A 144179-nucleotide genomic window follows, 5' to 3' on the forward strand; every position below is an offset into this window, starting at 1 on the left:
CAGGTGCCTGCCTGGATGATTCGCAATATGTTTTGGAGTTGTTATATACGATGCCCAGAATCTCCCCACATGGACCATTAAAGTAGTACCTGTAAACCTGTCAAAGTAGGAAACCTAGACTTCCTGGTGGAATGTAAATCACCTCTCTTTCTCATCCCCATGTTATTTCCCTGCCTTCCACTTAGCACTAGCGCTGCAATTTGGGAGTTTCCTGAAAATTCGTCTTAGGGCTAGAAAAAAGCCCTGGCTGATGGGCATTAACTATAGAAGAGTGAATGCTAAAAAGTGGCAAGGTGAAAAGGTTTGAGAGCATTGCTTTCATTCTAGCACCTAAATCCTTTAAAATAAAGGAGGGGCTCTTATTTGTGCTCTTTGTACACCAATCATGCCCTCACTTTGACAGGTCTTTGTACAAGTGAACAATTTCCCCTAAGCACCTTAGCAGGGAGCTAGAGAGTTGCATACTGAGAGGATTTGTCTTATCATTAATAAAGTGGTAAGAAGGAAGAAGATGCACAAGATGCATCTTTGACTATGGCATGCTTTTTGCTGTTATGGGTTTTTGAATGGTTGACAAAAATCGAATGCTCTTTAGCATTTCCTCTTTCAAATTATCTGGCTATTAACATGTAACATAAATAGCTGTTCCTGTCCTCAGCACTTGTTAGTAATTCTTATCTAAAAAACTCTTTGGGGAAAAAAAAAACAGCTGTGAGCAAGCCAGGATTCCCACATCAACCCCTTTTCAATCAAAAGGCTAATTTACCAACTGTCATGATTTGTGACTTCCTAGGAGTCCAGGAACACTTGCAGAAAGTCTTAGCCCGGGGTCAGCTAGGTGGTGTGGTGGATAGAGCATCGGGCCTGGAGTCAGGAAGAACTCAATTCAAATCCGACCTCAGGCATATAACACTTACTAGCTGTGTGACCCTAGGCAAGTCACTTAAACCCCATTGCCTAACCAAAAAAAAAAAGAAAAAGAAAAGAAAGAAAGTCTTAACCCCACAAAGCCTTGAGCCCTTCCTCTCCAACCACCTGTCCTCCAACCTCTTTGCCAATATCTGGCCACCCTTCCCCCTTATTTCCCCATCACTAGTTCTGGAACTATTATGAACCATGATCAAATCAGCCCCTTCCATTGGTTTAGAATGATGTGTGTCAGTATATAATCTCCATTGCCCTACTCACCATTCTCTAAACTTTCAGGCTCAAAATACCCCTCCTTGGCTACCATTTCCCTTCCCTGATGTGTTTTGTTTCCCTCCTTAAAATGTAAGCTTCTTGAGGGCCAGGTCAGTCTCTGCTTTTGTTTCTGTACCCTTAGCACTTGGTGTTAAGGTACTTTAATTCTTTTTCCTTCCCTTATTTACTCACTCATCCAGTAAGACTTTTTAGCTCATCTTACTGACTAATAATAGCTAACATTTGTATAGAACTTAAAGGTTTTCAAAATAACTTACCTATTATATCATTCGGTCTTTGCAAAAACCTTCTGAGTTAAATGCAATTACATTAAACCCCACTTTACAGACAAGGAAATTGATGCTGAGAGAGATTACATTACTTGGTCAGGATCAACACTGCTATAAGACCAATGGCATGAATAAGAATTCTAATCTGTATTTCCTAGACTCCAAGCCTAGCACTCTATCCAATTTGCACAAGCATCTAAATGGGCAACTACAATGGGTAGTCAGTGACAGCATGAAGGAAAAAGAGTGAGAAAGGCACAGGGGAAGGGCATCTTAATAAGAATTGGCTTGAGGTTTGAGGAGAGTGGAAGGGCTGGGTAGAAGGCACTGAAGAAAAAACTTCTACTTTACAATTTTCTCTTGTGCCTAATCATAATAAAAGTTCGCTCTTGTGTAGTATTTTAAGGTTTGTAAAATGCTTTCTTCAAGACAAACCTGTGAGAGAGGTAGTGAAATTGCTATTATACTCATGGTTAAACTGAGGCACTGATAGATGAAACAACTTGTCAACTACCACACAGTTAGATGTCTGAAGCAGGATTATCTCATGCATGTCTTTCCATTATGTTCCATTCCATTATATTCCATATAACACACTGCTTTTAGAACTCTCTGAGAGATGACAACTTAAAACCTAGAAGAGACTTGGGCACTGATTCATTGTTTATGAATTAATTAAAGTTCTTTAAAGCAAGATGCTCTTTAGATATCAGGAATATCTCTGTTAGCAATCCATTTGTGGTGCCTGGCTTTGAATTTTTTTAGACTGACTAGATGTTGAGTCAAAAAGTACATGCTCTACTCCAATGTTCCCCATGAACTTGAAGGTCCTTGGCTCCTGTAGCTAAAACAAAGTTTGAAGAAATGACATTTTCCAGATTTGAAGTTTCCTTATTTCTACCTCCTCTTCCATAGAGTGTTCAGGGCTGGTAGTTTATAGATCAAGGAGCTCCCATATTCTATGACTGAAGAGGGGAATGGGCAATTCTACAATTCTGGCATTTGGAAGAGTCTAGTTTGATTGGCCAACCTTTATATATATAATATATATATATATATATAATACATACACACATATATTTATTATACATACACACACAAGTACACACATATAAGTACATGTGTATATGTATTCATATATACACATATATGAATACATATATGTGTGTGTATCAGGTGGAGAGAGCCCAATGAATTTTGTAAAATCCCATACCTTTGTGTGCTATAGAATAGAGTTGTATAGGGTGCCAGTGAAGCACTCCTCTAAACCTTTGTAAGAGGGCTGTTCAGTTCAATCAACCTCATGAAACTTTCAGAGTATAGGCCATTGTTAGTTTCTGATCAAATGGATGAGTCAGCCCCTCCATCCCCAGTCAAGTTGGTGGAACAAAGGGAGCTCCTAGTGACTGGTTGATTGAAGAGTCAACCACTCTTCATAGTGGTTAATAGAAATACTTTGTTTTTATTCTTTGGAGTTATCTGCTTTTGCAGATTCAATCTTCTTTTCTCTTGTGTTTTCTTTTAAAGTGCAGAGAAGAGAGCATGGAGGAAATTTGGGGTTACATTTAGATGTCTAGATCTAGAGATAGAAAATATAAATAGATGTAGATATAGATATAGTAATAGAATCCCTGTCCCAAAGCCCATTGGTATGGGACTCTCTCCTCATTGGTGGAAATGACTGCCCTGTTTTGCATGAGGGGTGCACTAGAGTTGGTGAGAACCAAGAGAGATTCATTTCTTGACCAGTTCCCTTTGGTTCTCTCCGAAGGCCAGTCTCTTTTGGATTCTCCAAGCTTCAAGGCTTCTGTGGGACTCTTCAATGCGTGAGTCACTTCATGTGCTTATGGCTACCAGCTTTTAGAGACAAGATAGAAAAGGCTGACCACATTTCAGGTTGTTGGAGGAAAAATCTGAGAAGACAAGATAGAAACTGGCAGTCTGCATCATGTCCCAATTGCCAGCTGGCTACTCAAGAGACTTTGGAGAGTTTCTCCAAACACACTTTTTTGGATGAACTGAGGTACCTTACTCCCCAGTGGGAGTGCTCTTTTTATTTGTATTTTGTGGTATATATCCCCCCTTTTGCTTAGTTCTATTATGCTACGATTTGGATAAATGAATTTCTTAGATATTTGCTATGTGTGTTCATTGCGGAACTGATACTTCGTGGGAAAGGGGTAATTGATATTGATATTGAGCTTGGGGTATCTCTTTCCACCAATAATGGAAAAGTGATCAGAAAAGTTAGACTAAATATGAGCATGTCCCCTAGATGAACAATATTTAAAGGAGCAGATAGATATACTTTTAGCCTGATACTTCCTCTTTCTGAGGAGAGGAGAGGAGAGGAGAGGCCTCCAGCCTCAACCTCTTGCTTCCCTTCCTAGGAAGAATGAATTTTTCCCCCAGAGAAGAGTGGTGAAGGGGGTAAGGGACTAGAAAATGACAGCTCTTTCCATATATGGGTCTCTCCTTACACATCCATCCCCACACCCGACATGTTACATATATATTACCTGGAAGTATCATAGAAGCTGTGTTCTACTAGCTTTCTTCTAGAAATAGGTTATTGAGAAGACCTGGAGGGACTTGTAACAGCACTTCACTGAACTCAGAAAGCCTCTGAAAAAGGTCCCTCATGCCAAGTCAAAGAGGTTTTCAGTGACTACTATTTCTCATCCCACCCCAAATAAGGAGAAAGGCTCTATTCAATTTCATTCATTCATTCATTCATTCAATTAGCACTAATTAACCACCTCCTATTGCCAGGATTTAGAGGTACAATTACCTTGTACCCCATTTTTCTATGAAAAGAGGTAACTTCAAAAGCTGATTTCTATAACACTTTAAAGTTTACGAAGCGCTTACTTTCCTCATGACAACGTAAGAGAGAGGTAAGTCAAAGACTATCTTCCCCATTTTATAGATTCTAAGGTTAAAGATGGTACAGGGATTTGTCCTGGTCATATAGCTAGTAGTATTAGAGTTAGGCTTCAAACTTAGAACTCCTAATTAGAAATCTAGGACTCTCCATTTTACCAGGCTTGCTAAATTCTCTCTACCTCTTCCCCTCCCCCTTTCATCCTCTAATGATGTTTTATCTTGAATTTTAACATTTCCCAGAGATGCCAAAGTTAGATAGGTCACCTATTATGCAACCCAGCTAGGGGATTAGTGATGCCTTAGGAATATTTTTGCTCTTTGGAGGCAGTAACTTCTGATTATCCAAGTTCTGAAAGCACACTTTATAAATATCAGAAGCCCTTTCAGCTGAACAGTGTGCAATATTATAATTTTACCCTTTTGAAGGAGTTTGGGGAACTGGACTTGGAATCCTCTGCTATTTCCTCTGGTGGAAAGCACTGTCACTTGTGAAATGAGGCAGAAAGGAGGCTGGGAGGTGTTGAAGCAGACTGGGCATGTGGGAAGCTGAACAGTATGAGAGCCCTTCCAGTTGTTGCGCTTCCCTCTGAACAAATCTTTGAACCTCTCCCTTTGTTTTCAGTTCTGCAAGCATGACTCTGCTCCCTGGCAATGGGAGAGCTGGGCCATGTTCCTCAGGCACTTAGGCAGAGAAGCAGTGTGTCAGGGCTGAGGTGATTAGTGTCACAGCAGCTTCAGGCTAATGAAATGGATGCCTCTGGTTTATTGGCTTAATTGATAGAAAAGGGGTCATGGTTGAGCCTATGTTTCTGTTGCTATTTGGCTCCTTTCTGGAAACCCAGGACCAATGGGAACTGATTGGTGTCAGAACATTCTCTCTTGGCTTGCTTCTCATGTTAGTGCTCCACTTTTCATGAAGTTAATGTGCTAATCAGCCCTTGTTCACAAACTGATCTGTGTGGGGAGTATTGGCAGGCTAAGGAATGTGGTGTCAGGAGCAATGAGAGCAGCCCCTTCTCATGCAGCATCTTTCTCAGAGGAGTCATAGACATTATCCCCCTGCTCTTCACATCACAGTCCTGTGACCTGAAAATTAGGGCAGCTGTTGTTACCTCTGATAATTTGATAGGGAAACTGAGGTAAAAATGTTGTGTTCTACCCAAGGTCATTATACTAGTAATAGAGTGACAAGTGTTTTGCATGTCTTTGTTTTAGTGCCCAGTTCTAATGTCTCCACATTTTTTTTTGCACTCTCTTCTTTCTCTTTTCATGACATTGCTCTCTCCTGCTTCTCCTCCTACCCACTGGACCGCTCCTTCTCTCTCTCCTTTGCTGGTTCCTTTTCATTTAGCACAGTGCCTGGCACATAGTAAGTACTTAATAAATGTTTATCGATTGTTTCATCCAGCTCCCACCTGCTAATAGTGGGGTGGATCCACTAAGTCTTTGCCTTGGGCTCCCTTCTCTTCTCCATCTGTGCTATTTCATGTGATGATCTCACCAGCTTCCATGGATTCAATAATCCTTTCTATACTGATAATGCTCAGATCTACTTGTCCAGTCATCACACTCCCAATCTGTTGTCTTGCATCTCCAACTGTTTTTAGATATGTTAAAATGGATCTCCCATAGACAACTTAAATGCAACATTCCCTAAGTTGAAATCATCATATCCCCTCTCCCAACCAAATACTCCCCTCTTCCTAACCACCTCATTACTGTGAGGTTATAACCTGCCTCTCAGTCATCCAAGTTTACAACTCACTTATCATCCTTTAATCCTCACTCTCACCACCACCCCTGTCTAATTGGTGGTCAAGTATTGTTCTTTCTATCTTCATAACATCCCTGAAATACCTTAGTTTCTCTCCTCTAACGTTGCAACCTCCCTTATCACCTCATGCCTATATTACAGCAGCAGGCTGCTAGTTGATCCCTCTGCCTAAAGTCTCTCAAATTCTACTCCCTTCTCCTATTAAATAAAATCCAGTGACTACCTATTACCTCTAGGATCAAACATAAAATCTTCACTTTGGCCTTCAAAGTCCTTCATAACTTTCCACCTACCCTGTGCTATACATACACCTTTCCAGTCTTATGCCTTACTCCCTTACACATTTACTCTGTGACCAAGTGACAGTGGCCTTCTTGCTGTCATTTGCACACTCTGTCTCTCAACTCTGGGAATTTTTACTGGCTGTCCCCCATGTCTGATACATTCTCCTTCCTCATATCTGCTTCCTGGCTTCCCTGACTTTCTTCAAGTTCCAGCTAAAGGCCTGATTTCTGCAAGAAGCCTTTACCAGTCTTTAATCTTAGTGCCTTTCTTCTGATTTATCATATATATATATATATAATATATATACACACACATATATGTATGCATACATATATATATCTTGTTTGTACAAAGTTGTTTGCATGTTGTCTTTCCATTAGATTAAATATTTAATCAAATGAAATCATCAGATATTAAGGATTTATATCATCAGAGGAAAGAGTAATAGCCCTGGAACTAGAGAAACTGAGTTCATATACAACTTCTAATGCATATTGTTATCATTGTCGCCATTGTGGTTGTTGTTTGGTCGTTTCAGTTGTGTCTATAATGATATAATCCTATGTGTGACCCTGGGCAAGTCATTTAACTTCTCTGGGCCTCAGTTATCTTACTTGTAAAATGAAGGGATTGGACTAGATGGCTTCTAAGGTTCCTTCCCGGAGTATTTTTGATCCTATGACATATGGATAGTGAGAAAATGGGAAAAGCATAGATCATGGGGCCTAGAGAACCTTTGGTCTGAATCTGATCAACTTTGTGACCTTGGACAAATCACTTATCCTTTCTTTGCTTCAGTATTATCACCTATAAACTGGGAAGAATGTATGTTTCCAGGAGAGAATAAATAAGGTAATTTATATGTCTCCCTAGTCCTCTTAGGTGTCTTTGTGCCTCTCTTATTTATTTATCATATTCAGTTTTATACTGCAATACTTCTCTTATCATCCTATTCATTTTGGCAACCTTCCTGCTATTTTGTCGTGTGTGTGTGTGTGTGTGTGTGTGTGTGTGTGTCTGTCTGTCTTCCCCTACCTGCTGTCCCACTTTCCATCTCTTCCTTTGGGAATAGAAGTCAAATCAAAACTTTATCTTGTATATTAGCTTGAGCTTATTTCTTGTTTTAAATATATATACTCTAAAACCTCACCCTGGTACCAATTGCTATAAATTAAACACAACTTGCTTCCCCTTAACCTATTATCAATGAAATTAAATTCAACATAAATTTATTTAGTTTTAAATAGGATGTGAGACACCATGGTGAGTGCTGAGTACATAAAGACAAGAAGCAACAGTACCTGCCCTTAAGGAGCTTACATTCTACTCACTGAAGATTTGTAACTTTGTCAGTCTATCTTGAATCACTTAGATTTTAGTCCTGAACCAAGCCTGGGAAAAATGATATCCATCTGTTTTCTAATTGTTGCAGGGGTGGGAAACTTGGGGCCTTGAGGCCACATGTGGCCTTCTAGGTCCTTAGGTACGGCCTTTCGACTTACTTCAAGTTTTACAGAACAAATCCTTTTATTAAGGGGATTTGTTCTGTGAAGTTTGGATTCAGTCAAAGTGCCACACTTGAGGACCTAGAGGGCCACATGTGACCTTGAAGCCATAGATTCCCTACCCCTGGTAATGATTCATTTTCTTTGTCCTAAATCTGTCTCCTTCAAGTTTTGGAAGATCTAAGGTCTCAGAGAATTTTCTCTTTGGTTTTTAGCAAGTTTAATGTAAATAAGTCAAATATAGCTCTTGGAGTCCTTTTGGTGATTAGGCGATAAGGTAGTTTTTCTTATTCATAAGGATTTGTATTTCCTTTAATTTTTTTTTCACCTAGAAAGGTTAATGACAAGTTGATTTACCTGCTGGGCTTTACACCCTTTTATAGTATATGATGGGAGGAAAACCTGCTGATCATTGAGTACTGAAAGAGCAGGTTTGTGTTTAGCTGTATTTTCCTATTTAACCACATATTGCTTATAGTAGAATATATGGACATTCTTTATGTGTGCATCCCTTGCAGCCATTCTTGGCTCAGGAGAGTGAAGGCAAGCAAAGGCACAGTTCTGGGCTTTGGTGTTCCCAGGATTTAATCTGGTTGTCATCGAGCCTAACATAGCTTTTACTTAAGCAAATGCCAAAACTGGAAATGTAATTTGCTGAGAATATAGCCCAAAATGTTAACCACTAGCTGTAACATGTCCCCTCATGAGCTATGGGCATGTTTTGTCTTTGAAAACTGTTCACTGTAGTTTTCATTGAATGCTCAAGTTCATTATCATTTTAGAACAAAGAAATATTACTTTGGGGATTCTCTACCTTCTTAATTTAGGACAAGGACAATAATATTACTTCTTCCCATTGGTATAGAGGCTTGACTTGGAATAATTTCAAATGTCTTGTATTGGAAAGAGAATCAGGAAGGGGAAAAGAAGAACTCAATTCTTCAATAGGTAAACAATTTCATCTACATCTATCAATATATGTTTTTGTGTGTGTGTGTGTGTGTGTGTGTATGAGAGATAGAGCGCTTTATGAATGTTTGCTGATTGATTTGATTTGAATTTAGGTTCCTTTCAGCTCAAAAATTCTGCTATAGGTGCTTCTAGGTAGAAATTAATTTATTTTATGCAGATTATCAGCATCTCTAATTTTTAATTTCCTTATCTGTAACATGGGGGTAATAACCTCTTTCCTCACTTTACTGGTTCAAGATTGTTATGAGGATCAAAGGATATTATATATGTGGAAACTCTTGGAGAATAGCAAAACACTACACAAATTCATGCTATTATTTTTATTGTAGTGACTATCAGTATTTGCATAAAATGATATTCAGATAGAATAGTTCCTGATGGAGTTAATGCTGTTATAGTTTAAATAAAACCATGGGATTATCATAGGATCTAAAAATTAGAATGACTAGTAGAGTTTATCTAGTCTAAGTCCTACTGGAAACATGGCCACTTTAGGAACAGGGAACTCAGTATTTGACCAGACAGCCCTTTGTACTTTTGGACAATTCTTGTTAGGAAATGTTCCCTGTACTTAGTTAAAAATTGGCCTCAACAGTTTTCAGCCTTTGATCCTCTGGGGCTGGACAAGTGTCATCCACACACACACACACACACACACACACACAAACACACACTCATAAATATACAAATATATAAGTATATATTATATATATATATATTAATATATATGTATTATGTGTCTATGTATATATACATATATATACACATATATGTCAAATAATATCTATTGTTTTAAAGTTCTCAAAGTTCTTTACAAATATAATCTTATAGCTTCCTTATGATGGGGGAGGACAAACGTTTATTAAGCACCTGGTATGTGCAAGGTACTGTGTTAAGTGCTTAACAAATATTATCTCATTTGATCCTCTTCACAACAACCCTGAGAAGTAGTTGATATTATCCCCATTTCACAGCTGAGGAAACTGAAGCAGAGGTTGTGACTTGACCATGGTCACACAGCTGGTAAGTGCCTCAAACCATATTTGAACTCAGGTCTTCCAGACTCTAAGCACAGCACTCTGTCCACTGAGCCACCTAACTGCACCAATAACCAGGTAGGTGCTAGTGTTATTGTCATTTTATATCTGAGGAAGCTAAGGCATCCAGAAGAGAAAATAACTTGCTCACGTTATAGAGCTACAAAATGCCTAAAATGGATTAAAATCTGGGTCTTCCTGATTCTAAGACTGGTGCTCTGTCCATAATATCTCTCTGACAGGACAGAAACAGTTATAATTACTTATTTTCTCCAAGTTATCTCTTCTCCTGATTAAAATATCCCCAATTCTTTAAGTGATCTTTTTATGATTTTGTTTCAAATCATTTCATCATCCTGCTGGCCTTTTTGTGAATGAGTTAAGATGAGTCACCAAGTATAGTAATCAAGATCCTCCTGTAAATCAGCTGTCTTCAGTGTCTCCTATAAGTTGTGTATTTCAAGTATACTAACAATTTATCCTTTACCTTCTTTTTACCATCCTGCATTTCATAATACTCACTGTGTAAGGTGAGTGCCTAGAGAAATTGTATAATAGAGGTAATAAGAGTATTGAATTTTGAGTCAAAGAACCTGGGTTTCAATACTCTTCTACTGCTTGTGTTACTCTTCAGTAAGTTATTTAATGTTTATGTACCTCAGTTTCCCAATATGTTGCATGAAGGGGTTTGGCTTGAATGATCCCTCAGGTCCTTTCCAGCTGGGATATTTTATGGCCTTATAATCTGGTCCAACCTCTTCATTTCACGTATGACGAAACTTGGGTTCTAATCTGTATTGTGCTCGCAAGTTGCTTTGTATGCATGAGTGTGTATGACCTTGGAAAAGTTATTTTACCATTTAGGGCCTCAGTTTCCTCATCTGTAACATAAAAAAATTGAAATATATGAACTTAAGGGCCTCTCAAGTATAAGATTCTATAATTCTATAAAACAGACACAGAAATGTTGAATGACTTACCTGAGGTCTTAGTAGCAGAACTTGTACTAGAATTGGGTGTCTTGCCTGCTAATTCAGGTTTCTTTATATTCCACACCAAGATGGCACTCTTAACTCTTAATTGCTAATGGCAAGCTTTGTTCTACTGATGTAAATTATTTACCTTTAGAGAAACTAGAGTCTTTAAACTTTAAGTGAGTCCTTCAACAAGTCACTTGCTTCATGAGCCCAAATCAGGAACTTTATGAATGAAAACTAGTATCATGCATTCCACTGATAGTGGGCAGTGAAAATCCAAGTCTTTTTGGACATCCTTAAATTCTGCTTGTTTGCTAAGTGTGTGATGTCTCGTATGTAATATATTATAAGATTATAGAACTAGAGGGGACAGCTAGGTGACATAGTTGATAGGGCTCCGGTCCTGAAGTCAGGAGGACCAGAGTTCAAATTTGACACTTACTAGCCATGTGGCCCTGGGCAAGTCACTTAACCCTGATTGACTCACCAAAAAAGCAAAGCAAAACAAAACAAACAAAAAAATTATAGAACTAGAACAAGAAAAGACCTAGGAGGTCATATAAATTAACCCCTTCATTTTCTCAGTTAAATTACAAGCTTAGACTATGAACTGAAAAGGGCCTTTGACAGCATCAGGTGCAAGTCACTCCTTACCCCTTGTTTTAGAAAGGAGAAAACTAAAGCACGGAAAAGGAAAGTGAATTTTCCAAGGTCACACAATAGCAGATCCTGATTTAGAATCCTACCACCCTATTTCCTTGCCTTTAAAAAAAATACACCAAAAAGAAGCCCATTTTGGGGATACTCAAAGAATGAAATTGGTTTGTGCAAAAAGTGATCACAATTTCAGGGAGACATTTCAGTGGATTTTCTTCTTCTTTTCCCAGTTAGTGATTATATAATTAAGGTTTCAGGTTGCCAAGGCTTCTCAGTATCACTACGGTCTGCACAGTTGACATTCTTATAAGATCTAGGTATAGGAACTTGGAATATCCATAGTAGATGTAATTGAGGTTTTCATCCAATATTTCAAATTGAGAAGACAAAGCAGATTTTGAAGACAAGCCCTTTCTTTTTCTCACTTACTTGAGATCACTAGCATCCACTTGATTTCCTGATTACAATGTAGATGGCTGCTCCTGTCAGCCTTTCGGTGTTATAAAGAGAAGACTGTCAGTACCAATGAAAATTTCACAGGAGGCTAGTAAAAGACACCCTAGAGGTCAACATACTTTGTTAAAAAAAAATGGAGGTTTATCAGGTCTGGACACTGATGTGATGTCACGAAAATTTCTGTGTTCACTGTCAAAGGGAATCTCTCCTGACCATAAAGCTCAGGGAAAGAATTGTTATTCCCAATACTGGTTAAATTCTGATACAAAGTAACTATTAAGAAGAAAATGCCATTTGCCTATACTAGAATCTACAATGTTGCAACTCAGTAGACAGGGAGGGTTCCAGTGGTTTATCATAAAATTGCTGGAAATGAAGATGGAAAAGACCAGTCAGGTCTTATAAAACTGGACTCTTTTCTTCTGCATGTTTTACATTGCTTTACTAGTGTGAATGATGTCACTATTAGAAAATCATTCCTGGTATTTGACCTATAGCTTCTTTGTTTCTAATGCCAATGTATTTTCACTTATGACTTTTGATTTACATTTCCTGAAATATATCTTTTGTTTAATTGAAATTTGTAATCTTCTATTATTAACAGGCAGATATATCTCCTTCTACTGATTATTTAGCTATTGCTGAAACTGCCATTGTAAGAAAATTGATTCATCTCTGATGAAAGTAATCCCACCCTCCTCAATTTTGCTAGGGTGCTTTGTCTAGATTTCTCCTGTACCTTATCCCATTCTGTCTTGCTTATCTGTATTGTTTATCTGTCTTATTGTATTATCCTTGCCACTAAGTTGTAAGGTTTATGAGGGAAGTGTGTGTGTGTGTGTGTGTGTGTGTGTGTGTGTGGGTATACATACACACATGCATGTATATGTATACATATATATGTGTGTGTATATATGCATACATAAATATAAACATCACATTATGTATGTATACCTATATGTGTACTACTACATATGTATGAACATATATACAACACACATATGCACACAGAATAAACATAAAGTGAATAAATACACATATATACAAAATAGTTAAATACAAGGTATTTTGGGAGGGAGGCCACTAGCATTTGGGGGAATAAGGAAAGGTTTCATGAAGAAGATGGGGCCTGAGCTGCATCTGAAATGCAGAGAGGGACTCTATGAGATAGAAGGGAAAGGGAATATATAGCACCTACTATATGCCAGGCACTGTGCTAAATATTTTTACACATATTATCCCCATTTGATAATGGAGGAGACCAAGAAAAACAGATTTAAATGACTTATGCAGGGTCACATACCTAGTAAGTTTCTCAACTCAAACTCAGGTCTTCCTTACTCCAGGCCCAATCCACTATCCACTGTGCCATCAGATACCTCAGAGAGAGGTAAGGAGAAAGTGCATTTCAGGTATTGAGATGTTCAGTGCAAAGACACAGAAATAAGAGAGTATCGGAAGTGAGGGAAAGAGAGGGGGCTAGTTCAACTAGATTCCAGAGTGCTGGAAGGGAAATAATGTCCAATGAGGCTGGAAAGATAGTTTGGGGGCAAGTTTAGGTCTTCAAAAACTAAATAGAGAAGTTTATATTTTATTCTAGAGGTGATAAAAAGGCCATTGGTTAAGTGGAAGAGCTGTATTACCAGATCCACTTTTAGGAAAATCACTCTGGCAACAGTGTACAGGATACATAAGAATGAGGAGATTTGAGTCAGGGAAACCAATCAGAAGACTACTGCAATAATCTAGGCAAGAGAAATGAGGATCTGAACTAAGGTTGTAGCTATGTGAGGTGATGGCTCGGATATAAGAGCTGTCAAAAGGTAGCAATGGCAAGACTTGGAAATGAATTGGATGTATGGGGTGAGAAAGTATTCCAGGATAATGACAAAATTACAAACCTGAGATACTAGAAGACATTAGCAATGCCTTTGACAGAAATTGAAAAGTTTTGAAGGGGGTTAAGATTTAAGAGGAACCTCACATGATTATAATATGGATATTATAAAGTGGATATCCATATTATAATATAAATGTAATAAAGTGATATCCAAAATGATGTTTAATTGATATCATCATCACCGTTATCATTATTATCATCATCATCACATATACTAGGAAACATTTTCTTGGTGGAATTGATGGAACCAAATCTGGCTTAAAGAAAAAAAAGAATAAAGTCTTTTGGTAATAAATTATAAAGGGCCCTATCCAAAGTAAACATGACTTTAAAATTGGTGACTTTTCTATTTCTTTTGTCCATCCTATAAATGATTAGCTGCTTCAGTGGTAATATACTATTTTCTATGATAATTCAAGTAACTCTCAGTCCATAGATAGATAGGAATAAGATATGTTGGATGCCATGAACACTTAAAATTACCTGTGCTAGAACTGGTAGAAACTTTAGAAATAATCTGTTCTCAGTTTCTTCTTATAGAGATGAAGAGGTTTAGCTGGTAGTTCCAACTATGCCAGTAACTCATTATGTGTTCTTGGATGAGTCATGTAATTTCTGTCTGAAAAGAATGAGGAGAGAAAGCAATATTTTTTCCTTTATTCACAAGCTTTGCCCTCTAGCACCTCCAGGACCATACACATGCAATTACTTCAGCCTGGCTTATTCTTCTCTATCATCACCAGGGTATTATATTTTCCCCTAATAGCCTGTCCTAAATCAAAATAGTAATAAGAATTCTTTCCCTTTATGAAATCATTCCAGACTTTCCCAACAAGACTTTAACAATCCCATTAGTATGATGTTTATCTTTATATAGTTTAATGCAGTGAGATATTTTGTGGCAAAAGGTCACATTCTAGCTAATATTTGCTGCTTAAAAGAAAGATAATTAGGAATTTCATGAATTGTGCTATTGTGTAATCTCAAGGTTGACTAGGTGAAGGGCTTCTACTAGGACTTACATAGTGAGTATTTTTTCATCCTTACGTGGGCATAGAAAGTGATCTTTCCATGACTTGAAACTGAAATATACTTGTAGAGATACAAAGACATTTGTATTTAATAATCAAATTTGAAACTTCTGGCAGACTGAAAAAATGAACCCAGAACAGTTCATAAATAACAACATAATTTTTGAACTTGCTAATTACTTTTCCCTGGTTACTTTGTGGTTTTTGTTGTTCAGTCATTTCAGTTGTGTCCAACTTTTTATGACCCGAATTGGGCTCTTCTTGGCGAAGATATTGGAGTGGTTTGCTATTTCCTTCTCCAACTCATTTTACAAGTGGAGAAACTGAGGCAAATAGGGTTAAGTGATTTTCCCAGGGTCACACAGCTAGTGTTTAAAGCTAGATTTGAACTCAGGTCTTCTTGACTCCAGACACAGTACTCTATCCACTGTGGCACCTATTTGCCTGGGTTCTTTACTGATATATTTCTGTTTACTCACAAAGAGACACACACACAACACCCCCCCAACAGGAAACTCATGATGACACAATTTGCTATAGATCAGAACTCAGTAGAAGGTAGATTATTTTGGACCCAGAAAATGGTAGAGTCACTAAAGCATTTAAAGGACCTAATTATTAAAATAATTATACCTCTAAAGTAGCTTTATTGCGTGAACCCTGAAGATAGCATTTTGTGGAAATTTGAATTTATTTTGGATAATAGGATCATGGATTTAGAACTGGATAGATTCTTAAAACTTTTTTGGTCTGAAGCCCTCATTTGCAGATGAGAAACTGAAGTCCAAAAAGGTTAGTCCAATATCACATTGATATTAAATAGCAGAGGCAGAATTTGAACCCAGATCCTTGGGTTTCAACTATATCAGATTTTCACTATATATATATATAGAGAGAGAGATATTGATATATATCTATTATTTTCTCTCCCCATTAAATTGTAAGTCCCTTGAAAGCAAAGACCTTATCTTCTGAGTCTTTTATGTTTTCTATTGCTTCATAATAAATTTACTACTACTACTAGTAATAATACACACATTTGTATAGTGCTTCACAGTTTTCTCTTTTTTGCATTTTATTTTATTGATTTTCTCAATTACATGCAAACAAAAATATGTAACATTCAATTTTTAAAGCGTTGAGTTCCAAATTTCTTCCTTCCCTCTCTCTCTCTTCCCTCCTCCATGAGAAGGCAAACAATATGATACAGATCATACATGGGCAGAAATGCAAAAAGTTCCATATTATTCATGTTGTAAAAGAAAATGCATACCAAAAGAACAAAAATAAAAAAATAAAGAAAGTTTAGACATTATATATCAATCTGCCTTTAGACTCCATCAGTTCTTTCTATGGAGGTGGATAGCATTTTTCATCATAAAGCCTTTGGAATTGTCTTGGATCATTGTATTGCTGAGAATAACTAAATGGTTCACAGTTGATCATCATACAGTGTTACTGTTACTGTGCACAATGTTCTCCTGGTCATGCTCATTTCATTTTACATCAGTTCATACAAATCTTCCCGGGTTTTTTTGAAACCATCCTGCTCATCATTTCTTATAGCACAATAGCATTCCATCACAATTATTAGCCACAACTTGTTTAGCAATTCCCCAATTGATGGGCATCCCCTCAATTTCCAATTCTTTGTCACCACTAAAAAGCTGCTATAAATATTTTTGTACATATAAGTCCTTTTCCTTTTCCTTTTCCTTTGGTCTCTTTAGAGCACACACCTAGTAGTGGTATTGCTAGGTGAAAGGGTATTGATGCCTTTTGGCATAAAAACAGATTCCTTTCCAGAATGGTTGGATAAGTTCACAAATCCACCAACAGTGCATAAGTATCGCTATTTTTCCACATTACCTCCAAAATTTGTCATTTTCCTTTTCTGCCAGATTAGTCAGTCTGCAGTACCTTAGAATTGTTTTAAATTGCATTTCTTTATTTAATAGTGATTTAGAGCAGTTTTATATGAGTATAGATAGTGTTTATTTCTTCTTCTGAAAGCTGCCTATTCATATCCTTTGACCATTTATAAATTGTGGAATGACTCATATTCTTACAACTTTCATTCAGTTCTCTATATATATATATATAGAAATGAGACATTTATCAGAGAAACTTGCTGTAAATTCCCCCCAACCTGATTTTCTGCTCTTCCTCTTATCTTGGCTGTGTTGATTCTGTTTGTGGAAAACATTTTTTAATTTGATGTAATCAAAATTATCCATTTTACATTCTATAATTCTCTCTGTTACTCTTTCGGTCATAAATTCTTCCCCTTTCCATAAATCTGATAGGTAAAATATTCTATGCCCCTCTCTTTTGCTTATGATATCACATTCTATGTCTAAATCATGTACCCATTTTGACTTTATTTTAATACATAGAATAAGATGTTAGTCTATATCTGATTTCTGCCAAACTGTTTTCTAGTTTTCCTAGCATTTTTTTTGTCATATACTGAATTCTTTTCCTAAAATCTTGGATTTTCGGATTTATCAAAGACTAGATTACTATGGTTATTTACTTCTATGTATTGTGTACCTAATCTATTCTAAACTTTAAGGTTTTCAAAACATCCTTTTCTATGTTGTCAGAGTTGATCCACTAAGTAGATAGTGTAGTCCTAATTTTAGGTATATTTATTATCCATTTATTCATTCATTTATGTGTTTATCTATTTATGTATATATTCATCATTCATTAATTCATTTCACCCCCATTTTACTTATGAGAAAACCAGGCCTTAGAAGGGCTATCTTGTCGAAACTCACACAAAGGTTAAGTTATGTATTAGTAAAACAGAATTTTGGTTTTCTGCTTCCAATCCAGCGCTCATTATACTATAACATACAACTCCTAGATCAGAGTTTCTTAGATTAGGGTTCATAGTCTTTTAAAAAATAGATTGTAATAACTGTCTTTCAATACAACTGGCTTCCTTTTCAATCTCATAAATTTTATTTTATACATTAAAAACATCATTCTGAAAAGGGGTCATTAGGATTTACCAGATTGCCAAAGTGGTACCTGACACAAGAATAATCAAGAAACTTGTTTTAGCTAAATGGCATTTTATGAATTTCAGCATTATTATTTAAAAATATATTTTTATCAACATTCTCTTTGTCGTTCATGAAATATGTTAAATTTTAAAAATTAGGTTTTCTTAGAAACATAGTTTCAATCATGGTTCCTCAATTAGCCATTATTATATGCTCAATATTTTGTTTTATTATAAACAATAATTGCTATGTCAGAAATATTATGTAATAAATTTCATAATTTACATGATTACATAATAATCACATTCCATAGTTTTTAACATTTCATGTATTTCTTAAATGTGTCAAAGCAAAAGCACTGATTTTTGACATTCCCCATCTTTGTTTCCTTTACCCCAGAATTTTAGGTCATATTGAGCTAAATGGAAGGGGTCTCACATTCAAGATTTTTTTGAAATGGGCATTCTGGTGAGTAATCCCATCTATAATGCATCACTCTTGGTGGGGTGTGGATTATAGTTGTTTGTGTTCTTGATGTGGCATTCTCAGCCTTCTCTGTGGGGGAGTCCCTATGATTTTCACTGAAGGTGTAAGTCAGTGTGTCTCATCAGCATGACACTATTGTGAAGGTTGTATATACAAGATTTGGACTTTGAGTAAAGACTTCTGGCACTCAGCAGGGGAGAATAGATTGCCTTTACTATCATAGTTGTGTAATGGTGACAGACATTCAGTAATTAGAGGGAACAATTGGGTACAGATGTCTATGAGAAGAGAAAAAAAAAGTCATAAAGGTTTAACTGATTTCCCTTGGTTCCCTTACAAGAGACTGTGTCCTACCTATATCTCAAAGTAAAGCAGGTGCAACTTACTACAGCTGAATTCCAGCTAACCCATCTTTGTTTTGCACCCAACTCTGAACTCTTAACCTCAACTGCCTCTTCAGAGACACTACATACAGTACACAGAATTACTGAGAAAAGAAACTGCCTATGTGGATGTTTAACTAGGAAATGATCTCATCCACTGGTCTTTTCTGTGAGCTACCCACTACTCTTACTAGCATGCATGGTATTCCAAAAATGATGTTTTCTTGTTTCCCAATTTTTTTCCTGCCTTTTTTTCTTGATTATTTTCCTTCTGGGCTTTTCTTCTCCCCACCCCTCATTCTTTATTGTACCTACATATCTTCTAGAATATAGTACCATTGAGACACTATCCCTGTAGTCCTCCAGTTTTCTTTAGTGCTCTGGATTTTGTGGTTGTCAGGAGGCTAGTTCAAAATCCCAGAACATTACCTTGGTGTGGAAGTGAAGGGATTCTGTCATTGTAAGTATCTAAAAAATGACTTCCATCTCTACAGCAATCCAGGGAGTATCCCTTCTTTGAACAGTTTTTGAATAATAAGAAGAGTTCATATTTATATACAGCTTTGTGGTTTGTGAAGACTTTTCCATAAATTATCTCATTTGAGCCTTACAATAGCCCTGTGAAGTAGGTGTTGTTATTAACCCCATTTTACAGAAGAGGAAACCTAGTTTCAGAGAGATTAAAGCCTTGTCCAGGCTTCCACAGTGTCACTAAATAGTTACAGTGGTTTGGGGCAATTTATTAAACACCTGCCTTTGCCTCAGTGTTCTTCATCTGTTCCCCTATGCAGCAATTCTCTCCCTCCTCATCTTCATTTTCCAGACATCCTTCAATTTCCAGCTAAAATGTCACCTTCTACAAGAATCCTTTCCCAATGCCCCTTAATATTAGTACTTTCTCTGTTCATTCTTTCCAATTTCTCTTATATGGATCTTTGCACACAATTATTTCCATATAGTTTCCTCTATTAGACTAGGAGCTCCTTGACAGCAGGGACTTCTTCCTTTCTTGGTAACTACATGCTCAGCATAGTGCCAGACACATGGTGGGTATTCATTAAATGCTTATTGACTAGCTGATTGATCTGCAAAATGAAGTTAATGATAAGAGAAGTGAAAATATCTTTCCAAGTGAAAGTGGCCTGTTCCTCCTTGAATTTTACATGGCATTTTACCTGATCCTCTCCTTAGCACTTTTTTTTTGACAGAACAAAATAAGTCTCTATTGGTAAAGTTTTCAGGCTTCAATGCCAAATGGCATCATGTTTGGAAGGTAAGTCCCTGAGATGATCAAAGTTTCAAGTATCCAGGTTTCAAGTTTCTAAGTTCATTGTCCAATAAACTCAGTGTTCTGGGGCTTAGGGGGAGGGAGGGGTAGGGGATGTGAAGGAGTATCAGAGTGAGGATGGAGGGGATGATCTGTAGGGAGAATTACAGCCACAAGCAATGTTGAGGGACAGGTCTTGATGGCCTTGATGGCCTATCCCTCCTCTCCCATATGGCTATGTGTGTATACATATGTATGTACACATATGCATACACACACATGCATGCATATATCTCAAAGGATACAAAAATTACTTTAAAATATAAAGCTTTTATTGGTGATTCTCAGGCTCTTAATCCTCTGAATCCCAAAGCTCTCATTTCTCCTCATCATGTGTGGAGATGCAATTGCAGTTGAACAAGAAACATCTCCTGTAGGTCACAGTTCTGTCTTAGAGAGATGGGTCCCTTTCTGGGATTGTTTGTGACGGTTTGCTGAGTAGGGATATCATAGGTTGGAGGCCAACCTGAACAGTTAGGCGCTGTTGCCAGAGGTGTGCCCGGATGCAATGCCGTGTCCATTTGCTTCTGGACCAGATGCAGCGGTTTCTGCATTTGCTCCAGTTACGGTTTGAGACCCTTGGAATGCAGAGGTGAGGCAGAACTGTATCCCCCATTTTTCATGCTTCCCAGGCCCAGGTGCAGTAACTCAATCAGAATGAGCAGGAAGTAGAGGCCACTGATTGCCTACATGACCAGCAGGAAGATGGTGTTCTTTGTGGGACGAGATACAAAGCAGTCCACAGTGTGGGGACAAGGGCTGTACTGGCAGATATAGGAGAAAGGCGCTTCCTAGCCATAGAGCAGATACAGGCCCATTAGGAAGGCCACCTCTAAGACAGATTGTACCAACAACTGCCCAACATAGGCCTCCAGGAGACCGTCCCTGAGGATACTCCTGTGACCATCATGGGCTCCATCTCAGGCTTATTCTCTTTGATCATGGGCTCATTCTCTTCCTCCTCTTGGTCGTGGGTCATCTGGCACTGGGACAGATGGTGCACGGCATAGCCCAGGTAGAACACAGTGGGTACAGTGACCAGGATGATCTGGAACACCCAGAAGAGTAGGTGGGAGAGGAATGCAAAGATGTTACAGCAGACATTTTGGCCTTCCTGGTGTTACACATGAATCCGCTCAGTTCCTCCCAGTAAATGGCCTCCACACCCCAGGCCAGCAGCACCAGGTGGATAGTCACAGTTTCCCCACCAGGATGAAATGCTGGGTCACAACCTCTCAGGAATGACCAGCTCATCTTCAATCTTCCTAATTACTTTCCATGACAATCTTTTCTCCAATTCCCCATGCTAATCAGAAACCGGGTTAGCAGAAAGACCTCCTACATGAATTTTGTCCCAGCCTTGGCACTCACTAGGGTTGCTGCAGCAGCCACCTCAGGTGGGTAGATTCCACCTTCAAATCCTTGGTCCTTCCCCTGGGGCAGGTTCCAAAAGGCATCTGCCCCTCCAAGGAGGGCAGCCAGATTAGGTCCCGGTTTGATGAGGTCTATTTGGAGTGCCTGGCCAAGGTTCTGCAGCACCTTTGGATCCCACACTCAGAAATCCTCTTCTTAGCACTTTTCTCCCATTTTTTGTGCTATAATGTGTTTATATACATATCTTTGAGAACAGGGTATGTAATAATAGTAGCCAGAATTCATAAAGTTCTCTAAAGTTTGCAAAGTGCATTTGCATGTGTTAAATTATTTGATTGTTAAAACAACTTTGTGAAGGTAGGTGATATCATTGGCCTCATTTTACAGATGAGGAAACTAAGGTAGATAAAGCTTAAGTGGCACATAGCTAGAGAAAATCTGAGGCAGGAATTCAGCTCAGCTCTCCCTGTTTCTAAGTCATGCACTCTATCCACTGCACTGCCTAGCTACCTGTGAGGATTATGAAAAGTAGAATAGGGTAAGAGATAGGGCACTGAACTTCCAGTTAGCAAAATCTAAGTACATATTCCTTCTCAGACACTTACTAGCTTTGAAGCTTTGGGAAAGTAATGTAATATTTCTGGGCCTCAGTTTTCTCATCTGTGAAATGAAGAGTTTGGACTTGGTGGTTTCTTAACCCAATTTCCAGCTCTAAATCTCTGATCTTGTGATGCAAGTCTGTGTCTCTCTAGGGCCCAGCACATTTTAGCTGCTTAATAAAAGCTTGTTGAGGGCATGGGTGCCAGGCAATTATGTGGGGATGATCTCAAAATGAAAAAAAAACCCTGAAAAGATTAGAAAATGGAATGAGTTGGGTGAAAGTGGATGGAAAAGGAAGAATGGGGAAGATTATTTCACGTAAAAGAGGCATGCAAAGAACAACTTTAATAATGGAGGGGGAATGTGGGGTGCAGTGGGCAATACTTGAACCTGACTCTCATTGGAATTGGTTCAAAAAAGGAGAATACACACACACACACACACACACACACACAGAGAAAATCTATCTTACCCAACAAGGAAGTAGGAAAAGAGAGGGATAAGAAAAAGGGTTGGGGAAGCTGATAAAAGGAAGGTGGAATAAGGGATGTGGTGGTCAAAAGCTAAACAGACTTTAGAAGAGGGATAGGTGAAGGGTGGGGTAAACAGAAGAGAATAGGATGACGGAAATGCAGTTAATAATCATAACTATTAAAATGAATGGCATGAACTCACATATAAAACAAAAGTAGATAACAAAATGGATTAAAAACCAGAATCCAATAATATGTTGTTTATAAGAAAAAAACCTTGCAAAAGAAATAAAAAGTTAAAATAAAGAGCTAGAGCAGAATCTCTTATGCTTCAGATGAAGTTAAAAAAAAGGCAGAGTTAGGAATCATGAACTCAGACAAAGCAAAAGCAAAACTAGAGTAAATTAAAAGAGATAATCAAGAAAAGTACATTTTTCTAAAAGGTAACAGACAATGAAGTAATATGAATACAAAATATAGAGGCACCAAATAATGGAACATCCAAATTCTTACAGGAAAAGTTAAGTGAGTTATAGGAGGAAATACACAATAAAACTGTATTAGTGGAAGACCTCAAGTTTCTCCTCTCAGAACTAGATAAATCTAACCACAAGATAAATAAGAATGAATTTAAGGAGATGAAAAGTATTTTAGAAAAGTTAGATATGAAATAATTCTGGAGAAAAGTGAATGGGAATAGAAACAAGCATACCCCTTTTCTCTGCAGTACATACCATCTTCACAAAAATTGATCATGTATTAGAACATAGAAACCTCACAAATAGAAAAAAAGCAGAAATGTTAAACGCACCTTTTCCAGACCATAATGAAATTACATTCAATAAAAGGCCTTGGAAGCATAGGTTAAAAACTAATTGCAAACTAAATAATCTAATCCTTAAGAATGAGTAGATCAAAAAACAATGAATAATTTTATTAAAGGGAATGACAAGAATGAGACAACATACCAAAATTTATGGGATGAAGCCAAAGAAGTACTTAGGGGAAAATGTATAAAGCTAAATATTTACATCAATAAAATAGAGAAACAACAGAACAATAAGTTGGGCATGGCAATTTAAAAAAAAAAGTAGAAAATGAACAAATTAAAAATCTCCAATTAAATACCAAATTGGAAATCCTAAAAATGAAAAGAGAGACTAATAAAATTGAAAGGATATAAAAATTTAATTTTTGAATTGAAAATTGGACTAACAAAATTAGAAACTGGTTTATGAAAAAAACTATAAAAGGATAAAATATTGCTAAATTTTATTTTAAAAAAGAAGCAAACCAATTTATCAGTATCAAACATGAAGAGGGTGAATTCACCACAAATGAAGAGGAAATTAAAGCAATTATTAGGAGCTATTTTGCCCAAAATAGCTAACAGGAAAACTGACAACCTAAGTGAAATCAATGAATATTTACAGAAATATAAATTGCCTGGATTAACAGAAGAGGAAATAGAATACTTAATCCTAGCTTAGAAAAAGAAATTGAAAAAGCCATAAGTGAGCTCCCTAAGGAAAAATCTCTAGTACCAGATGGATTTATAAATGAATTCTACCAAACATTTAAAGAACAATTAACTGCAATACTAAGTAAGCTATTTGGAAAAATAAAGGATTCCTACCAAATTCCTACCATGGCACAAATAATACTTATACCAGGGAGAGCAAAAACAGAGAAATAAAACTATAGACCAATTTCCCTAATGAATATTAACAGAAAAATTTTAAATAAAATATTAACAAAGTGATCACAGCAATATATCACAAATACACTATGACCAGGGAAGATTTATACCAAGGATACAAAGCTGGTTCAGTATTAGGGGGAAAAACATAATTGGCCATATCAATAACAAAAACAACAAAAATCACATGATTTATCTCCATAGATGCTGAAAAAGCTCTTGAAAAAATGTAACACTCATTCCTATTTAAAACACTTGAAAATATAGGATAAATGGAACTTTAAAAAAATGACAACTAGTACTTATCTAAAACCAAGAGCAAGCATTATGTGTAACAGGCATAAGCTAGAAGCCTTGCAATAAGATCAGGGACAAAACAAGGATGACCTTTATCTAAACTATTATTCAATATTGTACTAGAAATGCTAGCTATATCAAGATAGGAAAAAGAAATTAAAAGAATGAAAATGGGCAATGAGGACACAAAACTATCATTCTTTGTAGATAATATGATGGTAAAATTAGAGAACTCAAGAAAATCAACTAAAAAACTAGTTGAACAATTAAAAATTTTGGCAAAGTTACAGGATTAAAAAACATATAAATCATGAGCACTTCTATATATTACCAACCAAACTCAGTAGGAAGAAATATAAATATAAATTTCATTAAAAATAATTGCAGAAAGCATAAAATACTTAGGTGTCTAACTGCCAAGACAAACCCAGGAACTATTTTAATACAATTATACATTTTTTTTCTGACAAATAAAGTCAGATATAAGCAACTGGAGAAATATTAATTGTTGAGCCAATGTAATTAAAAACATTCATTTTACCTAAATTAATTTACATATTTAGTACCACACCTATCAAACTATCAAAGAATTATTTTGTAGAGATAGAAAAAGTAATAACAAAATTCTGTGGAAGAAAAAAAGTTGAGAATGTCAAGGGAGTCAATGGAAAAAAAAGGAAAGGAAAATGGCTTAGCAGTAAGAGATTTCAAACTTTATTACAAAGTGATAACCATGAAAGTAATTTGATAATGGGTAAGGAATAGAGTTCTAGGTCAGGGGTATATATTAGATACTCTGTACACAGTAGTAGATGACTACTGAAAGAGACAACCTTTTTAGACAAGAAGTTATTATTTGGTAAAAATCTCCTGGGAAAACTAGAAAGCACTTTGGTGGAAACTAGTTATAGATCAGTATCTCACACTGCATACCAAAATAATATCAAAATAGATAAATAATTTAGACATAAGTGGTGACATTGTAAGTAAATTAGGGCAACATCAAAAATTTTACCAGGGGACAGAGCCAAGACGGCAGAAAAAAGGCACAGATTTGTGTGAGTGCTCCCAAATTCCACTTCAAACAACTTTAAATAATGCCTTAAGGTAATTCTGGAGTAGCAGAACCCACAAAAGGGTGGCATGAAACAATTATCTAGCCTAAGACTATTTAGAAGTTTAGCAAGAAAGGTATATCACACCACAGTGAGAGTGAGAGTGGAACAGTTTACCCCAGCAAACCATCAGTAGGCCTTGGGAGAGACTCAATCAAACATGACTCCAGCAGCAGTAAGGGGGTAGGGCAACTTGTTAGAAGGAGATTACAAAGGATTCTTTGATGGCATTGAGTAGGACTCTGTTGCATTGCTCATACTCAGATCTGGGTCACATCCTGAGTTGCAGTTCCAGGGGGAGGAGAAGCATTACCATATCAAAGCTTGCAGGCCCAAGGGAGAGGGGAATCCTTGCCACAATTTTAAGTCAGAAAAGTGTGCTTGTGGTTACTCAAAGACCAGCGCACAGGCCAGACAAATATTGAACATAGCTTTCCTTACATCATACACCATAGAAAAATGGAAACCTAAAAACCCCTAGAAATAGCTACATAAAAATCCCAAAGCTTGGAACAGGATCCACGTTGCCCTGGGAGTAGAACCCAACTTTAATATTAAGTTAAAAGTCAAGAAAGAGGCAGGAAGAATGAGTAAACCAAAACAACCACAGTGACAAAAGATCATGATTGTAGAAAATTACTATGGTGTCAGGAAAGATCAAAATGCAAACTTGAAAGACAACAAATTTAAAACTGCTACATCCAAAGCCTCAAAGAAAATAGTGAATTGATCTCAGGCCCCAAAGAATTTCTGGAAGAGCTAAAAAGATTTTAAAAATCAAATATAAAAGTTAGAGGAAAAATTGGGAAAATAAATTACATTAATGAAAGTAAACCATGAAAGAAGAGGAGTCAACAGCATGGTAAAAAAGGCACCAACAGCTTGGTAAAAAAGGCACCAAAAATACTAAAGAAAACAATACCTTAAGAAACAGAATAGACCAAATGGTAAAAGAGACACAAAAATCCAACGAAGAGAAGAAAACCTTATAAAGCAGAACTGGCCAAATAGAATAAGACATACAAAAATTTTCTGATGAGAAAAACTCCTTTTAAAGCAGATTTGGCCAATGGGAAATAGTGTACAAAAATTCAACGAAGAAAAGAACTTCTTAAAAAAGTAGAATTGGCCAAATGCAAAAGGAGGAACAAAAGATCACTGAAGAAAATAATTTCTTAAAAATTAGAATTTGGCAAGTGAAAGCTAATAAATCCTTGGAACATCAAGAAGCAATAAGACAAAATTAAAAGAATAAAAAAGAGTAGACTGAAATGTGAACTATCTCATTGGAAAAAAAAAAAACTGACCTGGAAAATAGATCAAGGAGAGAAAAGTTAAGAATTATTGGACTAGGTAAAAGGAGCCAAGGTGGTGGAGTAAGAAGTAAGTTGCTCTCACCCTCCCTTATTGACCTCTGAAATCCCAGAAAATATCACCCCAGGAAAAACCCTGGAGTAGCTGAGCCAGCAGAAAGATAGGGTGCAACAGTCTTGTAGCCCAGGAAGCTTGGGGAATTAATGGGAAAGGCACCTCTCACTCTGGGGGATGGGGAGCAGTACAAGATAAAAATAAATGATGAATTTAAAAAAATTGTTTGTTGAAATTTTGAGGATGAAAGGGGATTTTCTATAGCCTGTGCATGCTAAGAAGACATCATTGGAGACACAATAGATAAAAGTGAACTTTTTGTTATGCATATAATAAAAAAGATAAACAAACTAGAAAGTGGAAATTCATGTGGATTCAACAATTATTAAGCCTTTGGAACACAAGGCAAAATGGGTCTTTGCCCTTACGAAGCTTGAATTCCACTTAAGTAAACAATACAAATACAAATAAACATAAATAATAGGCAACATAAATGCAAAAGAATTTGAGTATTAGACATGGATGGTCAGCACTGGGAAAGTGGTGAGGAGGGGTCAGAAAGTGTTTCCTGTAGAAAGTGGAATTTGTGCTAAATCTTAAAGGGATCTTGCTATTCCAAGAGATGAAGCTGAGGAGAAAGAGTATTACCAGTGTGGAAGTAGGGAGATGCATCCCATCTCCCACAGCTGAGCACCAACTAATGATGGTTCTTCAATCTTTTCCCATGATATTTTCACAGGCCTCTCTTGCATGTAGGATCATTCCCTTTCTCCTGCAGCACAAAACACATACTCCTATTTAGTATTTCAAGTTCTTTATAACCTGGCCCCCATTTCACCAGAATAATTTCAGAGAATAGTATAGTGTGCAAAATCTTGAAGCCAAGAATACCTTGGTCAAGTCCTGCTTCTGACACATTCTGATTATGAGAACTTGAACAAATGATTTAGCTTCTCAGTGATCTGGGGAGGTCTCTAAGGTTATATAGGGAAGCAATTAAAAAAAGAGGTGCTAACCTGCTTTGGTAGTGGAAGTTTCATGGGCTGGGACCTAAGTCCATAAAATCACAGATCCAGCCTCTATCCCATCCGTCCCATTCCTTGTATCCTTTCACCACCCTCCTCAAAGCACTCCTTATTCCAGCAAAACTGGCCTACTTGTTTCCTGGTACATGACTATCTACCTACTATCTTTCCATTGCCAGGTTATAAAGAACTTGAAATACTAAATAGGAATTTTAAAGCACCAATATCAGTTGGTACTCAACTGTGGAAGATGGCACATGCCAAGCCTCTCCCTCTCCCCTACCTTTTTACAGGGAAATTGGTGAGTATCTGAAAATAGGAACTTTGAAGAAAAGGGAAGATAAATAAAAACTGAAGAACTTAGATGAGCGAGGAAGGCAGATTAAAAAAGAAAGGAGGGGAAATGAAATAGTTAAATTATATACATATATAGTTTTTCCATTTTTTCATCTTCTGTAAACTGCAAGAATAAAGGAGGATAAAAGATGAGAAAATAGAAGAATATTGATGTGGCTTATAGGAAGAAAAGGAGGGTGGATGAACCCCACCTCCAGGGGAAGATTAGTTTGAGAATTAACTGTTCTAGCAATGAGAGCAGCTGATCAGCAAGTGAGTTTGAGATAGTCCCATTCTTTGTGATGTGGACTGTGATTATTGATTCAATTGGGATGAACTACAGGATCATTTTTTTTTTGTGAGGCAATTGGGGTTAAATGACTTGCCCAGAATCACACAGCTAGTGAGTGTTATGTCTTAGGCCGGATTTGAACTTAGGTCCTCCTGACTCTGGGGCCGGTGCTCTATCTACTGCACCACCTAGCTGCCTCAGGATCATTTTTAAATAATTAAAATCCTCATAAATTAGGATGTTGATAGGACTTTCATCTCCACCAAGAAATTAGATTTGATTTTGAGTCTGTGTGGAGGAGAGAATCAAAACTCCTGAACTCACCTAGGTTGTGGTTCGATACAACATGTATGGATTTCACCGATCATCCAGTACAGATGAAAAAACTGAGACCCAGAGGGTGAAGTGACTTGTTCAAGATTTGGGCCTAGGTCCTTTGATTCCAAATCCAAGTCTTCCCACTGCCCAATCTGCCATTGCAGATGTTCTCATATTTCTTTTGAAGTCTGAAATAGGACTAAAATGTCCTTTCCATGTTTCAGCAGAGAGAGGTTTTAGCTGATTAGAGAGTAGCCAAAGGTCTGAAGTAGGTTTGATTTAAGGAATCATCTGGATGCAATATGATGTCAAGAAAAGAGAAAGAGAAACACACACACACACACACACACACACACAGAGAGAGAGAGAGAGAGAGAGAGAGAGAAAATATGCTTTTGGTAGGCATATGGTTGGACCCTCTAGTGAAAAGGGCATTATGTTTGTGATGAAATAGGCTAGGTCTATGTAAACTGCCCAAGAGTCTATCATAATAAAAGGGAAGAACACATGACCGAGTTAATTTTAATGGTCCCCAAATGAAAACACAGGGTTAGTAAATATGAGCATCTAGGTGGCTCAATGGATAGAGCATTGGGCTTGGAATCAGGAAGATTCATCTTCATGACCTAGACACTTACTAGCTGTATGACCCTGGTCAAGTCATTTAACCCTGTTTGCCTCAGTTTTCTCATATTTAAAATGATCTGGAGAAGGAAATGGCAAACCAGTCCAGTGTGTTTGCCAAGAAAACCCCAAAATGGGGTCATGGGGAGTCGGACACAACTGAAATGACTGAACAGCAACAAAAGTGAAGTGTTTGTTTTTTTCTTAAAACGCAGGTTCAATCATGTTGCTCCCTTACTCAATATGATCCAGTGGTTTCCTATTGCCTCCAGGAATGCTCTGTTTGGCATTCAAAGTCCTTCATAACTTTTCCCACTCCTACCTTTTCAGTCTTTTTATACTTTACTCCCCAGAATGTACTCTTCAATCCAGTGACATTGACTTCCTGAATGTTCCACAAATGAGATATTTCATCTCTTGGCTCCAAATATTCTCTCTGGCTGACCCACATGCTTGGAACAGCCTTCCTTTCCTGCTCAAACAACTGACCACACTTCCTTTAACTGAAATCCCACCTTCCACAGGAAGCCTTCTCCAACCTCTCTTAATTTCATTGCTTTCTCACTTTTAATTATTTCTTATTCATCCTATATAATATAGCTTACTTTGTGCATATATATGCACAAAGTAAGTTCTCTCTCTCTCTTCCTCTTTCTTTCTCTCTCTCTCTCTCTCTATATATATACATATATATTCACATACATGCATATATATGTGTGTATATGTCTGTGTGTCTGTGTACTCATACACTCACACACACACACACAGACTCTCCCATTAGATTGTAAGCTCTTTGAGTGCAGGGACTTTCTTTAGCCTCATTTTTAGCAATTGGTCCAGTGCCTGACACATCATATGTGCTTAATATTTATTGATTGATTAATAATGGTGACTCACACTTGCTTTTAGATTTAATAGATTTTTTTTTAATTAGAAAGGACCTTAAAGTTCACCTGGCCAAACCTTCTAATGTTATTGATGCAATCCAGAAAGGTTAAGTAATTTACTCCATATCATACAGCTAGGAATGAGCCAAGTTGGGATTTGAACTAAATAACTCCCATGACTTGTTCCATGGTAAGAGTACCTTCCTCACAACTTGTGAGATCAAGAAAACAAGTACTTTTTATCTTCCTTTTACAGATTATGAAACTGGAACTTAGAGAATTTAAGTGACTTGCTCAGAGTTGCATAACTTGTAAGTTAGAAACCAGGTCCTCTAACTACAAGTTCACTGGTATGAATTGAGGAAGAGAGAGGGAGGAATAGAGAAAGGAAAGGAATAAGCATTTATATAGTGCTCCTATGTACCAAATGTGCTAAGTTTTAACCAATGTTCATGTGATCCTCACAAAAACCCTGCAAGATAGGTGCTGTTATTTTCCCCTTTTTATAGATGAGTAAAATGAGGCAGTCAGAAGTTAAGTGACTTGCCCAGATAATAAGTATCTTAAGTCCAAATATGAACTTCTGGTCTTCATGCTCTCTCCACTGTGCTACCCACTTGCAATAAAAAACAGTTGGGGCTGTAGCAAGAGAAAGAGTAGAAAGGTGGCAGTTAGCTAAAAAAGGGGTATAAAGAATATGGATTTCTGGTTGCATTGAATAATAGAGATATTCAGGTGGTAGAGATATAGGATTAGAGATCAGTAGAAAAAAGAAGATTGAATATACAGATTTGGAAGCTATATTCAAAGAGATGATCTTTGAACCATAGAAGCTTATAAGATGACTGAAAGAGGTCCCAGGACAGACCCCTTGGTAACATACATATGATGGTTGGGACATGACATAATCCAGTGATGGTTGGAGATGGGGAATCGGTCATATAGGTATGATGTTTACCAGAAGAGGTAGGTCATAGAAATTCAGGGAGAAAAAGTATCCAAGATAGGATAATTAATAAAATTTGATGCTCCTAAGAGGTCGAGAAGGTTGCAGAGTGAAAAGAGTTCATTATATTTAGCAATTAATAAAAGTTTGCTGATAATAGAGATAGCAGTTTGAAATGACTAGTGGCAATAAAAGTCAAGTGCAAATAGTCTGGGAAATACACAGGAGGTGAGGAAGTAGAGATAAATGCAGTAACTTTTTTCTAAGAGAGTGACATTGAAAGGTAGGAGAGAGAATGTCCTGAGAGTATAGGAGGACAAGTAATGATTTTTAAGACAGCGAAAGATCATGGTTTCTTATAGGGCATACGGAATCAATTAATCAATAAATATGTATTTGTCATCTCCTATGTGCCAGGTACTCTCTAGGAAGTGGGAATACAAATACAAAAGTGGGACAGTTCCTGTCTTCATGGAGCTTGTACTCCACTGGAATGGAGCCAGTGAATAATAAAGAATTTAAAATTATACAGAGAAGAGACAATTGAATGTGCAAGATACCTAGCAAATGAAAGAGAATTTGACCATGGGCATAATCAGAAGTATTGGCCTTGGTAAATAGGCTCACCTTATCCTTTCAGAATAGAGCCAAAAAAGTGAAAGGAAGATAATGTTTGGATTTGAGGTATAGAATTTGAGATACAGAATTAAGCAGGAGAAGAAACTTGCAATGGATGCTCTCATTTTTTTCTGGCACAAAATGAAGTAAAGTCCTCTGCTAAAGGAGGAGTTATAAGTGGCTTGAGGAGAGTTTTTCCTTCACAGTGTTAAATTTGTCAAAAGTACATAAAATTCCATGAAAGATGGGTTAACAGTTATAACTTTGTCCAATGACCAATCATTTTCAAATAAGGTAGAAAAAAGAAGACATGCTCACTAAAGGCATTTTACTACTGTCATAATGAATGAATAAATGAATGAAAACAATTCATTCAACACTTACTATTTGCAAGTCACTTGGCTATGCTGTAAGAAAGCAGCTATGAAAGCAAAATGGTTCCTGCCCTCAAGGAGTTTATCCTCTAACAAGAGGAAACAAAACCTCTGGAGGAGTATCTAGGCCTGGGAAGTCTGAAGGATGGTGATTGGAGCTAAAGAACAATTATTTGACCTGTCTTTTCCAAAAATAATGGCACTGGTAATATAGTTCCCCCCCACCCAGAACAAGAGGTAGGAAGTGGGTTTTGGTACAGATGATTGCAGGAAGATGGTTGTTGTGAAGCATGTTCTGGTATCCTAGATCAATTTGAAAAACAAAAAAAGTAGACACTCCCCAATCAGATCAGCACAAATTTGGGTTTACAATTCTGACAACAGCAGTTGGGCAGCATGGCAGAAAGATTGTCAAGGGGAAGCATGGCCTTGTGACCTTTAAATATAGTGGGTTTCCAATTATCAGGAAAACATGGCCCCCGGATTTTAGGGAAGTTTCTAACAAGGGATTTCCAATGAATGGTGAAGTATTCCATATTAATCTTTTTGCAGATAACATTAAACTAATTAAAACAAGGCCGGGGAAGTCTATAAGCATTATTAAGTCTTACTAAGTGCCAAGCTTTATGCTAGTGCTGGGAATACACAATGCAAGCAGAAAGATAGTCTCTGCCCTGAGGGAGCTTATATTTTAATGGGGAAAAACAACACATAAAAGAAAGCTGGAAAGGTATGCAGTGTTGGGCATGAAAGTACCCAAGAAAATTATAGAAAAATCCAAGGGAAGAGTCAGGGATACAGATTGGAAAGGAATGAAGCATTGGTGGCCTGATCATTCTCCTTAAAATGGAGGTTCTAGAAACAACCAAATAATAAAAAAACAAAAACAAAAACGGAGTTATAAGGGTGGAGTATACTTCAATCAGACTCCAGAACACTGTAGAGCCTCCTAAATAAGATCCATAATCACTCAAAAGAATTTCAAAAGTTTCACTTTGACAAACCATACAAGAAAGACCAAGTGGATAAAGAAAACCTATTGTCCAGACTATGATATAAAGTAGAATAGACTTTATGTGGTTTTTCATAGAAGTGATCCTTTATGTTGAGGGGATACCCATCAATGGGGGAATGACTGCACAAGTTATGGTATATGATTGTGATGGAGTACTATTGTGGTGTAAGAAATGATGAGCAGGATGGTTTCAGGAAAACAGGGGAAGACTTTGATGCAAAGTGAAGTGAGCAGAACCAGAACATTGTACACAGTAGCAACAATATTGTATGGATGAACAACTGTGAGAGTTACTCTGATCAAGATGATGAATCAAGACAATTCTAAAGGACCTATGATGAAAAATACTATCTACCTCCAGAGTGAGAATGGATGAATTCTGAATGCAGATTAAAGCATACTTTTTTTTTACTTTATTTTCTTGGTTTTGTGTAATTTTTTGCAACATGGCTGCTATGGAAATATGTTTTACATGACTTCACACTAATAATCAATATCATATCCCTTGCCTTTTTAAGGGATAGAAGAGGTTAGGGAAAGGGAGAAAATTTGGAAATCAACATTTTCAAAAATGAATGTAAATTTTTTACATGTTAATTGGGAAATATTTAAAGAAATAAATAAAAAGGAAAATATATTAAAAAAGAACTGGTAAATTATTAAAGATATCTTAGAGAGATATTGCAACTGGACAATGAGATGGGTCTAGAACTGAACAGGAGGAGGGTAGCAAATTAAATTTTCTTTGGGAAAATGTATAGCCCTTTTTATGATTGTAAGCTTCTCTGTGAAAGAAATGCCCATTTTAAAAGCATCAATACTCTTTTGATAATCTGGTGATACTATATGACTACAAGTCATGAATTCTAACAGTTACCAAACAACTGACATTAAGAGTGAATCCTAGGGCAATGGAGAGGCATACGATTGGCTGCATAAACTATATATAACACATTATCAAATCAAGATTAGTGCAAAAAAATAGTATGAAGGATGTCAACAGAGAGATGTTTGGTCAGAGGAATGGACATGTGGAGAGTGAGATAATTAGTTGCCAGTACAATTGTTCCATTGGCATATATCTGATGTCAAGAGTGTTAGAAGGCCCTAGCTCAATGACTGGATTTCCTTTTGGAGATTTATGGGGGCATATGGAAAGGGTATAATGTATAAGAAAAATAATTGCATAAACCAGTTGAACAATAAAGTTATTCAGCAAAGTAAATTTGTTGTTGTTGCCATTCAGTTGTGTCCAACTCTTTGTGACCCCATGGATCATAGCTCTCCAAAGGATTTTCTTGGCAAAGACACTATAATAATTTGTCATTTCCTTTTCCAGTGGATCCAGTAGATCCTTTTGTCAGACAATCAGAGGTTAAGCACCTTGATTAGGATCACATAGCTAGGAAGTATCTGAGGATGGATTTGAACTTAGGTCTTCCTAACTCTAGGCCCAGTGCTCTATCCATTGAGCTGCCAGCTGCCTCAAAGTAAATTTAGGGCAAATTAAAAGAAATATTACCCAATATAGTGGGTAAATTTATACGTTGGACTTATTACACTCACAAAGTGGCTCTGGCAAGAAATACAAATAGATTCAAAAGGATTTGGAAAAAAATGTGAATGGCCACTAAAACAAGCTGGGCTATATCTAATCTTTAAGATTAAAGTCAAACAGGACAATAAATGATGCCATTCAAAATTATATACCTCTTTATCTTTAACAAGCAATTTACTTTTATTATGTCATTCAGTCCTAGAAACAAAGGAAGAAGTTTATTTGTACAAGTATCATTATTCCCATTTTACTGCTAAGGGAAGTAAGACTCAAAGAGATTAATTGACTTGCTTACCACTCAACTTGCTTGTGGAAGAACATGATTAGAATTCAGGCCTTACTATCCTTAATCCAGTGATTTTTTTCTCATCATGCCATGAGGATCATATGGAAATTAATGGACTTTCAGAAATTTTAAGAACATAAGAAGGAAAAAAAAGAAAGAATTCTGAAAACTTACTCTTTAATGTCTTTTTTTGCTGACAGTTCTTACATTCTTGGGTCACATAATGAAAAGCAATGTAATTTATTTTTGCCTTAGACTTCAGAATCCAGGTCTCCTAATTCTAGTCCAACTCTTTCCACTATATCGAACTGCCTATAGTCTATCCATATTCCTTATTGTTTCCATTGACAACAGAATATTGCACAAGATGAACCACAGATCTGACTCATTAGGACAATTTTAACACTCCTAAATCCCCAGACTAAAAGATTGACTGGCTGAGGATGCTGGCTGCTCACATTCAAATGTCATGTACCTTGTTTGACTTTAGAATTCCTATATTAAGCAATGTCACCATGAGTCCCACTTTACTTCAAGAATTATTTGTTGTGACAGATAAGATACTGCAAAATCTGAGGGGAAATGAGGTAAGTACTGTATTAATTTGCATGTTAAAACCCTCAAAGCACTTCTTTCTCATTTTCTATTGACAAAGATTGTGTCTTTCTAATGACAGCAAACTGCAGACTTTATGCATTGCATTGACTTCTCCAAATGCCTTGCCATCATACCTCATGCAGATGCAAAACTTCATGAGATAGCTTCCTTGTGAGTTTCTGTATAACACAAATAGTATTAATTAAGAACTGTCCTGTGATTTTTTATTCTATAATGGAGGTCTGACATGAAGAGAAAAGAATGTATTGGCCTTTCATTTCTTTATTATCAACTTCCTTTGAAAGCTTAGAAGAAGCCAGGGAAACCTGGAAACTTGCTCACCTTTTTCATACTCATAGAACCCCTGAAAAAATCAACCAGCTATGCATAAAAGTTCTTCCATGGAGAAACATTTAAAAAAAATTTTTAAATGAAACTTAACCTGTCAACAATGAATATTTAATATTACAATCTAAGGTTCCTCACCAGGAAAATCTTCCTACCTGACAATTTCTGTGTGAGTGGGTGGACAGATAAGAAGGGATCTGAGGGGTGTCACACATGTGAAGATAAAAATGAAGTCAATAACACTCACGGCTGTCTTCTAAAAAATATCTCAGTAACATTGGCATTGTGACAAATTCAGCATCAGACATGACATTACAAAGAGAAAGTTCATAAAAGGAGTGGAAAATTCAGAAGGATGGGAGGAGAGGGACCACTTTGGTCATAGGGTGATTTTTACATTTATTCTGGCCACATGGGACTTTGATGCTGTCAGCTTTCGAAACTGTTTACACTAAAAGAAACTAAACTCTGATATAAATGGTTAATTCAACTTTTTTTTTTAAATTAGAACTAACTCTATTTAGCATGCTGTACTAAGTGGTGAAGCAAAAGGAAAATGTAGAGGAGATAAGTATTTATAAAGGCAACAGTTGCACGTTGCATAGAGCGCTGACCTTGGAGTCAGGGAGACCTGGCATTGAGTGCCACTTCTGTTATTCTTTGGTTGTGTGACCTAGGAAAAATCAATTAACTTTTCAAAGTCCCAGGCAATTCTCTAAAATGATAAGCTACAGAAGTGTCAATCTGAATTAGTAGAAGGAATTCCTTATCAAGAAATACCAACACCAATGAAATCATAGGTTTGTTTCATTTTTTAAGTGTTTTATACGATGGAAAAGTGCATAAAAATGTTCATTCAGGGGGGCAGAGAGAAGAGAGGAAATAGGGTGAGCTCTCCCCAGTTTCCCCTCAGAAACAACATTAAATCAAGCATATAATTAGATTCTGGAGTGACAGAGCCCTCAAAAAAAGATGAAATGAAACAATTTTCCTGTGTAAGATAACTTAGAAGGGCTTCAGGAAAGGTCTGTCACACTTGGGTAAAAGGGCAGCACAGTCCAATATAGACAGTATCTGGGCAAGCCAGTGACAAGCTCTCAGCCATAGCACAGATCTGCAACTGAAATCCCAAGGTCCTGGCTCAGGAAGCTAGTGGCACAGCACGCGAACTATGAGGCCTCCATCCACATCACAGAAAGCAAACTGCCAGCCCTGGAACTCCAGCATAACAGGTGTGACTAGGCTTGGCCACCCCTATGGAGTAGTCAAACGATGAGCCTTGGATGTCCCTACACAAAAGCTAGTGACCAGGCCCCTGGTTCCTAGCAAAAGAAGCTTGGGACAGTGCCCCCTATGCTACAGGACCAGAGCTCAACTTTAAAAGTCATGAAATAGGCTAAAATAAAGAACAACAAAAACAAAACAAAGCCAAAAACAAAAAAACAAAAAAACAGAAAAGACCCCTGACCATAGAAAGCTACTATGGCAACAAGGAAGATCAAAAGACAAACTCAGAAGAGGACAACAGTGTCAAAATGCCTACATTTGAAGCCTCAAAGTTAATATGAATTGGTCTCAAGACCAAAAAACCCTTCTTGGAAGAGCTCAAAAAGGATTTTAAAAATCAAATAAGAGGGGTAGAAAAATTGGGTAAAGAAAGGAGAGTTATGTAAAAGAGAGTCAACAGCTTGGAAAAGGAAGCGCAATAATTGACTGAAGAAAACAGTTCTTTAAAATACACAATTGGCCAAATGGAAAAGGAGGTACAAATGCTAACTGAAGAAATTAATTCCTTAAAAATTAGAATTGGGCAAGTGGAAGCTAATGAGTCTATGAAACATCAAGAATCAGTCAAACAAAATCAAAAGACTAAAAAGAAAAATTAGAAGATATAAAATATGTCTTTGGTAAAACAACTTACCTGGAAAATAGATCCAGGAGAGATAATTTAAGAATTATTGGTCTACCTGAAAACCATGATAAATAAATGAATAAGTATACACACACACACACACACACACACATATATATATATAAAGCCTAGACAACATTTTTCAAGAAATTATCAAGGAAAACTGCACTGATTTGCTAGACACAGTGGCAAAATAGTCACTGAAAGAATCCACTGAACACTTCGTGAAAGAGATCCCAAAATGAAAACTCCAAGTAATACTGTAGCCAAATTACAGAGCTCCCAGGTCAATGAGAAAATGTTGCAAGCATCCAGAAAGGAACAACTCAAATATAAAGGATCCATAGTCAGGATTACACAGAATTTAACAACTTCTACATTAAAGGAAATTAAAGCAATAATTAGGAGCTATTTATTTTTATTTTTATGGTAATTTTTATTTATTTATTTTTTTGTTTTCAACATTTATTTCCACAAGGTTTTGAGTTCCAAATTTTCACCCCATCTTACCCCTCCCCCCACCCCAAGATGGCATGCATTCTGAACATCCCTTCCCCTAGTCTGCCCTCCCTTCTATCTTTCCCCCCACTTCTCTTATCCCCTTCCCCTTCAATTTTCCTGTAGGGCAGGATGGATTTCTATGCCCCATTTCCTGTATTTCTTATTTCCCAGTTGCATGTGAAAACATTTTTTTTAAACATGTGTTTTTAAAACTTTGGGTTCCAGATTTTCTCCCTTCCTCCCTCCCCACCCACCCTCATTGATAAGGCAAGCAATTAAATATAGGTTATATCTATGCCATTATGCAAAACACTTCCATAGTAGACATGCTGTGAAAAACTAACTCTATTTCCCTTAATCCCATCCTGCCCACCCATTTATTCTATTCTTTCTTTTGACCCTGTCTCTCCTAAGAAGTATTTGCTTCTGATTACTCCCTTTACCAATCTGCCCTCCTCTCTATCATTCCCCTACTCTCTTGTTCCCTTCTCCCCCTATTTTCCTGTAGGGTAAGACAGATTTCCACACCCAATTGAGTGTGTATGTTATTCCCTCTTTAAGTCAAATCCTATAAGAATAAGATTCACTCATTCCCTCTAACCTTCCCTCATTTCCCCTCCACTGTAAGAGCCTTTTCTTTTCTGTTTTTTTTTTCTTGTGTGTGTGTGGGATAATTTACCCTGTTCTACCTCTCCATTTCTCCTTTTCCTAGTATATTCCTCTCTCACCCCTTAATTTATTTTCCAGATATGACCCCTTCATTTTCAACTCACCCTGTGCCCTCTATCTATCTATATCTATATATATACATACATGTAATTTTTCCCCTCCAACTACCCTAATACTGACAAACATCTCATGAGTTATAAATATCATCTTTCCATGCAGGAATGTAAACAGTTCAACCTTAATAAGTTTCTTATTATTTTCTCTTTCCTGTTTACCTCTTCATGTTCCACTTGAGTCTTATATTGGAAAGTCAAATTTTCTATTCAGTTCTGGTCTTTTCATCAAGAATGCTTGAAAGTCCTCTATTTCACTGAATGACCATTTTTTTCCCTTGCAGGCTTATACTCAGTTTTGCTGAGTAGGTGATTCTTGGTTGTAATCCTATCTCCTTTGCTCTCTGGAATATTATATTCCATGCTCTGCGGTCCCTTAATGTAGAAGCAGCTAGATCTTGTGTTATCCTGATTGTGTTTCCACAATACTTGAATTGTTTCTTTCCGGCTGCTTGGAATATTTTCTCCTTGACCTGGGAACTCTGGAATTTGTCTTCAATATTTCTAGGAGTTTTCCTTTGGGGATCTCTTTCAGGAGGATATCGGTGGATTCTTTCAATTTCTATTTTGCCCTCTGGTTCTAAAATATCAGGACAGTTTTCCTTGATAATTTCTTGAAAGATGATGTCTAGGCTCTTTTCTGATCATGGCTTTCAGATAGTTTAATAATTTTTAAGTTCTCACTCCTGGATCTATTTTCCAGGTCAGTTGTTCTTCCAAAGAGATATTTCACATTGTTTTCTAATTTTTCATTATTTTGGATTTGTTTTACAGTGTCTTGATTTCTCATATAGTCACTAGGTTCCAATTGCTCTATTCTAATTTTTAAGGAAGTATTTTCTTCAGTAATCTTTTGGACTTCCTTTTCCATTTGTCCAATTTTGCTTTTTAGGGCATTCTTCTCCTCCTTGGGTTTTTGGACCTCTTTAGCCATTTGGGTTAGGCTATTTTTTAAGGTGTTATTTTCTTCAGTATTTTTTTGGGTCTCCTTTAGCAAGCTGTTGACTTGTTTTTCATGATTTTCTTGCAAAACTCTCAGTTTTTCCAATACTTCTCTTACCTGCTTCTCGAAATCCCTTTTGAGTTCTTCCAAGGCCTGGGTCTGATTCATATTTTTCTTGGAGGCTTTGGATGTAGGAACTTTGGCTTTGTTGTCTTCTTCAGGTTGTATGTTTTGATCTTCTTTGTCACCAAAGCAAGAAAATATAGTTTGACTCTTTTTGTGCTCTTTACTCATGATCCCGGCCAATTACTCAAGTTTTAAACTCTTTGTTAAGGTAAAAGTCTGCTTCCAATGTGAAGAGTGTACTGTCCCAAACTTTGGGGGTTTGTACAGCTGTTTTCAGAGATACTTCTAGGAACCTATAAATTTTCAGTTCTTCCAAGGTGGTATGATAAGGGGCAAGGTGTTTCCTCTCCACCACCACAACAAGCTCCACCACACCAGTGTTCCACCTCACCCCAGGACCACCCCTTAGAACTGTGACCCAGATCCAAGCAGGGGCAGAGCAAGAGATTCCTGCCTCAGCAAGAGATCCCTGCAATCTCCCTCTGATCAGCCACTCGACTCCCCCTCAGTCTGTGGGCTGGAAGCTCAGGAAAAACCCGTGGCCCCAGGCAACTGGACCTAGCTGAGACCTAGCTCCAATTAGGAGCTATTTTGCCCAACTATATACCAATAAATCTGACAATCTAAGTGAAATAGATGAATAGCTATAAAAATATAAATTGCCCAGATTAACTGAAGAGGAAATAAAATACTTAAAAAACCCTATTTTAGAAAAAATAAATTGAACAAGCCATCAGTGAACTCCCTAAGAAAAATTCTTTGGGGTCAGATGGATTTACAGATGAATTCTACCAAACATTTAAAGAATAATTAATTCTAATACAATATAAATTATTTGGAAAATAGGTGGAGTCCTACCAAATTCCTTTCATGATACAAATATGTCACTGATACCTAAACCAGGAAGAGCCAAAACACAGAAAGAAAATTATAGACTGATTTCCCTAATGAATATTGATGCAAACATTTCAAATAAAACATTAGTAATGAAATCACAGTAACTTATCACAAGGATAATACACTATGACCAGACGGGATTTGTACCAGGAATGCAGGACTAGTTCAATATTAGGAAAACTATCAGCAAAATTGACAATATCAGTAACAAAACTAGCAGAAATCATATGATTATCTTAATATATTCAGGGAAAGATTTTAACAAAATATAGAACACATTCCTTGTAAAAACATTAGAAAGCATAGGGATAAATGGAATTTTTCTTATCATGATAAGTATCTATTTATATATGACTATATAGATATAAAGATATCTAAATATCTATATATAATAGATAAATATCTATTGAAAGCCACCAGCAAATATTATATGTAATAGGGATAAGCTAGAAACTTTCCAAATAATTTCAGGGGTGAAGCAAAGATGCACATTATCACCACTGTTATTCAATATTGTACTAGAAATGTTAGCTTTAGCAATAAGAGAAGAAAAAGAAGGAATTAGAACAGACAATAAGGAAACCAAACTGTCACTCTTTGCTGATGATATGACAGTATGCTTAGAGGAGCCTAGGAAATCAACTAAAAAACTACTTTAAACAATTAACAACTTTAGCGAAGTTGCAGGATATAAAATAAACCCCACATAAATCATTAGAATTTCTATATATTATCAACAAATCCCAGCACAAGAGACCAAAAGAGAAATTACATTAAAAATAACTGTAGACAATATAAAATAGTTGGGAGTTTACCTGCCAAGACAAACCCAGGAACTATACGAACACAATTACAAAACACTTTTCACACAAATAATGTCAGGTATAAACAATTGAAAAAAAGTATCAATTGCTCATGGGTAGGCTGAATCAATATAATAAAAATGACAATTCTAACTAAATTTATTTATTTATTCAGTGCCATATCAATCAAACTACCAAAAACTATTTTTAGAACTAGAAAAAAATAACAAAATTCATCTGGAAGAACAAAAGATCAAGAATATCAAGGGAATAAATGGGAAAAAAATTGCAAAGGAAGGTGGCTTAGTCATACCAGATCTAAAACTATATTATAAAGCAGCAATCATCAAAACTATTTGGTACTTGCTAAGAAAGAGTGGTAGAACAGTGGAATAGGTTAGGTACAGAAGACATAGTAGTCAATACTACAGTAATCTACTGTTTGATAAGCCCAAAGACTCAAGCTTCTGGGATAAGAACTCATGATTTGGCAAAAACTGCTAGGGAAACTGGAAAATAGTATGGCAGGAAGTAGGCATAGACCACCATCTCATGCTGTATACCAAGACAAGATCAAAATTGGAACATGATTCAGACATGAAGGTTGATACCGTAAGCAAATTAGGAGAGCAGGGAATAGTTTACCTGTCAGATCTATGGAGAACAGAAGAATTTATAGCCAAACAAGGGATAGAGAACATGATGAAATACAAAATTAATAATTTTGATTACATTAAGTTAAAAAATATATGCACAAAGCCAATGAAACCAATATTAGATGGCAAGCAGAAAGCTGGAAAACAAATTTTACAGGCAGCATCTTTGATAAAGGCCTCATTTCTAAAATGTATAGAGAACTGAGTCAAATTTGTAAGAATACAAATCATTCCTCAGTTGATAGAGGTCAAAGGCTATTAATAGGCAGTTTTCAGATGAAGAAATTTAATATCTATAGTCATATGAAAAAAAAACTCTAAATCACTATTGATTAGAGAAATGTAAACTAAAATAACTGTGAGATACCACCTCACACCTATCAGATTGGCTAATATGACAGAAAAGAAAAAAATATATAAATATTGGAGAAGATGTAGGAAATTTGAAACACCAACACATTGTTGGTGGAGTTGTGAACTGATCCAACCATTCTGGAGAGCAATTTGGAACTATGCCCAAAGGGCTATAAAACTGTGCATACCCTTTGATCTAGCAATACCACTTCTAGGGCTGTATCCCAAAGATATTTCCCCCCAAAATGGAAAAGGACCTACATGTACAAAAATATTTAGAGCAGCTCTTTTTGTTGTAGTAAATAATTGGTAATTGAAGAGATGCTCATCAATTGGGTAATGGCTGAACAAGTTCTGGTATATGAATATAATGGAATATTATTGTGCTATAAGAAATGATGAGCAGGTGGATTTCAGAAAAACCTGGACTTACATGAACTGATGCTGAGTGAAGTGAACAGAACTAGGAGAACATTATACATACTAATAGCAACAATGTGTGATGATCAACTATGATAGACTTAGCTCTTCTCAGCAATATGATGATCCAAGGTAATTCCAAAAAACTCATGATTGAAAATGCTATCCACATACAGGAAAATAACTTTGGAGTTTGAATGTAGATTGCAGCATATGATTCTCACTTTGTGTTTTTTTCTCATTTTTCCCCCTTTTGTTTTGATTCTTCTTTCACCACATGACTTAATGTGGAAATATGTTAACACGATCATACATGTATAATCCATATCAGATTGCTTGCTGTCTTGAGGAGGGGAAAGGGAAGGGAGGGAGGGTGGAAGAAAAACTTGGAACTCAAATCTTACAGAAAGGAATATTGAAAACTACCTTTACTTATAATTGGAAAACATAAAATGCTATTAAGTAGAAATAAAAAGAGATACATTCAAAGAGTTCTATGAATGCTTAGGGGGTAAAAAGGTCACTAAAAATTGGATCAGTCATGATGCAGTCAGGGAACACTTCCTGGAGAAGTGGCCTAGTGAGTTGATCTTTAAAGAATGTGTGGGTACTCAAGAAGAGGTGGGTATTGGGGTGGGGTGGGGAGGACATTCCAGGCATAGAAAATTGGCTTTTATGTTCCTTATGTTAGATCCTGACTGGTGTTTTGAGACACTTTTGAAGGATCAGAAGGAATAGGGCTATACTTAGCCAAAGGATATTAGATATTATATGGATATTATAATCTAATATGAATATTATAATCTAATTTTAAAATAACAAGTTCTAACTTGCTACATATGCCTGCTCTGTGTCAAATCATGTCTGGTGACCCTGGATATCTTTCTTGGGTCTTTTTCTTGGCTTTGCAAATCAGTAACGATGCTATTTAGTCTCTCTAATTGGTCTGCATTAATTTCCTTTCTCAATTTGTATTGTTTTCGTAACTTTCTTTGCTGCTCCCCCTGTAGCCTGTTTCCTTCACTACAGTTGGCATCATTGGGTTCTTAGGTATTTTAGCTGACAACAAATACACATATTAGATATAAGAATGCCACATACAAAGTAATGATGATAGCTAGTATTTCTGTAATGCTATAAGTCTTACAGAGTGCTATATAAGTATTATCTTATTTTATCCTCACAACAACCCTGGGAGGTTAATACTATTATTATCCCCATTTTACAGTTGAGGGCTTGGTCATGATTGAATAAATTAAGAACAAATGGGGAATTGAAACATTTTCATTAAATACATTCCTTTTTAGAATGTTCTCCTTTTTTTGGAGAAATTACATGTTTTGTTAGAAATATTATTAGACTGGAAATCAGGAGACTTAATTTTTTTTTCTAGGCTCTGCCAATTTCTAGTTGGTGATTTTGAGCAAGCCCTTTTGCATCTTTGCTCCTTATTTCTTCATTTATAAAATGATAGGATCAATACCCTGGAGGTTTTCCAAAGTCTTAGACCAGGAGAAACAAAAAGTAAATAATCTATTTATTGTTCAAATCAAGAAGCAATGTAGACATAAGCAAACACAATAGCTATATTCTAAGTTTTCTGGAAAATCTATCCAGAAATCATGAAAGAGTTAAAATAGGGTCTTTGTGAGGCAGCTAGGTGGCGCAGTGAATAGAGCTCTGGCCTTGGAGTTAGGAGGACCTGAGTTCAAATCCAGCCTTAGACACTTAATACTTACTAGCTGTGTGACCCTGGGCAAGTCACTTAACCTTGATCACCTCACACAAAAGAAAAAAAAAAGAAATAAAATAGGGCCTCCTTAGGAGGGGAAGAAAAAAAATTCAAGTAAATATTGATAAAGTAGGAATTGTTTTAGTTAAATTAATGGCAAGAAACATAGTACATAGGAAGTTTTATTTCTTTATCTCACAGTGTGGAATAAGTTGAAAGAACACTGGACTTTAGGGGAAGAGATTTGACTTTTAGTAATTGTTCCCATCTTTAGCAATTTGATAGCTAAGATACTCAATCTATCTGAGTCTCAGTTTCTTTTCTTGTAAAATGTGAATAATATTCGCGGGTTATTTCATCATTTAAAGTATTTAAATTATGGGCCAACATCTCAGTAAAGTTATATGTGCTTAAACCTCAGAGAAGAGACATCATGATCTCTGCGTGTTCCTTTCCTACCAGCTGTGCCTGTGCTGCCCTAATTGCATAGCACCATTCGCCTGGTGGGAGCTACCTGCAGTGCAAGCATAGTACCTGAGAGGAATTTAAAAGCCTCTCTGAGAACAGCTGTGCCTACAATCAGTTCTCAGTAAAAGAAATAAAAATCAGCTCAACAAATATATATTTACTGAATGCTTCATATAAACAAGATATTGTATTTGAAAAGATGGAGTCTCTAAAGAAAAGTAAAATATAACATATCTTTGCGATCTTAACAGCAAATGGAAGAGTCGAGAAATAAACGTGAAAAGTTAAATTGCACTGGAATATTTAAATGTTATTTATTTATATATTATTATATTATATTTATATTTTTTGAATGGCACAAATTAAAAGAAAATTAAAGGGCTAAATAAAGTAGATTTCCAAAGAGGGAGTGCTGAATATTTTTTTTTTTTTTTTGAAAAGGGGACGGTAAGTCAAATAAGTTTGGAAACCTCTGCCTCATTGTCAGGGCTACAGTTGATTGCACAGCCATTGATATAAGTATTAGGATCTCTCTACACTCAAGCAGGTCCCTCCAGTTAGGGGCAGGTCTCTGGCATGAGTGTTCTTGTTTGCAAATTGTTTTCCTCACTTTGAAATTAAACTTCTGTTTGTTGTCCTGACAACTCTCTTGTCTCTAACCTGCTTTGTTTAGCTCCAGCCACCCACGGATTCTTGAAGGTCAGTTCTACTCCGGTTTACTGTAACTACAAGTGCTAGTGCTCCTCTCAGCCCTGGAACTGTGACCCAGAACTGTGTATGGTCACTGCAACTGGGTCCCATGTTCCATGCCAGTTCTAGGTTCCCTGTAAACTCTTTCTGACTTGTTGTTTGACTCCTTTACTGTCTCTGGGCTCAGAGGTCTCAAAGCTGTTGCTGCTGCCCATGGAGAAAGTGAGGCTGGTGACTTTGCACAATGCTCCCTCACTTCAGTCCAATTCACTTGCCTGTCATGGCATCATCTCCCCAATATTATGATTTTCTTCCAGAATGAAGGACGAATCACAAGAAGCCACCTCCAAGAGCCTTTGCTAGTGCTGCAAACTTCTGCACTCAGGTTAGCTCACACCCTAGTCACAGATTTCTTTGCCAACTTCCTAAGTTATTTTTTCTGGATAAATGTCTCATCCTGACCTTGTTGGCTCTGTCACCCCAGAATTTGATTTAAGGCCTTACTTTTAAAACTTTTGAAGGGAAAAGTTTGGAGAATTTGGTTGGATTGCTGCCTCTATCCGCCATCTTGGCTCTGTCTCCCCCTCTCCTAGCATTTCAATTTACATCTGCTCTTCCCATTGAGGGTGTATTTCTCCCTCTCTCTCTATTTACCTATCTACATAGACATGCATTTTACAAACTCACGTATATGCACATGTGTATTGTATGTATTCATATATGTGTATGTACATGTACCCTTCCTCCTGATTCCCACACTCTCTTTTCTCTTCCTTACTAAGTGTATGACTAGTACAAAGTCGTTTAACTTTTCTGAGCTTTAGGCAACTCTCTCAAATGGTACTTTAAAGTATGGATGGTTTTAACATTAAACAGACTTTATCAGAGTTATGTAAATACACTGTTACAGTCAGAATTTTTTTTTTTAAGGTAAGTGGGGTTAAGTGATTTGCCCAGGGTCACACAGCTAGTAAGTGTCAAGTATTTGGTGTGAGGTCAGATTTGAACTCAGGTCCTCCTGACTTCAGGGCTGGTGCTCTATCCACTGCACCACCTAGCTGCCCCCGATAGTCAGGATTAATACCTAAAGCAGCTCTAGCAAGTCCTTTCAACCATCTCAGGAGTTGAGCACTATAAATGACATCACTTTGTTTGTAATGGACTTGGATATCTTCTTGGAGGATGTCTCAGGTTGCTTTTTAGCAGATTTTTTTTTTTCTTTACTCAGTCATGGTCAGTTGATGGAGGCGGCATTAAACAAATTAAGAGACTTAGTGAATACATCTTAATTCTTAAAACTATATCATACCAGAAAGGCTGCTGTTTTGATTTATAGCAAACATTAGTTTGATTTAAACAGAGGATTATTCGTAAGAATAATTTCTGAAATAACATCTCACAAGTCTTATCATTTCCTTTTGGAAATAAAAAGACTTGGAAAACTAATTTTAAAAAGATCACTTTAGATTTATAGAGAAAAATAGATAATATATTGTATTTATATTTTAAAAGAAATGAAATAGCCAACAGTCTAATGAGTCTCTTGTTTCCCCCCCTGAACATTTACTAGATTTTAAGTGATTTTTTTAAGTTAATGGAATAATTTAAGAGATATTTCGTCCAGAAACTTACATAAAAATAATTCTCAGATAAAAAAACTATAGTTTGTTAGAATCAAACAATTAATTGGATTCTTTTATTTCTTTCTAGCCTCTTGATAAACGTGATATTTTTTAGCTTCCTAAATGAGTTCAAAATATGAATGACAGCACAAGATCACTCAAGGTTGAGGCATTTTGCTCCCTCAATATTTCAAAATTTGTTTTGTTCCTGTAATCTCAGATATTACCCTCTAAAACTGTAGTTGGTGGAGAAGAGGGATGCATTGGGGGAAGGTATTTTATGAGATATGATATACTTTGCTCACCACTTCTGATTCATGATGCCCATCCGTTTCACCTGAATGGAGTTTCAGAGCCGATGAGGTGGATTAGGAAACACATCATGAACCTTTTTTCGTTATTCCTCATAGTCTGATTTGTGTATATATAACCATTTCTGATAGTGAATAAAACTGAATAATTATCATTTGGGATAAGAAAAATGTGACAGATCTCAGTATGAGAAGCTTCTGGGGCTTAAAACATGTGTTCTAATCAAGGAGCTCAAGGATAAATCTCTGTAGGAATTTGGGGAAGTAGCTTTTTAATCTGAGCAGCTTTAGCAGAAATCAATAAGAATGCTTTTACATTTTTACATTTGCTCATAAAATGGCTACTTATATATGGTTGTTAAATACACATATGTTAACAGTTTATCTTATATCGATTAGCTTGGTATTACAGAATGATTGATTAGCTTTTATCTTTTGGTAACAATGAGAAATCATTTTTTTTAAGTGGCAAACTTGTAAGCCTCAGTGGCCATTTGAGGAAGCACAGATCTGTAAGTGGATAACAGCATGCTAATTGTCCTGAACATTACGAATGTTTTGTGACTGCAGAGATGTTATTATTAACAAACATTTATGGAGTATGACAGCATTTCAGGTGTCATATAGTACAGACTAATGGATGTGCCCTTCAAAATCCATTATTCTGCTTTGGGGTGTGAAGGCTCTGAGCACAGTCATGGTAGTCATGCAGATGTTTTAAGAAAATGTTAAAAGTTCAATAGAAGTGTGAGTCTGTTTTTAACTAAACTGTATTTTCTCTTCTAATAAGTCTTAGGAAAGTCTTTAGAATATGCAAAATCTTTGTGAATATTGATTAGTCATAGCTTCCTTTGTAAGAGTCACCATAACAACTCTTTTCTATTATTAGCTATGAGGTCCTTATTTGTGATATTCGTGATACCAATTCAAGTTGTTGAGATAGTCTAGGAAATAAGAAAGTTACTAGAATTACAATCAATGCTGGTTAATGTGCAACAATAGTTATATTTCCTTTTCTTATAGGCTATCAATAGCAACTCAATTAATAAACAATGAGAACTTAGTTTTTAGTAAATTTAATTAATCTGATCCTTATCTATTTTCAAAATTGCTTAGCTATGTTTGAAAGACCTGGAGGAACAATTACAGACACAGCTAGCTCTAATCCCTAGCTCTTTTATAAATCAAATTAACAGAGACAAAATTAACACTCAGAAAAAAAAATAGGATTTAAAATATTTTGGTTATTTTAATGTTAAAAATAGGGGAAAAAAGCAACTAACCATTTTTATGCTCCTAAATATCTTAATATTTGCTCAGATTGAAAACAAATTCTTAGTAACATATTAACCTACCAAGCAGTATGGGAAAAAAGTAACCATAATGACACTGTTCTTGTATTATGTTTCAATGTTTCAAAATATTTTTATATACATTGCCTCATATAAGCAGTGTTTGTTTCCACTATGATATCTTGAATCAGTATATCTCCAAAATTAAGAAGTTTTCATTTACACCTGTTACAATATGTGATAACCTAAGCCTTGCCTGGACACATGACTCCCATCCTCATTTTCAAGGACTAAACATTCTTAACTAAAAAATACCAATTGATATCATTTAATTATTTTCATCATGGATGTTAATAGAGGGATGAGTGCAAACCAACAAATTGAAATTTCTGTAATGTACTTAGGTTAAAATTGTAAAGGAATATAAAGAGGGGCCAGTAAAGATTTGACTCTATTGCTCCCAACAAGCATAATTTGCATAGAATATATTCCAGGAAGGAGATGTGAACTTGTATGCTTATTCTTTGCATATTTGCCTCTAAAGGAGGTATATCTTTGAGACATCCCAAGGGATTTTATAGATTGAGGTTTTATTGTGGATGCCCTTGTTTTTATTGATTCAATATATTTAGATAAAACCCTATAATTATTGTATAATTGTATACAAATAATAATCAAATATATACCTTGCAGTATATACACATAAATAACTAATCTCTCTCTCTCTCCTTTCAAGATCTCCATCTGTATCTATCTATTTCTCTATCTAAACACACACAAACACATAAATACACATGCATATACACAAAACCTCATAGCAGGTTTAAACTTCAGAGCTGTTAAAATTTTAATAGATTACACTTCCTCCAAGACTTTTAGAACATTTTATATATGCCATACATACTCCTGTACATAAATATGCTTAGAATATATGACTCCAAATCCCTCAGTCACATTTACTCATCCATTGCATTTAATAATGATAATTCTGTTATAGTCTATGGAAATGTATGTCTCCCTGCAATCTAGGCTCATAGAATCATAGGCTGAGAGTTAGAAGGAATCTCAGAAGCACATAGTCTTCTATATATAAGGAAACAGAGGCTCAGAGAAATTAAGTGTCAACTTGTCTAAGGTCATACAGGTAGTATATGTTAGCGATGGGATCTGAAAATGGGTATTATCTCCAGAGCCATTGGTCTTTCTGATAAACCATGCAAGCCTCTCAGACATATGACATCATTCAGATAACTGGGCATTAGAAAAACTGTTTTGATGACCTGTTTTTATCACTTTTGATTTCAGAGAAAAAGGTAGTGGTAATTTAACTTTGGAAATGTCCTTTATTTTATGCAATTAAGATCACTTCAGATAAACATGTAAGATATCTTGTTGTGTAACAAATGATAAATGATATGATGATTACTTTAATTAATGTCTATTCCTCTAATGAGGGCACTAGAGAATATATTGATGCTTTGATTATTAAATTATCTCCCCATTTTAAAAGAAATTATGTATCTCATGGGTAATTTTAATTTGGTCTCTAATTGGAAATTAGATGATGTCATTTGGGATACCTCATGAACTAAGGTGGGATATGAGACTCCCCACATAATTTTATGAACATTGAAATAAATTATGTGGAAGAATATGAATAAAAAAGACAAAGGCAATGTTTCAATCCTATTTGGAATTCTGTTAATCATAATATTAACATGAATAATTAATTATTATAGAAAAATGAGTCTTTTTTTTTAAAACTGTATTTTCTTTTGCTATCATCACTAGTGTTATTACTATTAGTCTTAAGATATAAACCAAATTCTTCCTCAATCCCCTGAGAGGTGATTCCTTTCTTGAAGTTGATAATTTGACTTTAGATAGATAGAATGTATGGAAGTGTCCTCAGCAACTGATGAGTTGCTTCAGTCAATTTTATGGGGGTCAAGGTGATGATGTAAGGATATTTTCATGGAAAAACAGAAATCAACTACTCATAGCCTCTATACATGAGCCACATAATTCATGGATTTTGAAGAGACAGGGAAAATTGAAGAGATTTTTAAGGAAAACAATTTGTAATAGGTGAAATAATAGATTTTTACAATTTATTAGGATCTTTTGGTTCATCCAATTTACTTTTAATTATATCTACTTAGTTGTAACATGTGATACTAAGTTTAAAAGTGTTTAGCAAATAATAAAGGGTTTACATATGTAATAATGTACTATGTTGTTATTAAAAGCATAAATTATCAACCCTATACTTATTTGGTTCTTGATTGCTAAATAAACTATATTTCTCAGCTCTAGTTGACAACATGCCCCCAAGTCAAGAACTTCCTCCCATCCCTGTCCCCTAATCCTCAGTTTTCAGCTTTCTTTTGTTTTGTTTTCTCCCAGTAGATTGTAAGTTTCTTAAAGTGAGTCTTTCTTTTTTCTGTATTTGTATCTCCAGTATTTAACACACTGCCTGGCACACAGTAGACAGTAAATAAATACGTATTGACTATTGACAACAGATCCTTAAATATGAATTTGGTACCTGGGGTAAAAAATTTAAAACATGCTCTCAAGCCAAATTTGTAATTAAAGTTGAAAAATTAACATAACAAATATTCTACCCTGTGCTAGGGAGTCAGATAACAACTTGTATGAATGGAAGAGATTGATAATTATTTTGGGGAGGTCTCTGCATGGTTGGATGGGAAATAGGACAGAGGAAACTCACCCAGAGTAGGGTTCATAGGATCACATATTTAAAGTTCAAAGGGACTTTTTAGATCTCAAAGGGTAATTTAATATAATTTACTCTTTTAATTCATGAGGAATCCTAGTCTCATAAAGGACTAGAAGACTATCCCTCATTATCTCTTGTTCTTAGGTTTCCTAACTTCCTAACTTCCTTTAAGATTTAGCTCAAATCAAGGGGCGGGGCCAAGATGGTGGAGTAAAAGCAGGGACTCACTAGAGTTCTCCCCCAAACCCCTCCAAATACTTATAAAAAATGACTCTAAATAAATTCTAGAGCAACATAACCCACAAAAAGACAAAGTGAAACAAATTTCCAGCCCAAGACAATCTGGATGATTTACGAGAAGGGTCTGTTGTGCCTGGCTGGGAGATGAGCACAGTTCAGCATGAGCCGCACCACTGGCAAAGACCAAGCCTCAGTGAACCTGGAGCAGCCCGGAGGGGACTGAATCAAGGGTAGCTGTGGCAGTTTACAGACTTCTCAACCCACAAATGCTAAAGACAACTTAGAAGGTCAGTGGGAAAGATCTGTAGGACATGGGTGAGAGAGAGGGCAGTCAGGCCTTGACACTAGGACAGTCCCAGGGTGGCGGCCATAGCAACAGTAGCTGCTTCCAGAGCACTCAGCTTCAGACTGTGGGAAAATTGAGCAGCTGATCAAAGGGGGATTGCAGAATTCTCTTTGCTGGTGCTGAGGCAGGATTCTCTTACTTTGCCTGTGCTTTATTCTGGGTCCCAGTCCTGGGTGGCAGTCCTGGGGTTAGGAGGAGCACTGGCATAGCAGAGCTTGTGGCAGCAGTGGAGAGGGACACCTGCTCTCATTTCCAGGGCAGAAAAGAGTGCTTGTGGTCACTCACGGACCAGAGCATAGGCCAGGAGAGGAGTAAATACTTCTCCTTAGATTGTGTCACCTTGGAAGAATGAAAACTTCTAGGTGCCTAGAAGTATCTCTGAAAACTGCTGCACAAAATCTCTGAAGCTTAGGACAGTATACCTTTCACACTGGAAGTAGAGCCTACCTTAACAAGAGTTAAACAGTCAAGTGACAGGCTGGGAAGATGAGCAATGTTAGAAACTGTTTTTACATGCAACTGGGAAACAAGATACATAGGCAAAGGGGTATAGAAATCTATCATACCCTACAGGAAAATTGAAGGGGAAAGGGATAAGAGAAGGGTGGGGGCTAATAGAAGGGAAAACAGATTGGGTGAAGGGAGAATCAGAATACAGGCTGTCATAGGGTGGGAGGGAGGAGAGGGATGGGGAGAAATTTTGGAACTCAAAATCTTGTGGAAGTGAATGTTAAAAACTAAAAATAAATAAATTAAAAAAATTAAAAAAAAATTTAGCTCAAATCCCAACTATTTTTAAGGGAGGCTTCTCTCTCTCTCTCTCTCTCTCTCTCTCTCTCTCTCTCACACACACACACACACACACACACACACACAACAACAACAACAACACACACTGTGTGTTGTCTTCTTCATTAGAGTATGAGCTGGTTGAAGACAGGGACCTTTTTTGGTGAGTATGTGTGTTTTCAGTCCTTCATTCTGTGCTTGGGAGTGACAGAACTGGGAATCAAACCCGAGTCCTTTGACTCCAAAGGAATGTGTCATCTTGTAGTTTCCTAATTTAATTAATTGTTATTATTAACTAGGTGCTACTATCAGTTTTTTTCTATGCAGCTGAAGTGATGTGAGTGCTAGCAAAATGTAAATGTAATACATCTAAACATTACACAAACTTTACAATCATTATTCTAAATTTAACTGCTTTTGAAATTTCAGTGGCATGGACAAAGACCTACTCATTCTGTCCTGGCTATGACTCTAGTTACTGATGTATTATCAAGACAAATATTGGTAGCATACTAAGGTTTTAGTTACCATAAAAGTGGCTAAGGTATTGTTGCGAGTTTCCACAAAGAAGCAAAGAAAGTGAAGAACAGGTGTAAGGATTCTAAGGAGATGTGCATTATCAGTACCAGGGGAGGAATGTTAAGTCCAAGGTAATGTGTTCAAATATAGACATAAACATAAACTTTAAGAGATAATATAAATTAAGATATGGTTGCAATCAACAAAAAGTGACAGACCTCAAGAAGGAAGGTAGTAAAAAGGAAAGGTACCAGGCAGATGAGGAGAAATCAGGTTTTGCAAGTCAAAGACACACACAAGTGTCTGCTAAGTCCAAGATCAAATTAGGAATCAGCATATAATTGGAGGAACCAAAAAGCCAGGATGAGGAAGGGCCAGAACTGAAATCAGAATCTCAGGCTAAGGTATAAGTATAGAGGTGCCAGAAACAGGTCTTAAAAATACAGAATAATCAGAACAATGATATGTTGGTAATAAAATCACTTCTACAATATAGGATATGACATTTTCTCCTTTTGAACAATCAGTCCCTTTTGTAAGCAGATAGATTTTAAAGGATCCTTCATCTGCAGAGGCAAGTGCAGGCTAACATTCTAAATTTTAACTGCTTAGGCTCAGAACTGCAACTAGCAATACAAAGCATAGCTCAATTACAGATACTACAATGGAACAGATGAAGGTGAGAATCAGAGTCTATTTAGAAATTCTAGTGTATGGAAACTCTGAAGTTCATAAGTAATATTTTATGCTTGCAAATGGTATATGGCACGTGCATGGGCTGGGATCATGACCATTTTATTAAGCACCTTTTGAATAGAAAAAAAAACACAGTAGTTTAAATCATACTGCTTTAATGGATGCGTGATACATAGAAATGATCACATCAAATATGAAGAAGAAGGCATTAAAGGGCCATTAACACAGCATTATCCAACATTTCTCAGTAACTGAAACATTTGTGCTAAATGACCAAATGAACCGCTGAGGAAATCTTCAGTGTTCAATAGCCCTTAAAGTTAATCTGTATTTATTTTACCTGTGGTGAGGCAATCTGACAGTTGCTTGGGACTAGAAATCATGGGTAGTAAGGACTAATATTTCAGGACTTTATCAGAGATTTTGTGTTATTGTTGATACTTATGTGTTTTTTTTTCTCAGTTGGGGTGGGTAAATCTGCTCATATCATATTCCCTGTTGAACTTTCTCCTCAAGGTCAAGAATATATCTGTGGCTGCAAAAATTGTTGAATACACTTTCCCTCTCTTTTTTTCTTGCTTTTTTTTTCTCTCCTGCTTAGGAATTGTGTACATAACCCCATCACAAAGGAACTTAATTCTAATTTATCTCTGGCAGAAATGCTTTGTTAGTGGGTTATGTTAGAGGCAGTGGTTCTGGAAGTTTAATGAGAAGTCTTTTTTTTTTAACAGAATGCTAATTCCTATTTTTAAGGTACCAGATTTTAGAGTAGGCTGAATTGAACTTTAATAATTATGAAAGCTTTTTTCTAGATTTAATTTTAGCTCTAACATACTACTATGAGATTGTTTTTAATTTACTGGTGTATCAAAATACCATTGTCTTGGTATTTAGGTTTGAGTCCCTCAACTGCTTCACTGAGTCCCATTCTACATACATAATGTGGTTGGAGAGCAGATTTTGATGACTACATCAGAGATATTCTTAGCCAATTTGGGAATAAAATGGGAAAATGTCTTATCTTTATAATACAAATAAAATGACCAGTATAGGGATATCACCCAGTACAAGAAAGGACTGAATCATGAGTAATCAACCCATGTACATAGTATCCATTTTAACTCACCCTTATTAACACTTTTTCTTTAACAATGTATGACAAAAGGAAATTTTATATACATATATGCATGCATACATGTATGCACATATTTATATACCATTCTATCACACTGAAAATGAGTTCAAAGAAAAAATTGTTAGATTATATATGAATGTATATATGCATATTATATGTGTATACACATATATATGTACACAAATATATAAACCACTACTTGGCTAAAAGGGCATATGTTGATTGATCTTTTAAGGGCTTCAATAAAAGGCTGTGTGAAATAAATACACACACTAAGGAGTATTTTTTGACTCCCTGTCACCCTCTTTCTTTTCTATTCTGAGGAATGAACTACCTGGATCCCATTTCCCTGCCACCAGCCTTTGCTTCGAAGAAGGGTTCCTTTCCTTCCCTAGACTATTGTTATAGGCTTGTCATTAGTCCCTTTGACATGTCCTTGTGTATTCTTATTTTCCAAAGAAAATGAATAGGAAATAAACATGAAATTAAAAGACCTCTTCCTCTGCCTCATCCATCTCTACTTTTCCCCATTGTTTTATTTTTTTTAAATTAATATGCCATAGGAAAATATAAGGCCATGGCCAAAGTGATTGCTCATCTTTGAAACATCCTTGAAAGTATGTTTAGAATTTTGACTGGTGAAGGTACATGTTATCAGGTTTGGTGGGGCATCCTTGCATGAGCAAAAACCCAGGACACAAAAAGGACAAAAAATCTTGGGAAACATCAAATAATTTAGTTTTGCATGAGTACATGCAGGATTCAAGTAAGACATAAGGCTAAAAATATAGATTGAACTCATTTTACACAAGGCTCTAGGGGGCATATGTTGTCTAGCCACTTTTTTTTTCCTGTGTGGCTGTCAGATCAAAAGCTTTGGAATGGTTATGGGTATCTTCATGGAGGCCCTGTAACGTTTTGGAGATGAATGCATCAAGTACAATATCATCCACAAACAGTAAATTCTGGAGGACCTTGTGATCCCCAGGGATCGTCAACTTGAACACTTTATTTTTTTCCCATCATTTTGGCTAACACATTTGGCTAGCAAACATCTCCCTCTTTTTTTCTTCTCAAAGTATTTATGGTTAGAAAATTATTGCATAGGGTTTTTTAAATTGATGTATCTTCCAAAAACTAATATTATTTTGATTCATGTATTATATCAAATATGTATATAATACACTGTATTTAATGAAAATCATTGAGGCAATATTTGGCTCTTTAAATTAAATTATTTTTCCTAATCCACAAGCAATAAAGCAGAGTAGACTCTTCTATAATTGTAAAGTTGTAAGTCTTTCTTAAATATTACTTACAAAAACCTATTTCCTAATAATACTGTCACTGAGGTTGCCTTCAATTAATATGTTGATGAATCTCATAAATTTATGTATAGGGAGAAGAGTAGGCATAAAGTTCAATAGTTTCTCACAGTAAATCCATTTGGTGAGTGGGGGTGTAGTATTAATAATGTCTGATTGTTCCCCCCAACGTTTTGGTATCATCCCTTCCTTCAGGTGTCTGGTGAAATAATTGCTTAATGTCTTCTTCTCCAATTTGCATTTTTCTACATACACTTGGACCAAACCAGCTGTTTTTTTTTCTGTCTTTGTTGTCTTTAAGTGCCAATTCTACATCCCTTTCTTATAAGCAAAATTGATGAGATAATAGAGTTCAAGTGTGGCAACTCTATTCTCCATGATGATGGAAGCAGATTGTTATAAAAATTCATGGAGATCCTTCCACCCCCATTTTAATTTTGTTTCTTGTCTCTCTTCCAGGTTTAACCTTACATACCCATGGTATGATTTTGCTTAGTTGGATTTCTTGCCAGGCTTTTTTGAATTGGTTTTTCCCTTTACTGGTTCTCTTTGCTTTATAAAAAAAGTTGCTCATAATCATTATTTGTGCTTCTTTGTGACATTTTACAAATGTTTATATTCTAAATAAGTTTCCTTTTGGCCACCATTTCTTTGTAATTGGAAATCAAATCAAGTGTTTGAAAGTTGCTTTTTATGCTTTTTGGATTTCTTGCTATGGCAATTGATTTATATTGTTTCACATTCTATCTAGCTTTCAATGTTCAATGTCATTTTCAAAATTCATTTCTGATTTGTTTTTAAATTTTCAATTAGCTCTTCAAATAGCTAAGGACTGAATTGCTTCAACTCTCTATCTTTTTAATTTTTATTCCTTTTGTCCCACCCACCCCACCCCCATCTCCCAGCTTTTTAGCAGTTGAGATCTTTGCATTTAACTATGCACACAGCTAATTCAAGTGTGACTGAAATTTCAGTAGTCTTTTCCTATTTGTTAAAATAAAATTAATTTCAGTTTTTATCATGTTATTTGATGTTCACTATGTCCAGAACCTATTAGTTTTTTCCTCAATTATGAGGCTTCCATGTCATCTCTAGGCCTTTTATCTTTCAATTTTTTCCTGATTCTGCTTTCTAATAGAAGTTGGTTTAATCATTCACTGAAAGGCAAAAGGAAACATTATTTTGTGGGACATATGATTATCTCATACTATAGTACTCATGAGAATTACTTTCAAAAAGACTACCACAAAATGAATAAATAAATGACTGCTGCTTATGCACTAATACTGATTATATAGAATAAATAGGTAGAGAAATTCTACAAAGAATGAGATTGAGACCCCCAAAATTAAATAAACATATATTTTGATACTTTATGACTCCAGTGAAAAGGTCAGAATAGACGAAGATGGTGATAAATATTGGAAAGTAAGGTGGAACTAATAACTCATAATACTTTAAGTAGTAAAATTACATTTTTATAATTAAAATTTGCATATTTTTAATTTTAATTTTATTTTTCATGTAATTTATTTATTTTTTGCTGCTGAATTTTGTTTCTTACATTTTTTCTTTGTAACTTCAGGATTTAATGCTTTTTATTAATATATTTTATTTATTTTGTTATATACTAATTGCATGTAAAAATGTTGTGGTCTGAGAGATTGAGACCCCTCAAGGACCAGAGTATAGAACAGGGTTGTCTGGAATGAACTCACAGACTCAAGCATTTTTTAAGTCAAGGTGCCAAAGATTTATTGTTATGCTTTTCAGTGGGCAAGGATTCTCAAGGGACCTGCTGTGGTGGGCAGAGCTGCTTAGGGAACTTGCAACCTAACAGGAATGTTTCTAAAGCTGATATAGGAAAAGTAGTGAATTATTTGACAAGTATGCTAATTAGGTGGTAACATACAACCTTGGGCACAGGCGTCATTCACTACTGGAAACTGTGGGGAAGGGGGAGAAGAGAGGGTTCCTGAAGAGTATATTTTTGGTCTGTTAACAAGATACTTTCAAGAGTTGATGTCTATAGCTTGACCTCTGGATTGTATATGTTAACTGTGGGCATCGATACTTGATAGTTCTGCTGGTACAAGATAGTCCTGTTCATACAAGGGAAATTCTATAGAGGTCAGCTTGTTCTTTTAACAGGGAGAGATAGTTTGCCTCACTGGGTCCACTCAAGAGTTATTGCCAGAGATAGGGTCTTTGGGCTGGAGGGAAATTGTCAGGGATATTTCCTTGAGGCTAGGGAGAAATATGATTTTGGAAGTGGAGTCTGAATATAAGCACCCAAGCACATCATCAAAATACTTTTTGATATTCATATTTTTTTTTAAATTTTGACTTCCAAATTCTCTCCCTCCTTTACCTACCCCTTGAGAAACATATGATATCAATATGATATCAATTATATATGTGAAGTCATGCAAAATATATTTCCATATTAGCCATGTTGGGGAACCAAAAACAAGAAAAACAATTTTAATTATACTTCTATTGGTACTCAAAATTTACCAGTTTTCTCTCTGAAGACTGATAACATTTTTCATCAAGAGTCCTTCAGAATTCTCTTGGACCAGTGTTTTGACCAGAGTAGTTAAGTCTTTCAAAGTTGATCATTATTACAATACTGTTTTTACTGTGTACAATGATCTCCTGGTTCTTGCTAGATATGTAACCAGAAACTCATTTTACTTTCCAGATGCTATCTAATTCATTCTTAAAATTCTCCCATGAAATATGAAGGGACTAATTATCAATGGTATAATTTCAAGTGTGCCCAATACCAGCAATTCAAAGTGCCTGTGAAATCTTCTGTGCAGATTTTGGGTGACATGTGTCTGTTGGTAAATAATAATTTAAAAAATTAACTCTTTGTCTTTTGTCATGTTTTTCAATGCCTGACTCTATGTGTATGCAATATAAGTGAATCATAGCTAAATTTAAGAGAAAGAAATTTTGATTTTTTAAAAATAACTTACAAGAATGTTAGAGATCCTAAATTGTTATTGGAAGAAAAGTAAGTATTACCATTAATATGGAAAGATCTATCATGAGATATGGTCATTAAAATTTGAGTCAGGAAAGGTGCTAGGTCATCCCCTGTGTGCTAATGTGGAACTACTGCCCATCAGCATATTTTCTCATTCTTTTTTGCAATTCAGAAGCGACAATTCCGTCCTTAAGGGATTCTCCTAATTCTGATGGATTTTGCCATGAGAAAACTTTTCCCCTTTGAACAGGTGAGTACCATCACTCCTAGTTATCACCACCAGAATTAGCCTCAAGGAAACGAATGGCCTGGGTCCAAGATCCTAATTAAAGTTTATCATGTTTCCCTCTTTCAAAACCACCATTACCATGAAAAGCTTATTCATTTTAACAGTGGCTTTATGGCTCTGAAGGTTAATCTTAAAATACATAGACATAGTATCTATACCTTCCTATTTTATTCACTCATTGCTAGAGGTAGTTAAACTTCAGGCAAAAAACATCTGTTAAGGAATCAAGGTTGTGTGCATAATGCACATAGTAGGAATCTAACCAATATTTAGTGAATGATTGAATGAATATTCAATGTAACTAGAGTTAGTAAGTTTCATTTACATTTGTTTAAACATCTAATCTGTTATATCTTAAGTCATTTGAGGCCCGAGGAGTACTGTAATTGGAGTCAGGAGACCTGGGTTTGAATCTCACCTTTGATGCTTCTTAGCTTTGTGAATGTGTGTTAGCCACTTAATCTCTTAAGACCTTTCACTGCCTTGTTTATAAAATGGGATAGTAACACTTGTACTACCTACCTCCAGGATTACTGTAAGGAAAGCTCTTTACAATATTTTTTTTTTCAGAGAGGGGAAGAGACGAGTATGGAAATGAATGAAAAACATTAAACACGTAGTATATTCCAAGCACTGAGTCCTGGGGATACAAATACAAACAAAACAGTTCCTACTCTCAAAGAATTTACTTTCTAATTCTGGAAGACAATAAAAAAGGAGTAGGGGTGGGAGATCAGGACAGAAGTTAGAGTTTCTTTCACTGGCATAGTTTGAAAATGTCCATCAAGTGATCCAGAGGCCTGGTTCTTATGGACTAAGTAAGGGGATAGATCACCTGTCAGAGTCCAGTATCAGAGCCTTTTGTCATGTTCATTAATGCCTGACAGTATGTATATACAACATGAGTGAATCATAGCTAAATTTTAGAGCCAGGATAAGACTCCAGATTCTGGTGGGAGGGAGAGGATATCAACCTGTGATTCCATGGGAATCCTGATGTTGACATGCCCTCTCCTGATACAATCAGCAACTCATCAATTTTTCTCTGAGAAAATTCCTGGGGTACTGAGAGGTTCTGTGCTTGACTCCCTGCAATACAACTAGTATATGCAACATAGCTTGTCAGGGTCAGAAAACATGAACTCATTTTTCTTGATTCTAAGACCAGCTCTCAATCCAATGTGCTATGCTGCCTCTCAATATTATAAACCAGACCTGCACAACTTGGCAGTAGGTAGGGGCCAAAATTAAAATAGGCTGAACTTCTGCAGGCAACAGATAGGTTTTTAGTGGCTCACTTTCCAAGTAAAAGCATAATTAATGATTAAGCTATTTTGCAAATAAACCATATTTTAAAAAGAGAAATTTAAATTAATATATATTAATTACACTTATTACTTAAGATTTTTATCATGAAATTACATTAAAAAATTTAATTTGCTAAGTGGGACATAATCCAGAAATTGCAATCAGCAAAGACTTCTTTAAGTCACCTTGAGTAAAAGACTTCCCAGCAGCAGAAATTTTTTTTAGAAATCTGAAAACTGACCTTAGTAGCTACCACATTTTGAGTTTACTTTCTTGAGAAACCATTGTTCCCCACTGAGATTTTTCAACAATTTGGACATTTTAATTTGTTTTTCATTGGTCTTCAATTTACTTAAGTCAGGATGTTTTGATTTGAAATGGTGATGAAGATTGTATTGCTTCGGAACAAGTATCACCTCTTGGCAAATAAGGCACAATATTTTGTCTCTAGTGTAAGTAAATAAATATCTATTTGTCCACTCTGGATTAAACACTCCATGTTCTAATTCAATCTTCCATTTCTTTTTATTGCCCATTTTACAAAGTCACCCCCCAAACTTTAATTTGTTAGAATCAAAAAACAAAATAAAACAAAACTGCACAGCAACTGTTCACATACAAAGAAATACTCAGCTGAGCGTCTGACCTTGGAGAGAGTGCCAGACACTCATGTAACTTGGAGGGCAGTCCATGCAGTAAGGGAGAGGAAGAAGCACTCGAGTGGTGGCTGCTCATTGCATAGCGGTTGTTAGCTTCATTGGCGCATAGCTGCACTCACTTAGTCCTAATTCAGTGCCAGTAACAACTGAAAACCCAGTGAAAACATATGACTGCCATTCCTCTCAGACTAGAGACAGATTTATGGTGGTTGGTTGCCATGGGTCATGTGACAAAGAGGAGCGCATGCACAGTGGCAACCCACCTGGCAGGTTACATGATGGGCACAATAGTAATTAGTGGAAGGTGGGTTAAGCCAGGCATGGACAAAGCACTCATTACTCTTTCTTTACATCTTCTACAGTTTTCATGAGCTGCCCAAAATTCTTTGGTGGGCCATAAGTGCAGGCCTGCTATAAACATGATTCATTTTTAAAACTTTCCCATGTTTCATAGATTCTTTAGAATCCAAACAGGGGTGTCATACAATTTAAGACAGGGGTGAATAATCTGTATAAGAATTCCTTGGGGATGCATGTTGATTTAGTTTAAAAATAAAATGTTATCTGTGTTTTACTGCATTTTAATTTATTTTTAAAAATATTTCCTAATTATAATTTAATCTGATTCTGTCCACTTGGAATATTGCCATTGCTTTGTTTTATACCTCTAGTTTAAACTCAAGGAAGTGATGGAGAATTTGTTCATTATGCAGATTAAACTTAAAAGTGTGTTATTCATAATCTCCCCTCCCCCCAAAAGCCAGTTATTAAACAGTTTCCAACATTTCTCTTGTGATAGCCCACCACACAGAACTGGGGAGAATACAGATTTGGGGCTAACTTGTCAGGTCCTTGCTATAAAGTAAATAAATGTTTCTAAATAACAGCTTAACAAATTGGTGAACATCCTGTCGACTGTCCCGACTCATCCATTGATCTTGATTTTTTTCTCTAGACTTTGTAGTCAGTTATTTTCTCTCTCAACCCCTATGGCCCCTTTGTCCCACTGTAAGTTTTTCACATCTACATTTTGAGGAAGGGCCCAATCTAGCCAACCTTCATTCTCCTGATTTCCCTTAGGATACCTTTTGAAACCTTCTTCAACTCCCTTTCATGTGTTTTCTCTTCTATTAGAATGTAAGCTGTTATGTGCCAGGCATTGAGTTTCATGATGTGGATAAAAACAGATTGTCATTCTTTTGCGTTGTATTTGTATGCCCAGTTCTAAGCACAGTGCCTTAGTGAATTCTTAAAAAATACTGACTTTTTTCTTCTTCCATAGATATATTCCCATGGATCAAAATCCCTCCTCAGGACCCCATAGTTGCTGCAGCACTGGGAACTTTACATTTGACTCCAAATCTTTTAGACACAATGTCCCAGCTCCCACCTTTCCTCTACCTGGTTCTTTAATGTGTCAACCCTTTTAGAATGTAAGTTTCTTAAGATCAGGGGCTGTGCTTTTTTTTTTTCTTTTGACAACTTTGATAACAAATGACCAAAGAATCACAGAGGTTTTGCAACCACTGTTAACTCCAAAAATACCAAAGAGCTCACACAGTTTAAAATCAAAAAGCTTTCTTTATTCCATTAGGGGAGGGAAATTAGATACATGAGTTGGGTCCTCCTCTAGTAGGAGATGTATTTGTGGCTAGATAAAGAATCAAATGGTATAGTGTAGCAACAGTGGTGAGGCACAACAGCAACAGATAGGCAAGGTTGTCTAGTGACAAAAAGTCCACTCATAGCAGGACTCCATGTCTGGGCCTGTTGATGCTTGCCTGAGCTCAGCAACCATCAGTTCTGTGATCTAGTTGCAGCAGTATTCATCCAGAGGGTGAGCACAAAGGATTATTGTTATGCCAAGCTCAGGGCACAGCTTGCTTGCTAGGCCTTAACTCTAGAAAAACAAGGTGTTTCCTAAGAATAAAAAGAGAGGAGCAAAAAGAGAGGAGTGATTTGGATCCTGACACTTTTTATCCACATCATGAAATTCAGTGCTTGGCACATAACAGCATTTAAATGCTTGTTGACTTCTTATTCTTTTAAAAAAAATTTTTATGAAGAGTTCTAATAATTTTTTTTAACAAAAGCTATGGGTAGAACCATAATGGAACTCAAAATAGACGTAAATTTCAAATGCACTGAACACTTTCTCTGAAGTGACTATCAGTCAGGATTAATTTTTAGTTATGAGGTATATGGCTAGGAATATATTACTGTGAATATCATATATTACATCCATTGTCTTCTGTGAGATTCTTCTTTGAGACATGGAGTTGACCATGGATCTTGAAAGCTGTTCTGGGAGAGGGCAAACTCTGGAGGGTCTTCCCAATCTGGAAAAGCTTTGCATATTGGCCCAGGAATGGGCTGCATGTCTATCATTTGAAGATCAGACTAGGACCATTTGGGTAAGTTCCCCACCAAAAAATTGACAGCATGTTATTTTTTTTTCTGGTCACAGAAATGCACAGTAACCACCAAATGTTAGAGTTTAAAAGTACCAAGAAGAGATAAATCTCAATTCAAATGAGGTGGTGAGGGTCCAGACTTGCTCATAATTATTTTTATAATTAACCCCTGGGCTGTTTTAGAAAGCATTAAGACATGCTAGAAGCTGGAATTAAAGGGGAGCGGTAGAAATGAGCCACTGGGTGTGGGGTCAGAAGAAGTAAATTATGACAGTGAAGAACATACAGGAAAGGGGGTTAATTAGGTGGGGCGTAGAGAGAATGACCCTTAAACCAAATTCCACTGGATGTTTTTTTTTTTCAGCCTACGCACTGATTCCTGAGAGGCTGTGGGTTCTAATGTCTATTCTCTCCTGAATACCAAGTTTTGGAGCAATGATAAATGTCTATTAACTGGTATGAGTGTAAATCTAATTGTCTGAATCGATATTCTCTGAGACCCTTGTAGATATGAGAAAAGAGAGCTGGGTCTGGGGTAGTTGCATGTGCCTTTATCCAGATCTTTTGCTGTTTCTACAGGTAGGTCTGTGACATTTAATCATAGAGGGGTCATAATATGCATTTCTAGACCGTGTACCCATTCTGGTGGAATCAGGGATCCCTGAAGTATTGAAGTATATACATATGTGAATATATGTATATGCATACATGTATACATGTACTGTATGAATCTACATGTACACATGTATGCATTCATATGCATACATGTGTGTATAGAAGGAACTGAACATATACACACACATTTAATAAATTTCATATTTTAAGAAGTTTGCTGCTAAAGTACTGACAGCCTTGTCTTTGTAATCTCTTTTCTCTCTAAGGCTACAAAATATAGCACACTGAAGCAAGTAGCTCTGTACAGGAAAGTCTATGAGGATGAGTGTATAGAGGTCCATTTGGCTTACTGACAGAGCTATTGAAAAGATAAATATAAAAATCTCCAATTCCCAAGCTACAAAGTGCTCATCAAGCTTGTTTTGGAGTCAATTTTCTTTTGAAATGGAGAAAGTACTGTGCTATTTATATATATTATTCTGCTGTGTTAAAACATCATAACTTACTCTAAAGAAAAAAAGGTGACCCCATTTAGAAATCTCACCAAAGAAACAGGAGAAAAGTAAATTTGCCTGCCAATTTTGGCAGAAGTAGAGGGGATAGCAAAACATTTCAATTCTGTGATAAAGTGACCAGAGTAGTTCCTGGGAAGACTGATGAATAGAGTCAAAGTGTAAAAGTAGAGAAGACAGTGCAGATGTGTTGGGCTCCCACACTTTCCTCACCTTTCACTTTTTCCCTGATTGGGCAAAATACAGTCATGTGAAAAGGATGAATACAGGTAGGCCTGTTTGTGTTTTGTTGCCGGGATGTAGTTCACTTTGTCTCTGATACTATAACTAAATAAGAATGCTTTTTTATTTAATAAAACAATCAGGAATGAGTGTGAACAAGACCCGTATACCCCCTTGAATCAATTTAACCCACTGTGTGAGAGTCTGAGTTTCATTATGGGCAATTTGTGTAATAGGAAAATGTTAACTCTGAACCAGATGGAGAGATGCTGAAGGTCTGGATTCCAGAGGATGGAGCAAGCATGGCTTTTCTAGCACGAAGAAGAGCAGAAGAGCAGAAATTGGATCAAGCTTTGGCAGAGAAAGGAGGTACCAAAGAGAGTCATTGGCTCTATAAGTATCTCACTGTGAAGGACCCAGATTGAAGAACCCCAAAAGGGCAGCTCTTTCCCCAACTTCTTCTCTTGATTGCTCTCTATTCACAGGAAGTACAGCATAATCTGCTATTTTTGTTCACTTTTTAGTTCAAATATTTCCAGTACATTACCCTTTCCCCAATACACATTGCAAACTGAAGGGGGGGGTACATTTTATTATCTCTTCTTCAGGGCTTATCTTTTTTTTTTAATTGTTCTTTCTACTTAGATTGTTATAGTCACTGTGCATACTGTTTTCCTGGTTCTGCTTTTCTCATTTAATCATTTTGTATCTTCTCATGCTTCTCTGAATACTTCATGCTCATTTTCTTCTTAAAGTACAATAATATTTCATTATACACACATACATACATACGCGTGTATATATGTATATGGGTATATATATGTGCGTGTATATATGTATGTGTGTATATGTGTGTATACACACACATATGCATGCCACAACTTGCTTAACCATTCTGATAGAATATATTCTATAAATTCAATTGTAAAGTCATAGTTGCTTATCTATAACATTTCCCCTACCTGCCCCCACTTTTTACTCTTTTTTTTTTACATAGTTGTTTTCAGTGTATATAATATGTTGGGGTCTGTCTCTCTATCCATTCATATAAGCCTTTCCACCTTTCTTTGAATTCTTCATATTTGACATCTGACTGCACAAAAGAATTTCTTTGTAATTACATAGTTAAACATTCTGCAATCTTTGAATACATAGTAGTCTCCCAGTTTTTTGTTTGTTTGCTATATCCAACAATGTATCTAGGAAAGTTTTTGTGCCCATGGGTCTTTCACCCCTTTGTCAACAGTATTTCTGTCATGTAAATTTAATAGTAGCATCATTTTGTCTCAGGGTATGAACATTTTGTAACATGGTGTAATAGAACTAGGGAGACGGAGAGAGGAGGAGGAGAGGAGGAAAGGGGGAGAGACAAAGAGAGAGATGCAGGTATACAGCTAATGGTGGTAATCTGCATTCTATTCCAGTGCCCATCTACCCCCCCCACTTTCCCTTCCCACATGCCGCTCCCACCAGTGTAACACTCTAAGTAGGTTTAGGTGGAGTCTGTAGACTCCAGTGGGCATTATAGTTAGCATGTACACTATAGGATTTGGGGCTTCATGTCTTTAATCTGGGTGTGTGAAACATCCCATCACTCTGGGTTTGACTCACTCCAACTCACTCCATTCAAGAACAAATATACCACAGAAAATTGCTTTTCTGCTCTGTGATTGAGTGTTGATCCTCACCACTTGGGGAAATCAAAGTCTTTATATACTCTTTCAATTAACTATCACCCTTATGAGCTTGTTTAGCTCTTCTATTGAATTTCTAGCTAAGCCAAAGAACTGTAATGCTTATCAAATTGGCTATCTCTAGGCTAAACAGATCAGCCCAGCCCAGCCCAGCCCATTTATTCATTTACCAGAGGTCTTTGCTTTCCAATCAGAACTACAGTGCAGCTCTTCTTAACAGGATTCCAAAACAGCTACAAAGTCCCTCAGCTCTTCCTTCTCAAGCTAGACAGTGGAGAGTCATCTGCACTTGTGGAATGCTTCACTTTTCTCTAGCACCAGGTTGAGATGAAGGCCAAAAGTTATCCTTGGAACCCTTGACCAATTAGATCAATTCTTCCCGACCAATCAGGAATCATTCAGGTGAAACCTCCCCTCAACTGACACCCTCTGACTACTACAGTTGGTTGTATTTCAAAAGCTTAAATGAGAGTCTTCTCATTTTTTTTCTCAATGCCTCTCACCATTTACTTTAAAAAAAATCACAACTTCTCAAATTTCTCCTACAGTTCTCTACTAGCCCCTTTTCAATCATGCAACAGTCTCCAAATGTTTATATCTTCTCATATTCTTGCTTTTACCCTCTTTAGTTGCAAAACATATGTATCCAAATTATCTGAGGTGCCTATTATACCTCCCCTTAAATCTACAATAAGGCATTCTCTCCTTGGTGCGTTTACAATTAAATTTCTTCTTACTCATATTTCTCTATTTTTTTCTATAAATAAAATTAAAATAACAAAATAAATAAACTCTCTGCCCCTTTACAATCTTAAACTGTTCCCATGCAAGCAAGGTCATATTGCTAACAAAGAGACCTGAGTGTTCAAATCTATGCCACAGATCATTTTTTCTCCAAACTGTCAAAAATCCCATCTGAGAGTTGTTTCCTCATGTACACATTTTTAGCTATTTATATTAAAATAAAGCTGTTTTCCTACTTACATCGAGTATCAAAATGTTCAAAATAGCAGCAATATCTGACATCCTTTGACAATAAATACGAATCTTTGAATAAAACACTTCTTATGACCTTTCCATCATTGGCTGTTCCATATGAAAATGGCCTTAGAATGACAGTGGAAGAGGAAGTGGCAATGATGTCCAGAGTGGAGATAGCATACAATGGAGATGGCCAAGAAGTAGCTGTGGCCAAGACTCTGCTGACCCCAAGATTAACATTCTGTGTGTGTGTGTGTGTGTGTGTGTGTGTGTGTGTGTGTGTATGCATATGTATATGTATATAGTTTTTCTGAAGTAACACTTATACAGAGCTTTCATGTTCACCAAGTACTTATTTTTTCCCCATAACAACCATGTGAGGTAGATAGTACATACATTATTTTGGGAAAGATGAAAAAAAAACCAATATGCTTTAACCATACTTTGTTGTTGTTGTTATTCAGTTGTTTCAGTCATGTACAATTCTTTGTGACTCCTTTTGGGGTTTTCTTGGCAAAGATATTGGAGTGGTTTGCCATTTCCTTCTCCAGCTCATTTTATAGATGAGGAAACTGAGGCAAACAGGGTTAAGTGACTTGCCCAGGGTTACATAGCTAGTAAGGGTCTGAGGCCAGATTTGAACTCAGGAAGATGAATCTTTCTGACTTTAGGCCTGACATTCTACCCACTGCACCACCTAGTTTCCCTATTAAAGTAATTTATAAAGTTGATTTATTTTCTAGTTTTCTTTTTTTGTAGTATTATTTTTGTTCTTTTTTTTGTTGTTGATACTGAGATTTCAGAGATAAGAAAGTGTTTTAAGGGGTCTATGTAAGAATCAACTGGATCACTAAAAAGGGAGATCTTCCTTCTGTCTAAGGAATTTATACATACTGTCAAAAAAGGCTTTACATTGTATGCTTTTTATGTCCCTTAGCAATAAAGGAAATAATTATAAGTGTATTCTTTTGGGGAGGATATTCTGAAAGCTTGCTTAGATGTTTTTACATAACAGACTCTTGACACAGTATTCCTTGTGACTTCTGTGATGCTGAACTGAAAATGTTTTGAAGCAAGACAATAGGGGATAGACATGATTGCAACTGGAAAAGCCCATTCTCTTTCAAATATAGATCTCTAGATGAAGCCTTTTTGCCTCTTCAATTTCACCAATTATTTACTCATTTAAAAGTCATAAAAACATGGCTCAGAGGAACAATAATACCTTGTATTCAATCTGTTTCACAAAGCTGAGGGATGCAGCACCAAGTTGGGAAATAGAATAGAGAAATGATCTTCGAAAGTTTTACATATCCTTCATTATCACCAGACTACTGAAGAGCCTCTAATGACATTATCTCATATTCATTCTCTTTCCACCAATTCATTCTTCACTCTATGATGAGACATAGTATATAGACACCATCACATCATGCCTGTCTGCTCACAGGTCTTTCGTTGTTCCCTACTATATATCAAACAAAAGTTCAAGGTTATTTTCCTGGCACAGATTCCCTTCATAGTTTAGTAGCACCCTACTTCTTCAGTGACATCATTCTACCCTAGTCCAAACACTCTGAACTCCATCCAAATTGGATTATTCTCCACCCTCCAAATATGAGCTACCTCTATGTCCTACTTCCTCATCCCTTCAATCTTTGAACTTCTACCTGTCTTTCAAAGCCTAACTCAAATGCCATTTCCTCCATGAAGCCTATCCTGAATCCTGCTATCCTTAATTACTTCCATCCAACTCTTCATCTCTCACCTAAAATTTTATCAAGTAACTCTTCAACATACTTTTCTGACATTAATTTAAGTTATTTGCATTTGTGTCTTATTGCCCTCATTAAGTTCTTGGTTCCATAAAGGACCCTTAGCTAATACCTCATCTCAACTTTATATCTCCTTTAGTACTGCTTTGAATAAAATAGGTCTTCTATAAAGCTTTGTTGAATGAATGAATGAATCAACAAATGAATCAACAGTTCACTCCCATATACCTGTTGAACTTTGGCCTGGCTACAAGAGCACATAAAAGGATTGGAAAGGGGAGATATGGCTAAATAACAATTTTGATCATAAAAGATCTAGTTTAGTCCATGGTGATGATGATGATAACAGCCAACATATATATAGCACCTACTATAAGCCAGGTACTATGATACTCACAGCAACTCTGGGAAGTAAGTGTTATTATTATCCTCTTTTTACATATGAAGAAATTGAGGCAAGCACAGTGACTTCTCCAGGCTCATGTAGCTAGTAAGTTTATCCACATTTGAAATCAGGTCTTCCTAAATCCAGATTTGAACTCAAGCTTCTCTGACTCCAGGTCTGGTATTCTATTTACTGTACCACAATAACTTGACATATATAGTTTTCCTAGACTAATTTTCAGTGAATATTAAGAGACCAGAATGTAGAAGGTGATAATTCTATACTTTTCTTATTCACAGTACATGTGGAAAACTGTGTTTAGTTCTGATTATTACATCTCCAGAAGAGGGAGACAGTTGTCATGAGAGGACTAGTGAATGTGACCTAGAAGGATCAATTGAAGGAACTGGAAATATTTAACTACGAAAGAAAGAGTTGAGAGGAAATATAACTTTCCTCAAACATTTGAAGTTCTACAGTATAGAAGAGACTGAATGTGCCCTTGTTTACACGAAAGAGCAGAACCAGTCCAAAGAAGTTGAAGAGGAAGGCTTATCTTCATTATAAGGAAAAATTTTCTATTGATTGGAACTAATGAAAGAGGAATGTGCTGCCTTGAGAAGCTCCACTTTGCTAGAGATCTTCAACCAGAGGCTAGAGAACCATTTACTTATGATGTTATAGAAGAGACTATTGGTCTGTATGGGCTAACTAGAAAGTATCTGAGGTCCCTTTGAACCTCTTGCGAACCTCCTACTGGCATAGGAGCATAATCCAACCATCTCACTAACCCAAATATTTTTTTTTCTAAGTTACTATTTGGAGGCTGCTTCTGTCTTGAATACTATTAAGGTTGACAGTACCTAGGCCATGTGCCTCAAACTCCAAGCTGATTTCAGAAATGTATAATCCCCAGATACCTCCACTCTGTGTGCACATGTCTTCTATTCAGATGATTATAAGTATTTTTGTGTTAAAGCTAAAACTTCTATGTAAAAAAATACAGATAGGCAAATGCTAAAATTATCTGGTTACAATCTGCTAAGACATGATTTTTCTAAAATCCAAAGATTCCTAGTTTTACAAATAAAGTTTTGCTATTGAATTCAGAAGTAATATTGGGAGATCATCTTATACTACCTAGAATCCTGATATGAATTCCTACTTTATCACATTTTGTATTCTACTGTTTCTTGTGTAAAATGAAACATAGAGGTAATAGCTAACACTTCCAATGAATAATACTGTATGTTAAAAATAAAATTAAAAAAACACCTAAAATTTGTCCTATATATATTTCCTTAAAAAACAACAACTAGGTATTATGATCTTCATTTATAGTTGAACAAACAGGGACCCAATCCTAAATATTTTTTCTTAAGACCATAAACAATTCATGTGCATTAGGGCACAAAGTAAAACCTTGACACCTTGCCCTCTGTCCCCACAGTTAGACCAAACCATTTCACTAAACAATTGCATCAAATGAAGAAAAAAAATGCAGAAAACATTATGAACTATGTGTTTTGAGGGGGCATGTGTACTTATAAATTACATATGATTTTCATTTAATCTTCACTCTCCTCAACCCTAGAGTTATATTTTCCCCCCAAGATGGTCACTAGCTTCTATTTTACTAAGGAAAATGTTATAATTGCAATTATCCTCTTTTATTAAATGACTTTTTAAAACAAAAATTATATTGGCTGGAAATGTTTTTCATGATTATACATGGATAACCTACATTGTTTTGCTTACCATCATGAGGTGGGGTGGAGAAAAGAGAGGGAGGGTTAAAATTTGGAGCTCAAAACTTAAAAAAAAAGAATGTTAAAATTTTTTTTTACATGTAATTGTAGGGGAAATAAACTATTATTTAAAAATTTATGTTGGCTTACTGAGTTCACATTTTAGTTGAATCTTAAAAAAAAGTAGATTAAACAAATGGGGTCAGGCTGTCCTTTCTACAAAAACTGATACCAAAGAACAAATAGGTATAGAACATGAATTTTTCTCCCTAGCACTGAGGATAGGTGTGCACAGAGTCATCCACAGCCTCCTGCCCAGACCCACCGGTGACCAACAGTATACTCTACAAATCAACTAACTGAGGCCAGTATGAATACACAGTCACAAAACAAAGCACAGCTAATTGGACCATATGGGAACAGAACCTGGGCCCTTAGCCACAGACACAACTTAAAAGAAGAACATCATGAGCTTCCACTGAATGATTTCAATATTACTGACTGAATTTACATTGCTATAGCCAGGCATCCTGCCTCCCAACTGCTCAGTCTAAATTCTCCTAACTTTAGCTAGAAGCATTTTTGGATAGCTCCTCTGTCTTTTCTGGCTGTCCTCTGTTGTTCCAATTTTTTTTTAAACTCTTCACACTTTTAAATATGTAGAGGTCATAAAAAGAATAATATTTGCAGTAAGTGTAGTTGAAGAATCTTCAAGGAAATACAATTGGGTTGGTAGGTTAGTGGGTCAAGGTAGAGGACAGGGTGACTTTTTGGCACCCTTGTCAACATAATCAATGGATCACTTATTTTGGCTATACTTAACAGACACATAGATCAGCTCAATAATTCAATTCAAGCATTTGCAAGCTCTCACTTTATGGCAGGCACAGGAAACACAAAGAAGAAAAAAAAAAATCAACAGTCCGTATCCTCCAGAAGGTTAAATAATGGTGGGGCACACACAACAAATGTAGATAAATGTAAATATGCATTTATATTATTATATATATTATATTATAATATGCAGACAGTAGGACCACATACAACAACTGCCTTTTTAGCATTAGTAGAAATTTTATTTCCTGCTATTCTAGAACAGTATTCTTTGATTTTTTTTTTTTTGAAGCAAATGCGGGGTGGTTTGGGCATGCTGTACTTGGGCAAAGCCTAGGGGCTTTTAGAATTTCAGTGCTGCTCTCATGTCTGCCCTGGTAACAAGTGGACTTTCAAACTAAGCACCAGACAAAATACTGAACTTATTTTATTCTCAAACTTGAAAGAGGGTTTTTATTTTGCTTCAGGGTTTACTTTTAGCACAGCAATCTGCTGAGAAAGTAGTGTTAAGTGCTATGGTCTACTTTTGACAGATGAGGAAAGTGAGGCTCCAAGAGATGAAAGGATTTGTTCGTTGCTCAGTTTGTAAGTGGCAAAGCTACTAATTCAGCTCTGGTCTTCAGCTCCAAACTCCAGTCTTTCACCACTGCTATCTCCAATTTATTTATGTCAATCTATAAGAACTGATTGAACACCATGGGCTGTTTACTTCATATGGACACATGATAGCATACGGATACAACCACATCTTCTAGAAAACAGTAGATGTGACCTTATCACATTGCTATAATAAGCTCAGTAAAGCATTGCCCACTAGACCTTTGTTCAAACAATTAACCAAGTAACTTCACTAAGTAACTACATCAAATAAAGAGAAATGAGAACACACAGTAATTTTTTTTGGGGGGGAAGTGTACTTATAAATTATGTGTGTTTCTCATTCATTCTAACTTTCACTCCTCAATCTCAAACCTATTGTTTTTCTAACTCAGCATAGTAACTTTGTAAAATTTTGAAAGATGTGAATAATTTTGAAAATACATGTGGACCTATATAATATTAACAGATACTTGAGTTCAATGGATTTTGACAGAGTTCTATTTCTTTGTGGGGAGAATATAGTTAGGGTTATTGCATGGATAGATTGGTATAGTCTGGGAGATATATAGGAAGGCATCACTTGAGGTGATGATCTAGAGTCGCTTCCTTATATTACAGCATTTGGTAACTGGGGGTCTTCATGTGCTTATGGGTTAATGGCACATGGGAATCAAATGCTGACATAGCCAGAATATCAATCTTGCTTTCATAGTCTGTTTCAACTCTACCGTTGCCTTTGGTTTTCTGACCTTAGAGAAGGATAGCCAAGGTCATTGGGTGAACTCTTCATTCTCCCTTATATCTCATATCTAAGGTCTAAAATTATCATGTCTACCTCTACATTCTTTCATATCTTTATCTTCTTCCACTTCACTAGTGTGGATCCTCATTACATGAGACTGCTCCAAAATACACCTTCCCACCTTTACTCATTCAGCACTCCAACCCAGCTCCTTACAACTGCCAGACTAATATTGTTTTTTTTTTTTTTTTTACACTTGGCCATTTCCTTGCCTTATTCAAAAATATTCAAAGCATCCTGAGAATTTACCAAATAAAGTTCAAGCATTAGATGCTTAGTATTCCCCAACCTACCTATTCAGTGCAACATGTCATTATTTCCCTATTACTCAATGCTCCAGTCAAACTCAACTATTATCTGGTCTCTGAATGTCACCCCGCTTTTCCAACTCTGTGTCTTAGCTCTGGTTATTCCCTGTATTTAAAATGTGTTTTTCTTCCCCTTGCCCTTTCTCCTTATTGAATTCTTAACTGTCCTTTGAAGCCAACTTAAATGATACCTTCCCCAAGAACCTACCCATCCCTTTCTTGAAAGTGATACTGTTCTTTTCCACCACAGTCTTCCCTGAGCAGTTTGTGTTACATCTTGTGGACCTATTTGTTCTATATTAGTTATGAGTGCTACATTTCTGTACTATACAATAAACTCCATAAATACTAGGACAGTACCTTATCCAACCTTTGGCTCCAGTCCTGGGAGGGCATTTCTTTATCTGACATTACTCCTGTTGCTTCCTTTTCCCTTTTTGCTATAAGCTACTACTATCCAATACTCTTGTTTGTTTTCCTGCTGCTTCCTGCAGGTTTTGCAGCTCCTGTGCTATTTACTACTGCTGCTATCAGGACAAGGGACTCCAAAATGCCTTCTTTGTTCCCCGCCCCACCTCTGGGACATTTTGCCAGATTCTGCTTCACTTCTATCTGGTTACTGGGCACAGTAACTAACAGCCCAATGTAAGGAATCACTTTTTCCAAGCTATGGAATAAGTAAGTGAGTTCAGTTTCTCTTAGCCTTATCACCAATGTTTGCCCATTGACCCCCACATCAAAGTAGTCCATGCTCAAGTTCCTTCTGGTCTGAGAAAACTCAAACTAAAAAATATAGGGATCCCACATTTGGGTTTCAAACCAATCCACCTGTAGGAGAGAAGTTAATTCAAGCAACCCCTGGTCTAAGTCATATAGTTCTGGCTTATTAAATAATGCACCTTCTGTGATCTTTGTCCACTAGTGACTAGAAAGGCCAGAGTCATTAACGTCAGCCCCATACCCTCATCTCTGTAGCAAAGCAAAGCGGATCTTGTTTCAACACCAAAAATAAATGAAAGGTTACCATGAGCTGCATGTGCTATTTCCCGCACTGGTTTCATGGAGCTGCCAGCTGCTGGTATCCATGATGCTACCCATCATATTGCCCATCTTCTGAGGCCAGAACGTCATTCAGCCAGGCCTACACCTGTTGCTTCCCATAGCCAAAACATTACTCCTCCCATGCCCCTCACTGTCCACCTGCTACTCACTTTGCAGCCTCTACTGCTGCCTGAATTGCTGCCCACTGCTTGTTGTGAAGGCATTACTGCCAACCAGTCAGCCCTATCTGCTTTTTTCTGAATGGGTACGATCTTGCCAGTTCTCAACTACTTCAACCAATTGTTGTGGAGAAACTCTTTTATTTTATTTTTTACTCACAAAAGTTCATTATTACTTGCAAGAAGGTTTTGATCAGATGAAAACATTTATAAATTTCCATAAGATAATTATACATTAAGTTTCCAACTGGCATACATACTGTGTATTTGAGTCTTGTCTGGAGCAGCTAAAAAGAAAATTGAAAAAATGCACATTGGTATATTTCTGCTTCAATATGCCACAGCATGATAACAAGAGGAAGGTTCAAATGCTACAAAATTTAGGCTACAAAAAAGCTAATGCTTTATATCAAAGTTTAGGTAGATGACATTCATTTATCTGAGATTAAAACATTAATCAAAGCAAATAAATATTCAGATGGCAAGTAGGTAATCGGTAACACTATCATTTTGTTGAAATTGTATGTAACAAAAGACAACTGCTTAAATCCCATAGCCTATGGCCAGGGAAGTTGATATGAGAATTAAAAAGATGAGGAAAAAAATTGACTTACTCCCAGATTAGGGTTGAGAAACTCTTTTATATAGCAAAATGTACTATTGGGAGCGTAAAGGTTCAAGTAAAGAACACTTGCAATAATTATTTATACAAGAAATCACAGCTGTCCTCAGCCTTCTCCTTTCAAAGCCTTGCTTGACAAATCCTAGGTAAAAGCAGCCTGTTTGAAAATTCTTTCTGATCTGAGAAAGAAAGGAAAAAAGAAAGGAACAAGCACTTATTAAATACATACTATATAGGCCAGACATTGTGTTAAGCACTTTACAAATATTATCTCATTTGATCCTTAAAACAACCCTGTGAGGTAGAAGCCCCTAAGCTCAGTACATAAGGTACTCTTGGGCCCAAAGGGTCCACATCTGAGTTTCAAGTTAATTCACCTGGTGGGAGGTTAACTCAAACCAAAACCTCTTCTGAGTTGTAATGTCCTAGCCTACTGTGCAACATATTATTCCTAGTATCTCTTACATAGATCTATACACAAGACAAATTTAACAATTATCTTGAATACAATTAAGTAGGCACCTTACAAAGCCATGAAAATAATACTATAGATCAATTAATTCGCTTCCCAACACATCTCTTGTGCTTGGAACACAATAAGTGCTTAATAAATATTTTTCGTGCATTTATTTATTCCAATTCTGAGAAGCAGAGAAAGGTAATTGATTTGGAGGGTAAAGACTTTCAGTGATTTTTAAAGTATTGATCCTAGTAGGTGATGCATCATCAGGTTGAAGTAGAAATGAGCTACAGCAGGTGATTGTGAGTTTAAGGATCATTTTTTTAGAAAAGATTTATACTGGAAGGAATTGACTTTCTTCTAAGGAAAGCCTTATGTCTTCTATCACCCCAAACCATTCTACCATATCATTAAGATATTAAAAATAATCAATATTTGCACTGAAAACAACCTGCAGAAATAATTACATGGCTTTCAAGTTCAGTTCAGAATGGGGACAAATACCATATTTAAATAATTACTATAGTTGTACCAAACCATCAAGCTAGTCCATGACTCAGTAGTTGGTATTATAATCCTTGAAAAACACGCCACAGTCTCAGCATAATCATGGAATCAAAGGGAAAATTGGAAGGATGAGGAACAAAGAAATTCTATGAGCAGAAACTCTATGAATCTCTAATATAGAGTGGCAAGAAATGGCTTTTGTCTCATTCATTACACAAATAAAGAGTGTGAGGGGAACTAAAGCCAAATAACTAATCAAGGATGTAATATTTTCATCACTATAAGCCCTGGTAAAATACTTCTTAGAGTCCTATTTCTAACTCTGTACCCTCCATTTTTTTAAGGATGTGAGGAAATAGCTGGTAGATTTTATAGATGAATCACTGACACTGATATTTGTAAGACAGTAAAGAGTAGGAGAGGGGTCATCCTTATTTAAAAAAAAATGGAAGCGAAAAAAGTTTCCTAACTCTGGGCCAATGACATTACTTTTAGTTACTGGCAAAATTTTAGAATATTTTCAAGGGATGGTTAGTGAACTTCTAAAAGAAGCAATCATCATGAAAACCTACCATGGCTTCAGTCAAGAACCATTCATGCCAGAAACATTTTCTTTTTTCATAGGGTTAGTTAACTGGTATTTAGCTGTGATATAAGGAACACCTGCCTATCAATTACAGTTCCCAAAAGTGAAATAGCCTGCCTGAGGAAATAATGTCTTCCTGCTATGGAAGATTTTTAAACAGAGGCTGGATCATCACTTGTCATGTCTATTATAGGTGAATTATTTTGAGGTATGGTTTTGACTAGATGGTTGCTGAGCTTTCCTCTCATTCTGAAATTCTGTGATTCTTCAAAATTTACCATGATTAGGAGAACCACAACAGTGACTTTAACAAGTACAAGTGGTAAACCAGTCAAAGGAAGAAAATTTAAAGGAATTGTAGACCAACAGTGAACACCTATAATTTTTCTTCAGTACATTAAAGAATTGATTTCCCTCTTTGTGAGACAAATTAATGAAGGATTATCAGTAGGGTGGTTTATACCATTAAGTAGAATATCCACACTAATGAAGACTATGGATCACTTGGAGTGTAACTGAGTTGTATGAGTAAAAATTGTATTCCACAAAATACCTTGGCCTATAGTATGATTGTTCTTTACAATACACTTTTTTTTTCTTTCCTGCTCAATTTCTTTTTTGAGAGACTATTAATGAGTACTAGGCCATGAGGACAAAAAGAAAGGGGAAAAATAGGTTCATGTGAGTTCATGATCATGACAAGGGAAGGAGGAATCTGGAAATGATCAGTGGTTCTAGAACTGTTTAGTTGTTGATGTGGTGGTCATAATGTTTGGCAAATATTGGAATGTAGATAATAAGACACGTTTTTACCCTTTGGGTAGGAGCTTAGCACAGCATGGATCTTAGTAAGAATCTATTCTGGTTTTGACCAGGTACTGCAGAGACCTCAAGACACAGATTTTGTGGGGTCCTCCTCTTAAACTTGCCATCTCTTCTAGTTGAACATGAAACCCAAAGTCTGATTCCATCTCAACTCAGTGTTATCCCTTCTGATTGACCGTAAGATTAGTGGCCTAGTCAGTTTTTACTCTCTTCTCTATTTGCTAATTAGGAGAAGAGAATCTATTTTCTGTAATCATTGTCCTGCTTTAAGAGACAACCACTTGAATTTGAATCTGCTCAGACACTTCCTGTTTGTGTTTTCTGGGAAAGTCATTTAACCCCTGATAGACTCTATTTCTTTACCTCTAAAATGGGGATAATAAAGCACCTACATCATAAAATAAAAAGTTTTGCAAACCTTAAAGTGTTATCATATAGATATCTATATAGAAAGACATATACATACACAAATATATGCTCACATATGGTCCCTGCCCTCAGATACTTTCTAGCTGTGTGATCCTGAGAAAGTTACTTAAACTTTCTCACAGCACAATTTCTCCTTTTCTTACCCTATTAAAAAATAGTTCTTCTAGAATAACATATAATTGTTTATGGACATTTTATTGGTAGCAAAGTAACCAAAGTATTTTGTAAAGTCCTTCCATCTTGTCCCTGGTCCTTATCTGTCTCAGGATCCTCCCCTTATTATGGCCCAACAATTATTGCAACAGCCATAGCTCTTACTAAGAGATGTAACTTCTCCCCCAAACCATGGAATATTTTAATTGTGTTCTTTTCTGATACCTATGAAACAGCCAGGAGCTCCTTGCTTCTTTACTGCTGTGTGTAAAAGCCCATCTCCTGGACCCCATAATTATAATCCCACACTGACAGACTGCCTATGCATACATATAGTCTGGGTGATTATTATCTGTTGAACCTCATAACAAAGCTGTTCTAATTTCCCTCCAGCTTTGGTGTCTACACTATAAATTCATGTGGAGGCCACAAGCTATGAGTTCCAGGTGATCTTTTTAGTGTTGGCCTCCATGATGAAGGAAAACATAACCAAATAGATTTTAATGATGCACCCCAAGGTAGGGATACTATCTACTGGATTACTACTATTCAGAGTCTCCCCTCTTGGTGATTCAAGGAGGTTTGTTTGGGCTCTTTTTTTTTAGACATGAACACAGTGTCCCCAAGGAGGTTGAGCTGTATTTTGCTTTAACTATGGTTATATTGGGCAAATATATGATGGCATATATTTGAGAAGGATCTGATGTCATTCTAGAAACTCAATCTTACACAGCAGTCATCAAGAAATGGATATGAGGTTGAGGATTAGGCTAAACCTGACCCTAAAGCCCTTGTACTGAGCTCTATCAAACCTCCTGGATCCTTGCAACTGGATCAATAAGACTCAGGAGGCTATGTGGTATAGAAGAAAGAGTGCCAAATGTATAATCAAGGTATCTGGGTACAAATCTTAGTTTTGCTATTTGCTACCTGTGTGACCCTAATCAAAACACAACACGTTAAGGCTCATTTTCCTCATCAGTAAAATGAATGGTTTGGCCTAAATTACCATTCAGTCACTTCAAGCACTCTTTTCCAAATCACGAGGGACAATTCTATTCCAATCATTTCATGAAGAGTGCTTGCAACATAGTACAGGTAGTTAGGTGGAATAGTGGATAGAGGTCTGAGATTGGAGTTAGGAAGACATGAATTCAAATCCTTCCTAAGACACTTAGTATCAAAATAATAGAAGCCCAAACAGGGATCTTAAACAACACAATCTCAGACAAAGAAACAGAACTAGATGTAAAGGGATCACCAAAGGTAGTGGTGGGGTGAGTAGGAATATCCTAGTCTAGGTAGATTCTACCTAGGGAGGAATTGTAACCCATGCTACGAAATTATTCTCAAAGTTTTGGGGGGGGCGGGGCGGGTGATGTACTGGAATACTTTTATGAGATATTGTCCTAAAACCTATGTCACAAAAAGATAAAGCACGGAAGGGGAAATATAGAATAATAGCACTAATGAAGATCCTTCAAAATTCTAAATATAGAATCCTGTCAAACATAGTAGAAGAATTTAAGAATTCATCCATTTGGACCAGTATCGATTTATACAAGGGATGCAAGGATAGTTCAACATTAGGAAAACAATCAATATAACCCTATTAAAAATTAAAAAAAAATCAAAACCACATGATTATCTCAAGTAATGAAGGGAAAGCCTTTAACAAAGTATTAAACTCATTTATGTTAAAACCTCTACGAAACAGAAGCAGAGAGCAAACTTTAAAAATATCATAAAAAGGCATCTAACTAAAATGAAAAGTGGGAATCATATGTAATAGGGATATACTAGAACTTTTTCCAATATAAATAAGTAAAACAGGGATGCCCACTCTTGCCACTACAATTTGATATATTTTTTTCTGGAGAAAATAGCAACAGTAAAAAGATAAAAGAAATAATAAAAGGCATAAAGATAAGTAAAGGGGAGATAATACTATCTCTATTTGCTGATAAAATGATAATTCATTTGGAAAACTAGGGAATTCACAAAGATACAAATGAGATAATTAATTCAACAAGACTATAAAATAAACTCTCAAAAATAAACTGATTTCTGTATAATTATAACAAAATACAAGCAGTAATAATTGAAAAGGAAATCCCATTCCAAATAACAACAACATGCATGGAGTACCATGGGATGAATCTACCAAAGCACGCACGCACGCACATACACACACACACACACACACACACACACACACACACACACACACACACCACACACACAGAGGCTTGTATAGAATCAATTACAAAGCTCTCTTTAAGAAATGGATCATGAATATCCATCACTTATTGCTGGGTCGTGATGATATTAAAAAACAACAACAACAACAACAATATTACCAAAGTTAATTTATACTACTAATGCTATACTAATCAATTATCAAACATATTTTTATAGAACTTTTTAAAGACACTGACACTATTTTGGGGGGAAAATCGAGAATATTAAGGGAAATGATGAAAAGAAGTAAAGTTGAAGGGGAATAGCACTTCCAGTCCCCACACTACATCACATCGTAATAGTCACCCACACCATTTAATGTTGATTATAAAAGAGATGTAGACAAGAAAAGGGATAATCTGAGAAAATGGAACTCAATAAATCGCTGTTCTACAAAGCAGAAAACATAAAGTACTTAGGAAAGAACTCCCTATTTAATAAAGACACTAGAAAAACTGGAAAGCAGTCTAGCAGGAGTTAGGCTTAGAATAATATCTTATTTATACCATAACCCACGATACATTCAAAATAAATATATGACCTTAATATTAAAGATCATGTTTAAAAATGCAAAACAACAACAACAACAACCTACAAGAGAAACAGATCATGATACTCCCAAGTGTGGATAAGAGGTATATTTTTAAAATAGCAAAAAATAGAGGATTTTTTTTGATTATATTAAACTGAAAAACTTCTGTAGAAACAAAATTAGCACACATAGGAGAAGAAATGAAGTGGTCAAACAGGAAAAAAAAATTCTTTGTATCAAATAATTTCTCTGATAAGGGTTTGGTATCTAAGATTTATCAACAATTAGTATATGTGTGTGTGTGTGTGCATATCTATCTATCTATCTATCTATCTATGTATATATACATACTCCTGTATATACATCTACTTTTATATATACATAATTACTTATGTACATACACATATATTTCTCACATCATTTGAGTGCACTACTTTGACATTTCTCTGACTTTCAACCATACCCCAGGAAGCTCATTATTACCATAATCTCATCATCCTATAAGATCTCATTAGCCTTCTCACCCTACCTCATCAATACCCTCTGCCTCTCTGATTAGTGGATGGGACCATGAATTCCAAACCTCTCTTTAAGGAGAGAACTCAGCTCAGACATATCCTTATTTCTCATTTGGTTATACCACTTTGAGGCTTCATGTCTAACTTCTCCCCCACTGGTTCCTTTCCCTTTCCACCTCAACCTGCCCTCACTGCCCCCTTTGCTTCATAGTTTCCTTTTGTGTTATTTTTTCCCCTTTAGATATTAAACTCCTTGAGGATATGGAATGTCTTTTCCTTTTCTTATTTTCATTCAAGAACTTAGCACAGTGCCTGGAACATAGTAAGCATTTAATAAATGTTTATTGACTATATATATAAATATATGTATATATATATGCATGCACACAATTATATGTGTATATATACACATATAAAATAAACCAACAAATGATTACACATGTGTATGTTCATATAAAAATAAATAGACACTTGTACATATATGTGTATACATCAACATATATACATATGTCGGGGCAGCTAGGTGGCACAGTGGATAGAGCATCAGCCCTGAAGTCAGGAGGACCTGAGTTCAAATCCAGCCTCAGACCAAACACTTGACATTTACTAACTGTTTGACCCTAGGCAAGTCACTTAACCCCAGTTGCCTAAAAAAAAAACAAAAAAAACCCAAAAAAACCCCCCAAAAACCCCATATACCCATATGTCAAAACTGCCATATACACACATCTTTATCACAAAACACCATTCCCAATAGAAATATGGACAAATAAAATGAACATAGAGTTCTCAACAGATTTCTAAAATGTTAACAATCGTATTACAGAGTGGCTCAAATCACTAATAATAAGAGAAATACAAATCAAAACAACCCTGTGGTTTTACCCCTTACCCTGCAAATTGACAAAGATGACACAAAATGGCAACAGTCAATTTTGGTGGGGTTTAGGAAGACAGGCTTACTGTTGCATTATTGGTTGTACAACCAGTTTGGAAATGACTTGAAATTATTCAAATAAAGTGAGTAAATATACATACACTTTGACCCAGAGATTCGTTTTCTTGACTTAGGCTCAAGGAGAACAGTTAAGAAGAAGTTATCTATATATACCAAAATATTTTGTGATAGCAAAGAGTTGGAAACAAAATGGATGTTATTTAAGTGAGGCATAGTTAAAAAATTGTGGTGTATGCATATGATGGAATATTACTGTGCTATAAGAATGATATACGTGATAAATACAGAAAAGCATAGAAAATACACAGGAATTGATGTAAAATGGTGGTCACTTCACTTCCAATTAACTCTGTTTCCTTATCTGCAAAACGGGGATCATAACAGCACCTACCTCCAAGGGTTGTGAGGATCAAATAAGATAATTCTCGAATAAGGAGAGAGAGAGAGAGAGAGAGAAAGAAAGATAGAGAGAGAAGGAGAAGAAGAAGAGAAGGAGGAAGAGGAAGAAGAGGAGGAGGAGGAGGAGAATCATCATATTAGATAATATATGTGATATTAGATAAAATATATTAGATATCATATTTTGCTATTTTTGTTCAGTTGTTTCAGTCATGTTTGACTGTTCATGGGGTTTTCTTGTTAAAGAAACTGCAGTGTTTGCCGTCTTCTAATCCAGCCCATTTTACAGATGAGGAAACAGAGACAAACAGGGTTAAGTGACTTACCCAGAGTCAAGCAGTAAGTTTCTGAAGCCGGATTTGAACTCAGGTCTTCCTTACTCTGGGCCCAGTGCTCTATTTACTGTGCCACCTAGATGCTCAGATATCATATAGATACAATAAATAATTGTAAAGGGCTTAATACAGTGCCTGGCACAGAGTATGTACTATATAAATGTTAGCTATCATCATCATCATCAGGAGTAGTAGCAGTTAGTAGTAGTAGCAGTAATAGTAGTAGTAGTAGTAGTAGCAGTAGTAGCACATGTCAGGCACTGTGCTAAGCCCTGGGAATATAAAGAAAGGCAGAAGACAGTCTCTGTCCTCACAAGGAGATTATGTGGGGGAGAAGAGAATACTCTGTAGGGGCCTTTGTGGAGAAGTTCAAAGGACTGCAGCCAGATGGGAAATGAAGAGATAGCTGACTCCTTTGCAAATTTTAAAATGCTGCATAAATGTCAGTTATTATTAAAAGTTCTGTCCCAATTGATTTAAGACCCACTAATGCTAGTTATTATTCCTGCTTCCTTCAAAGTAAGAAAGAGTAGTATTGTTCCTCAGGTGTTTCTCTATTTTATTTTTTTCTGAACAAGGGAACTCACACCACCTTGTAGGCAATGAGCATGTAAAAATTCACTCGAAGTGGAAGTGGAATTTCTGAATTCAAGGTCACAGATCCTGTATTGAGGCAGCTAGGTTTGTAATCGATAGAGCTCTGGAACTGGAGTCAGGAAAACCTGAGTTCAAACCCAGCTACAGACATTTCCTCTATGTGTTACTCAGGGCAAGTCACTTAACCTCTCTACCTCAATTTCCTCAACTGGAAAATGGAGATCATAATAGCACTTACCTCCCAGATATTTTGTGAGGATCAAATAAAACCATATTTGTAAAGCACTTAGCATTGTCTGACACAATAGGAACTCAATAAACACTTATTGCCCTGTCCATCATACAATCAGATACTCAAATCTGTAGTATATATATGAATAGGTGATGAAACACATGAATTACAAGGAGAGTTGTTGAGAACTAGGCAGTGAGGGAGGCTTCATGAGGGGCTGGAATTCCAGGAGCTTCTAAAAGAAATAATGAAGGTCACTTGCTCATCTTCAGCTCTTTCAAAGGAAGTGGAACAAGGAGGGAAGGCACTTCCATCATAAGCTGTTGGTTGACTCACAATGAGGAATAGCATGATGAATGGGCCAAGATGGCCTTCAACAACTTTGCCACTGATAAATGTGGAAGTACACAGGGCTTAGTTCTCTGAAGAAACAGAGAATGAAAATATTTCTTAACATTTTAAGGCAGAAGAGAAGTTACCCTAAAAATAAGTTCAGTAGTGGTCATTTCAAAGATCTAGGGGAAGAAAATAATCTGACTTGTATTGAAGAGTGTATTGAAGTGTCTCTAATTTAAGGAGGATTAACAGAACTTTTACCAGTTTAAGCAAGGAGAACCAGGGCTTAAAATAAATCTAAGAATCAGTGGATGAATGAAGGGAGGAGGGCTGAGGAAAGGCAAAGATGTTTTTTTCTGAAATGTAAAATTTTAGCTTTTTTGATAGGGAATAGGTTAATAGAATTGAAGTTGAAAAGTCCTTTCTCCTCAGAACTATCATAAATATTAGTTGAGATGCAAACTTTCCCACATTGTCATCTAATGGGCATCAATCTAGGCTTTAAAAAGTAAACCTTTTCAAATGAAAACCCAACTTATTTTCATTTGATTTATGGGGTGGCTTTATGTAGTATCTGTGGCTTGTTTTGTTAAATTGGTCACCGGTCCACTGGATATTTAACTAAAGCTACCAATGGATTCTTTGAGCCAGTAGATGCCCTGAGAAAGCTGTCTCCTAGTAACAGCCAGAGTTTCTAACAAACTGGGTAGACACACACATAAAAGACATTGGATTCCTTAGGATTTTTTTTTTCAGTTGAAACACATACTATTCAAGGTGATGCAATTATATATGCACTGACATTTAGTCATCTATCTTGTGATGTACCCTATAGAATTTTTCCTTTTTCTGCTCTATAATTTTACCTCAATAATTCTTTCCTCTCCTTTCTCATATTCAAACTGCCTATGTAAGTATTTTAATCATCATTAGATACTATTTTATACTTTTTAGTGATTTAAAAAAAAGTAATTTCTGATAGATATAAAGTTACATGTGATTTGCTATTTCACAGTATTTCTGAGACTCAGGCCAAAAATATTCCTGTATTCATTTCTCTTTAAGAAATAAGTAGAGACTAAGCATATAGTAGGAAGCAACTCCAAAATAAAACTGTGCCCTATAAATGTCTTGTAATGACATTGATTCAGGAGTGTGGGGAGTTGTTAGTAACCTTTTCTCTGGCATAGGCCATCTCTTCTTGGGTAAGGAGTGTCTATTCCAAACTGGCATTAAGTCAAAATGTCTCTTCCCCAGAGTTTCTGTCTGCACTTCCATCACACTTAATTGAAAGTGATCTAACGTCAGAAGCTTGAGTGTTTGTTGTCAGCAAAACAAATAATCCAGGGCACCATGGGGAACCACAGGAGTCTGGAGGTAAAGGTGAGAGTGTTTCTTTCAACAACATCAGCCAGTGTTTGTAATAAAATATTTATTACCACCTGCTATCTGTAGATAATTAGTTATGACATAGAACACATACAGTGATGACAATTTCTTCTTATGAAAAGTTTAAATACCACCCACTGGAAATGTATTTATATGAGAAACCCTAGAGATGAGCAATCAGATAAAGGGGATGGGAGAAAATTTGTGCTTCAAAATACAACTGAGCTTCAGTCACTAAACATTTTTAATATCTATTGAAGTATCAAATGATTTACTGAATGAAAAGGTGGGGGACATTTATTAAGAAGTTACTGTGTACCAAGCACTTTGATAAACCCTGGGGATACAACTGGAAAAAGCAATTAGATAATCCCAGCTCTCAAGGATCTCACAATATAATTTAATGCTCATTTATATCAGAATGAGATAGAAAACAGACACAGATGTAAAATTGGGGAGACAGAAAAATAGGCTCATTTACTAATTAGGATTTTTTCCCCTAATCTCTTTACAAAATAATATGGCCTTTTATAGGAAAAAGCATAGAATACTGATGAGTAATTGTAATGGCCACTTTTTAGAAAAATGAGAAAATATCCCTTCCTCCTTTCAGTAGAAATGGTTGGGGGGGGTGGAGGGTAGGTGTGGAATGTTGCATACGCAGACAGATGTGCTCACTGTGTGGATAGGTTTATGTTAACTGTTTTCCTTTGTTATAAGTGAAGATCAATGGGGGTGGGGCAATATATCTGGAAAAGATTGTGATATAAAAAAAAGGCATCCATAAAGCTTTTTATTCTAAAACAATAAAATAACACTATTAAAAATGTGTTTCAGGATAAAATAGAAGGCAAGAAAAGAAGTAGACAGCTAAGAAAAAACACAAACTTCCCAACAGGTTGATGGATCTTTATAATTAATAATATGACTGTGCTTTCTAGCTCTATCCTTTTTCTTTTTAAAAATCTTCTGCAATTTCTCCCACAATGGCACTGCTACCAGTTAGAATTGACCTTTCTATTATTGTCTCCCCCCTATTTTTTCCCTTTTCTATTTGGAGAATTATCTTTCTATAAGCCACTTTCCCTCTGTGTTTTGCCCATCTTTATGTAAGCCCTCTCAGAGGATTCCAATTTATAGCTATTTTGAAATGGCAACGTTTCAAAGTCACACAGCTCTGTTGTTCTAGGGCTAGGTATCCTCTAAATAATAGAATTCCAGTGAGCTGGAACATCCTGCTGAAGCTGATGTTTCAGTAAACATTTTTTTTTCCCTGAAGCTGTTACAAGTTGAATGCAACTGTCAAGTAGATCCATGGGGAATATATCCTAGTGTCTACAGTGCTCCTCACAGGTAGGAAGGCCCAAGACTTCTGTACTTACTGACTAGGAAAGAGGTTATGTTTTTGGTCATGAGCTGATCCATCATGGATTTGGGTGTCACCCAAATTTGAAATTTGATTACAAAACTTTTAATTCATAATGATAAGTTAATGTGCTAGATATGGAGGGATCTCCTCTGAGAATCTCCATATAGCCTGTAAGGTTGTTAGGGAATTCTGTTGATGGTTCATATGATACAGCCTATATCTGAGAATCTATGGTATAAGTAGTTGGAGTACTGGATCTGAAGTCAGAATGACCTGGATTCAAAGCCCATCTCCAGTACTCAGTATTTATAATAAGTCACTGGGTAAGTCACTTAACCTCACTTTCCTTTTTTGCGAAATGGGTGTAATAGCACAACTCTTATGAGAATTAAATGAAATAATTCTCCCCTTTAGGAAAACTAACCGGGTTTCCATTAAGATCTGGGGAAGTGAGCCCTGAGAAGATGCTACATGTGATGACTTCTTGTATACATTTTTATCCCTCCTCATTTTTGATGACTCACAGGAAAGATTTTCCAACCAGGATTCTCATTATTGGATGTCCCGGTTTTCCAGATTCACTAGAGGAAAAAAAAAAATGTCTCTTTTGTTTTAGACTGTATTTTATTTAAAACAACTTTCTGGTTTGTTTCCTTTTTAAGTCAGACCAATTTCTTTGAGCTAACCATTACTTTAATACTTATGTACTAATATCTGTTGTTTTACTCTATACTGACATATATGTTAATTTTGTCTGTTTAAGTATACTTTAATTATTATTGCCTAGACAAACTTCTTTTTATTGATGATTATGTATATGTTTCTATATTCCTTTAACTTTATCTAGTCTTGCTGTTAACTATATGCACATAGGTTTTTTTCTGTTTTGCATATTTCACTTTATAATCCTACTATTAACACTGCTTAACTTTGTTATCTTTCTTTGTTGCCCTTCAATGAGTTCTGTATTTAGACTGATAGTCTCTGGAGCAACCTACAAAGAGATATTTTACTCTGTGCTAGATTAAGTATGTGTTTGAGGAGGTGGGAGTGGTGGTGAACTTGTCTGATTTTAGAGGGAGTAGTTCCATTCAAAGTACTTAATTCCTTCTGAAATCTCTACACGTGGTCAGGTTTTGCTTCACCCTGTTTTCTGACTTCTGAACCAAAGGTACTGGTTCAAGTCTGATGAGGTAGCTAGGTTGCTCATTGAATAGAGCACTGGGCCTGGAGTCAGAAAGACCTGAGTTCAAACTTGGCCTCAGATACTTACCGGCTGAGTGACCCTGGGTAAGTTACTTCACTTCTGTTTGTCTCAGTTTCCTCAACTGTGAAATGAGGATAATAACAGTACCAGTGTTGCGAAAATAAAATTCAATATTTGTAAAGCACTTAGTGCTGTGCTTGACATATAGTGGGTACTATATAAATGCTTATTCCCAAAATATCCAAAGAGAAAATACTTGACCTTCTCCAGTACATCAGAGAAATGTCCTGGGTTGTGGTAATGGACAAGGAATTCAAAATATACAGCAATTGTTTTACTGAAGACTACTTTGAGGGTAAAGAATATATTAGTGAGGCAGCCCTGATGATGAGGGCCTGGTCCTTGACCAATGCCCAGAAAGTCTTTGCCTTTGTCCCCTTCAAAGCTGGTTTCAGCCATGATGACATGGGGTTAGTACTATATGATGGTAAAAAAAACAAAAACAAAAACAAAAAAACCTATTAATTGACTTTAGACATGGAAGGACTGATTCCTCAGGAAAGGTTAATCTGGAACTGAATGTGAGTAGAAAATATTCAAGTACATGATCTCATATTCTCTTCCTTGAGGTTTTTGAATGAGGAAGGTTTGAGCATCCAGGATTTGGAGTGTGGGGAGCTGGCTACTTTTACCCCCACTGAGAAAACGCCATCTCTATTCTTTTGTATTTATTCTTTTCTGATTTTAGGTATATGAATATGGATTGTCCAGGGAGGACTAGCAGCTCTGGTGTGAGGGCTCGATGAACCATTTTCAGGGCTGCTCATGCGCCTATGGTATCCAGAGTCACCCAACTCTCACCTGTGGCTTCAAGAAGCTGAAGCATGCTCAGGGGCCACACACTGGTAAACCTTCTAGGCAGATGGACTAAATCAGGTTGAGGATAACTGACAAACCTTAAAAATGTCAGTGAGATACAGGGATGTCCACCCCAAGTATGTGAAGACTTTCCCCTGAGGAATGGGTGGATGAGCACAATCTGTTCCAATGGCCATGAAGGTGTCTGAAGGAGAAGTAATGGAGTACAAATCAAGACATCACCATCGTGATATCATTAATCCTCTTCCAAAACAAAGGACAAACAACAATTCTTTTCTGATCTTGGGTGAATTAATATTCTGAAATGGAAACACCAGGTGAATTCAAGAGATCTCAAGGTCCCTCAGAAGTATATGCCAAGTTATTTGCAAACTTTTAAATGTAGAGAAAGAAAACTATAGCCAAATGTTGCTAATGAATATCAGTGCAAAAAGTTAAAATAAAATATTAGCAAAAAATCCTTAGTAACTAGTTTGGATTTATACTAGAATTGGTTTAACATGTGTAAAACTATAAAAAAAAGTATGTTATATTGATAACAAGGGCAACAAAAATCCTATCATCATATCAAAGCTTTAAATGTTGTCAGGAAGACCTAGGTTCAAATCCCTTCTGAGACAGTTATAAGTCCAGGACCTGGGGCAAGTCACATAAATTTTCTGTGCCTCACTTTTTTTTTTATCTGTAAAATGAGGGATTTGAAAACCTCTAATCCTGCCCCTCTCCAGCTCTAAATCTGTGATTGTTACTTCGAAACTCCAAAATACCCAGATATTTCAATAAAGTAACAAGACATTCAAGGGTTAGAACTAGGGAAAAGAGAATAATTTGGACAACTGAATTGACTATGAGATTAGAGGATAGGTAGCTAGAATTTATTTTAAAGAGTTTCTAGTCTTGCTCCCTCCTTTTGGAGATAAATAAAAGGTAGATGAGAGAAGTGGTCCCTTGCCTCAGGTCATATAAGAGCAAAAAGTAACAGGATTTCAAACCCAATTCATCCCATTTCAAATCCATTGGTTTCTCTACTGTAACACACTTTGTCCTATTTTGTGGAACTAACTGGTCACTTCCTTTGCAAAATTATGTTTCTGAAGGCAAAGATCTTAATAAATGAAAGACTGGATTTTATTTTTCTTTGAGAAATTGTAATAGATTGCATTCAATTTGACTCAACATTATTATATGACCACAGTCTTTAATCTTTTTTACTTTCCCTTTGAGACTAACTCCAATTTTTTCTGTGTATATCTTGTTTGCACATAGTTGTTTGCATATAATCTCCCCCAATGAACTTTTTGAGTTTAAGATTCTTGAGAGCAAGAATTATTATTATTTTTTTACACACAGTGCTTAGTACATAGCAAGCACTGAATAAATGCTATTTGACTTGATTGAACTAGAGGAAACAAGGAGCTCAAAAGTGAAATTAGTTAAACTGTAACCACCCTCACTCTTTGGTACATTCTACCTTAAAATTCTTTCCTTCCTTCCCTCCTTCTTTCCTTTCCTTCCTTTCTTGTTTCTTTTCTTACTTCCAAAATTCTTCTTTAGTAATTTAGCAATTCTTCTTTGACTTATTAATTCTTGTTTAATAATTTTAAAGCACTTAGCAGAATGCCTGACACATAGTAAGTACTGTAGTATGTATATGTTATTCTTATTCTTCTAATTATCTCTTTATCTTGCTTATATTTGAAATCCTGGTCCCAATCCTACTGCTGAGTGGCAAAAAGGCTTTGATCTTTTCCTTTTCTGACTTGAGCCAGATGCCTTCTGAATATGGAGAGGGAGACACTCAATTGACTCAGCCTACTGCAGCTTAGAACTCCTGAAGTCAAGATAGCACTAGCCTTAGACGCCCATAATTGCAGAGATTACAGGTGTGTACCACCATTCCCAAAGAAAAGTAACTTTTAGAGACCCCTTTCTAAGTGTCAGTTAATAATTATCCCTACACTCCAGATTTCTCTTTGATTTTGGAGATTTAGAACCAGTTACCTCCCTTGTTGGGCGTCACAAGCACAGACTCCTTATCCCCCATAAACTATGATCTTGAATAAGTCACCTAAGTAATGTCATTTCCCATACATGGAAGTAAACTGCTTTTACCAAATTTATGTTTATCTCTCCCTCTTAGAATTCTGTTCCATTGACATCCTAGACTTCACTAATCTGTTTTCAACATTGCCCAACCCACCTCAGCTGAATTCTGCTTGCCAGCTTAGGGAGTGAACAGGCAGAGGAAAAAAAAAAAAAGTCATTAAATTTCCCTATCTTAAAGAAATTTGCAAAAATAAGTCACTTTCACAAATAACAGATTGGGGTAGGAAGAGTCTGCTTAGTGTGGATGCAGAAGGGGAGGATGAAGGGTGGGATAGAGAGGGAAAGCAACAGAACAGCTGGTTTTGCAGGATGCATATTTTCTTTGCACATATGCAGTATACCACTAGAGGCCATGAGACATCTCTTTAAATAAACAGACCTACAAGCCAATTAGCACATTAATTGACAGAGAAAAGTTTGCAATGACAACTGGTGATTTGCATTCCTCAAATTTGCAGGAAGGATACATGAAAATAAAGCGATAAGCTTCTGATGGTATCTAAGATTTGTTATGGAAATTGATGCTTTTATAATGCCATTCATTAGGGAAATCATCAAAGAATCTCTAAACATGAATCAGTGGCCCATAGCATTTCTTTTATGTAGGTGGAAAAAGGAGAGTTGCCCAACTGCAAGATTTTCAAAGGGTCACAAAGTAAGTGAAAATGAGCACTTCAACAGAGGTTCCCATTAGACAACTGGACCATGGCTTGTTCCATAAGACAACTATATGTTATACGTATGAAAACTTTGAAATGTTATTTCTTCTGACTTCTGAGCACAGCTTATATTGTCAATCTGTTGACAAAGATAAACACAGCCCCACAGAAATAAAAACTTCTGAGTAAACAGGGCAGTCACACTTGCATGTTCAAATGAATGTATGAATTAGGTGTAACAGCTGGGACTTCAGCTCTCAGCCTCCAAGTCTTCAAATCATCTCCAGGATTATTTGTTTCCTATTTCCATTTTCAAAGTGTCAGTTTCAAAGTATAAGTTTTTAATCTCCCAAAGTAAGTTACAGTGTTGTTATTGGTGGCTGTCTTTTCTGCTTGGTAAATTCTTTATAACTTGCACATAATTAAAAAAAAAAACTTTACCTTCATATTTTTTAACATTCAAGATGTAAACACTATTCTCTCACTTTCAAGTGACAAACTTTCTTTTTGTGCCATCTGGAAGTGACTTTGTTTGATAGATGCAGAAATCTAAGCATTCATTTTATCCACAATTGCTTATTCTAAATCTTGAAATGCTATTTTTAGTCATGATTAATATTGGGAATTTGTTGTTTGATTATGCACATTTGTTAAATTTTTATTTTTGTTTGTTTTTTTTTCCTCCTGGGGTGAGAAGAATGGAGGGAAAAAAAGAAAAGCTTATTGATTAAAATATTTTTAAAAATTCTGATCATAATCATAGCTTTGATTTATGGAGTGCTTTATATTTTGGAAAACATATAACATATTTTCTCCTTTGGCCCTTATAAAAAGTCTGTGATGTGAGAAATATTATCCTCCTTTTGAAGATGAATAAACAGATGCTCAAGCACAGTACATAACTTACACAGGGTCATGCAGGTAGTAAGTGGAGGTAGTGGAACTGGTAGTGGGACTGGTTCCATTTAAATCTTTCTGACCTAATACCTAGTGCTCTTCGCATTACACTATGCTTACTTTGTTTCTCCATGGAATTATATTGGTTTTAGAGCTGGAGGAAACTTTAGCTATCATTTACGTCAACACACTCAATTTAGTGATGAGAAAACTAATTCTCAAGTGATTTGACTAAGGACACACAGAAACTCTTTTAAAGATACTCTTTTAAATCCTGATTTAACTTTCCCTCAATTTCAGGAGTATTATGATTCTATTGGAAAGAGTGGAGTGGATAGATCCTTTCTATCTGGAGACTTATTTTAAAGCAAAGGACCCTAAAAATCCAAGTATTGCCTGTTTAGTATCTCTGTAATGTCCTGTGTTGAAAAAAAAAATTAAGAACTTTATCTGTACAGTTCAAGAATATTTCTTTGACAGTGGTAAGCACTTACTATTTGCTAGCCATTATGTTAAGTTGTGGAGAAACAAAGAAAGGCAAAAAGACAGTCTGCTCTCAAGGAACAGACAGGCTAATGGGGGAACAACATACACACAACAATGTAAAGATAAGACACACATATGAAAATTTGGAAATAACCACAGAAATTAAGGATTAGAGTTAAGGTTTTTCAGGAAAGGATTCCTCTTAAACTGTGGGTTGTGACCCCATAGTCTAAGAAGCAGTGAAAGGGTGGCAAGTAGAAAAAGATTAAGAAGCCCTGAAGAAAGTGAGATTTTAAATAAATTAAACAGAATGTCAAAATCAGTTGGGCTGCACAAGGTTAGAAACCAAACTGTCTTCTAGTTCTACTCTCCAATAATAGCATCATACAGACTTGACAGTTCAATGTTTGACTAAAAAAATAAAACAGATTTAGGAGTATTTCAATTGTTTGGCAATTAAAATCACTTCTAATCTTGAAATATTTGGTTACTAAGGTGAGATGGGAAAAATCTATTTAGGATTCAAGACTATGAAAAGAATGCCTCTTGACATTTTTGGATAAGTAGGGAATGCCAATGGGAAGACAATTTTCTTGGTGTTAATATCCAGGTGGCTGCTTTGAACAAAAACAACCACAACAAAAACAACATAATGTATATGTGTGTGGGAGTGGAAGGCTCAGAGGAGGTAAATCAAAAACCAGGGCTTCAATGGAAGTGGTAGAGGTAATGTCTTGGGCATCAAGGTCCTATGACTTCTGATATCTACATGATCTAGGCTACAGCAGTGGGGAACCTGCGGGCTGAAGGCCACATGTGTCCCTCTAGGTCCTGAAGTGTGGCCCTTTGACTGAATCCAAACCTCACAGAACAAATATCCTTAATAAAAGGAGTTATTCTGTAAAACTTACACTCAGTCAAAAGGCCACATCCAAGGACCCAGAAGGACACATGTGGCCTTGAGCCTGCAGATTCCCCACCCCTCGTAGGGAAAAGTAAATGGTCCATAAAGTATTATTGAGGATGTCTCAGTTGTTAAACTTGAGCTATAGATTGATCATCAATCAATAAACATTTATTGAGCATCTTCTATATGCCAGGCACTGTGCTACGTGACGGGGACACAGCCACCAATTTTTTTTTTCCCTAAGAAGTCCAGACTGGGCAGCTTGATAGCACAGCGTCTGTTAGAAATTCTGTCTGGGAGCACACAGGCAAATATGCACAGGACCAACTAAACCCTAGAGACCTGGAGTTATTGTGATATATTTTGATAAAGTCTTACCTATGTCCCCTCTCCATTTCCCAATATGATAAGCCATGTCAATAGGCTATTCTCAAGAACTAGCAATGAAAGCTTTGCTGCTTCCTCCTTTTTGCTGGTTGCAGAACTTCTTGCTGTGCTAGAAACGCTGGTGTTCTTCTTGATGCTGTTATTGACTGCAGCTATTTCTTCGCCTCTTTAGTTGCAATCACATTTGTGCTGTCAACTGAATTCATTGTTCCCACCTGTTCTACAGCAGTGTGGTATAGTGAAAGAGGTACCGGGCAGATTGGAATCATGAGAGATCTGGAAGGATTCCCTGGCTCTGACACTCACTTATTGGCTGTGGGACCATAGGTAGGTCATTTCATCTCTCTGAGTCTCAGTTTTATAATCTATAAAATTAGGATCATAATCCTTACAATAACTGGCTCTTAGAATTGTTGCAAAGAGAACTGACCTTTTTAAGTCACCATCTAAATGAGTTATTCATCATAAGTAGACAAAAGGCAGCTAGGTGGTGCAGTGCATGGAGTGCTGGATCTTAAGTCAAATCTGGCTTCAGACTTACTAGCTGTTTGACCCCGGGCAAGTCCTTTGACTGTGTCTCAGTTTCCTCATCTGTAAAATAAGCTAGAGAAGGAAATGGCAAACCACTCCAGTATATTTGCTCCAAATTGAAAACTCCAAATTGGGGTCACAAAAAAGTCTGAACAACAAAAAGGCATATGAATTTCTCTCTTTGGCTTTGAAGACTTTGTGCCCCTTCTCTTGTTAGACTGCATGATTATGAGAAGCTTTTAATGTCTTGTGTTTTTTAATTTTTTGTTTGTTTTTGTTTGTTTTTTCATTTTTCCATGGCTAGGTCATTATATTGTCTTTTCTTCCCTCTTTCTCCCACTCCACCCCAAATGGGACAAAGGGATAAAGCCCTCATCTCAGAGGTGAAGGAGTTAGGATCACAATGGTTCTATGTACTAGTGAGCATAATAAAGAACTGTGACTGACTCCCTTCCCATTCCATTAACCCTCATAGTCTGAGCTGTCCTTTGGTTATGATAGTAAGATGCACTTTTGTTCTTTTTTTCTGTTTGATTATGATATTTTCACTGTGTTGCTATTAAGAACCTATCATTGAAAGTTAGAGCAAGCAATGGAATTTCCGAATGGTTAGAAAAGAAGTGGGAGAGATGAACTAGTAATTTAGATCTAAATGATTAATCAGGTCCTAGATATAATCATGTGGTGGTGAAGTCCTGGTAACTGGGTAAGCACCTGGTGGCATGTCTCCAGATGAACTATTTCTACTACTACCCTGCCCTTCACTTCCTGTGTCCACTCCTTCGTCACCCAGACAGGAGTCTGTCTGTTTTTCTGAAGCATATTTTCTTTTTGAATTCAGAAACTCAACATTTACATTTCATAAGGTATAATGGTTTATTTCTGTTCCAGTGAGCCTTCTTTTCTGTGTCCTGATGATATCCAGTTCCCTTTGAGAAGGTAATCTGATATAGGCCATGGGGGTCAACATTTAAAAAGAAGGAAAAAAAAGCTTTATGTCAAGAAAGCAAGAGATAAAATGATGAAGCTCAACGAGTTTAGGCAAAGCTCAGCAAGTGAGATGAAGAGTAGCAAGAAATGAGAGCAAAGGCAAGGCAAAGGACCTGGTGTAGGGCCCTGAAGACAGGGAAGTTGAATGTGCTGGGGGATGTGTGTGAGAAGAATGGATATGGAGACTGATGTAGTTTGAATGGCAAGAGACAACACTATGATTTATAGCAATTCTTTTTAATGAAATGTCTATGTTTGATTCATTCAAGGAGCTAGACAGATGGCTTGCTGTCTGTGTATTCTCAGTGTATAAATGAAGTTGTCACAAGTGAATGCAGCAAAGCAAAAAAAAAAAAAAATCAAAAAAACAAAAAAAAACCCACAGCCCAACCACTATGTATTGAAATAACATTTTCATTCTTAGTGTGGGATGAAGGTGGGAGGGTGAGGTTCAAATGAACAATACTGATACTTCTGAATTCCAGCTTCAGCCCAAGGGTTATAGGCCCCTGCTGAATGCTGTGCCCCATTACCTTTTAAAGCAAGATTTAACATACTTATATGAGTACTCTATGTTGCTATTACTGTCACAAGAAAAGGCAGGTACTACAGAAACATATTAAACTAATATTTTAAAATCTCAGGCTCGCTGTGAGAGCTTGGGTAATCAAAGCACCAGCCACATCTGAAAATAGAACCCCCAGGTACCATCTACATGTGTTTAATGTATTAGCCAGTGACATCAATCCTTTCTCTTTCAAGAAACTCAGGTTGACAACTTAGAATAATGTTGGGAAGCAAAATATCTGTATTTCATGATGTGACCAAGGAAGTTTTTTTGCCACAGAATTTAAGCATAACAAGTTTCCCAGAAAATGACAGAAACTGGAACCTACAAAGTAGAATATGTTCTAAGTAAGAAACCAATCTCACCTTCAGAGCCTCTTTGATGTTGTTCAGTCATGTCTAACTCTTTGTGACCCCTTTTGAGGCTTTCTTGGCAAAGTTACTGTATTGGTTTGCCACTTCCTTCTCCAGCTCATTTTATAGATGAGGAACCTCAGGGAAACAGGATCAAATGACTTGCCCAGGATAACACAGCCAGTAAGTATTTGAGTCTGGATTTGAACTCGGGCCTTTTTGACTCTAGGCCCAAGGTTCTATCAACTGTACTAAGTGCCTCTCAGAAACTCTTAAAGTCATGCTAAACATCAAATGCTTGCATATTGACCTTTGAGGGAAGGGATTGACTTTGTATTTCTTCATATTCCCTGTGCTTAGCACGGTGGCAGAGACACTAGTTAAATACTTAAATGCTTGTTGTCCTCCACCATGATTGCCATGTATAAGATTGTAGCCTTGTTGTTGTCTTGCCTTGAGCCTATAAATTCCTTGAAGGCAAGAACTGTTTTTCATTTTGTCTTTCTATCCCCAGTGCCTGTCGCATTGTAGGCACTTAATACATGCTGGCTGGTTTATTTATAAATGATCATTTAATTTCATATGGTTTGATTTGGCTTCATTAATGATCCTTTAAAATAGATCTGGCTAATAATCCCTACCTGGCAGAGTATGATATGAATACAGCTTTGCTCCTTAGTGAAAATACCATGGGAGTATGCTTCCTCTCAGTAGACCCTACTATCCCCACACCTCATCTGGTAGTCTTGTACTGGTTTGGGTCACCATACAGTGACATTATCCCTAGGTCTATTATATGAGCATTAATGGTGCAAGGAGTGCTACAGGTGTGATAGCAATGGGAATTAATGGGAGAAAGCTCCTTAGTCTGATCACCTTGCAACCCTATTCCCAGAGCCTGCTTCCTCATGCTCCATCAACTCATGTGAGGTGATATCTGGTTCATAGCCTATGCTAGCACAATTATGCCATTGTTAAGAATGTACTTGGGAGTGTTGCTGCAACTCCATCCCTGCCCCACCCACCATACCCACATACGCTATGTTTTCCTCTCCCTACAATTTTTCTTGACAGAAGTGAAATAATTATGGCTAAGAAAAAGAAAAGATAGAAAAAAGAATACAATAGCACATTTATGCAATATATGATTTGTCTAGAACTGTGACCTCCAAACTTATTTTATTGTTTCCCCATTAATATTTTTAATATGTAATCCTAATATATGTGTATATATTTATTATTAATTTATATATTGATACTGCTCTTCTAATACACATATACATGGTAAAACCTACATAAAAAGAAGAATCAAAGAGGATGAGATAAAGATGAAATAATACTTGATCATAAAATCAATAGGGGGCTATTTGGGTTTATTGAGCAGAGGAGTTGACATAGTCAGACCTAAACTTTAGGAGAATCACCCTGGCAGTTATGTGCAGGATGGCTTACAGAAAAGTGGTATTTGGGACAGGGACACTGATTAGGAGAAGATTACAAATTTCCAGGAGAGAGCTTGTGGCAGTGTGAATGAAGAGAGGGGGACAGATGGAAGAGATGCAAGAGACAAAAGCATAATGAAGAATCAAAGACAATACTCTGCTCATGTGCTTATGTGTCTAGAAAATTATCAGTTTATTTGACAATAACAGGAAAGTTTGCAAAAAAAGTGGGTTTGGGGTGAGGAGATAGTTAACATAAAGATATCTGTGATGCACTCACAATCTTTCCATGCTACTCATCCTGTGTGCTTTACTCTGTACTATCCCAAATGGAAAAGGTAGGGGAGGGTGGGAAGTTCTTATGTACTTATTATTGTCCTTAAGCCCAGAACCTTCCCCATCCTAGAGATGACTGCTGCAGTCATGGGGTGAACTGGGGGTGGGGAGAAGATGGATACTCTGGGGTCAAGGAGTAAATTTCCTGATGGCATCTGCACAGCTTCTCCTTTTGATGCCTTGATAGTGGTAGGATCTGATTACCTTAGAAGATTAACACCTTTTTTCAGAAGAGGGTAGGTTAAGAGCTTTGTAACAGAGGGAAGAGGCAGTGTGGAGAGTTGTGGGGAATACAGGTAGGTGGGGTTTCATTGGAAATAAGCCTTATATTTGGCTATCTTGGGGAGGAAAGAATGTGTTACATTTCCTCACCCTCTGTTGATTAATCATACACCACTTGAGCTCATGTCATAACTCCACTTTGGAACCCAGTGATTCTATGATTTATTATTCATATATATAGTCAATTCACTGTAAGCACATTGGTATATGGACTTAGGAAAGAACTGCAGATGTAAAATGAGCTAGGTTTTTAGTTGAATAGTAAGAAAAGAATTGTATTTGGGAGAGTACATAGAGTTATTTACACATCATAAATGACAATTTAATGTAGGACAAACAGTGTAAAGGTTGTCATTAGAGAGATATATTAATGGAAAATAACGTGAAACAGTCATTGGGTGAAAGTGAGGGTTAGCCAGTGGATGGCCAGTGTGTTCCATTGGCATTGCTGTGATGACAAAAGAAAAAGATAAGAAACCCTTGCCCTTAAGAAGGTTGTGTGATTGCCCTATGGCAGAGTTGTAGGAAGACATGGACAGGAATTCCATAAAGCAAGGTGACTAGACAATAACAAGCAGTAAGAGAGATGGTAAGTGGCCTTTTTGAGGATTTTTTTTCCCTCCACTAGTCTTATATTATAATTGATTTTGTATCTGTCTATTCTTTTTTTTAAGGCAATTGGGGTTAAGTGACTTGCCCAGGGTCACACAACTAGTAGGGGTCAAGTGTTTGGTCTGAGGCAGGATGTGAACTCAGGTCCTCCTGACTTTAGGGCCGTGCTCTATCCACTTCACCACCCAGCTGCCCCATTGTTTATACATCTTATTCATGCATGATGACTTTCAGTTTCATATCTTGCTGGCATTTTATTTATAGGTAGCATGATTTGAAGGGTATTTAAATAACTAAATTTGAAAACTAAAATTAATACTTTATTCTTTCACATGTTCCTATTTTTAGAATAACAAGGTTAACAGTGTTTGAGTATTTTCCATGTGGTCTGCACCCTTGCCATCTGTCTGTCCAAAATTCTACCTTCCCAAGCCTCATTATCATTAAACATGTGCACATGCTGAATGTGCAAAACTACCTCAGAGGCCTAGATTTACATTCCCCCTACCCCCAAAAATAGGAAAGAAAAAAATGCAACAACTACACCAACAACTGTTGTGAAGAATACATGAAGCTGATTTTTAAAGTCAAGATCATCTCAGATGAATGTGAAGGGATCTAGAGTGTTTATATAAATGCTTGCCTGTGTATTACCTGCTATCTTCTAGCTTTGACACCTTCCTAATCCTATCCTTCATGGCCTTATTTATGTTTGGCAATGTTGCATATTTTCATTGTTTAATGGATGGGTTCATTATTTTCTATAAATACTACATTGATTCTATTATAGTTTACACAGCCCTTTTTTTATTTTTCAAAATCCTTCTCTAAGAACCTGTGTTATTTTTACCTTGGGGAATGTCATGATTTGTATTTAAAATTCTTACACCAAGTTCACTATTTTTATCAGTAAACTCAACTGCTTTTCCAAAATAGCAAAGTCATCAAGCAAAAGATGAAGATGTCTTTTTTATGGGCTGACTATTCTTGATGAGTACTACTACTACTACTACTACATTCATATTTAAATAATTTTATTTTTTTACAGTAGGCTTTCTTTACAATAACCCTGAAAATGATAAGAAGTTAAAGACTATTCCCTTCATGTTTAGATAAGGAAACTAAGGTTTAGCAAGATTAAGTGATAATGCTCAGAATCATAGAGTGAACAAAGTTGGAATTGAACGTGAGATTTCTGGTTCACAGTATAATACACTTTCTACTACATATTCACAGTCTTTCATGGATAAGAGAATCCATGGCTGAGGTTGTCTATTTGCATATATAAGTATAAATATGGAAAGTCCGTAGTCAAATGTATAATAATAATGATAATCAAAGATCAATTTAATTATTTCATTATACTTTGAGGATTAAGTATACTTTAGTTACTTTAAATTCCAGCATTTCTGGTGTATGTTTTGACTTTCAGTTAATGACTGCTTGAACTCAGATGATAATTTGTGTCATGAATTGGTAGACTAGACTACATGATAACTGATCGGGAGCTTCCTTCTACTCACAATGTCTTGGAAGCAGCTGTATAGTGCCTTTCAATATTTTGGGAAATATAAAATGAAAGAGGCAATGCAACTGGCTTGTATAATTTCTCAGGGGTTCCAGAAACTAAAAACAAAAATAAGCCAGAATCCTACAAACCTGTTTGTGTATCTGAACAAATATTAGTTCCCTCACCAGGGAAAACACTGAGTCAAACATGTTTCTTTATTATGGCAACATGAATCCTGAAAGGAGTTCCCTAGAAGAATTCCTGCATAATTAGAATACAAGTTCAAGGGAAAAAAATCTATAGGGAAAATTAGACCACTTTCCTAAAATGTCTTTTTTTTTTCTTTTTGGTAACAGGTTCATATTGCCACCTCAATTTATTACCACTAACAAGTGCTTAGCTTAAGTTGTTTTAATGGGAGATTGGTCTTTGAATGCCAACAACCTCTACTACCTTAATACAAGCTTGGATTAAATAAAATAAAAATGTCACTACCCATAAAGTGAGGCTCATTACTGTGGTTAGTGGGAGGAACAAAATAAATCCACTCTCTTGTGGCTTAGTGGTTAGACTTACATAGAACTGGGTTTTATAGGAAGTTTGTCACCTTTTTTTTTAATGTAATATTCACTCAAACATTCGTTTCATGGAAAGGAAAACAATACAAAGTGTTTTGTTGAGATTTGGCTGTAAAAGTGGAGAATAAAAAGAAAAGGTTTATAATGTTATATTTCTATCAGAGAGGCTATTTTTTTTTTGCATTAAATCATCATAACTGGAAAAAAAAAGCCACTAGTACCAATTGCCCAGGAATGGAAAGAAATAACTTCACAAGAAGAAATGATGACATGATCCAATGCCTCTATCTGAGATTACCTCCTATCCATTCCTGTATGTATTTTTCATGTACCTAGTTATTAACCTTTTGTCTCCACCATTTAACTACAGGCTTCTTGAGAACAGAAACTATATTTTGACCTTTATTTGTATCCACTTTGTATCTATACATTAGCATAGTGCTTGACAGAGTAGGTGCTTAATAAATACATGTTAACTGATGTGACATCCACGTTGGACAAGTTAAGTAAAGAACATTACAAACAAGGTGCCTCAGTTTTATCTTGGCACCACAACCTGGCATCTAAAACACCATACTCCATATCCTACCTACCCTTTCAATCTTATTGCTTATTCCTTCCCTTCACATATTCTGTTTTAGTTAAACTGACTGGCTAGCAGAATCTCACATATGGCATTTCTCCCCCTGATACCAGGCTTATGCAAAGGCTAATGTATCATTTCTAGAATGTATTAACTATTTGTCTCCACTACCAAGCATCTTTTGTTTCCTTAAAAGCATAATTCAGATTTTACCTCCTATATGTTGGCTTTCCTTGATCTCATAATTAGCATTCTCTCGCCCCTGAAATTACTTTGAATGACTTTATATATAATTTGTATTTATTTAGGGATACAGCATCCTAGAGGAAAAAAGTACTGGCTTTAGAGTCAGAGGAAGTGAGTTCAAACCCTACCTCCCATTCTTAGTATGCCTGGGATCAAGTTTGCATTCTTGGTATCTTCCTTGCTTCTTTTTCTCTTTCATCCTAAATATCCAATTAATTGGAAAATATACCATTATCCCTTCCACATCATGGGAGTTAGCTGTGCGGCACCCCCATGATCTGGAAAATCCACATAAAATTTTTTATCCCTCCCTCTGTACCAGAAAAGAAGTCTGAATTTTTTCATGAGATGTTTATAGTACCTTATTGTAAAATTTGGGTTAAATATTTGGTCATAGGCTCTGTGTCATATACTGGCCTTCCTGTGTCATCTGTAGCTTCCACAAAACTCCCAAGAAAATTTCCATTTAATTTTTTACACAAACCCTATATATGTTGAAACCGCAAGGGGGAAAGTCACAATGTGGAAGGGATAACTGTAATTTCTTTCTGTACCACACTTCCCACATACATTTATCTTCTCTCCAATCTTACACCTACTACTCTTATAATAACCTTGTATTTGGTGTCCTTTCCTCAAGTATCTCCCTATTCTAATTCATCATCCACAAAGATGCTAAGCTGATTTCCTAAATTATAGTTCTGATCATTTCACTCACCACCCTCACATACACCATGAGCTTGAGTGGACCCTTGTTACATTTATGAACATTATATAAAATATATTTTTTGACATTTAACAACCTGGAACCTTCGTATTTATAATATTTTTGTGTTCTACTCCTATTCATACACTATATAATCTTGCCATATTGGTCTACTTGTGATTCCTTGGCAAAACACTCCATCTGCTATCTGCCTCTGAACTGGCTATAACTCCTACCTGGAATGCTGTCTCTTGAAACCTCCAACTTTCATAATTTCTACTTTTCTTCAAATAATGAATCAGTCTATAAGTATTTAACACTCTGTTGGAGACACTGTGGTAGGTGCTGGGGTGGTTGTCATTTGTTGTTGTCCTTTGTTTTCAAAGAGGGCCAAAATGACATCACTATGTCTGAGGCAAGGTACAATGTGTCCAACTGTGGTTATTTGGACCAATATGAGCTCAGAATGCTCTACCACAAGTCAGGCACAAATAGGCCAAGTGAACATTAGGGGTGGATTCTCTAAATTTTTGCATCTCACATTTCTTTTGAGTTACTTCAAGTCTGCTTTGCTTATACAACACAGCACCTTCTTTGATGAGGGCATGCCATGCCGGGTGGTCTTGTGCCAGTATCTCCTATGTGATACAATGGATTCCAAAGTTCCTCAGAGAGACCTTAAGTGTGTTCTTGTATTGCTTCTGACCACCACATAAGTGCTTGCCTTGTGTGAGTTCTCCATAATAATAGTCTTTTAGGCAAGCATACCTTTGGCATTTGAACACTACATCCAGCCCATCAGAGGTGGGATCTCTATAGCAGCATTTAAATGCTTGGCAGTTTAGTTCAAGAAATGACATCAGTGTCTGGTACCTTATGTTTCCAGGTGATCTTCAAAATCTTCCTAAAACAATTCAAATGGAAGTGATTTAGTTTCCTGAACAGGTTTCTCAGGCTTACAGGAACAAAGTCAGCACAATGTTGCTGTAGACCTTAAATTTGGTAGTCAGTCTAATACCTCTTCTCTCCCACATTTTTGTTCAGCATCTCCCAAACACTGATGTAGTTCTGGCTATGTGTGGATCAACTTCATTATCAATGTGTACCTCCCTGGAAAGCTTTCTTACTGGCAAAGTAAGTGAACTTATCCACAGTATTCAAAATTTCTCCATTTCATGTAACTGATGGTTCCACATATAGGATGGTGTGGTTCTGCCTGGTCGAGAATCAAGTGAAGAATTTTTCTTGGTGTTAATTGTCAGGCCAAACTTAGCACAAGCAGCAGAGAACTGATTCCTGCTGTGTTGCATCTCAGCCTCAAATGCTACATTGAATGCATAATAATCTGTGAAGAAAAAATCATATACCAACTCTCCCTCCACTTTAGTTTTGGCTTGTAACCTTTTCAAGTTAAACAATTTACCAAGAGTGAGGTAGATGACCTTGATGCAATGTTCATCCTCATTGAAAACTTCTGACAACATGGCCGAAAACATCATGCTAAAAAGCATGGGAGCAAGCATGCAGCCTTGTTTTACTCCATTGGTGAGTGGGAAAGCATGAGAGCATCATCTATTATCCAGAACCCAGGCAAGCATGCCATCACGAAATTGACATACAATACTGATGAAATTCTCCAGCCAAAGAACTTTCACATAATTTTCCATAAACCTTCATGATTAATGGTATCAAAGGCCTTGGTCAGATCAATGAACATTGCCTACTGACCTCTGTTCTGCACCTGGCATTTCTCCTGGAGTGGTCAGGCAGCAAACACCATGTTGACCATTTCTTGGCTCAGACCTGAAGCCATACTGGCTCTTTGGTAGATGGCTATCTTCCAGGTGAAGGATATGCATATTAAGGAGGACTCTGGCAAGAATCTTGCCAGCAATGATGAAGAGACCCCCACCCTCTCCACGATTATCACAATCTATTTCCTTTACTTTTATAGAGATAGACAATGGAGGCATCCTTGAATTCCTGGGGGATAACTTCCTATTGTCATATAACCTTAGAAATTTCTGTCAGCTTTTGTATGAGCAATGGATTGTAAATCCAGCATTTTAAATCTCAGCTGGAAAAGAATCAGCACCAGGTACTTTGCCACAGAAGAGGAACCTAATGACATTCAAAACCTCTTCTTCAGTTGGAAATTTGGCTAGAGAGGGATTGACTTCAATCTGAGGGAAATGGTTAATGGCTTCAGCATTGATTGATGATGGTCTGTTGAGAATACCATGGAAGAGGTCAGCCTATTTCTCCAGGATCATATCCTTATCAGTAATTAATGTGGCTCCATCAGCACTGAGTAGTTCAGATATACCACAGGTCTTTGATCCATAAATAGCCTTCAGGGTGTCATAAAAAAATGTTTTGAATTGTTGCTATCAACAGAAAGCTGAATTTTACGTACCTTCTTAATGAGCCAAGAATCTTGCATCTCTCTGAGTTTTCCTTGTACTTTACTTTTGATGGAGTTAAATGATGCCTTCTAAGAGACAGATGAACTATCCTGCTGGTAAAGCTTGTGGAGTTCTCATTTTTCATTTAGCTGTTTCTGAATTTCCCTTCATTTTCATCAAACCAATCTTGATGTTTGCCAATGTTCTAACCCAGATGAGTGAATACAGTGCTGTACACCAAATCTTTGAAAGGTGCCCACTCCTATTCTGCTCTATTTTGCCAATCATAAGTTGGCTGAACTTCATCTCCAAATTAGCAACAAAATCTCTCCCCTCCCCCTCCCCCTCAGAGAAGTGCTCTAATCTGTTGACATTATCTTCTGGTAGTCATCTTGCCTGGGGGCTTCCACTTTTGCTGAATAGCACACACAGACTTACACACAATTACAAAGGGAAAAGGTAATGTTCTCTGCAATCCCATTTTTAAAAATAATTTGATCAGTCAACAAGATATTTGAGCTCTGTTGTAGGCTTTGTTATTACAACAAGGGAAATGGAGGTCCTTGCCCTTAAAAAGCTTACAAATTAAATGGAGATCTATCAATAAAAATCACTGGAGATATAGATCTAAAAATAACTAAGAAAACATAGTAATATATGAATAATTTCTAAGAGAGTGATAAAGACATCAAATGCAATTGAAATTCAAAGTGACCCTTAATTCCAGCTAGTAGAATAAGGGAAGGATCATAAAATATTATTAGGATTTAGATTGGCAAGGGAGGAAAGGGATTAACATTCTAGGAAAAGGAATTTAAGATATAGTTAAAGGATTTTTCTTTGGTCCTATTTAATATATACATAATTTCCACCCTGTGGAGCTCCCACTTTTATTTTAGAAACTTGTGAATTTCCCCATCATTTTAATTAACCCAATGCAAATATGTATGAGTGCTCTGGCCCAGATGAGTAAATGTGAATCTGTACACTAAATTTCTGAAAGCTGCCCTCTCCTTTTCTGCTCTACTGTTGTGTATTGGCTCATCTTTTCCTCCAAGTTAGCAACAAACTGTTCTCCCACTGAGAAGTGTTCTAATCTGTGGACATTGTCTTCTCCTGATCTTCTAGCCTTGAGGCCACTGCTTTTGTTGTATATCAGTGTTTAGCTTGAAGAGGATAAGTCTATGATCAGTCCAGCACTCTGCACCACACATTGCCTTCATCACTCTCACATCCTGTCTGTCTCTTCTCCTTGCAAGAACATAATCTATTGAATGCCAATGTTGCTGCAGACCATTATCAATCAATGCTGAAGCTCTTGACTGTATACCTCAGGTTGAAGTCAACCCCTCTCTAGTTGAACTTTCAATTGAAGTAGAGGTTTGGAATGCCATTAGGTTCCTCTCATGTTGTGAAGCACCTTATAGTAATGTTATTCCAACACAGATTTACAAGGCTAAGGGTCCACTGTTCTTACAAAAACTGACTGAAATCTTCCAGGTTATATGGCAAGAGAAAGTTATCCCCCAAGAGTTCAAGAATGCCTCCATTGTCCATCCCTATAAAGAAAAGGGAAATAAGTTGCCCTGTGGCAATCACAAGGAGGTCTCTCTCTTAGTCATTGTTGGAAAGATTTTTTGGCAGAATCCTCCTTAATAATAGGCTGATTCTTCACCTAGAAGATGGTCATTTACCCAAGAGCCAGTTTGGCTTCAGAAAGGGCTAAGAAATTGTTGATATGGTGTTTGCTACCTAACAACTCCAGGTGAAATTCCAGGAGCAGAACAGAGGTCTGTAGATAATGTTCATCAATCTGATCAAGGCCTTTGATACTGTCAGTCATGATGGCTTATGGAAAATTATGTGAAAATTCCATTGGCTGGAGAAGTTCATCAGTACTGTATGTCAATTTCATTATGGCATACTTGCCTGGGTTCTGGATAATGGATGATGCTCTAGCACTTTCCTAGTTACCAATGGAGTGAAACAAGGCTACATGCTTGTTCCCACACTTTTTAACATGAGTTTTTTCAGCCATATTGTTAGAAGCCTTCATTGAGGATGAACACTGCATCGAGGTCAGCTACCACACAGATGGTAAATTATTTAACTTGAAAAATCTACAAGCCAAAACTAAAGTGGAGGGAGAGTTTGTGTGTGATTTTTTGTTCACAGATGATTGTGCATTTAATGTAGCCTCTGAGGTTAAGATGTGACAGAGTATAGGTTGATTCTCTGCTGCTTGCACTAATTTTGGCCTGACAACACCAAGAAAAGAGAGGTTCTCCACCAGACAGCACTGCCCCATCCATACATGAAACTATCAATTATAGCAAATGGAGAAATTTTGAATGCTATGGTTAAGTTCACTTACCTTGGATGTACACATAGATGATGAGGTTGACACACACATTGCCAGAGCTAGCTCAGTGTTTGGAAAAACACTGGGAAGGAAAAAGTGGGAGAGAAGTAGTATTAGGTTGCCTACCAAACTGAAGGTCTAGAGAGTCATTGTACTACCTTCATTGCTGTATGCCTGTGAAAGTTGGCCAGTATACTAGCACCATGCCAGGGAGCTGAATCACTTCCATTTGAATTGTCTTAGGAAGATTCTCAAGATTACCTGGAAAGATAAGGTACCAGACATTGAGGTCCTTTCTTGAGCTGAACTGCCAAGCATTCAAACTCTACTGCAGAGAGCGCAATTCCAATTGGCTACCTTGATTGTTTGAATGACAGATATATGTTGGCCTGAAAGACTATTTTATGGAGAACTCACAAAAGGCAAGTGCTCACACAGAGGTCAGGAGAAGTGATAGAAGAACATTCTCAAGGTCTCTCTGAAGAACATTTGAATTGATTGTGAGACATGGGAGACACTGGCACCGGACTGCCCAGCATGGTGTGCTACATCAAAAGAGGCTCTGTACTTTATAAACAAAGCAGAAATTCAGGAACTCAAAAGGAACTTGAAATAGGCAAACACAGAGACATCTCCATTCCAAATGATCATAGAGACTATTTGCGCCTGAGCTGTAGTAGAAACTTCTGAGCATTGTACTGTTATGTTTAGCCACAGTCTGACACGTTGTATACTGACCTTGACATAATGATGCCATTTTAGCTCTCTTCTAGTAAGAAGGACAACCAACCATAATTTCCACCACCATCATCCCACACTGCACCCCCACAATAAAATATTATAACCTCAAGGTTAGAATGGGTATTGTATGTCTAGCTCCTGGCATAGTAACATACATAAAATATATTTAACGCATTGTTGATGGAAAAGAGGAACAGGATTACGGCAGTTAGTGTAGATTGAACATTTATTTCTCAACTCTTTCCTCCTTTTTTGATCTCTCTGAATTAATAATCCATGCCATATAGTTTGCTTCTTTGCACTCTGAAACTTCCATTATCTTAGTCATGGAGGCAACTAGATGGCATAGTTTTGAATGCTAGACCTAGAGTTAGGAAGACCTAAAACGCAGTATGGTGCTGGACACATGACAGGCGATTAATAAAAACTTGTTGCTCAATGGTTTTAAAACATTGGCTTCATCATCACCATAATCATCAAATTATTCTTTAACATTTAGCTACTCTGTGTACCATATTACAATAAAACATTTTTCAAGGTATACTGAAAGGAAAAGAAATCATTCCTGTGTTCAAAAAATACTGCAATTTCAAAGGGGAGGAGGGAAAAATTAGTATATTAGTTCTGTATTTCATGAGGACAGCATTTTCAAGGGTCCTGCATTATTTAATTCTAAACTACCTAAGTCTCCATATTATTTGTACATCCGTCACACAAAGAAAAAAAAAAGTGCTAGGGGGTAAACATGCATGTTACCCTGATTAGGATGGGAGGTGGATATTGTGATTTGCAGTTGACAGCTTGTCTTAAAGAAGCCAGTACTTGATCCACTCCACTACTTTATAGTCAGTCATTGGACAAACTATCTGACTTTCCCAATCTGTTGTCCTGGAAACTTCTCCTATTGCATGTGGAACAATGTTTCAATGAAAAATTCCTGTTTATATCTGAATTGGATAAAAGGAACCACAAATATTGACACTGGTTTATTCATCACTGAGAGGTTTGCTGAAATTCTTAAGCCCTCAGTACTTGGTAAAGACAAATAATAATAACAATAATACATAAATAAATGAAACAAATCAGTATATATGAATGCAGAGATAGCATTCTAGGCATATACCTAGTTATTAGATAGTTGAAGGCTTAGGGAGTGTAGTTATTTGGGATTAATACTTCACACAAGGATAATCTTGGATACTGAGGAAAAGGTCAGTTATTTCGAACTTTCTTATGCAAGGGAATGTCTCATTGTATTCCCCTAAGACTGTGACTCAACAATGCTTGTATTTTAGGTTTGGGACCTTTGGTTGTGTTCTTAGGGTTAGAACCTGCTCATTATTTCTATTCTCATCACCACTCTACTAACTCAAGCTTAGACACCACCTCCCTCAGTTTCCTCTTCCATCTGGTTGAACGGCTGAAGAGTCGAGTGGCAAACTCCTCTCAGAGCCTTCATTTATAAAGGGCAAAAATTAGAATTCCATCTTACTCTACTTTATGTGTTGTTTTCCCTTACTGGATTTTAAGCTTTCTCCTTTGTATCCTCAGTGCTTAGCACAGTGCCTGGCACACAGGTGATTAGTGTATATTTTTTTAATTGAATTGTTTACCTGTACTGAGATCATGTGAGTCCAAAAGTTCTGCTTTCCTAGTAGAATGCAAAATTGACTGGTGCCATTTCCTCTTGCCTGTTTATTCTATGTCCATTATGCTGCATTCCTTTTTGTTAGAGGAATAACATCTTTGTGAGGAGGCCTGGAAGTATGAGGAAGGAAGGTAAGAGAGGAGAGCATGAGGGTGGAACAAATCTCCATTCCCTTTGATCCAGATCAGGCACTTGAGAAGCATTTTTAATGCTCTCATTAAAAATCATAGGATGATATCATGTATGTGTTATTCCTAGTAATGGAACATTTTCAGATGGTGATCAATGCAGACTTGGCAAGATGTGGAGTCTCTGGTCCATGCTTTGTGGTCCTCTAGACTGGATTATTACACTTCTTTATTGACTGGTTTTTCTGTTAGGTCACTAAATCAACTGACTCCCTTTAAGAGTCCTTTAAAGTCCTGCTGCTAGTTGTGCCATGAGAAGAAAATGCCTCATTGCATTACACTGAGGCTAGTCAGTGTGTCTGCTTGTTCCTCGTTTTACAACAAATTGGTTTTAAAAGTGCTATTAATTGTATAAAGCATAGAATTTTCCATCCATTTCACTTAGAGGTCAGTGACCTGTGATTATCTTATAACTAGATATTCTTCATTTTGATTCTAGGTAGATTGGAATTAACATTTTGTTTCTGTACTTGGTTGCTTTGCCTTAAACAGATAGAGTTCTTGGTAACATTTCAACTTTCATTTACCCTCTAATCTTAATTCAAAAGCCTTGTTTACTTTCATCTCATAGAGAATTTCTTCCTCCACTAAGGAGATTTCTCACTTCCCTAGAAATCTCAGGCCACACAACTTGTTCTTTCTCTATAAATTCACATCAAACATACAAATCCAACTTGAAAAACAGGGGAAAATAAAGCTAGAAATAAATCACTAAATCTAAATGGTTAATGTATAGGTATGGAGGGCAGTTAGGAGGCAAATAGATACAGTGTTGTTCCTGGAGTCAGGAAGACCTGAGTTCAAATCTGGTCTCAGACAATTACAAGCAGTGAGACCCTGGGAAAGTCAATTAACCTTGTTTGCCTCCCTCATCTGTAAAAGGAAACTGGGGAAAAAAGTGGCAAACCACTCTAGTATCTTTGCAAAAAAAAAAAAAACAAACAAAACAAAAAACAAATAGGGTCACAAAGAATTGGACCTGACTGAAATGACTGAACAGCAACAATGACATAGGAATGGAGTCATTGGATTTGACTCCGTCAAATAGCGTTTCAATTTTCACAAGTAAGAATGGAAGAAGGAACAGAGGTTCCCGAAACTTTGGAGCTGATTCACAGGATCCCAAGACTAATGTGAAGTCCCCCGTTAAGGCTGTGCCCATTCCCATCTTGCATTCACAGTTTGGAATTCCTGGGAGAATACTACTCCAGATTCAGGGTTTCCTGTCAGTCTCCATTCCTAAAATTATAGCTCGTAGGCTTTCAATGTTGTATTCATCATTAATATTCATCCAGTTAGCACAATTAGCTCAATTCAATGGTGTTTACTGAACTGGTACAGCATGAAGAATAGTAACAAAATAGCCTTCTCCTCATAAACTTGGATTGTTTTCCTCCACAAATACAGAAAGCATCACTGAGAATGAGCAAACACATAGTGTACATGAATAGAGAGGCACATATATAGGGACATATATGGCCAAGATAATGCATACCACAAACGATTTGGGGACGTGTTATCTTTTTACTTCACATGGTGTCCTTATGCTGTTCTCTCTGCTGGACATGTCACTCTGCTGTACTCCTACGGCTTGTTCCTCTTTATATACCAACTTAATTCCACTGCTTGACCCTCTTCTTCACTGTCAGAGCTCCTCCTTTCTCTCCCAGCTGTCACTTGCTTTAAAAGGCCATCTGGGGCATGGTTAATCCTTCAGTCATTCAGTGGTTGGCTTCCCTATATTTCCATAATGTTGATCAAAAAACTTCACTTCTAAAGAAATAAGTAATTATAAATAGTAATTCATACTTCCCTACAGAGTCTAAAGTCTAAAAGGGGAACATCCTTTAAAATTTGCAAATAGGCAAGGTAGGTTATGAGCCACTCAAGCCTTCACATACTTTAAGAATTGAGAATGGGCCAGTATAGGTTTTGTATGCTTTACAATCTATGAAAAGGTCACTCAGAGTGGTTATTTGTGGTCTGAAAAAGGTCAAAGTCTAAAAATTAGCTCCATCCTTTCACACTAGAAATGATTTTGGATGTCTGAGATATTGTATACTACATAATCTAAGTACTAGATATCACTAAAATATTACAATAAGTAGATGAAACATTTATTAAGCACTTTCTTTACATCATATTCTGTGCTAAGTCTGAGGGATACATATATGAGTACACAAGACACTTCCTCCCTCTAGGACCTTACATTTTAGTGGCAAAGACGACACATAAAGGGGATATGGAAAACTTAAGGGGAGTGAACACATTTCTGGTGAGGAGAAAGTGGGCATGATGGCAGAAGAACAGATGAGTGAACATATCCAGAGCTAATAGTAGAACTGGAAGAGACTTGAGAAAGTTTAACTAAATGTCCTCTAATTTTATAGATAAGTAAACTGAGTCACAGGGAAGTTAAATGACTAGCCTAAGGTTATACATGTAGTATATATAAAAGCCAGAATTTGAACCCAAGTCTCATGAATACTGAGCATGTACTTTTTTCAGTTTATCTCAGCCTTTAGAGAATATTCAAGTGATTCAACTGGTTAAAGTTCTAAAAATCACGTGATGCAAAGAGCAGTATTCTAATTCCTATGGTCAATAATTGCCTCCCCACTCTGGACACTGCTCAGCATCCTGATTTGCCACTCTGTGCAGTTATAATTCTATAATGTTGTATACTACAGTTATCTGTGGTTGTATCTTATTTTCCCCATCATCCTGTAATATCCAAAAGAGTAGGAACTTACCTAAACTTCTTCCTATTTGTAGTGTTGTGCCCATAGTAGGTATATAATAAATATTTGTGTGATAGATTAAAAAAAAAGCAGTTGAAGTATTAGAGATATTTAACTCTTACCTATAAATAAATCTGCCTTGTATTCACATATTATCAATAGTCTCTGACCCTGTGATTGGACCCTTTTGCCTGGAACGCAGGGCCAGGAGCTCTAGGGAAAACACTAAAAGGGGGCAACCAGCACAGTCTTCTCATTTTCCACCAGCTACATTGCTTTTGGATTTCTTTGGACCTCTCCACCAAGCCTTTCTTTACCAGGAAACTCATCATTGGGAAAATCACAATCACCTCCCCATTTCCTAGGAGAGGAGAGGGGAGGGAAGAAGGAGGAGTAGGGTGGTGTGGGAAAGGAAGGGGGAAGTACAGACAAGGGAAAGGATGGAAGGCAAAAAAAAAAAGCAACATCTTTTATATTACAATCTCTAGGTCATATCTGAGGATCACTGGAGGTGTTCTTTGATTTTTAATGGTCAGTTCTGAACCAAAGAGGTCTAACCTTATTATAACTGAAAATGACATCATTCTGCCTAGTTATCTGATATATCATGACTCCCTTTCCTGAGACTTATTGTTCTACTCAAAATTGAAGTATTGAATGGTATATCATTTTGTTGCCCATTCAATAATTAATTGAGAATTGCAATATACCAAAAGATGTTTAATCAGGCAGGAACTGAATATAAAGGACCTCACTTCTCTGAGTCTCTATTTTCCCATATGTAAAAGGAAAATCATAATATGAGCTGATATAAGTCACAAGGCTGTTATAAGACTCCTAAAGAGAAATGAATATAAAGTACTCTGTCATCATAGAGTGCTACATGAATGTAAGCTATGATGTTGCTGATGAAGATAAGAAACGTACTGTATACCTCTTTCAATATAAGCTCTTCAACAGCACTATGTCATTACCTTATACAACACCTAGCCAATTTTGACCACTTTTTAATCTGTGAAATCAGAACATTCACAGCTTTGCCTGCTGTTAAATTTGTGAAAAGTGTCAGGCAATTTCTCAGGGTCCAAACTACTTAGTATATTATAGATTCTGTTCTGACCCCCCTCCCCCCAATCAAATGAATAGCCAATGAAGAGGCTGGGAATTAGGTGCTGCATGCATTATTTAGCAAGGGACTCACTGGCTCCTCTATTTTAGAACTGTTTCTCTGAAGCTGCCACCTCAGTGTGATGAAAAGAAAAATAGCTTCTTCTGATTCAGCGTCTCTTACTCATTTGGTAAATTTACTTTCAGTGAGTCACGAATGCTTAGCACATTACTGCATTATTTGTGTTTTGGAGTTATTAATTCCTCTGTGTGATAGCCATTGCAGGCCCCTCTGTGCAGAATAATCAGCAGAGTCAGGAAGATGGCTAAACAGCTGTGGTGAGCAACCAGCACTCAGTCTACACTTTGTGGCAGATGATGCCATGCCTGAGAATTTATAGCAGAGCAGCAAGATACAAATGGCTGTTCTATAATCCTGTACAGGATATGGGGCTTCTGATGAATATGAGTAATAAAGCCAAAATGCACTGTGCCTTTCTGCCTTGGTTGGGTACAAGTTACTCATAAAGAGTGGCTTCCCTGTTGACCTAGCTCATTACCCTTGGCATTTGATTTCCCCCAAGTTGCTGGCAAAGCCTTTTGGATAAGAGCATTACAAGGTGATGAACTTGAGCCTGGCGCATTTTTAATCATGGCAGACCTGAGATGCCATCTTCACTGGAGAGATTGCTTCTGATGCCAAGGTGATTAGCATATGCTCCAGCTGCAGCCAGCCCTTCCAATGATTTCCCCAATGAACTGTGAACCTCAGAAGTGTTTTGCTGACCTTGTGTTGAATGTGCTTTTTTTTCTCCCCAGAAACCCCTCCTCTATAGACATAAAATACATTTAACTAACCATAGCAGCTGGCTTTTGCTTACTAGATAGCTTAGGCAGTGGTGACATCCGGGCCCAAATCATATCAACAGCATCTTGAATAGAAAAGTCTGCTGGAAAGATCAATAGAAGTATGAAGTGGGGCTGTAAAACAAGGAACCAAATTTTTAAGCAAATCTGTCAATATCCAAATGAGAGCTGCTTGGTCAGAATAATCACTTTTCAAAGGCATCCATTGTTCCTGTGAAGTTGCTATGGTTCAAATGCATTTGTAACATTTCTTTCAAAAAAGGGTTTAGATCCCAAATTATATAATCTCAGAGAGTCAGAAGTGAGCTCAGAAGTCTCCTAATAATGAGGCAGCTCACTGTTTACCAAAGCAGCTCATCCCCTTCTGGCCATTCTGATACGTAGGCAGTTTTCCTTTAAATAGGGCATAGTAAGCTAAAATCTGTCTTTGCAAGGTACATGCTTCACTCTTATTTTGTCCTCTAAGAGTAAAGAGAACCATTCCGATTCTTTCTTAAATGTGACAGTCAAATATTTCAAGACAACTATCAGTCCTTCCTAAGTATTTTATTCTCTAGCTTAAAACATCCCAAATTCCTTCAACTGGTACTTGGTTTGGCCTGGTTTCCAGTGCCCTCACCATCCAAATTGCCTTCTTTGCCACATTCTCCAGCTTCTCTCTATATTTCTAAAACCATTGTGCCTAGAACTGAACATGATACTCCAGAATATTTGACAAGGGCAGAAAAGAGAATTATTGTGTCCCTTACTCTCAACACTAAGCTTCTATTAATGCAGCCTAAAATTATATTAGCCTTTTTGACTGCCATGTCATGTTATTGATTCATATTGATCTCACTGACCACTAAAACCCACAGGATATTTTCACATGAATTGTTGTCTGGCTATGTCTCCCCATCCTGTATTCACATAGCTGAGTCTTTAAATCTGTTTAGGACTTTCCATTAGCAAATTTTATCTTATTAGATTTGGAAAATCTTGGCCTGTCAAGATCTTTCTTGGAACCCAATTATGTCATCCAACATGTTACACATATATTATCCTATCCTTTATTCAAGTAGTTGGAAAAAATGTGGAACAAAATTCAGCCAGGGACATTTTTCCAGAGCATCCATCTAGAGATCTCCCTTCAGGTTGGCTTTCATATTTCCAATCTTTGATTGATATATGACCTCACAGATGGGGATATTCTCTCTGATAGTGTAAATTAGTTATATCTTTTAATTCAATGTGATATTTGTTGATATTCTTCTATGCAACCTCCTATATTATATATAGGGTCATTTTGTAGCAATAGATAGAGCATTGGACTTTAAGTCAGAAGGACTTGGCTCTAAATTCCACTTTAGTGATTAGTAGCTACCTGATTGTGGGCAAGTCATTTCAGATTTCTGTGTCTGTTACCTCATCTTTTAAGATATGGGCTTGGACTTGATGGATTATAAGGTCACTTCCAGGTCTAAATCTATGATTCTATCATTCTATCTATATCTATGCTGACAGCCTTTTAATATGTTTTATTCATGTCTTTATATCTTGGCTTTATATCCTTATATCATGGCTTGACTTTTGTTGTTCTTCTCTTCCTCTTTTGTTTCACTTTGCCCCTTTCCAGCTCAAATATGAATCCTTTCAGCCAATACTGCCCAACTTCATTCATTCTTTTATTTCAATGTTAGTAATGTGTAAAGCTCTTTACAAAGACTTATTAATTTCCTTCTACTCCCTTTATTTTTCTTCATTTCTTCTGAGATACTCTCAATGTAACCCATGGGATATAATTGGGATTATTCTGTTTCCATATCTGGCAATAAGTGTTGAGTAAGGCTCAGTTATTTTTGTTGTCTTTTCTCTCATTGCTTATTACTTTGATATCTTGCCACTTTTCTTTCAACTATGGACAACCATTCTTTTCATTTCTTTCTAGATAATAAATTACATACTCCCCTTAGTGGGAGTACCAAGATGTGTGACCTTCTCTCGTAGAAGACGACTTCTTCATGAGTCCAGTCGCATCTTCCTATGCCAAGCAGGGTTTATTCATCTCTCTCTCTCCTCTCCCCTTCCTCAATATTATCCTATCATCTTGATTTTGAATGTGAGAATGAGATTTTCCCCCTTGAAATATTAATTCATTTCTCCTACAAATTATCTCAATTATCCCCAACTTTGAATCCTTGATTTCTTTTTAGTTCAAGGGTACAATATGTCAATTATATCATATCTGTTATTCATTTGTGCCTTTTTTTCCTATCATTTATTTCTTCAGTGGTTAATGCTCATATTTCTTCTTGAACATGTATCATTGTTGGAAATAGGCTGTATGAACCAAGATTAAATCAGTTTAGACTTAGGGTCTGTTTTTTTTTTTCTTTTTCCACCAGATCCAAATATATTTACTTATCCTAACATTCCATTTCCATTTCTCTATTTTACTCAACAGCATAACAAGGAAAACTTTGTCATACACTGTTGAAAACCAGGTAGACTACTTCTATTTCCATAGCATTTCATTATCTGATCTAGATGAATCAATGTGGCCTTAGAGACTAGTCCATTCTATTTAAGAGCATTTAGAATGCTCTTAAAAATTAGTGAACTTTGCCAGGAACCCAAGTGAAGTTTACAAACTAAATGTTTGAAGAATGATTTTCCCATTTAAAAATAACAGAAGTTTCCCCCTTCACATCAGGCAACATTTATCCTACACTCCCTAATTTTCGAGAGCTCACTGATTGCTGCCTATATAAGCATATATAAGCATATAAGCCAGTTATTTGCATACACTATCATATAATTCATCCAGGCTTGGGGACTTGAACTCATTCAGAGTCACTAAGTAACATTACTATCTCCTCACTCATATTGTGTTTCTAATGCTCTGTTAACCAATTTTGTTCAATCCTGATCTGAAAATCTTTCTTGGTAAAGAAACAGAAGGAGAATCATCGATGAATAGTTGTTCCTTGCATTATTTTGATCCTTCTTTCTCAGATTGTTCTAATTAGTTTAGAGTTGCAACTCATGATTGAACCCCAAATTAAATCTCCTAATTTGATGACCACCTTTATCATTAAAACTTGCCCTTAATCAGTCTTGACTTTATATTAAAACTAAAGAAACCCTAAAATAATTAAAGACTGTTACCCCAAATCTTTCCCCTTCCAATACATTTATCATCAAGGTGAAAAATTGAATATGACCTAGACTCTAGGATAAAATCTAAGCTCTAGGAATATGGCTCTAGGATAAAAATTAAAGTCCTTTGGTTTTTAAAATCTTTCATCACTTGGCCCCAATCTACCTTTTTGAAGTCATTATGCCTGACAATTCCATAACACTGTAAGTTGAGCCAAATTGGCCTTCTTATTCTTTTTCACACTCATAATTCCATCCCCCATCTCCATGCCTTTGCATTGGCTGTCCCTCATGCCAGAAATGTTTCCTTCCAAACCCTCCTCAAACATCATCTTCCATATGACTTCTTTCCTATTTCCCATAGCTTCCAGTGTTCTCCCTACCAAAAATTAATCTTGTATTTATTTATACAGTTTGTACATTCTTATTTATTTACAATTTATCTCTCAAGGAGAATGCAATTTCTTTGAGGACAGGTATTTTTCATTTTTGCATCCTCAGCTTTTGAGCACAGTGCCAAGAACATAGGGGTTTCTTCATAAATGCTTGTTGATTAATCACTACCTCAGTTGTTGAAGTCACTTCTGAAAGAGAAGGTCCTCAAATATTTTTGTCAGTGGCATCATGATTGGAACAAAATATATAGCTTCACAGGGCAATTATTGCAATAAGACTCAGTGAGATGAGTATATAGCCTAGTGTTTGTTTCAAGAGCTGTCTTATTATCTATAGTTTCTTCACCATACAAAATGAGGTGACCTATAAACAGCTAATCGGTGTTCTGTGAAATGACCAGGGAACATGCCAGGAGGACGACTGCTGGCATGGAAATGTTGCAGTCCTCCCCCTCCCTTTTTTTTAAGGCCAAAGTTTTAAAGTACTTAAAAGGGAATTTCTACATTATCTAATATATGCCAACATCCTTCTGACAAAATCATATTGCCTCAGGGGCCATACTGGCTGCATCCATCAATATTTTTCCTTAGATTAGTTGGCAGCAATTATAACCAAAAAAAAAAATAAGTCATTAGATGTTTGCACTCCCTTTTGAAGAAAGTGTCCATAGCCCCAAGTTATAGAAACTTATATGTACCCATGAAAAACTGAGGCAGGAATAATTATAAATGAAAATATGATATTTAAACCTTATGATATCAGGAATTCCCCTCCTTTCCCTGGTTATTCAGATGAAATAGTGTAAACAGTACATTAAATCAGAAAAAAAGTAGGTTATCATGTAATGAGAAAGAGAGAAAATCAATTAAGAAGTATTTATTAGGCACTTACTATGTGTCAGGCATAGTACTAGAAAATGGGGAGAAGTAGTACAAAGGAAAAAAAAATCCCTTCTTGCAATAGGCTTATATTATAATGGGGGCACAAAAGTGTATATAACTGTATATAGAGAGCATGAATATAAAATTAATAAGTGCCAAAATATACAATATAGTTAAAGGTAAGGTAGGGAAGAGAGGACTAGAAATTTTAGAAGAGCAGGAAAGGCTTCATGAAGATAGTCCCTGAACTACATCTTAAAAGAAAAGAGGGACTCTGACATAAAGGTAAGGAGGGAGTGCATACCAGAAATAGGAAATGGCTAGTTCAAATGCATAGAAATGGGAGATGAAGTTTCATGCTTAAATACCGGACAGAAGACCAGTATTGTTGGATTGTAGAGTGCAGGAGGGAAAGTAACATACAATGAGGCCAGAAACCAGGGTTTTGGGGACCAGGTTTTGAAGAGCTTTATAGCTAAACAGAAGATTTTATATTTTATCCTAGAGGCAATAGGAAGCCACTAGAGTTGGTTGAATAAGGGACTAATATGGTCAGATATGTATTTTTGGAAATTTACTTGGCAGTAATGTGAAGGATAGATTGCAATGGTGAGATATGAGCAAAGCAGACCAAGTAGAAGATGTCATCTAGTGAAAACTAGTTTGAGTAGTATGAATATAGTGATCCCTGCATTCCCATTTTCAGTTTCTTACTGGAATAGTACTTAGTATTTTCTACTTCCATGCTTCCCCCATTCTTACTTTCCTGCTATTCCTTCCTTATTAGGTTATTTTCTAAATTACTATTTTACTGGTCCTATAGATAGTAGGGTAGTTTCCCATTGGTGTTATACTGGTTTTTTGTTTTGTTTTTTGTTTGTTTGTTTGTTTTTGTTTTTTTAAAAAAAGGTCAAGGCCAAAGAATAGCTGGGCGTTCAACTAGAGCACAGATATCCCCATGTACTGTCCACTACGGGTTTGGAGGTTGTGCACTGAGGTTGTCCCTGCTAGAAACTTTCTCTTCCTACTTTTGTAAGATGACATCTTTCATCTAGACTGCCCCATAGTAACAGGTCTTTACAGAACTGAAATGAAAAGCACATAATTGAAATTAGCTTTTTGGAGAAATAAAGGGTTTGGCGTGGTAAGGAAAGTGTCAAGAGGATGGGAGTCTTCCTTGGGGATCCCAGTGACCAGATGCCTAGGAAATTTAAGTTACAAATGTGTTCAGTGGTCAAGAGAGTTTGCTGCTCACAACACCCAGGCTCTTAAGACCCAGGAACAAGAAATCAATGTCAAGGGAGCCTGGAATTGTATTCCTTAACTGCTCCTCACAATGATAGAAGCTCTTATTTGGGAGGTGGTGGGAGCAGCAGGAGCAGTCTCACCCATAAAACAAATAGCCAAAATCTGCCATATAACCACCAGTACCCAGTTTTAAAATGGCAGGTTGTGGACAGAGGTCAGAGAGCTAGCTACCATTCAAGATAACAGTAGAATTCTAGGGAATCTTTAGAAGCTTAAAGAATTAGGATTATTGATAAAGGTGCCTAACTATGTCCATTATTGAAAATGAATGGATTGCCCTAAGGGGCTTATCCACTGACTTTCTCATGACTAATACTGTGGTAAGCACAGAAACAAACAAGCTGCTCTATTAGAAAGCTCTCTTTACTTAGCCATCAAACAAAAAACATCTCATAAAGGAAGATATCCTAATCACTCCAGTAAGTCAGTGATCCATTCACAGGGAACAATTCCATGGCTGAGAAAGGAGACCATCTAACTGCGGCTGTATGATTATCTCAATAGATGTACCTCTTGGGGGCAGCTAGGTGGCACAGTGGATAGAGTACTGACCCTGAAGTCAGGAGGACCTGAGTTCAAATGCATCCTCAGACCAAACACTTGACACTTTTATTAGCTGTGTGAGGAGCCTGGGCAAATCACTGAACCCCAATTGCCTTAAGAAAAAAAATGTGCCTCTCCTGATGACATAATTATAATCTGGCACATGGTTAATACATTAATAACTGCAGAGTCTCCTAATTGGACAACATCCTTTATACATGTTTTATATGCAGGAATCACTTTGCAGTAGAGAATTCTTAGCCTTCCTTCCCCAAATGACTAATGAAACGCAAGAGAAAGGTAGCAATATTTTGTTAACAGACAGGAGATAAGACTATAGGTGGATTAGATTAAGGGATAAGCCTCTTTCAAAAAGTAACTCTGAGAGTGGGGCAGCTAGGTGGTGCAGTGGATAGAGCACTGGCCCTGGATTCAGGAGGACCTGAGTTCAAATCTGCCCTCAGACACATAACACTTAATAACTGTGTGACCCTGGGCAAGTCACTTAACTCTACTGCCTAATCCGCCCCCCCCCCCAAAAAAGTAACTCTGAGAGAGGGAAGTCAGAAAAGAAGAATAGGAGAGAGGGACCTCCCCCAAAACTCCTTCTATAAAGTTATATGATGGTAGTTCATGGAATTCCCTTGGGGAAATGTAAATCAGACCTTTAAAACCTTCCTGTGATAGAAATATAGAAATGCATTAAGGCTTCTAAGGCAGTCTCAATACAGGGAAAATTTTTAGTTCAATGATGAAGTTAGAAGCCAGATTACAAAAGGCTTGAGGATGAATGAAATGAACAGAAGCAGAGCCAGTGATTGCAGAGAACTAAATGTTATGGTTATATAATAACTAAATATATTACATATGTGTTACCATTATATAACTAATTGTTATGTAATTGTTATGGTTAAATAATAACTATTTTATAGTTATAAAATAACTAATAATTGCAATATGAGAAAAGGAGAAAATACATCAGATGAGGAGATGATAGGGTTTAATTAACTCTTTTTTCCCCCTTGAGGATTGCGGGGGAGACTTGGGCACATTTGAAAGCCATGGTAAAGGAATCAATTAAAAGGAAGAGCTTGAGGAATTTAGGGGTGGGGGAGGGACTCAGTGATTAAAGGCTAGGTTAGAACTGAGACAAAAGATGGCCTAGTTTGCCTCCCCAAAGGAATCAGTCTGAGAAGGGAAGACTCTCAGGGTTTCTGGACAGAACAGAAAACAATTGCTCTTTGCACCCACTCTGAGCTATCAAAATCCCAAAAATGAGCAAGTGAGGCTTGGGCTGGGACCTGTTATTGGCCAATCAGAGAGAGCCAGAGTGATTTGGGTTTAAAGCAGTAGTTTAGTATAGTTTAGTAGCTCTATTGAATCACAATGGTACTATTTTAGTAATCTAAGAAGATAACGCCCCCAGGCCTGGCTAATTCCATTCAGTGGGAGCAACATTGCCTTTTTTGCATATTGGAGAGGCTTGGATTCTGTTCCCTAGAGAAATGGGCCATTGGCAACCAAGGCTACACAATTTTTTTTTCTATGTGTGCTAGTCCCTTCTTTGAGCCATCCTAAATGATTATTGCAAGGCATTAGGGACAAAATTTGGAGTCCCCAACCTATGAGTAGGAACCAATTCTGTAAGGTAATATGCTGTGTTCTCCTTCTGCTATTGTTTTAAAAACATGCCAAAAAAATAAGCAAACAAACAAAAATCCATCACCTTTCAGACTTTGCCAAACTGTGCTAGAAAGACCCTTAAATATATTGATCAACTAGTACTTATGTTTGGTTTAGTCATGTGTACTTCAGTATTCATTATTTCAGGGCCAGCTAGGTGGCTCAGTGGATAAAGCCACATGCCTTAAGTCAGGAAGAATCATCTTCCTGAGTTCAAATCTGGATATTTACTAGTTGTATGATCATGTGCAAGTCACTTAACCCTGTTTGCGTGCCTCAATTTCCTCAGCTGTAAAATGATTTGGAGAAGGAAATGGCAAACCAATCTAATATCTTTGCCAAGAAAACCTCAAATGTGGTCACAAAAAACTGGACACAACTGAACAAACACACACACACACATGCATTATCTCAAATGAAATATTAAAGAATTTTATATGATTTAAAATATTCTGTCAGTTATCAACATTCCTTGCTTAGAAAAAAATTTTTTTTGGTGTTAGGCAATGGAGTTAAATGACTTGCCTGGGTCACACAGCTAGGCTAGTAAGTGTTATGTGTCTGAGGTCAGATTTGAACTCAGGTCCTCCTGAATCCAGGGACGATGCTCTATCCACTGCACCACCTAGCTGCCCCAGAAATTTTTATTTGAACTTCCTCTAATAAAGTTCTGCTGCAATGTGGTAGCCCTAGGTTCTGGAAGGCTATGTGTCTTGGAGAACAAACACTTGAAGATAACATCAAAATGAAAGGTCATCAGATTCTGATCTTCAAAGGTAGGGAAAATAATGTGCTACCTTAAAAAAAAAATATACTAACTAAAAAGGAATCTAGGAATCTAAAAAGGAATCCACATCTAAGAAATGTGCTTCCTACCTAAAAGGGATGAACTACCTGATCTTTTCTAATACCAAAAAAGTATTATTAGAACCTAATTTATTAAGCTTAAACTTCTTTTGAATTAATTTTTTTTTTCTTGCAAAGAAGCTATGCTCTTAAAAAAGAAAAGAGACAAGAAACCTGAATACTAAATTCCCATCACCATCAAATGAAACTACCCTAGATGACCTCCTAGGACCCTTTCAACTGTAAGTCATGTGATTCCAATCTGATTTTCTTGATTCAGTTCAATTACCTAATACTTATTAAGGTCACTTGCTAGGTCAATAGGAATAAAAAGATTAAGCTGAAACACTCCCTGCCCTCTTGGGTACACAGATAAGCACATACAAGACAATTTGAGGAGAAATATAGCCCCACCAGAGGGGATGGGGAACAGGAATATGCTTTGCCTAGGAGATGTCCCCAAATTGTACCTTTTACTTAATTTTATTTTAATTTATAGAATGAAATAAGTATTTCCATAACATAGTACAATTGAAAAAATAAGATGATCGCACATGAAACTGTAAATCTGCTATGCACAATTTGCTATTCCTTTCAAACATACAACAAAATTATCATGTAAATTTCTTTTTTATCTTTCCTCCCCCAATCTCCCACTCTCACCCTAGAAATGGCTACCATTGGATACAAACAGGTGTGCGTGTGTGTGTGTGTGTGTGTGTATGTGTGTGTATGTACATTTATTCAGTACATATTTCTATTTATCAGTTTTTCCTCAGGATACAGATAGCATCTTTCTTCATATGTCTTTTATAATTAATTTGGGTTTTTATAATAGTCAAAATCATTTATTTGCTCAAAGTCTTTCTTAAAACAATACTACTGTTACTGTATACAATGTTCTCTTGGTTCTGCTCATTTTGCTCTTCATTATTTTATGAAAATCTTCCCATGTTTTTTTTTCTAAAATCATTAAGCTCATAATTTCTTATAGCACACTGGAATTCCATCACAATCATATACCACAACATGTTTAGCCATTCCCCAGTTGATGGACCTTCCTGCAATTTCCAGTTCTTTGCCACCACAAAGAGAGCTGCAATAAACACTTTAGAACATAGAGTTTTTTTTTTCCTTTTTCCCTAAATATCTTTGGAAATAGGCAAAGTAGTGGTATTGCTGGGTGAAAGGGTATAGTTTAATAGCTCTTTGGGCATAATTCCAGATTGTTCTCCAGAATGGTTGGATCAGTTCACATTTCCTCCAGCAATGAATTAATATTCCAATTTTTCTACATCCCCTCCAACATTTATCACTCTCCCCTTCTACCATTTTAGCCATTCTGATAGCTGTAAAATGATATCTTAAGGTGGTATTAATTTGCATTTCTCTAATCAATAATAATTTAGAGTGTTTTTTATACGACTACAAATTGTTTTGATTTCTTCATCAGAAAAACTTCCTGACTATATCCTCTGACCATTCATGGGAATGATTCATATTTTTATAGACTTGACAAAGTTCTTTATATATTTTAGATATGAGACCTTTATCTCATAAATGCTGTATTTTCCCCCCAATTTTCTGCTTTCCCTCTGATTTTGGCTTCATTTGTTTTATATGTACAAAAACCTTTTAATTTAATGTAATTGAAACTATCCATTTTACATCTAATGTTGCTTTCTGTCTCTTATTTATTCATAATTGTTTACCTATCTATAAGTCTCATAAGTAATATGGGCTGTGTTCTTATTGTTTTGTAAAATCTCTCTTTATCTAAATTATGTATTCATTTTGACCTTATCTCTGTAAATGATGTAAGATATTGGTCCGTGCCCAGTTTCTGCCATACTACTTTCCAGTTTTCCCAGCAATTTTTACAAAATAATGAATTCTTATCCCCAAATCTTATGTCTTTACTTGTCAAATACAAGGTTATTATGTTTATTTGCTACTGTAAATTGCATGTCTACTCTATTCAATGATCTACCATTCTTTTTCTTAGCAAATACCAGATGGTTTTGATAATTACTGCCTTTTAATACAGTTCAAGATCTTGTACTGCTAAATTTCCTTCCTTTATACTTTTTTTCATTATTTCCTTTGATATTCTTGACTTTTGTTTTTGCAAATGAATTTTATTATTTTTTTCTAATTTAGTAAATTTTTTTATTAATTTAATTGGGATGGCATTGAATATATAATTTAGTTTGGGTTAAAATTGTCATTTTTATTATACTAGTCCTGCCTACCCATGAACAATTAATATCTTTCCAATTATTTAAATCTGATTTTATTTGAATAACATTTTTTAATATAATTTTGTTTATATACTTCCTGTGTTTATTTTGGCAGGTATATTATACTGTGTAGAGTAATTTTAAATAAGGTGTGTGTATATACATACATATATATATATATATTACTATCTCTTCTTGCAAAGTTTTGTTTCTGATATATAGACATACAGATGATTTATGTGGATTTACTTTATATCCTGCTACTTTGCTAAAATTATTAATTGTTTCAATTAACTTTTTAGCTGAATCTTTGGGATTTTCAAAGAATATCATCATATCATCTGCACAAAGAGACAGTTTTATCACCTCATTAATTAATTTGATAACAATTAAAGTTGTACGTTTTGATGGCTCACTTCCTACACTGGGTGAAAGGGCTTTGAGATATGTCTCTGGTTCTACCAACAGGAGGGACTCCCCATATAACTATGGTGGATGGGGGGGAGAAGGACAGAACTACTGGAATATAGATCTGGAATTAAGTAAAACTATGTCAGCAAGGAGAGGCTATGGGAAATAAATGCCCTGGGCCCCTGAAGGAAGTGGAGAGTGCAGCAAGAGAAAGAGGAGTGGGGAGTATGCTGCCCACCAACATCTTCCCAAGCTTCAGCGCAGCAGAGGTGCAAAAGGATGCTATATCTAAGGAGCAACCCCTCTCCCCCCAAAGTTAGCTCACTTTACCATCATGGGATCAGGGAAGTAGAGCTGGGGCTGAATGTCTCCCAGGTGTCATAGTGGGGACAGAACAGCAGGGCTAAGAGGAGGCCACAAAGCTGAGGTGGGTAATGATGAAAGATTGTATTTTCTGATTATAGGAAAAAAAAAAAACCCAACAACTCTAAAGGAACTGAAAGTAAGGAACAACTTAGGGAATATAACCAGAGAACCATGTGTCTAGGAAAGAGACTAATTCAGGGAAATTTCAATGGGTTGGAAACTAGCGAGGCACTTCTACTGTGGATATTAAGGTTTTAGGATCCTAAACTGGAAGGTGATGCATAGATAATCTAATCTACCTCATTCATTTATCATCTGAGGAAACTATCATCAAAGGAATGAAATAAGCTCTCCAAATTAGCAGGTAGCAAATGTCAGAGCCAGGATCCAAAAAAGAGTCTTCTGAATCCAAATCCAGTGTTCTTCCCATTATACCACATTGAGGCTTTCTGAAATGTGAGGTACAGTGAGTGGAATGATCACTGGACTACTAGTTAGAAGACTGGTTCAGGTATGAGGTTTGCCTCTAACAAGCTGACCCTGGCTAAATCACTTGAACAAATTGGACACTACTTTCTTTACTGTAAAATGAAAGCATTTTACTGGGTCATCATTTCAAAGGTCTTTAATCAACAGGGAAACTTTTGCTTCCTTGGTTACCAAAATTGCTGAGAGAAGGCTCAGAAAGTATCAGAAAAATGTAGAAATATAAGTATTGTATCAAGTAAGAGTCAAGCTGGATTGAATAAGTAATATGGGTATTTTTGAATATACCTATAAGTAAAGCTGAGAACCATAGAATCAGCACTTTTGAATTGTGGTACTGGAGAAGACTTTTGAGAATTCCTTGGACAGCAAAAAGGTCAAATCAGTCAATAATTAAATAAATTAATTCACGTAATTCACTGGAAGGTCAGATACTGAAGATGAAGCTGAAATACTTTGGCTACATAATGAGAAGATAGTACTCATTGGAAAAGACCCTGATGTTCGGAAAGATTTAAGGCAAAAGGAAAAGGGGAAGACAGAGGATGAGGTAGATGAATAGTATCATGGAAACAATGACTATGAACTTAGATGTACTTAATGAGATAGTGGAGGATAAAAAGGCCTTGTGTACTATAGTCCATGGGGTCACTGAGATTCAGACATAACTGAATGACTGAACAACAACAAATACAACATATGACATGAGTGTAGTATTTTCTTCATATGGAAGTAAAGAAAGGTTCATTATATCCTAAATGTGCATATGACCACAAATAGAAGAAAGAACAGAGAGAAGTCCGTGGAAAAAAACAGTAGCTATAGGATTGTCAAATTTGAATGCTGGAAGCAATCTTACAGATAATTAATTCAATCCTGTAAATTTACATGCAAGGAAAGAGAGAGAGAGAGAGAGATTGAGAGATTGAATGAGAGATCTCGGGTTTACTGCCCTGAAATTCAGGAATTCTCTCCCTAGAAGTAAATAAATAGATTTTCTATGTATTACTATGGGGAAAAAACAAATTCCTGCAGTGCTGGGAAAGTAGGACTAGAAGCAAGTATCTTCCACCTCTAACACAATATACCAGGAGGGAACATTTGAAAAATCACGGATAAGTCCCTAAAAGTCTCTGCAACTATATTTGTTTACTAAATATAATTTTCATTCCTCTCAGTTTTCTATTCATATTTGAAATAGTAGGCTCTGTTTTTCTGTGTAGAGTGCTAGGGACATCTTTAAGGTGGGACTCGATCGGCTTCCATTGCCCCACAAAGCAGACCCCTCTCTGGAAACCTGTTAGAATAGGATCTACATAGATCTGTCTTATTCTATTTGGGTTTGGGTCAGATGAGAACTTTACATCCATTCCAGATAGATTTCTGTGATCTCTTCTGTAGATCTCTTCTGGCTAAAATTGAACTCCAATGAGAGGCCTAATGTTTTGGATCACCAAGAAAGGAAGGGTTTCCTTCAATTCTTAAGATGCCAATTTTCTGTCAAATGACTTCGCTAAAGTCACTGGGTTTCCAGGCCCTCTTTTATCAACATTCTTTTTAGAATCAACTTTCACTAGGTTGAGTATTAAAAACCAATGTCCAAGGATAAAATTTGTGATTTTGGGAACATTTACAGATACAGATACAGATTATTAGATACATAGTAACTGTGAAAAAGGGGAAAACAAATAACTCTTATATCTCTCTGAATAGATTGCTCCTTCAACGATCTTCCCAATCTCTCTTGAAAATAATAATTATGTTATTATTATTAAATAATAGGTACATTTTGGTAAGTAATAATAGGTAAAACTTTGAGATTTGCAAAGCATTTTAAAATGTTATAGCATTTGATCCCTATGAGGCATGTACTGATATTTCCATTTTAGAGATGAGGTAATTGAAATTGATAGATTTATTGATTCACACAGGGTCACACAGCTAGTAAAGTTCTGAAGCAGAATTAGAACTCTGGTCTTTCCAACTTCAAGTGCATCACTATCTACTACGGTAGCTAGTGGTAATGAAAAAGGAACTTGTGGTTAATAGCTGTCCTTGGAGTTAGGATGACCTAGAGTCAGTTTCTGTCTCTGATATGTACTGGTTGAATGAACCTGTTCAATTCATTTACCCATTCAGTGAAAAAGTCAACTTTTTAAGTGGAAAATTTCAGAGAGGACTGTTCTGCATTGGAAGAGAGTGTTTTGCCATGCAGGAATTCCCTTTTCCCAATGAAACCAAAGGTCTAATCTCTATCTATATCCCTTTTAATTGCATCAGTTGTCCCATTCATCTAGAGGCAGTTAGATGGCAAGATAGAGAGAATGCTGGATAGGAAGTCTCAAGTTCAAATCCAGCCTCAGACACTTAGTGTGACCCTGGGCCACTCCATTAATCTTTGTTTGCCTCAGTTTTTTTCACGTATAAAATGTGAATAAAAAGCTCTTACTTCTTGGGATTGTTGTGAGAATAAAACGAGATATTGTACAATGCTTTGCTAACCTTAAAGCACTTTAAAATGCTTAATGATAACTATTATTAACTCAACTTTTCCTTGACTCTTTTCTTTACATTTTCTTCAGGCTATTTTTAAGCAATCACAAAATCTTACTGATATATCTCTACAATATATTTCACATCTAGTCCTTCCTTTTAATACTCATTGTTTCCAGATTAATTGGGACCCTCATTAGTTCTTTATCAAGCTAGTGCAATATCTGCCCAATTGTCCATCTTTATCTCCAAAGTCTTCCCCATTCTAGGTCATCCTCCACACTGCTGCTAGATGCATGTTGTTAAAGGGAGTCCTAATCTTGTTATTCCTCATAGGAATCATAGATATCTATGTGAAATTTTAACTCTTGGAATCAGTTGAGATCACAAAATCAGAGAGTATAGAGAAGAAAAATAAGAGGGTCCAGGACTGAACCTTGGTGTATAACATTATATGTAGAAGCATTTTTTGCAGGCTGCTTGAAAATCTTTGGTGGGCTGCAGATTGTGCAGGCCTGGTATAGTGTATAGAGAGCTAGACATGTGGCTAGGAGGTGATAGGTATAACTATGTGGATGCCATTTAAAATGATTGAGCTTTAGTTTCTGAATCTGAAAAAGTTAGAGTGTTATGAAAACATCATTGATATTCAGCAAAAAGGAATAATAAGGATTGGTGAGACAGAGAGAGTAGTATCAAAGAGTGAGTATTCAGGATAATAAGATGATAAGTAGTGCAAGAAATTGCAGAATGGTGAAGAAGGTAAGGCTTCAGAAAAGATCATCAGATTTATTAATTAAGAGATAAATGATAACCTCTGAGAAACCAGCTTGAATAGCTGTGAAGCTGGAAACAAGAGTTTTAAGGTTTAAAGAATGCTGAGAAAATTGGGGCAATTCTGGTAAAGGTAGGCAAGATAGGGCATTAGCTTGAAAGTGTAGAAGGGACAAAGAAAGGTTATTAGGATAAGGAAGACCAGAATATATTTATAAGCTGTGCTGAAGGAGCCAGTAGATAGGAGAGATTGAAGATAAGAGATAGGAAACAATCAATGGGACAAGTTCCTGGAAGATATGGAAAGTATTAAGATCAAGGGTACAGGTAGAACAGTTATCCTTGGCAAGGAGAAGGGTCACCTTTTGCTCAGTCCTTGGAGCAAAAGAAGAGAGGCCAATCTAAGCCAACAGAATAAAGTTTTTTTTTTTTTTTTTTTTACATTTTAGTAGAAACACCTCTATGAAAGTTACCATGCTAGGACTAGGTATATAAAAGGGTAAAGAAAAAAAAGAAAAAAAAATTCCTGCTCTCAAGGAGATAAAATTCTATTGGAAGATATCAAATGTAGACAGGTAACTACAGACAGGATGATTTAAGGGATCTGTGAGTGCCAGTGACCAGGAACATCAGAAAAGATTTCCTGAAAGAGGTGGCACATAGGTTAACTCTTGTTGGAAGTCAGAGATCTCAAAAACCAGAGATAAGGAGACTGTATATTCATAACATAGAAGACAGCCTGCGTAAAGGCATAATGACAGGATATGAAATGCCAATTTCAGGGAAGAGTAAATAGTATGATAGTTCAGCTCTAAGATAGGAATATAAGTAAAAGAGTTTTTTTTTTGTTTTTTGTTTTTTTTTTTTTACTAGAGACAATAGAGGTTCATGGAGTTTATTGAGCAGGGCAGTGGATTGGCTAATTTGGGCCTTGGTAAGCCAATTTCCTCAACAAATTGGTAAGTGAAGGCATCTTCTGAGAACTAGGGCTTTTAGTGGCTATAAAAACTATGGAGAGATGAGAAAGTTTAGAACAACTATCTGTGGGAAATATAAGAGAATCAATTAAGTAGGAATAAAAGGACTTCCATGCTAGAGTGAAGATCCAAACAAGACTAAATAACATCAATTTGTAGTGAACCCAGTCAGTACAGGTGTATAATATATTCCAGCAAAATTCAGAAACTTGGGGAACAGAAAAGGAGAAGTTAGGTAATGTGAGAGGAGAATGCTGATGATAGAAAGATAAGGATCTAAGGGTCAAGGCTTTGAAGGAAAGAAAGCAAGGCTATATCAGAGGCAACTTAGAAAACATGTAGAAAGAGTAAGAGAGTGGAGGTTGATCTCAAGATGAAAACTCAATTTAGGAGCCAGGAGTCAGGCAGAAACGTTGAGGAACAGACTATTGATAAGATAAGGAAATTGCAAGGTTCAAGTTCACGAGTGTATAAGAGTTCAAAATGATGGTGAGGTCTAAGTCTTGGCAAGACTTGTGGGTAGCCCACAGAAGTTGGAAATTGCCAGCATGTTCAAGGGATATCATTATGAAAAAGTCATTATATGTGAGGGCAAGTGATATAATAGATACCAATTCCTGATATATGTATTACTGATAAGTTGTCACTCAACCTGTTTAAAGACCTCTAAGGAGGGGGAATCCAGAGTCTCTTGAAGCAGACAGCTCTTGTTTATTTGCTTTTCCTTTTGTTATTATACTTTCTACACTCTCTATCCCTCATATCAATTGACATTGGTGACTTTGCTTTAATGCTTATCCATTGCTCCTTGCCCTTTGTATTAAAATGGAATTAGTCTATGGAGAAAACAGCAGCCCTGAATAGAGATGAAGTGGGAAAAATTTTCATGGGAAAAATAGTCCAGTTGGAAGTTGCCAGAGTGTTCAAGGGATATCATTATGAAAGAGTCACTATATATGAGGGCAAGTGATATAATACAAGAGATTATGAAAGAAGATAGAGCATGAAAGAAAGTTATAGGATTAAATACAGGTAATTAAGAATAGAAAAAGTTTCTCAAGAACACAGGAGGATATTCCTTCAGTCAAAGCCTAGAAGACCACTTGCTGGGGTTGTGGAATGGGAGATCCTGATTCCTGTGCAGGAACATGGGAGACAAGAAGCTATCTGAGATCTCTTCTAACTCTTGCATACTATAATTCTGTGATTCTGTAGATGTTGATGCCAGTGTGGCACACTGGGAGAAATGCTGGCTCTATGATCTAAGGATCTGTGTTCAAGTCCCACATTTGATATTTATCACATGTGTGAGCTTTTGTCAGTCAGTTACCTTCCATGATCTTCATTAGCGAAATAAGAAGATGGATTAGTTGGTCTTTGAGCTCCCTTCCCACGTGGTGACTCTAATTCACAGGGATTAAGGGAGCAGAGGGGAACAATTTGTTGGGCACAGGACAGGAGAAATGTCAGCTGATTGGGCATGTAGTTTATTAGGTCACTGGACAGAGAGTAGCATTCAGTAGTTATGTGATGAGGATATCACTGATCAGAATTTCACTGAGGTGCTGGCAATATGCATGAAGTCAGGGCAGCAGTGTTGACAGGAATGGTAGCAGAGCTAACATCCTGTCCTCTACAAGGAATAGTCGCCTCTATGGGTCCTTGAGAGTGAAGGCCTGAGCCTTTTGTCATACTCAAATGGTAATGTTAGCACCAATGACAGATATTCCACCTCTAAATTTAGTTTCTTAAAGTAATCACCGCATATGTCACATGATAGTGACAGGCTCAGTAGATAACCTGGGCTTTAGCATGCAGAATCAGTGGTGCTTCATTAGTACTTTATTGTTAACTTTCAACTCTTTGGATCATTGGTGGTAACAGAAAGTTGAATATGTAGGTATTTCTAGATAGTAGTTACAAATAAATTGTAATAGAGTATCTATTAAAATCAGCTAAAAATACTTCGTACAGTAATATTCATATAGTACTTGTCTTATAATTATTTGTTTCTTTGCTGAAGTGAATCGAATAATTATCACATCCAAATCTGCTCAATGACATTGAATTCAGGGATCCATGACGGTAATCTATCCTTACACTAGTGCTGATCAAAATCTACCCATACTCTAGTGTGGTTTGATAAGTTTGGGTGTGGTTAGGGGAAAAAATATCAAAATTTGCCTGGTGGCCTACCCCTGTGATCGTAATCCTCAGTTTCACTGGACTGCTACTCAACAAAAGACAAGCCTATTTGTTATAAGGGAGGGCTACCATGGGAGGGAGATCATGATTAGATTGGTGTGTAGTAATAGACATAAAAATTAATAAATAAACATAAATGAATAAAAGAAAACAAAATGAAGTACAGAAGAGGTCACAGCACAATTTATTTTTTTACTACTGAAAAGTTGTCTCATGCATACATATATATCTTTTTTTAAAGTACATGTAACTATAATTTAGTTTCTTATGAAGTTGTCTTGTTCTTTGTTTATTGAAATATTTGTTGATGCTTGTTGAGTTTACAATTAAAAAAAAAGAAAGAAAAGAAAACAACAACAACAATAGACATGCAGTTCATCAGCAGCCCTGTTCTAAAGCCTTTTACAGCTTGTGGAAGCCTTCCACAACTAGTGCTCCACTGGAATAGCCATTGACAACTCAACATTGATAACTCTCCCCAATATTCTGAAGTAACAACGATGGATTTCAGTGGAGGCTGTGAAGCAAAATGAAAATGGAATGCTTTTGATGATGTACCATCCATAATTTTGGATTTTCCCCACTTTTTAAAAGATTTTGAAAACAGTATGATTACACAGTCAGTGGGAAGAGTACTGGATTTGGAAAGAAAGGATCTCAGTGTAAATTTTGTTTGTGACACTTGCTACCTGGGTAACCTTGGGAAAATGACTTACCATCTCTTGTCTTAGCTTGTTACCCTATAAATCTGTTATTCTGTGATATTCATACCAATTAGCTTTCATAACCACTGGATAAATGATCACATCTCTAGTTAAAAGTGAATGTCTTAAATTGTACTGTGTCTATCATTGCTTTTCTGTTTCTATCTATACCATTACTCTTTCATATATATATATATATATGTATATGTATATATATATATATAAATTACACACACATACACACATATAATATTGTTATTTGATATACCGATATATATATATGTATATGTATATATACCTACATGTGTATGTAATACCCAAAATTAGCTATAGGATTTAAGAAAAACTTCAGTTTTAAAAATAAAATCAAGGTTGAAATCCATAAATGTTTGTGCTCTTAATCAATAAAAACTGATCAGTTAATGCTGGTTACAAGACAGACATTCCCAACAGTGTCCAAAACAAATCCTTCTAGTACAAGGTGGGGCGGAATAGGGGATCAGTTTCTACATTGTTTCTATTTTTAATTCTCAGTAGAGATTATTAGCAAGGCAGCCAAGTAGTGTTGATTGTGGGAGTATTTCTGTAATATGGGAACATCTGTCCACTAGGAATTGAACAGCAGCCTCTAAGTCCTAATAAATCACTCCTTAGGCCAAGGAGAAAAGCATGAGGACTGCATGTATCGAATTGAGGAAGCATCAGGCACTGAGACATTCTTAAAATTTTGCTCATTAGAGTCTGGGTGGAAGGTTGGCTTGGAGGTAAATTGTAAATCATTCATCTCACTAGAACCTGATGAAACAACTATTTTTCTCTTGATCTAGTAAGTGAAAAAAAACCCTTTTTTCCCCCAAGTGTTTGCAAATTAGATGTAGAGTGAAATTAAAGTGTCCATGAAAATGAAATTTTATGATTGAAATTATTTCCCTAATTTTCTTCAGGCTAAAATTCTTATATTTTTCTGTCAAAAATCGATGGGATTTTTGTTAATGAATTCTAAAAGTAGGTGAATTTTATTTCATTTGTCTTGCAGATGAGAGTTTTTTTCTTGACATATTGCAGGAAATGATCTACTGCCCTTACCAAGTACCTACTTCTCCCATTTCCTTGAGAATTTTTGAAATGCATCCATAGCATTGAATAGGTAACACTGGAAGCATCATTACAGTAAAACAGTAGAGATAATGCTTCCAACCTGATTTCAAATTGGATGTTCCACCCAAAACAATTGTCAAATGGGCTTAAAGAAGCTTCCTGGATATCATTAATCTGGGGACCTTTTGTATTCTTTGAATTTTTTCAGTCTTCCTCTCTAACAGGCTGAAATTTTATTGCATGCCATATCCCTAGGGAAATATCCCATTCTCTTCTTTCTTTTCTTTTTTTTTTTGGAAAGATATTTTTAAATCCAAAATATTTTTAGATTCTTTCTCCCTCAATTCCACACCAAGTAGCTGTGGGGCACAGCTTGCCAAATTACAAATATTTTCCTCTATGGGAATATATTTTACTTTCAAAAGTACAACATTTCTTACCTAAGGTAATGATTCATCTGAGCAAGGTCATTTTGCTGTGAATGCTACTTAGTAATGTGAAATTATTGAGTGAAAGCTATTGAGGGAGCATGGTTGAACTATAACTATAAGGACATTTGCTTCCCCTAAGGTTCCCAATTTGTCAAACTTCATTGCTTTGATTTTAGTACAATAATTTGTTTCCATGTTTCATAGAGCACACAAAATCCTTGGGGGAAGCAGAAGGGAGAAACTGAAAAGTGGCACAGTGTAATGGAAAGAACATTTTATTTGGCGTGAGGGGATGTAGGTTCAAAACCTTACTATGCTATTTGGAACATGTTTTACCAAGCTTTTTGAAAGGGAATATTCATACTTCTTAAAAGGCTAACAATGTACAGTAATTTCTTTTCACTTTGTTTAGAACCTTAACTCATTGTATCTTTTATCTGCTCTTTACCTTCTCTAATTTTACCAATTGAACTGGAGAGAAATCAACTGATTAGAGTATCCTGAATGATTACCCTCCATTACATTAAAAAAAAATCCTAATATTTGCAGCTTTAGTCTCCCCTGGAAAATCAGCTGTATTGTAGTGTAACTCAGTTTGGTGCAAGAGAATATAAGGGAAGAGACAGCTGTGATTTCTATCTTTCTATAGCTAGTGTCTAGCATAATGCTTTGCTCCTAGAAGGCATTTTATACATATTTGCTGAGTGAGCAAATGCTTCTGTGAAATGTTTTTCTGCATGTGTGTTACTTTGACAGTGCTCTGACAATACGGTTCTCAGGGGAAAAAAAAACAATAACAGTTCTGATGCTGAGTATCTTAGAACATTGTGAAGTGAGTAATAATTTTAAAAAGATCAATTTAATTAGTTATAAAATGATCTGGTCTAATTAAAAAAACTGATTTGCTTATCCTATTAAAATAAGTGAAATTGGCAGTTTTATGGGTGTTCTGAAAGTCTCTATGTTGATGTCTACACTGATATTTTAATATACTAGTTGGGGTAGCTTGTTAAATAATGTCTCTCCATTCTCTTCTCCTTCACCCCAAGATGTGACTGCTGCTTTTCACTGATTTAATAAAAGACTTTTCATTGAGGGAGGAGGATGATTTTCAAATCACTGTCCGTACTGGAGTTAAACCTGAGTCTTGGTCATTTTTTCTTATTAATCTCTCTAGCATTCAACTTATCTGTAAAGAAAGGCACATACCAATTAGGATAGAGTAATAACAAGCATGCATCTTACACCTACCATTTTGTAAACCTTTCGGACCAACAGGATATTTCTGCCTTGCAATGCTCTTGCTCCATCACTAACCCCCAGCCCCATAGAATATACAAGGCATCATGACTTTTAATGGATTCATGTTAAGGCACACACATTTAATCTTTAATAACTGTATAGTTAGAAGAATTCCCATGTTTATAGAAATAAATACAACCCCCAATTCAACAAATACTTGTCAAGTGTCCATTTTGTGCAAGAGAATTTCTTAACTGGAGGAACTTGTAGGTAAGGTCAGGAAAATTAGAAAAGAATACATGAATAAGAGAGGTACAACATTCTGTATACCACCTCTGGTGTTAATGGTAAATTGGGGAGATTTTTTATTGGTACTAACTTGATTAAAGATAGGATGAAGAGGTAAGTCCAGGCATAAGGCATTACACCTTTGTGTGATGGTGGAAAATGGCTTAAAAGGATAATTTGAGGAATGCTGAGTAGTCTAATTGACTGGAGCATAGCATACATGAAGTGGAATAGCTTGAAATGAGATAATGGAAATAAGAAAGTCAGTCAGTCAGTCAACAAGAATTTATTAAGCACCTTTTATATGCCAGCTCTGTGCTAAATGCTGGGGATAAAAAGAAAGGCTAAACTCACACTTTAAGACGTGCTGAAGAGGTCGAGAGTGGAAACAAGTTAAAGAAGCACTGGTTTAGAAAAGGCTGTATCAGTGTCAGGAGTGCTAAAGCTCAAAAGGTGGTGGGTTTATCATAGAAGGTTAAAGACAACAAAAACACTTTCATTAAAAAACTCTATTCAGTCAGGGTCACCAGACCTTTTTCAGAACTGGCTCCTTGTCATGACTCAGGAGAATCAGCTAAGTGGAAGAGGAGAAAGGATTCCAATGCCCCTTTATTGAATACATTCTATCCATAAGCTCACTCAGCCTTGGGAGGTAAGACTGTTTGCCTCCTCCAGAGGGATAGCCAAAAGACAGTTAACGCATGCACGTCCTTTTCTGCTCTCCCTGATACTGTAAGTATAGGAAGGTCAGTGCTGGAGTTGACCTTGAGGGGTGCAGGCTATCCTGGGCTCTTCTCACATCTAGGCTAGGTCTTAACTCCACCCAGTTATATATATATATATAAAACCAAAATTATCTGTATTACCCTCTGCCTTCCTCTTTTCCTTTTTATCGCTTGTCTATTCATGAACTTTAACCCTAGCCATAGAGCTGAATGAGAATTTCTTCTTTCCTTTACTGATTTTCTTATTTTGTCACCTTTATATCCTAATTTCTGACAGATTGATTTCAGTTTTGTCCAGTAGTTTTTACCCTAGTAACAGAAATCTTTGGGTTTATTGAAAATTATGCTAGTTTGCATTGCCAAGATTTCAAATGCCTTTAAATGAACACTTTCTAGAGCTTGTCCATGGCTATGTATACCCATAATTTTGATGGGCAATGAGCTAGGCCTAGAATGCAAAAGGAGTAAGAGAGTGAGCTGGATTGGAAAAGCACATGTTGGATGTGAGCAGGCTACAATAAAAACAAACAAACAAAAAACAGTGAGGAACACTGAAGAAAACAGGAGTGAAAGAATCATATAACATTAAAGAATTGCATAACAGAAAGAGAAGGTTGGCTGGTCATATGACAAAAATGAGGGTGGACAGACCAAGTGCTCCATTAGTACTCGAAAGACGCTGAAAGAAAGTGAAAAAAAACTCCTTCAACATGACTTCAGCATGTTTTATGGAGCCCTTGGGGTGAGCTTTAGGAAAGATATGGGTGAGAGTCTTACAGGATTCACAGACATGGATGCTTTGAGATCTGTATGGTACTTGCTCTCAATTCCAAAGTTCATCTGATCTGTTTTTATATCTCTCATGTATTTGGTTTCACCTGTGCTGTGTATAAGATTGAGCCTGGATCTTTACTTTCAGTGTGTGAGAGGTCCCGTGCATAGGTCTAGCATTTCTAAACAGAGAGATTTGGAGATTATGATGAATGAAATCTTTTTACTACTCTTTAGACTAAATGAAAAATATTCAGGGAAACTGCAGCGGTAAATAGAACTCATTCGTTGATTGCTTGAACAAGAAAATACTCTGTAGCCCTCTCAACTAATTTCAAAATATTATTCTGTCTGATTTTTTTGATATAACTTTAAAATACATGTGGAATTAGATCTACAGTGTCATATTGTCCATTATTTCCTATCTCCATTTATTTACAAAAATTAAGATGTCTTGTGTTTTTAGGTAACAAATAGATGAAGTTATGTGGTTATATTACAAGTTTTATTATTTTGCTCTTTTAGTATATGTATACAAAAATACAAATATAATTGAAAACTCTCAGAATAAGTAGGCGTGAGCGAGTATTAATTTTTAGCATACTGCATCTGTTAACCCAATATTCTCAATATGTAACTAGAATTGGAAGGTGCCAACCCCACTCCCTGACTTCACCCTCTCAGTTGAGTAGGTATTATGGCATACTTTGATGAAAAATATACAGGGCATTCATATAGGGCTTCCTCTTCTTCCCAGTTCCATAATGGAAACCCCTTCACCATGGTACAGTGAAAAGAGCACTGAAATGAGAGTTGGACACTTCATTTCAAATCTTAATGTTGACTTGTGTGACCTTAAGCAAGTCACTTAATTTGAGGCCTCAGTTTCCTCATCTATGAAATGAAAGGGTTGAACTAGAAGGTCTCTTATGTCTTTTCCAGATCTAACTCTATGATTCATGATCCTTAACACCAGTGCTTTTCTGTTGCTTCAGTGCCAGAGGAGAAGGTCCTTCTCTTTACCAGTGTCAACCCCTTTAGTTTCACTCTTGATCCTCACCTCTTGTTTTCAAGGGCTTGTCCTTTTTAATTATTCCACCTCTCTCTCCTTCTTTCTCTCTCAATATCTGGATACAGATAGTGTCTTCCTCCATATCTTTCTTTTTTTTGTAATTAATTTGGGTATTTATATTAGACAAAATAACTTAATTACTCAAAGTTGTTCCTTTTTGCAATTATTATTATTATTTCAATTTATTTATTTTTAGTTTTCAACATTCACTTCCATAAACTTTTGAGTTTTACATTTTCCCCCTTCTGTTTCTTCCTCCCTCCCCAAGATGGTGTGCAATCTGAATTAGACTCTAAATATACATTCCCATTACATATATTTTCACATTAGTCATGTTGCAAAGAAGAATTAGAACCAATAGGAGGAACCACAAGGAAGAAAATAAAAGCAAAACAAAAGAAAAAAAAGCAAATTGTATGCTTCAATCTGCGTTCAGACTTGATAGCTCTTTCTCTGGATGTGGATAGCATTTTCCATCATGAGTCTTTTGGAGATATCACAGATCCTTAAATTACTGAGAAGAGCTAAGTCTGTCAAAGTTAATTATTGCACAATGTGGCTGTTACTGTGTACAACATTCTTCTGGTTCTGCTCACTTCACTCAGCATCAGTCACTACAAGTGTTTCCAGGTTTTTCTGAAGTCTGCCTGCTTATCATTTCTTATAGCACAATAGTAATCCATTACATTCATATACCATATATTGTTCAGCCACTCCCCAATTGATGGGGATCTCCTCAATTTCCAATTCTTTGCCACCACAGGAAGAGCTGCTATGAATATTTTTGTACATGTGGGTCATTTTTCCATTTTTATGATGTATTTGGGATATAGCCCTAGGAGTGCTACTGCTGGCTTAAAGGGTATGCACATTTTTATAGCTCTTTGGGCATAGTTCCAAATTGCTCTCCAGAATGGTTGGATCAGTTCACAACTCCACCAACAATGCATCAGTGTTCCAATTTTCCCACATCTCCAACATTTATCATTTTCCAGTTTTGTTATGTTAGCCAATCTGATAGTTATGGCATGGTACCTCAGAGTTGTTTTGATTTCCATTTCTCTAATCAATAGTGCTTTAGAGAATTTTTTTCATATGAGTATAGATAGCTTTAATTTCTTCATCTGAAAACTGCCTATTCATATCCTTTGACCATTTATCAATTGGGGAATGACTTGGATTCTTAGAAATTTGACTTAGTTCTCTATATGTTTTAGAAATGAGGCCTTTATCAGAGATACTGGTTGTAAAAATTCATTACCAGTTTTCTGCTTCTCTCCTAATCTTGGTTGCCTTAACTTTGTTTGTGCAAAA

At 36.5% G+C, this 144179-nt stretch overlaps 1 pseudogene; it reads right to left on the bottom strand.

The window, feature by feature from the left end:
* Positions 1 to 20540: 20540 nt before the first annotated feature.
* On the bottom strand, positions 20541 to 77020 carry LOC114033790 (annotated as a pseudogene).
* Positions 77021 to 144179: the final 67159 nt, after the last annotated feature.

This window comes from Vombatus ursinus, unplaced genomic scaffold, assembly GCF_900497805.2.
Source record: "Vombatus ursinus unplaced genomic scaffold, bare-nosed wombat genome assembly UNPS02007408.1, whole genome shotgun sequence".
Classification (NCBI taxonomy): domain Eukaryota; kingdom Metazoa; phylum Chordata; class Mammalia; order Diprotodontia; family Vombatidae; genus Vombatus; species Vombatus ursinus.